Below are 144179 nucleotides of genomic sequence, written 5' to 3' on the forward strand. Positions count from 1 at the left end.
AGGAGGGGAAAAACAGCTCAGTGCCCTCCTCATTGTTCTTAAAGACTGTTCATTGTCTAATAAGGCAAACACTATTCACTATGTGCATCAGGAGAATCAGGAGAAAAAGGAATACATTTTATTTCTGGAAAAATCCACATCATATTCAAGTTCATATTTTTATGATGTATTATAGTTTTAAAGAAAATGTATAGTGGGGGAAAGAGACATAGATGAACAAAGGAAGTCTTTTTATAGAGTAAATGTTTTAGGTTTTCATAGCCCAATGTTCTAGCCCAATGTACGTTTGGGCATATCAATGATACAGGAACAAGTTGCCCACGGATACTGGATTGTAGAATTCAGAGTGTACGACTCTACTCTAACTGGGCCTATTGGGGGGGCGGTGGGAAAGTTTCATTTGATTTTTTCAGTAGAGAGTATGAGTATTTGTTTGGTATTGCATGTGTTAGGAAGGGCATATATGCCCTTATGCCCTTAAAATAAAGCTTATCTCTAAAATTTTATTCATTATTGTTGCCAGGAGAAAAAGTTATAAGGGAAAAAATTCACAGGGAAAAAAGAATCCACAGACAAGTTTTATATAAAAACCACAAACAAAAATGATTCATTGTTTCTTAACATATGGTTATTTCTACAAGTAAATGCATCTCTTTCTTGCACGTTGCTCTTTACTGGTATATACATTTTCCACTAATTACAAAGTCTTTTAGGAGGAAAATTTCTATGTAAAAACATGAATCTGTTATTGGCTTGAATTTTTTTTTTTTTTTTTTTCGGTACGCGGGCCTCTTACTGTTGCGGCCTCTCCCATTGCGGAGCACAGGCTCCGGACGCGCAGGCCCAGCAGCCATGGCTCATGGGCCTAGCTGCTCCGCGGCATGTGGGATCTTCCCGGACCGGGGCACGAACCCGTGTCCCCTGCATCGGCAGGCGGACTCTCAACCACTGCGCTACCAGGGAAGCCCTTTGGCTTGAAATTTATAGACAGAATTTTTTAATGCAGTAGGATTAATGATTGTTCTGATATTCATTTCTATACACTGATTTTCATTTAAACCAAGAGCCTAAAAAGCACCTCTGGCAAATTTTAAAAAAATTACTGGCATAAATTTTATTAAAAATTGTTATACTTTAAAATTATATTGCTAAACACAAACCACGTATGAAAATTTTTTCCACTAATACCTAGTCATTGCTGGTTCAATAAAACATGATTACCATGTATTTTATTTTACATGTTATATATAACAGATACTTTTGATATGTATATTTTATGTATATATCTGTATGAATACACTAATCTGTGTATATTTTACATATATACTAAAATTAGGATTTTATACCCAACATTAGAAAGAAACCCTAATAATTTTGAGAATGTATACATAAATTCAGTAAATGTTCTCATTTAGCATAAAATGAACTAATTTTAAGGATTCCTATCGATGTAACTCTGAAGTGGTCAAGATTTTAAGCAGTCTCTGATGATCAGAGCTCAAAATTTACCAGTATACCACATGACTTATTGTAACTTCTAACTGTAATATAACACTAAAAAATAGCATTTTTCTCCCTATGAAAGCATCAATACTGTAATCATTTATTCATAGAAACTAGCAACTATATTTTTCAAATTATTTTCTGGATTAAAAGTATTATTATAAAAACAAAAATCCACTGTGCCAGTTTTCTGGTTATACAGCAGCTTGGTGGAGTTTGGGGAAGAGTAGGGGGTGTTTTTGATTGTCAATTTATTTTTGTTTGTTGGCTATTTTACGATTTAAAAATTATAAAAGCAATACATATTGATTGCTAAAAATATATTACCAGCATAAGAGTAAAGGTAAAAAGTAGAAGTCCCCTTCCTATAAAACCCCAGATGGGCTTCCCTGGTGGCGCAGTGGTTGAGAGTCTGCCTGCCGATGCAGGGGACACGGGTTCGTGCCCCGGTCTGGGAAGATCCCACATGCCGCAGAGTGGCTAGGCCCGTGAGCCATGGCCACTGAGCCTGCGCGTCCGGATCCTGTGCTCCGCAACGCGAGAGGCCACAACAGTCAGAGGTCCACGTACCGCAAAAAAACCAACAACAACAAAAAAACAAAAACACCCTCCTCAGTTAGCCTCTTCAGAGGTTGAATTCTATCATAGTTTCCTATGTGCCCATTAAAGATAAGTTTATACAAACCATGCTCGTGCATACATCTAGTTTTTACATAAGATCATACTATACAAACTGTAGTGTAATTTAAAAATTTCATACCTAATATAAGTTGGACATGCTTGCATAGCAGTACATGTAGGTGTACATCCTTTTTAAATTAATTTATTTAAAACTGTTCCCTATTTAAGAATGTTTTGCATTTTGCTATTGCAAATGTTTTAAGTACATCTTTGTACAAATATTGCTACCTACTTAGGTGAGATATCTGTAAAGGAAGATATCTGTAAGGCATGTTTCTAGAGATAAAATTTCTCTGTCAAAGAGAATTGCATTTAAAATTTTGCTAGATAGAGCCAAGCTAAGTTTCAAAACGTACCTCTAAACTGCCATCCCACCAAAGCTGGTTATTGCTGATATTGTTGTTGTTATTTATATTTTTTGTATAATTTTATTTGCCAAATGTGGTTTCATATCCCCTAAATTATTTATCTGTGAGTAACCTCCAATTTTCATGCTTTTAAATATATTAACATGAAGAGGGCATCACAATGCAAGCTCTAGGATATAATTCTAACCAGTGTGGACTTTCCCATTCAACAGCAATAGTATCATGAGTCTGGAAACATTACGAGAGGGTACATAAGCTTTCTTCTACCTTTAGGCAAATTACACCTAACTCTCCCCCACCGCCACATTCTTATTTAATTGCAACGTCAAACAGAAATTTTATCAGGCAAACTGTTTACTGCATTTCCTTATATATTCATTCTATAGGAAAGTGAAAATAATGTTCACACAATTCTAAACAATTGGTACACTTATAAACAAAGAAGTTAGCAGGCAAATGCCAGGAAAAGGACACCTATTTGAGGTTACTAACTTCAGTTCTAGCTTTAGAAATTAATGTTACTAATAATAAGACATCTTTTTCTTGGTAACACTGTTAACAGAAGAGGTTAACTGATGTTCCAAACTTAATACAGGACACTGGGGATAAATACTATGAAATCTGCAGAGTCAACTCTTATTTATATATGCCAAAATAAAAGGGAATCATTGTTATTAATTCAGATCTGCATGTAACTTAATTTTTGTAAAGAGTGAAATTGTAAATATGCCTGGGGATATTTATAGAGTTTGGTTACGCTTAAAATTTGATCTTTCAGTGAAGTTATATTCACAAACTTTTACAAAATGTAACATAACTTTAAAAAATGAAACTTTAGCCTTTTAAATACTGCAATTTAGTGATTTCCAGGCTACTAATAATTCTGTGTTCCTTTTTAAATGACTATGTAAAGTAAGTTCCAGTGGTGATAACTTTCTAAAATAATATTAATTGAAACACCTCTAGAATTAAAAATGTAATCTATGAAGTTACTGATGTGAAATAACTAAATTTAAAAGCTACACAATAAAATTCAAAATTCTTCATCAAAATCAAAACCTGAGAAACTCTATCCTTTCACCCTACAGGAATTACTGTAAGATTTTCAGAACTGTAATTTAAAATATATTGTCTTTTATAACAAAGCTTAAAACCAATTAATGGCAAATCTATGATTATATTATACATTATTTGTTCTACTTATGAATGTCTGTGTGGTATGAGATATTTTCTATAATAAAGGATGTTTCAGTATGAAACTTCACAATTAACAAGTGGTCACTCCCTGTCTTTAATATCCTCATAACTCAATGTCACCCAACTCACATGCCTGTGAATATGCTGGGACATACTAAAATTTCTACCCATCACATGCCCATTCACTTGGCCTTTGTATACATTTACGTGCATATCACAATCTGTGATATAAAAACAATGAGATAAATTTCAACAAGCCATGTAAGAAATCAATCATTTTATAGTCCCTTTCGTCTCTTCTCCTGATGCTTTTCTTTGCAGCCACTAATATCCAAATCTTGGCATTCTCTTCCAATCTTGTGATTTCAACTTTTTTAAAAATGTAGAATACAGGGAGGGTACAGGGAGGGTAAATTTCACATAGGAGCTCCTTGGTTTCAGGGAGACTGAGAGGAGGTTCAAAGGACCCTCTTGCATCCGCCATTCCTTAAATAACTTTAATTCAAAATAATCAATGTGCCACTGAGGGATATTTTGGGGTGGCCTGCCCAGGCCCCAGTAGTTCTAACTCAGGCTTCCAGACCCCAGAGCTTCTACTCTTAACCACTCTATACTGACTTCCTAGCGGTAGCTGATGCTTCAGAGATGTTTAATGTGGTACCGTGACCCATGATGACTGAGGTTCCCCAAAAGACTGGAAAACATTAGGGATGGACCAAATGCACACTTCCTCTTCACACCAAACTAGGAAAAGTCCTATCTGCAAATTGTATCCTCGAAAGCAAGTATATATATACCTCATTGTCATGGATGGCACCCAGGGTTTTCTTCCATATGCTTTCAACAAACTACATTTTTCCTCTAGATAGATTTATATCTTCTTTTTTTTTTTTTTTATAAGCCTTGGCTTTCTTTTAATTAATACCAAAAGGTTTTCCCCATTATGGCCTGAAAACCTAAGTGCTTAAGATCTAAGCCATCATTTTCAGTAAAGCCACAAAAGAAACAAAAAAGGGCGCATTCATAGTTTTTAGATAAGGAGATCCTTATCTAAAGACGGTCCTCAAGCCAATCAGAAGTCTCGTGTATGCAGAACTGCTAGGTTATCAATCACGTGGGAAAACTCGAGTACCTTGATACCGACAAATTGGCTTCAACGTTCCGGTACTCGCACCTCTAAATCGTTAGAGACCAATTTAAAGATCTCAGGGGGCGCCTCCTGGGCTCCCAACTGGCAACTTGGAAGGTGTCCAGAACTTGGAGAAGCAATGAAACTTGGTGGAAAATGGAGGCATGTGTTTAATTTTTAAACGAGCAAAACTGGGGACTTCGCGGGCACCCTGTAAAGATTCCCGGCCCTGAAATTAATACCACTAATAATCGTCTGCCAGTTTTTTTGTTTTGTTTTTGATGGAACACGGTAACTCTGCCTTATTTTATTAATAAACATACTTTAGTGGCATGTTTCACTTATAGGTATTTTGGTTCCTAGTATTTAAAATACAGTCACAGGGGCTTCCCTGGTGGCGCAGTGGTTGAGAGTCCGCCTGTGGATGCAGGGGACACGGGTTCGTGCCCCGGTCTGGGAAGATCCCACATGCCGCGGAGCGGCTGGGCCCGTGAGCCATGGCCGCTGAGCCTGCGCGTCCGGAGCCTGTGCCCCGCAACGGGAGAGGCCACAACAGCGAGAGGCCCGCATACCGAAAAAAAAAAAATAAATAAAATAAAATACAATACAGTCACAAATCCAATAATGGGGGGAAAAATTCAATAAAGGGGCGACAGCGAACATGTATATGTATGAAGTATCACTTAAAAGCATTTATTACCATCGGTGTGTTGGGTGGTGACGGCCAAAGTGCGGCTGTGGTTAATGTACGTCGCAGGACCCTGAGCGGCTGGAGTCGCACCACGGCCCGGACTCGTCAGTCAGAACACTGGGCACCTCACGCTCTAAAAATGGCGGCCGCGCCTCTATCCACCAGAGAGCACTACCCTAGAGGAACGTCACGTCATCAGGGCAACGACGCTCTTGCGTAAGGGCGCGACGCGGGTGAAAGTTCAGGGCTGAGGCTGCGAACCCTGGCGCCGCGTCTGGGCCCAAGGCGAGGCCGGAACCCAAGCGACTCCCAAGGTTTTCGGCCAGCCGAGCGTTGGCCCGGGCCTGGGAGCGGACGAAGCGCGCCTCTCCCTGCGCTCGGCCTCGCCCGGCGGGCCGGAGGCTGGACGCCCAGACGCGACCTCAGGCTGAGGGGCGGGGCGAGCCGAGCGCCCGGCCCTCCCCTGAGCACGCGAGCTCCGTTCCGCGCCGGGTGGCGCCCGCTGGAGTTGACGTTAGCCATGGAAACGGGGAGCGGGTCGCGACGCCACCGCGGTAAGCTGGTTACCCCGGCCGCCACAACTCTTCTGCCTCCGCGTTCGGACCGCAGGCAGCCTCCCGGCGGGAGCGCCCTATACGGGTTTACCTGCAAAAACGCAGTCCCCGGGATGCCTTCGCATCGCCCCTTCCTTCAGGTGACTCGAGGTACGTTAGATCCCCGACACCCACCTGGGAACTTCTTGGTAGCCTTAATTTCCAAGCCTGTGCAGAGTGATTATTGCACTTTTTAAGACGTGAGATGAACTCAGTCGCTAGAGGCATCAATCTGGTGTGATTTTAATTTTCTTTCGTAAGGCAGCGTTAGCCTGTTGAGTTTTAACATTTTATTTCTAAGAGACACTTGCGAAATGGAAAATGGCCGTTTCAGTCTTAGTTTAGGGATGACTTTGTTATCCCAATAAAGTTTACACTCTATGCCCCTTACTACTGTGTTCATTCTCTCTTTATCTCCCCTTTTGCCCCATAATGGTCAAATCATGGACCCCTGAACAGGAACAACCCTTTCCCCACTGATCTGCATCCTCTCTCCACAGCCCGCTGTTTATCAAGGACCAACATTTACTTCGATGAAGTCTACTCCATCAGAAGTCATTTATCAGGCCTCTGAATTAATTTTCTCTCTTATTCAGCTGTATAGTATTAGGTGGATTTTTCCTTTGTTAGCTCATTCCTTCATTTAGGGCAAAGACCATCCTTTATATTATTGGGTGTCTACTACCACCTATGCCAAATTTCCAAACCGTTATCATAGCATCCAAAGCCAGTTCAGATGTTGCCATTTTAGTAATTTAACTGTTTGGGCACCTGACCATTGCTTTAAAATTTCCTACTTAAAGAGATGCCTGCTAGTTATTAACTGCCACAGAAAATACCACGTTGAGGATCTTTTCTGTTTCTTTTTCTTTTATAAGAACTTTATTGAGAAAAAAATTCACATTCCATACAATTCAATTTTAAAACATTTTCATCACTCCCCAAAGAAGCACTGTACCCTTTAGCAGTCACTCTCCCTGCCCCCAGTCCTCACTATATCCACCAGCCCAGGCATACTCTAATCTGTTTTCTGTCTTTATAGATTTGCTGGTCCTGGACAATTCATATAAATGGAATTATACAATATGTGGCCTTTTGTGATTAGCTTCTTCCACCTAGCGTTCTGTTTTCAGGGTTCATTCATGTTGTGGCACGCATCAGTACTTCATTGTCATTTATAGTCTATTACTATTCTATTGTATGGATATATTACATTTTATTTCATCTGTTGATGGCCGTTTATGTTGTTTCCATTTTTTGGCTATTAATAATATTTCTGCTATGAATGTTCATGTACAAATTTTTGTGTAGACTTCTCTTGGGTAAATACCTAGGAGTGAAATTGTTAAATCATATGGTAACTCTATGTTTAGCCTTTTGAGGAACTGCCATACTGTTTACAAAGCAGCTGCACTATTTTACATTTATCACTTGACGGTTCTGATTTCTCCTTAACCTCGGCAGTACTTGTTATTGTCCGTCTTTCTGATGGCCAGTCAAGTGGATTTGAAGTGATATCTCATTGTGGTTTTGATTTGCATTTCCCCAATGAGTAATGTTGTTGAGCATCATTTTGTGTGCTTATACTGGCCATTGGTATATTATCTTTGGAGAAATTCAGATCCTTTGCCCATTTTTAAATTATTTGTTTTTTCATTATTAAGTTGTAAGAGATTTTTCTATATTCTAGATATAAGTCCCTTAACATATACATTTTTTGCAATAATTTTCTCCCATTCTGTGAGTTGTTTTCACTTTCTTCATGGTGAGAACCTTTTCTTTTAGACACTTTCCCCCCTTGTGTTTGTTTATGTCTTATCAAGCAGTCCTACCTGCCATGGCCATGCTGGCTTAGTTAACAAAATTTTCCTATTTTGACATTTGTATATTTCTCTTAGGTCCACCTTCCTCTGAAAACCCTTTTTCCAAATTTGTCCTTCTATTTCTTAATTCACAAAAGAAACTTCCCTTTCATATGTCAGTAGCTTGGTGTGATTGAAAAACTCTGTCTTCCTCCAACTGACATTATGTGTTGGTTCAGTCACTTAATATCACTGGTTCTCAGTTTTACTTTCTGTAAGATATATTGATTTATTTCTGGTAATTCATGTGAGTGGTAGACTTCATTTGCCTGGTACTTGATTTGAAGGAAGAGCTTATTAACCCATTTGAATTTATAATGGCTAAGATGTGTGAGGTGTGGGAAGGGTAGATTGGGATAGGAGCAGAAGTATTACTGGCAGTGCTGCACATTTATGCTGCTTTGATGTGACCTTTGGCTGTTTCCTACCATCTTAGTTTTCTGTAAGTAATGGAATGCTATCAGTTCATGTTCTAGTGTTATACATTTGGGAAGTGTGAATCATAGAACCAACGACTCATCATTCCACCTGGGAAGCATTGCCAATACATAATCTGCAATAAATAGATCCTTTGAGCTATCTAATCACCCCTCCCATCCAGTCAGTTTTCCCTACATACCAATTCCTGTGAATTTACAGAAAACTCTTAAATTGAAAGACCCTTCAAAATCTGGAATTTGAAAAATTACCATTTTGTATAGCCAAAGAGATGTTAACGTCCTTGTTCTTTTTAGGTGCTTGGGTAGATTTTCCTTTTACTGGTAAGGGAGGAGTGTGCTTACTACATAACTGATAAACTAAAACATGAAATGTATTTTTCATCTTTAAGCACCAAATGTCTTTCAAAAGACTCTTCAAGAATCTAGCTGTTCATCCATGGCATAGCATTTGGTTCAGATCCCATAGAGTATTTTCATAATTACAGGGATAACTATCTTTGCATCTGTAGATTCCTGTTAGTACCCTCAACAGTTAGTACTTGGCTATCTAAAAAGTACACATATGTGTTCTGGTGATGACAGATGATTTCTATCCAGAGTAACTGAGAAATTAAGTTGTTTCATATCTTGCCAGATTTAGTAAAATTTGACAAGTATATTAAAACATAATAAGTTTCCTGAAAGTACAACAAAACTATAGTTGAGGTACAGTGCAGAAGTGCTCAGTAAATATGTGTGGATTCAATATCATCTTACACCTGTTAGGATAGCTGTTATAAAAAAACAAAAGATAACAAGTGTTGGGGAGGATGTGGAGAAATTGGAAGCTTCCCACTGTTGGTGGGAATACAAAATGGCACATCACACAGAAGTAACACAGTGCTACTGAAAACAGTATGGGGAATCCTCAAAATATTAAAATTAGAACTGCCCTGTGATCCAGCAATTCTGCTTCTGGGTATTTATCCAAAAGAATTGAAAGCAAGGTCTTTCAACATATTTGCACTTTCATGTTTACTGAAGCATTATTCATAATAGCCAAAAAGTGGAAACAAACGAAGTGTCCATCAGCTGATGAATGGATAAAGAAAATGGAGTATATATATATAATGGAGTATTAGTAAGCCCTGAAAAGGAAAGAAATCCTGCCATATGTGACAACATGGATGAGCCTTGAAGACATGGTAAATGAAATAAGACAATCATAGAAGGACAAATACTGCATGAGTCCACTTATATGGGGTATCTAAAATCATCCAAGTCCTAGAACAGGGAGTAGAATGATGTGCCAGGCACTTGGGGGAGGAATAAATGGAGAGTTGCTGTTTTAACAAGTTTTAGTTATACAAGATAAATAAATTCTAGAGATCTACTGTACAACATTGTGTTGCTAGTTAACAATACTGTATTGTACGATTGAAAATTTAAGAGGGTAGATCATATGTTAAGTGTCCTTGCCATAAAAAAAAAAAATCTAGTGTAATAGAACAGAAAATAAATGTGTGAACTCAATGAATGAAGTCAACCAACAATAAAAACAATATGCTAGATTAAAAAAAACCAAAGTAACCTTTGCTAACCAAAATCAGGCAATTGCTAAAACTTCTATTTCTAGGAATTCTTTTTGCCAAATTTAGAGTACTATAAATTCAGTATAATTCCCCCAAACTGCCACTTTTTGTTATCTCTTTCTTTGTTTTAAGGGATTTTCAGGCTGATATATTGCATGATTACTGAGTTAAAGTTTTGGTAACTAGGTACTCCTTTCTAGGTCATTGCTAAATTGATCTCTGTTTCCTACCCTTTTGGATAATGGGTAAGAAATGTGGCTCAAATTCCAAAAAAAGTAACATTTCTATGGCTATTTTGTTGGCCTGCTTTCAGAGTAGCATATGAAGAAAGCATATGGCCTAAATGATTATTGTGATGCCACCCTTTATCCCTTAACTTCTCTTTTCACAGCTTAAAAATTTTTTTCTCTAAGCCTTGAGCCATTTTTCATCTTAACATGTTGGAGGTAGCAGCCATATAAATGCATCAATCTGTTGTCTTTAACAGTCTTTCAGAGCATATGCCAAATTCTCATTCAGGGAGTTAGTTTTAATTCTGATTTTATTTTTTCATGCTACTAATCCAGATTAGGACTTAGAAGATCTCTCTATAGAAATGTAACTGTCATTTCATACAAAGAAAATATTTTTGAAGTATTCCAGGATCTGTAATTAAAGTTTAAGTCAAACAGTACCAATTTATCATAATTTTTGCCTAAACGAATTTACAGTATCTGTCATGTAATCCTCTTTTATCCTTAAAATACTAGAAAAAACAACCTGATGTACTTGCTACCTATCAAATTTCCATAATTTTTTTTCTTGTGTACCTTTGTTCATGACATTCCTCCTTAACTGGTATATCTTTTTAACTCTCCTTCACCTACCTAAATCTTTAAAGTTGTGATTGAAGCCCACGCTGATATTTCTGAAAGCAGTTTCCATAAAACACTGCACACATGATCTATTATTAGATATCAAGGGAAAAATGGGTTCCAAGGACAAATAAGTTTGGAAAACTCAAATGACATATTTTAAGCAGATTTGCAGTGGTATTTTTTTTAACTTGAAGATGTCTCAGAGTCTTTAGTCTGCTGATATCCATTGTGACTCTTCAAGATTACAGTCTGGTGTATAGTTTCTCAAACTTCTTTGACCACCGACACCTTTTCAAAAAACATTCTGTAGGGCAAACAATCCTGTATCCTTCAGCCTTTCTTTTTATATTCCATTAAAATAAATGGCCATCCCAGTGTCCTCCACCATTCTCCTAAGGCTTCTTGAGGGAACTTATACCCTTCATACTTTTTCGTCTGCCCTCACTTTATTATCGCTCCTGCCTTATTTTGCCTCTTGTGTCTGCCGTTCTTCCTGTTTTTCTCTCCCAGTAAGAACTAGCTGCTCCTTCCTGGTAATGAAGGAGATTAAAGTGTAGTGTAAGACAAGGAGCAAATTAAAAGTGGACTTCTGACATGTTAAAATCCTCTAGCCATTTCCTTCTCCATGGGAGAAACCTAGCCATGTTTCTCCCTCAGGCCCATCCTGCTCCAGCATTACTGGGATACTATACTGCTCTAGGCAAAATCTTCTCTGAGCCGATAGTACCACCATTAGACGCCATTATTTAGTCCATAAGAAAAATATATGAAGGTACTTTCCAAACATTTAAAAACTGGGAATACAGAGTTCATGGGTTTACTGTTTTGAATGGGGCAGGATATGCCGGAAGAAGTTTTCAAAAACAGTAAATAACATCCAACTTCCCTTTTAACAACAATCTTTAATGTTCTCCAACTTTAATCATCTTACTTAAGCTATGCCAGTAATGTAATAAATACATGCCTTTCTGTGCCAAGGTACAGTATTTTACTAAATAGTACGGAGAATCAGAAGTATCTCAAGATTTGGCCCTTACCCACAGATAACTTAATAGTAGAGAAAAGAAAAACATTTGAAAAGATAACATGTAAAGAGGTGAACAATACAAGAAAGGCCCTCTGTTGATAACATGTTACAAGATGAGTACTATGAACAAGCAATGTTCTTGATACACAGATAGGAGAGAGGCATAGTTTGGTCTAAGTGCTCTGCCAAATTTTCAGAAAGGATTAGACTGAATCTTGACAGTTGACTAAGATTAGTAATTATGGATGGAAGGAGAAGACATCCTGGGCAAAGGAAAGGGTATGAACATAGGCACCCAGAAGGCCACAGGATGTGTTTGCAGGGCATGGGTTGAGAGTTCTAGAGGATATTTGGTATTTTAAAGAGGTGTCAAAATGTTATATATAAAATACACACAAACACAGCCTAGTGAGTGTGACTTCTGAAATTTTTTACACTTATACACACCGAATAACCATGTATACAGACAAGTGTGTGTACTTTTTTTTTCTAATACAAACGGGATTGTCAGTGTGTTTATTGTACTTTGCAATATATTGTGGGCATCTTTCCATGTTTCCAAATCAACAGTAGATCTTGAGAGTATTCCACTGTCTGGAATATCATCACAGAGTATTCCATCAAATGGATAAGAACATTTAAACTAAATTTACAAAAGACTCAGAAGTACTAAAAGGTTAATGAATATGGGTAGTAACATGCAGCTAGATAATCTAGTTTATAAGATATCTTCAATTTCTGGCTTCCTTTCCCAGCGAGCCATCTCACCTTGTTCCTCACTTGCCTCAGTGGAGAAGGAGGGGCCAGCTTTTACCTAGCTCCCTGGGGAAATTTCAGGTACATCCATCCAAGCTCGATTTCCTGTCTGATAGCATCATCCATAGATAATTGAAATCAGAATCTTTACTCACACTCATAGGGGCATGTCCTTACTTACCTATGGCTTGTACTGAACAAGCATATCAGTACAATACACTGACATCACTGACATCGGTACAGGAGATATGCTCATTCAGAGGGGAGGGAGGCAATCTTTTCATTTTCTGAGATTAAACCATCAACCATTAAGGTTCCATCTGGCCCTGTGGTTCTGTTGTTTTGTGAGTACTTGCAGGGCTGTCATGTGAGTAAAAGCTATGACTTTCTATATAGAACTAAGGCTAGTAGCTGGAAGATATAAGACGATAAATGTTTACAGTATAAAGAATTTCCCAAGAGTATAGCAAGAGGTGCTCTAAGGTAGTAATTCTTAGTGATGACCAAAAAACCTTTTGTGATACCCAAAAGCTCCCTCCATGGCTGATATTGGTTGGGTAGAAGTGACTTGCAGAAAGACTCTTAAACTGACAGGAAGAAAGGTTACTTTAAGATGGCTTTAAATTTTTTTTGTGTGGTAAAATACACAGAGCATAAAATTTACCATCTTGACCATATTTCTAAGTGTACAGTTCAGTGATACTCAGTGCATTCACATTGTTGTGCAGGCATCATCACTGTCTCTCCCCGTGATTCTTTTCATCTTGTAAAACTCTATACCAATTAAACAGTAACGACCCATTCTCCTCTCCCCTCAGCCCATGGCAACCACTGTTCTGCTTTCTGTCTGTGATTTTGACTACTCTAAGTACCTTGTAGATTTCTGTAGTATTTGTCTTATTGTGACTGGCTTATTTCACTATGCATAATGTCCTAAAGTTTCACCTATGATATAGCAATTTGCAAGATTTCCTTCCTTTTTAAGGGTGAATAATATTCCATTGTATGTATATACTAAATTTTGCTTATTTATTCATCCTTTGATGAACACTTGGTTTGCTTCCACCTTTTAATTATTGTGAATAATGCTGCTGTAAACGTGAGTATACAAATTATTTCTTTGAGACCCTGCTTTCAATTCTTTGTAGTATATATCAAGAAGTGGAATTCTTAGATCATATGGTAATTCAATTTTTAATGTTTTGAGGAACTACCATACTGTTTTCCACAGCAACTGTACCATTTTACCTTCCTACCAACAGTGCACAGGGTTCCAATTTTTCCACATCCTCGGCAACACTTACTTTCTGGGTTTTTTTTTTTTTTTTGATAGTAGCTATCCTAATGAACATGAAGTGTTATCTCATTGTATTTTGATTTGCATTTCCCTAATGATTAGGATGTTGAGCATCTTTTCATGTACTTATTGCCATTTGTGTATCTTCTTTAGAGAAATGTCTGTTCAATTTCTTTGCCAGTTTTTGAATTAGATTGTTTGTGTTTCTGTTGTTGAGTTTTAGGAGGTCTTTATATATCCTGGATATTCATAACTTATTTTTTTCTCCCATTCTGTTAATTGTCTTTTCACTCTGTTGATAGTGTCTTTTGATGCACATGATTTAATTTTTGTGAAGTCCATTTTGTCTATTTCTTTTGTTACCTGTACCTTTGGTGTCATACCCAAGAAGTCATTGCCAAATCCAATATCAGAAGCTTTGTCCTATGTTTTCTTTTAAGAGTGTTGTTGTTTTAGGTCTTATACTTTAAAGCTCTTGATCCATTTTGAGTTACCTTTTGTATATGGTGTTAGGTAAGGATCTAACTTCATCCTTTTGCATGTGGACACCCAGTTTTCCCAGCACCATTTTTTGCAGACTATTCTTTCCTCATTGAATGGTCTTGGCACCCTTGTCAAATATTTGACTGTATATGTGAGGGTTTATTTCTGGATGCTTTATTCTATTCTTTTGGTCTATATGTCTGTCTTTATGAAGATGGCTTTAAACTTAATTTTTCATTTCTAACTTAGTATATGACCCCTGAGGTAATGCTTCACTAGCTGATCTTGTTAACAGGTAACTGTTTTTCAGAAACAGGAAAAGGGAAAGTTGAAGAGAACAAAATCCATATTATTTGATCCTTAGTTTTTTATGGCCCTTAAATGAAAATAATCTAGACTAAAGCATATATGGGTCCTTTTATTATTTCATGTTTTGCTAGTTCTGGTAGATTTTGGAAACTGACAAGAGAAAGAGAGACTAAAAATTGAGTCATGAAGTGGTTTGCATGTGGTAACATAGTAATAATATGCTTAATAATAAGCATATAATCTGACTCTTGGAGTCTTTTGGTTTCCAGTTCATTGTCCTTCCTACTGCATGTTGAGCTGCCAGTGGCTTTTTATTGAAATGCTACTATTTTAGCAGGGTTTGACTTTTTGAATTATCAGAAAAGCCTAAGTTTACTATAATTGTTAAGTGATGTGACTAACACTTAGTATTTCTATTTTCCACTTCTATTTCCATTTCAAGTCAAAGGAATTATAGAGAATATCCTTATTTTATAGAGCAGGGGTTGGCAAACTATGGCCCACAGGCCAATCTGGCCCATAGCCTGTTTGTATATAAATACTGTAAAGTTATATTGGGAGACAGCTACTAATATCCACTTATCTATGGCTGCTTTTCTGCAACAACAGCTGGGCTGAGTCATTGTAACAGAAAAATATTTACTATTTGACCCTTTATAGAAAAATTTTGCTCACCCTTGTAATAGAAAAGTTAAGAAACAAACAACAGAAGCACTCAGGGAAATGATCGGTTAAACCACTAGCAGATTTGAGTTGAGAGTACTGGCTTTTGAACTTTCCTTTGACCTCAAAATCTGAAAATGTGGGTTACTTAAGAAATTCCAAGTTTATCTAAGTTCCAGATAAATTAATAGTGAATATGACTTTTTTCCAAATTAAAAAAAAAGTACTTAGCAACTGTTTGTTTTGTGCCAAGTATGTGTCAGGCAATGGGAAGGAGCTAGAGAAGTGAAGTTACAAATCCTGCACTAAGGAACTAACTAATGGAAATATGGGATTTTTCTCCCTCATGTTTTAAGTATGATATTTTCAAATAGTGATTTTTTTCTTTTTCTTAGAGACTGCTGTGTTACAGAAAAGGATGTGACTTTCAGAATAATCCTGAGTGAGAAGGATGAGTCCAGATGTGCCTCTGCTGAATGATTACAAACAGGACTTCTTTCTGAAGCGCTTTCCACAGACTGTTCTTGGAGGCCCTCGACTCAAGTTAGGCTATTGTGCCCCTCCTTACATATATGTTAATCAGATTATCCTTTTTTTGATGCCATGGGTTTTGGGTGGAATAGGAACACTTTTGTACCAGTTAGGCATCCTGGAAGACTATTATACAGCAGCACTTTCAGGTGGACTAATGCTTTTCACTGCATTTGTCATCCAATTCACAAGTTTATACGCCAGAAGCAGATCGGTGACAGTGGAAAGAATGCTGACCACAGATATCTTAGCAGAGGAAGATGAGCATGAATTTACAAGTTGTGCTGGTGCTGAGACCATCAAATTTCTAATTCCTGGCAAAAAACATACAGCCAATACCGTTTTTCATTCTGTTCTTGCTGGCTTAGTGTGTGGTCTTGGAACATGGTATTTGCTTCCGAATAGAATAACCCTGCTGTATGGCAGTGCAGGAGGCACTGTTCTATTATTTTTCTTTGGATGGATGACATTGTGTATAGGAGAATATTCATTAATTGTAAACACAGCTACAGAGACTGCAACTTTCCAAACCCAGGATACTTATGAAATCACTCCTCTTATGAGACCTCTTTATATTTTTTTCTTTGTTTCTATAGATCTTGCACACAGGTAATAATATCAAATACTTTATAACTTTATTTTTAAGCATACATAGTAAGAGCATTCTCCTTAGTATTAAAAGAAAAGAATCTATGAATAAAAGTCACCAAACCATTGGGTGATAGGTTGTTTTGATGAATAATCTCATAGGACTAATCTTTTTTTTTTTTTTTTTTTTTTTGCCGTACGCTGGCCTCTCACCGCTGTGGCCTCTCCCATTGCGGAGCACAGGCTCCGGACGTGCAGGGTCAGCGGCCATGGCTCACGGGCACAGCCGCTGCGCAGCATGTGGGATTTTCCCGGACCGGGGCACGAACCCGTGTCCCCTGCATCGGCAGGCGGACTCTCAACAACTGCGCCACCAGGGAAGCCCCAGGACTGATCTTTGTTAAACATTCATCCTAAAGCAGTAATTAAATCTTGTTGAAGAGTAAAAAGAAAACCTTTATAAGATAAGATAAATAAGCAAAATTTCAGTCCTGTGTTTTACTTTAAATAAGGAGCTATGAATCTGTAAGATAGCCTGGGTGAAACCTGTGAAATGAGATGGAACTTTCCTGTGAAGGGAAAATAGAGAATTTATACACATAAATGTTAATGCACAGATTGAGTGGATTTAAGATGAATAGAATAACTTACTCAATTTTGTTATAGTAATTATATAGAATATTGATTTTTTAAAATCAATTTGCTATGGGAGAAAAATAGAAAATAGCAATTTTAAACAAAATTATTCGATGACTTCTTTTGCTTGCCTTTTCTAAATCTGACATTTCTTTCTCTGTTCCTATAGATTGCAGCTTTCTCTATCACAGGTAGAAATGTACAGGCACCACTTTATGGACTGAGTGTTTGTACCACCCCCATTCATATATTAAATCCCTAACCCCCAACATGGTGATATTTGGAGATGGGGTCTTTGGGAGCTAATTAGGATAATGAGGGTGGGGCCCTGGTATGATGGGATTAGTACCCTTATAGGAAGACACACTAAAGAGCCTGATTTCTCCCTCCAACATATGAAGATGAAATGAGAAGGCAGCTGTCTTCAAGCCAGAAAGAGAGTTTTCACCATACCCTGATCATGGTGGCACTCTAATCTCAGACTTCCAGACTCCAGGTCTGTGAGAAATAAATTTCTGTTGTTTAAGTCACCTGACTATGGTATTTCATTATGAGCTGGCTAAGATTTTGATACCAAGAAGATGGGTGCTCCCTTAACAAATACCTAAAAGTGTAGAAGCGGCTTTGGAACTGGGTAATGGGTAGAGGCTGGAAGAGTTTTGAAGTGTGTGCTAGAAATGTGGACATTAAAGGTAATTCTGGTGAAGTCTCAAGACAGCAGTGAGAGCATGTTATTGGAAACTGGAGGAGAGGGCAATCCTAGTTATAAAGTGGCAAAGAACTTAGCTGAATCATTTTCTAATATTTTGTGAAAGGTAGAACTTGAGAGTGATAAATTTGGATATATAGCCGAGGAGATTTCTAAGCAAAGTGTTGAATGAACAGCTTGATTTCTCCTGACTGCTTATAGTAAAATATAAAAGGAGAGAGATGAATTGAAGAAGCAATTGCTAAACAAAATGGAACCAGAACTTGAAGATATGGGAAATTTTCAGTCTATCCATATTGCAAAAAATGAGAAAGCATGTTCTGAAGGGAACACCAGGGGTGTGGCTGGACTGTCGCTCAGTGAAGAGTTTCTGAGTGATCTTTTCTCTTCCTGCATTCTTTAGTCTACCTAGTACAGTTGTATATTAATAATTTTAAATGACTTTTTCTATGCATTTTTATCAAAGACAAGTGTGAAACCTTCAGTGCTTAATTCATAGATTCTCAGGAACTGTTTGAATGAATGATGCATGTTTATATCATCTTAGCCACTACATATTAGGAACATCTTTTTCTGGGTGTGTGGATCTTAGTGAGTGTACAGAATTTGAAATCTTTTTATGGTTATTAGAAAAACAGTTTTTTCTTGCGGGCTTAGATTTTTTTGCTCTAGAAAATTACTGTTACGTTATCAGAAATTTTAGGTCTTAAACATTTTTCTGTTATAAAAGAACCACAGTAATCATCTGTTTGATCATCCTGAGTCATACACATAGGAAAGTAATCACAATGTTTGGTTATTTCAATTATGTATTCTTATATTGTGCTCTCCTTGTGTATAAACACTTTTCTGTACTATTGCTTGTTTATTTTAAGAACAAAAAGAGATTGGGGGGATAAAATAGAACTTGGGTAACATTTCCTAAGTATACATATTTTTACACAAATTATCCTTTCCTTGAATATGTTAGCAAGAGAAGTGTTGTCTTTAAAAAAAAAAAACTGTACAAATCTACATGTTTTCCTTGACCTTCCTATGGTTTATTGTGTATGGTTTGATTTTCTTTTTTGTTACTGGAGTGTTTTCTTCTCAGAATGAAATGAATTTTATTTTAAAACTACACTACAGAAAGTATCCTCTAATTTAGCATCACATTGTTAACCTTGTGTTCGTTAATTCTCTCTGCTTATAAAAATTTGAAGGACATACATTATGAAGCAGAGTGCATTAGCTGGCATCGTCCTGATATCTGTGTAAGGAAGCACATTATACCATTATTATAATCAGAGTTGCTATGCATTTGCTTCTTGGCTATTAACATACACTTAAGTGTATAAATATTAGTTGCCTTTCTCCTTGACTTTGATTCCTAGCAGCTCAGATATTCAAGTACAATTATTATGCTATAAGTTTTGAGATTTAGTTTTCTCTTTTGAAAGTTGTCTTTGGAACTCCATAAGTACTACAGCGTTGTTGGTTTCCAGGCAAGGTGTTTGGCTAACCTTATTCCAAAAACTTAGTAACATATTGATAATGTTTATTCCTCTGTGCTTTAAAGTTTTTGTTAAATTATTTGAAACAGTTTGATAATGTTAGGTATAACTGGTAAGTGCTGTACCAAAAACCAGTTTCTCCACTTAAGATAGAAGCCTTCACTACTTTATGAGACTGTGTTGTACAAGTTTGTGTTCTCAAATCCATACCACTGTTTATACAAAATAGAAACAATATTATATGTTTGTTAAATTCCCAAGCTAACCCACAGAGACATGTTCATAACCTAATGTTGCTGACCTCTGATTTTAAATATATTGATTTCAAATTCCAGGACCTGGGAGCAAGACAGTATAGGAGAGAGTAGGAAAAAGAGAAGAGCTTACTCTCTTTGCTGGCTGCTAAGATATGAACAGCAGGAAGGCTTTGGCTTTTCCAGGGTTGCTTGCAATTTTAAATTTAAAATTTTTTAACTCTATAGAATCATTGGTGGAATTGCAGCCAATGTAGTTTAAAGATTTAAGGGAGAAATATTTTCGCCCTGTACTACACTTGTATACAATTGAGTACTTGCTGGTATAGAGGAAGGACAGGGGTCACAATTTATGTTTTTGATCTTTTGCAATTTGGGATTGGGACCTTCCTGTAAATATTCTTTTGTTTCAGGGCAGAGGTGGGTTATAGAGGGAGGTGTATGTGTTTTGTTTTTCCTTTAAAGATCTTCTATTTATTGTTTTGTATGATTTAAATATTTTCTTTTTATTGTAGGTTTATGGTAAATATACCAGTTCTAGAACAAATGAATCAGATTTTACACATCTTGTTTATATTTTTACCCTTTCTGTGGGCACTCGGGACCCTACCCCCACCTGACGCACTTTTCTTATGGGCAATGGAGCAGGTTTTAGAGTTTGGCCTTGGAGGCTCATCTATGTCAACCCACCTACGGTAATTATTTTAAATATTATAGTGATATGTAATTCATTCTCAAAGAACATTTTTTCTTTTCAAGCAGATCTTTTTTTTCCCCTCTGCAGGTTGTTAATAATGTTCATCATTTCTACTGGAACAGCTGTAACATCATATTTCATTCCCAGCACTGTTGGTGTGGTTCTTTTCATGACTGGACTTGGATTCTTACTGAGTCTTAACCTAAGTGAGATGGTTTTTGGCTTCAAACACAGTGTGACCAGACACAGAGTTGGAACCAAATCTAAGGCTTTACCCAATGGTTTGGAAAAACAGTTTACTTGGAAGGAATACCTTTCCTACAGCATTGTATTAGTCTTGGCTCTCTTAGAAACTGGTTTGTTGCATCACTTTGCTGGTTTCTCACAGATTTCCAAAAACAGTCCCCAGGCTATTGTTGGCTATATTTTGATGATATTATTTATAATACTATGGATACTTAAAGAAATTCAAAGTGTCTATATATTTGGAATTTTCCGGAACCCTATCTATCCAAAGCATGCGCAGACTGTGACTTTATTCCTAGAGAAGCAAACAAAGCTCATGAAGATTGGTGTTGTCAGACGGATTTTGATAAATCTAGGTAGGAAGACAAATATTAATAAACTTGTATTTTATCTAGGAAGTGTACAAAAATATTATGGAATTCTTGTATTTGTATAATGTTATACTGCATACAAGTGTTTATTCTTTTATGTTTTGGTTTATTTATTGGTTTTTTTAGCTCATTGCTTAAATGTGCTTATAAAAATACTCATAGGCCAAAATAAAATATGGTAGAAGGGGTTATTTTGCCTTCATTAAATTTGTCTTTTTTTGTTTGCCTTAGTGTCACCTTTTACTATGATAGCATTTCTTTCATTGGACAGTTCCTTACAAGGACTCCATTCTGTGTCTGTCTCCATTGGATTCACAAGAGCTTTTAGAATGGTAATGCTAATATGCACTTAATAGTATTTTCCTATTCCCAAATTTAATTATGATTTTATTTACTCCAACAGTTTACTTAGATTATCAAATTCTGCCTAATAAAGTGGTAAATTTGTGTACTGCAGGTATGGCAGAATACAGAAAATGCTTTATTGGAGACAGTCATTGTATCATCAGTGCACTTGTTGATCTCCAATACAGACATATGGTGGAACCGAAACCTGGATACAGGAATCAGACTCTTACTGGTAAATACATTTTTAACAGGTTTAATGAGATGTATTTCATATACCATAAAATCATTCACTTAAAGTGTAAAGTTCTGCAGTGTATATTCAGAACTTTGCAGCCATCACCACAATCTAATTTTAGAATATTTTCAACATCCCAAAAAGAAACCTCATACACATTAACAGTCATTTCCATTCTGCTCTCCATCTCATCTACTCCCTACTCCAGCCCCAGCAACAATTAATCTACTTTCTGTCTCTAAGGATTTGCCAATTCTGGACATTTCACACGAATATGATTATACAGTATGTTGTCTTTTGCATCTGGCTTCTTTCTCTCACATGTTTTCAAGATTCATCCATGTTGTAGCATATATCAGTATTTTATTCTTTTTTATTGCTGAAAAATATTCCATTTTATGGATATATCACATTTAGTTGATTCATTCATTAAATGATAGATATTTAGGTTGTCGCCACTTTTTTACTATTATGAATAATGCTGCTATGAACATTCAAGTACAAGTTTTTATATGGACATGTGAGTTCATTTCTGTCAGGTATGTTTACCTAGGACTGGAATTTCAGTTATGCACAAACTTTATGTCTTAACACTTCAAGGTATTGCCAAACATTTTTCCAAAGTGATTGCACCATTTTACATTCTCACCAGCAGTGTGTGAGGATTCTAATTGCTCTACATTCTCACCAACAGTTGTAGTCTGACTTTTTCATTATAGCATTTTCATGGGTCTTTTCATGATTTTGATACTGCATTTCTCTGAATACTAATGATTCATCTTTACGTATGTTTATTGGCCCTATGTGTATGTTTTTGGGGAAATGTCTTTCAGATTCTTTGCCCATTTTTACCTGGGCTATTTGACTTCTTATTGTTAAGTTTAAGAGTTCTTTATATATTCTGGATACAAGTTCCTTGACAAATATATGACAAGCAAAAATTTCCTCCCATTCTGTAGGTTGTCTTTAGCTTTCTTGATAATGTCCCTTGAAGCAAAGAAGTTTTAATTTTGATGAAATTCAATCTATTTTTTTCTTTTGTTGCTTGTATTTTTGGTGTCATATCTAATAAACACTGCCTATTCAAGATCGTAAAGATTTGCTATGTTTTCTTCTAAGAGTTTTATAGTTTTAGCTCTTACATTTGGGTCTATGATCTACTCGGAGTTAATTTTTGTATATGTTATGAGGTAGGATTCCAAATCCATTCTTTTGTATATGGATGTACAATGGTTTCATCATAATTTATTGAAAAAGCTATTCTTCCCTTAATGACTTTTCTTGGCGCCCTGCCAGAAATCAAACAAATGTAAGGGTTTATTTCTGGGCTCTTATTCTTTTTTCCATTCATCTATATGTCTATCCTTATGCCAGTACTACACTGTCTTGATTACAGTAGCTTTGTAGTAGGTTTTAAAATTGGGAAGTGTGAATGTTATGACTTTGTTGTTCTTTTTCAAGATTGTTTAGACTATTCTTGTACCTTTGTGTTACCATAGAAATATTGGTTTTGGCTTTTCAAGTTTTTCAAAAAGGCATCTGAGACTTTGATAGGGATTGCCTTAGATCTGTAGATAAAATTTGGGGAATATTGCTGAAACCGAGCAGGACCCTGTGGGGCTCCTGGGCACAAAAGCCTTTCTGTGTCCCCTTCCCTGAGTTCCAAAGGGCAGGTTCAAACAGTTGCTAATCAGGGAAGGGAGAGGATGGAGAGACAAGTGAGGAGCAGTCAAGAAACAATAGTGCAGCCTTAGGAGCAGGGTTCTGGTTCCCACTCAAGGGATACACATAACAATATCTTTGAGCTCTTCTGCAGAACTAAAACCCCCACCGAATGGAAGGTGTTAACTACTTGATGAAGCACTCTTCATTCCAGAGTAGGTCACAGTTTGCCCATCATCACCTGATGCTAGATAATCTTTGGATTGAAGGAATGCAGCAAGGCACCCTGATCATTACCAGCAACCCTGCTCCCCTTGACTATAAAACTCCTCACCCCACCTCCACCACCCCCACCCCCGGGTTTGAGACACAAAGTTTTGAGAACATTAACCCGTTGTGGCCCCCTTTGCCTGGCAAAGCAATAAAACTATTCTTTTCTACTTCACCCAAAACTCTTGTCTCCGAGATTCAATTCAGTGTCGGGATACAGAGGCTAGATTCAGCTTCGTTGCTGTCTTAAAAATATTAATTCTTCCCATTCATCTATATGACATGTCTTCATGTTTATTTATATCTTCTTTATTTCAACATTGTTTTGTAGTTTTCAGTGTACAAGTTTTACAGTTTTATTAAATATTATTCCTAAGTATTTTATTCTTTTTGATGATAAGTAGATTGTTTTCTTAGTTAATTTTTGGGGTTGTTTATTGCTCAAGTATAAACTGCAATTGATTAGTTAATGTTAATTTTATATCCTGAAACCTCACTGAAATATTTTTTGTTTCTAATAGGTTTTTAGTGGATTTCTTAGGATATTCTGTATATGAGATCATGTCATCTGCAAATTAGATATAGTAAAGATAGTTTTACTTCTTCCTTTCCAATCTAAATGTCTTTCATTTCTTTTTCTTACCTAATTGCCCTGGCTAGAACCTCCAGTATAATGTTGAATAGAAGAGGTAAGAGTGGACATCTTATGAGGAAAGCATTCAGTCTTTCTCCATTAAGTTGATGTCTGTCTTTTACCATTCCTGCTTTTAGTTCCCTTCTATTCCTAGTTAAACTTTTTTATCCTGGAGGGTGTTGGATTTTGCCTCTTCTGTGTCTATTGAAATAGTCATGTGGTTTTGGTTCTTTAATCTACTAACATGGTGTAATATATTGATTTTCAGTTGTTAAACCAATCTTGCATTCCTGTAATAAATCTCACTCAGTCTTGGTGTATAGTCTTGTCTTTATGTTGAAGGATTCAGTTGGCTAGTGTTTTGTTGAGAATTTTTGTCTGATGTATATATTTGTGGCTTTCTTTTCTTATCTTTTGTTTAGATATCAGAATAGTAGTGACCTCATAGAATGAGTTGGGAATTTCATATCAATAATCTTGAATGTTTGTAGTATTCAGTATGTATCTTAAAATATTCTGTACTATGTAGTGTTTTGTAGTATGGAAGCCATCTGGGCCTCAGCTTTTCTCTTTGGGTAGCTTTTAAATTGTTAATTCAGTTTCTCTACTTGTTATAGGTATATTCAGATTTTCTATTTCTTCTTGAGTTGGTTTCAGTAATTTATGTCTTTTTCTAGGAAGTTGTCTGTTTCATCTAAGTGATCTAATTTATTGGCATACCATTGTTCATAATATTCTCTTATAATTCTTTTTATTTTGTTCTGTAAGATTGCTGGCAATATTATCTCTTTCCTTCCTGATTTTAGTAATTTGAGTCTTCTATGTATTTTTCTTGGTTAGTCTAGCTAAAGGTTTGTCAGTTTTGCTGATCTCAAAAAAACAGCTTTTCGGGCTTCCCTGGTGGCACAGTGTTTGAGAGTCTGCCTGCTGATGCAGGGGACATGGGTTCGTGCCCCGGTCTGGGAAGATCCCACATGCCGCGGAGTGGCTGGGCCCGTGAGCCATGGGCGCTGACCCTGCGCGTCCGGAGCCTGTGCTCTGCAACAGGAGAGGCCACAACAGTGAGAGGCCCGCGTACCGAAAAAAAAAAACCAAAAAATGAAAACAGCTTTTGGTTTCATTGATTTTTCTCTATTATTTTTCTATTCTCTGTTTTATTAATTTCCACTCCAATCTTTATTATTTCCTTACCTCTGCTTACTTGAGATTTAGTTGCTCTTTGTTTTCTAGTTTCCTAAGGTGGAAGATTAGGTTATTGGTTTAAGATCTTTCTGCTCTTTCATTTGTAGCTATAAATTTCCCTCTGAGGACTGGGTTTGCTGTATCACAAGTTTTGGTGTGTGTTTCATTCATCTGAAAATGTTTTCTTGTTTATCTTGTGATTTCTTCTTTGACCTGTTGGTTATTTAGGAATTTGTCTTCTAATTTCCAGATTTCTTTCTATTGTTGATTTAATTCAGTTTTGATTGAAGGACATACTTTTCATGATTTGTATGAATACACTTAGTATGATTTCAGTCTATTGAGGTTTGTCTTATGGCATGATGTCTGTTTCTTAATCTGTAAAATATTCTCTAAAATAAGGATAAATTAAGGATAGTTGCTTAACTGTTTACTAGTGCTAGTTCTTATGACTTAACAAGCATGTAATGCAAAGCTTAATCAACCTTAAGATACACATAGCACTCTGTTCTCTTTAGTACTACATTTTTTTTAAGAGAGCAGAAACTAAAAATGTAGTCTCATTTATTAATTGTGAGATTGGAGAAAATTATAACAAAGGATCTCATATAAGGGCTATTTCCTCAAAAATATTGGAGTAATAAAATTATACTGTTTTTCTTATATGATCTTGAAAATTTATGAAAGATATTTAAGAATAAAAACTTCATTTTTATGTCTCTGCAGGTTGGTATCATGCGTGATCGTCTGATTCAATTCATCTCTAAATTGCAGTTTGCTGTGACCGTACTCTTGGCATCATGGACAGAGAAAAAACGTAGAAAATCAACCACCACTTTATGTGTACTCAACATTGTCTTCTCTCCATTCGTGCTGGTCTTCATAGTTTTTTCTACACTACTCTCTTCTCCCTTACTCCCCCTCTTTACCCTTCCTTTGTTCTTGGTGGGGTTTCCTCGACCTGTTCAGAGTTGGCCTGGAGTTGTGGGTACCACAGCCTGTGTATGTGCAGATACAGTGTACTACTACCAGATGGTCCCGAGTTTGAACACTGCCCTGCAGTCTGCAATGGCAGCTGGAAGTTTAGGTAAGTAAATGGGTTGTGCTTAAGAAATCCTCACAAATGTATTTAAAATACAAAAAAAAATGAACACACAGAAAAACAGTCTTTTGATCCAACTGTTATACAGATTCTAATACTTTGATGTGCAGGCAGAAAGACTAAATATGAAGGAGTATATCTCCTACTCCTTATTTTGAGGGAAATAAAGTTATAAAAATACCAAGTGAAAATTTCATTTAGGTGATTTGACAATTTTTAAAAAACATTTTCTTGACTAAAATCAAGTTATAGTCCCCCCATGAAACATGAAAACACCTTATCCCAAAATTTTCATGAATTTTAATGAGTTCATGTCAAGTAGATGTAGCAGCTTAGGCCCATAAAGAGTGAAAACTAGCATTATATAAATATCAGATTGAAGAGCTTAAAGGAGTTTGCTTTATCTTATTAGTTAACATCTAGCAACTTGTCTGACAAGGTTACAGGGTAAGGTAACATAAAAGCTTTGGTCAGGGGCTTCCCTGGTGGCGCAGTGGTTGAGAGTCTGCCTGCCGATGCAGGGGACATGGGTTCGTGCCCCGGTCCGGGAAGATCCCACATGCTGCGGAGTGGCTGGGCCCGTGAGCCATGGCCGCTGAGCCTGCGCATCTGGAGCCTGTGCTCTGCAATGGGAGAGGCCACAACAGTGAGAGTCCCGTGTACTGCAAAAAAAAAAAAAAGAAGCTTTGGTCAGTGATCGGTAACCTCCCAAAATGAAGTGCTATACGAATATTAGCAAGATTTTTGATGAGAATGAGCTAATATTATAATTATAATTTTGTGATAATTTTATAATTTCATCATAACTAACTGTAAATTCAGCTATATTGTACTTCTCAGGGTTGGTTTTAGATAAAGTACAGGCCGATGACAATAGTGTGTTGTCTCCTACTGTATGCTTTAGCCCCTCAACTTGTTTTAGGTATGTCCAGTGACTTCCTAGCAGACTGACTTCCCTAGCAGAGAGTAGCAATTTAAAATTAGAATTTTAATGAAATGTTTATTTGGGTTGAACTTTTCTTATTATCTATTATGTGAGATAATTTAGGAAAAATTTTATTTTTGTAATACAAATTTTTTATGAATAATCATTTTCCTTTCTTATAGGAAATACTCTACACTTTTAGTACTTTCATAGAGTTCCAATTAATTTTTATTATATAGTGCAGTGCCACTTTTTAAAATGCCTGTAAGGTTAAACTCACATCTGAAATAATAAATACCTTAGTAATAAGGTAGAAATTATACGTTATTATTAAGTCAGTTATATTCAACCAGTAAGTGTGTTGTAAAGTATTTCCTGGGGGAAAAACAGAAAACAGTGAGGTAACATTTCACACACATCTGATTGGCAAAAATGTAAAAAAAGTCTGACATTAACAAGTATAGGCTAGGGAGTGGGGAACAGGAACTCTCAAACCCTGTTGAAAAGGAATGTGTAAATTCATACAGCTACCTTGAAGAGTAAACTTAATAGTCTGTAGTAAAGATGTACATATCCCATGGCCTAGGGATTCCAGTTTTAGATTCCATGATCCAGTGATTGCAATTCTAGAGAAACTCTTGCACGTGTATCTTGAGGGTCCCCAAGACCATTCCCAAATTTCATGATTTTCTAGGAGGACACATAGGACAGCATATAGTTGTGCTCATAGCTAAGATTTAGTATAGCAAAAGGATGCAGAACAAATACAGCAAAGGAAAAGTCACATGGGGTGAGAGACTGGGTGAGAGCTTCCAGGTATCCTCTCCCAGTGGAGTTACACAGAACGTGCTTAATTCCCCAGCGCCTTGTGACAGTATGTGTGATATGTTGACTACTGGGGAAGCTTATTTGAGACTCAATGCCTAAGGCTTATATTGAGGGCTGGTCATGTAGGCACCCGGTGCCTACCAAATACCAAAATTTCAGACTCATAAAAGGAAAGCAAGTGCTCAGTATAAACTGTATTCTTTGCACAGACAGTTTAGGCACAATGTGAGACTGTTTATTGGTTAGGGTGGTGAGAGCTCCTTTGAAATACAAGTTCCCAGTTTCCAGCCAAGGGCCAACTTTGTAAGCAGGCCTTTCAACAGACAGCAGTTATTTCTGCTATGTTAACTCTTTCTACGTAATACATTGTACAAGCAGACTTGTACAAAGATAATTTATACAGCATTATTTATAATAGTGAAAAATTGGAAAACATCTGAAATATTTGTTGTCAGGGAAATGAATATTTAAATTCAGCCATATTCATACAATGAGTTCTCAGTATAGTTACAGTGAAGGAGCTTTGTAGTCAATATATAATGTCTCAGAGACAATGTTGAGAGAAAAACTGAGTTTTAAGGGTATTTGTACAGTGTGGTAGATAGCATTTTATGTAAATTTTTAACACCACAAAACACTTTTATAGGCATGTATATAAAAATGTCCAGAATGTTTTAAATCATTAATGTGAAGTTGGCTTTTATATATTTAATATATTTTCCTAATATATTTAATATGTATTTAGGGTTTTACATAACAGGTTCTAATTTGTAGTTTTTCTGGAAAATATATTCTTAATTCTTATAAATTATCACCTGTAGATTTTCTCTTCCAACTGTTCCTGTAAAGAGCTTAATTTAATGCCTCCTGATATGCAATGGATAGTTGTTTATATTCTTGACCTAAAAAGAGGGTAGAAAGAATTATTATTAATAATTATTAATTAGTTCCAAGTGTGTTATTAATTTTAAAGATTCACGTGGCAAAATAAAACAAGCTTTAACAATTACTTACTTTTTTTTTTCTAATTTGTTTTAGGTCTCCTCTTACCTGGGTCTCATTACTTGGGCCGTTTTCAGGATCGTTTAATATGGATAATGATTCTAGAATGTGGCTATACTTATTGCTGTATTAACATTAAGGTCAATGTGCATTTGAAACCTCTCTAATACATGTGTAAAAATTTTGTTATGCACACATCAAAGAATTAATAGCTCACTTTGGGAGAGTATTTTTTTACTTGTGAAAACACTTAGGATTGTTAAAGTGTATTTCAATATGTACATAGTGATAGACAGACTAGTGTTGACTGTATGATAGAGCATAGTAACAAAATACACTTGCCCCTTTTTTATCCAGTCTTTTTCTTTTTATCCCTATCTAGTTGAGCATCTCAAAAAGGTGACTCAGTAATATTTTCTTCACTCCTATATCATATAAGCATTCTCAACTTAATATAAAAACCTTTTTTTGACCCCACTGCCCTTACCTGCTAATACTCTGTTTTTCTCCTTTCAGAGCAAAATGCCTTATTAGAGTCACTTATAATCACATCTCCAATTTCATTTCTTCCATTTTTCTCTTCAACTTACTCTAGGTTTTTGACCCTATTACCTATTACTCTAGTAAAAACCGCTGTTGTCAAGGTCTCCAGTGGCTGTGGCATTGCTAAATCCAAGGATTGATTCTCAGACCCGTTCTTGACCTGTAAGCAGAATTTGACAGAGTTCATCTCTTCACTTGTTTCACGGATTAATCCTTGACAGTCTCCTTTGATGGTTCCTTCTCTTTCCTTGACCTGTTAATATCAGACTGCCCCAGTCCTTGCTGACAACTCCATCCTTCTAGTGGCTCAGATCAAAAACATTTGGGCTTTAGTCCAGTGATATATGACTCCTTGTTTACTTCTATACCGCACATCCAATCCAACAAGAAATCCTGTTGGCTCTGCCTTTAAGTCATATCCTGTATCCCAACACTTCTCACCACCCTACCTTTCAGACACCTTCATTTCTTTCCTGGATAGCTGCAATCACTTCCTAATTGGTCTCTCCGCTTCTGCCTCTGGCCCCCTACAGCCTATTATCAACCAGAATGATCTTTAAAATCTAAGTCAGATCATGTCACTTCCCTACTCAAAATCCTACAGTGAATATCTTCCTTCGTTCAGAGTAAAAGCCAAGGCCCTAAAGGGTCAGGCTCCCTATTTGGTCTTATCTGCTCCTTTAACCATCTCACCCTACTCCAGCATACTGGCTGTTCCCTCTGCCTGAAACACTCTTCCTCAGACAGCCACACAGCTAACTCCATCACCACCTTTAAGGCTTTGCTCAAATGTCACCTTCCCAATGAGGTCTACTGTGGGCATCCTATTTAAAATTGAATACCCACTCCCATTCCTGCCTGCACTTCCAATCCTCCTTGCTTGCTTTACTTTTTCTCTGTTTTCATAACACTTATACCTTCTAGCAAACTATGTAACTTACTTATTAATTTTATTGTGGATTACCTGTGTTCCTCCACTCTCGAATATAAATGTTGCAAGAGCAAGGATCTCTGTTTTTATTTGGAGAATATATCCTGAGCCCCTGGAACAGTGCCTGGCACCTAGTAGGCCGTTAATAAATATTTGTTGAATGAGTAGTGAATAAATGAATTTTTTTTGTCTTAATGCAGATTGGATAAAATTGCTGGTGACTAAAAAGCTGTTCCTTTAGTCCAGTGGTTCTCAAAATGCAGTTCTCCAGATTAGTAATTTTAACATGTCCTGGGAACTTTTTAGAAATGGAAATTCTTAGGCCTCACCCCAGACCTACTAAATCAGAAAGTCTGGGGCAGTGCCCAGCAGTCTGTGTTTTAACAAGCCTTCCAGTGTATCTGACTCACCTAAAGTTTGAGAACTACTGCTCTAGTCTAACATGTACAAGTAGGAAAAGGCGAAAAATCATGCAGAATATGGAGGACATTTTCATTGCTTAATTTAGTTCTGTTTTTTTAATGGTACAGTTTTATAATACCTAATAATGTGGATCCTTTTATTGATCTTTTGTGCTCCATGAAATATATATACTTTTTGGTGGCAGACTTTTTTTCTTTCTTTTTCATTTTTCCGGACACAAGCTTGCTTAGCTATACCATCTACTAACATTTATATAACACTTTAAATTTGACAAGGCACTTTCATTACTTGCTTTACTCTTCACAACCCTATGTGCCAGGGTTATTTTTCTTTGAAAGAGAAGCAAAAGGAATCTCAGGGGGTAAGTGACCTACTTACGATTGTGTACTAGCATCAGGCAGAGCCATGATTTAAAAGCAGATTCTGATGTCACATTCCGTGTTCTTTCCCTGGATCATAATACAACCTAACAGCATTGCCTTTTATTAAAATCACTGGTAGTTTTGTAAAGATGTATAAATAAATGAGCAAAAATAATAATAATAGTAATAGTAAACAGTGACCTGATGTATCCTCTTCAAGTGATTCCTTCTAGCGAAGTAATCAAAATGGGTTTAAAATTTATATAAGGATGTATTCATAATATTCATTCTTCCAGCATATATTTGTTGTATCCCTCACTGTGTGCCAAGTAGTAGTTTAGGCACTGAGGATACAGTAGTAACCAAAAGAGAGCTGCTCTGTGGAGTTTATATTGTAGTTGGAGGAGATAGATAATAATCAAATACATAAATCTGTATTATTATTATGTTATTATAATTTTTTAAACTGGAACAAAGAAATGGTTAGATAAATTATGGCATATCCATATAGTAGAATACTGCTCTCATATAAAGTAGGATGGAAAGGATACAAAGCTAATGTGCATATTGTGTAGTTCCAATTTTGCTCCCCCCCCAAATTTGTATAATTTTTAAAAGTTTTTAACAAGTGTGATTCAACCTTGACGTACAGTCTTAAAATTATGGTCATACTCATTAAAATTGTTTTGCCAATTTCCAGTGGAATTTCTAAAATTTCTTTAAAAATATAGCATTATTTTTCATATCTGTATCCAACATCAAATGTATTAAGTGCTATTAAGTTTGAATTAAGGTGTAGCTCTTGGGTTAAAGACATTTTTTGCTTTTAACATATTTTTATTTTGAGAATCCAATCCATGAGCATTTACAAAACTAGTTACTTTTCTCTGTGTAATAAGTGATCATAAACTCAAGTATTTTCTTATTTCCTCTTTAGGGGTTAGAATTGCAAGAGACATCCTGTCATACTGCTGAAGCTCGAAGAGTTGACGAAGTTTTTGAAGGTGCCTTTGAGCAAGAAGAATACGCAAGAGTATGTTCCATTAATGAACACTTCGGAAATGTCTTGACACCCTGTACTGTTTTGCCTGTGAAACTCTATTCTGATGCCAGGAATGTCCTGTCTGGCATAATTGATTCCCATGACAACTTAAAAGAATTTAAAGGTGACCTTGTTAAAGTACTTGTGTGGATACTTCTTCAGTACTGTTCCAGAAGATCCAACATGCAGGAAAATGTTCACAAAACTGAAAATAAAGGGAAAGCATCTCTAATAATCCTGCCTCCTTTGAATACTTCACCACAAACCGAATCCCCAGAAGACACAGATAGTTTAAATTCAGAAAATTTGGATGACTGGTCTGATGATGTTTTTGGTGAAGAGCCAACTATCAAAAAAGGAAAAGAAGAAAAAGATCAGCTGAAAGTTTTGCCAGGTATAAATTTGCCTATTCCAGGATCAGTGGAATCACAGAGGGTTGGTAAACATTCTACAGGCACAGTTACTGAAAATAGTCTTTACCAAGCAGTTGCATTGGGATACCCTGCTACTGACAAAGGAAAACAAGAAGCCGTGGCATACATCCCTCTCATGGAGTTCAGTTGTTCTCATTCTCACTTGTTAAGCTTACCCGAAGAGTGGATATCTAATTGTTTGCCTAATTCCAAAGTGAAGGAGATGAGCTCATTATTTCCAGAAGACTGGTACCACTTTGTTTTAAGGCAGTTGGAATGTTTTCATTCAGAAGAAAATGCCTCAAATGTAGTGGAAGAAATTGCAAAGGACAGAGTTTTAAAAGACTTTTATGTTCATGCAGTAATGACTTGTTATTTTAGTTTGTTTGGAGTAGACAATACGATTCCTAGTCCTGGTCATATATTGAGAGTCTACAGTGGTGTTTTCCCTTGGTCTCTTGCCTTGGATTGGCTCACAGAAAAGCCAGAACTGTTCCAACTAGCCCTAAAAGCTTTCAGGTAATTCATTTTGATTACATACAAGTTGTAACGTTGGCCAAAAAATGTTGATTTTTTTATAACTTACAAGGAGATGCTCTTTCATTTCTAATTTTAAAAAATAATCACTTTCCAAAAAATGAAAAATGCTTGGTAGGTACTCTGATTATATCGGGAGTACACTTAAATTTGTACTCTCTTTTTGTTTATGTGGAGAACCTATTTTTTGTATGACTTACTGGATTGTTTTGCTTTAACTCTTATCATTTCTCCCAGATCTTTTTTTCTGAAATATGTATGATTTCAGTTCAGTGTCTTTAAAAATCTATTTCATCTATAAAGTTGATTTTAAAAATTCTAAAATTCTTTGTTTCTCCATTTTTAGGTATACTCTGAAACTAATGATTGATAAAGCGAGTTTAGGTCCAATAGAAGACTTTAAAGAGCTGACTAACTGCCTTGAAGAATATGAAAGTGACTGGTACATTGGTTTGGTATCTGATGAAAAGTGGAAGGAAGCAATTTTACAAGAAAAACCATACTTGTTTTCTCTGGGGTATGATCCTAATATGGTAAGGTTAAAAATGTGTTCTTAAACATTTTTGTATATTAACCTTAAAGAATAGAAATCAGTTATAAAGTATTTAACCTAAGTGATAGAGATAACATTCTAGGTATAAATATATTAATTATAGTATTAAGGTATTTGTAATCATGACTTTATGGCCAACATAATCCAGTCCTAGAATGACTGATTATTTACTTTTGCAAAGCTAATAGGAACCAATAAAGAATGTTGTGTAGCTATTATGCAGTAACTGAGCTATAAGATAGTCAAGTAAATGTAATTTGCTATAGCATATTTGACTAAATGGGTTGTATTTATATGGCAAATTCAAGTGTATGAATTATTACTTTGGACTTGAATCCTAGAAGAAAAATTAATTTGTAATTTGTAAGCAAGTCTGACTTGTGAAAATTCAGAGACTCTAAATAAGGAATGCCTTTTTTAAGATTTAGTACTTGTTCTCATTGCATTTAAAATGTCATTGAGTGTGCACAATCTGAAAGATTCAGTGTTATGAGCTTATTGTGGGTTCCACATGTGGTGTTACTGCACATGTGCTTCCCAAGGAAAATGATGAAAGTTATTTTTAAAAAACAACCATTTAAAGTCTTAGAAATGGTCCTAAGGGCATACAGCAAATAAACATTTATTAAAGAAAATCTTCTAAAACCTAAGAACAGTTAGAGACTACATTATTTGAACCAAGACCCATTGCCTCCCAGCTCAGCAAGACAGAAACTCCACTCAGACTGGTATGGCCAAGAACACAGGGCTCCCTCTCCCCTCAGCTCCCAGTTGGAGGACTGTTTTCCCAGAAGAGGAAGGACTTCAGCATTGCTCATCTTACTCCCACCTGCCTATTGTGAGGCTTGGTTCTGGGCATGTGTAATCAAGAGGTTGGAACTCCCTTCTGGCCACCCCCAACTTGTTGGATGGAGGCTTTACCTGGGCCTGGTGCCACTGACAATAGCGGGGCCTGATCCCCCTTGTCTGTGGATGTTCCACAGTGGGAGAGGCAAGCCAAGAAGACCTGAGTTTACTGCTCCTCCTCTACCAAACACATGTCCTGAAGCATAGGTGTTACTCAGAAGTGCGCCATTGTCTTACACCCCAGTTCCAGCGCTCTGGCTCAGAGATTCTGCCCACTGGGAGAAGCAGACCATTTAAAAAAAAAAAGCTCTAGGGACTTCCCTCGTGGTCCAGTGGGTGGGACTCCACACTCCCAATGCAGGGGGCCCGGGTTCGATCCCTGGTCGGGGAACTAGATCCCACATGCATGCTGCAACTAAGAGTCCGCATACTACAACTAAAAAAAAAAAAAAAAAAAAGATTCTGCATGCTGCAATGAAGATTCCCAGGTGACCTGGGGCAGCCAAAATAAATAAATATTAAAAAAAATTTAAAAAAAAAAGAAAAAAAAAAAAAAGCTCTAGATCTCTTACCAAAGGAAGTGACTTCATTTGCACATAGTGTGGACACACTGAAGCTTAAGATGTTCCTCAAAAAACAGTGGAGGTGGTGGTGAAAGTTACTAGAGGCAATTGGTAAAATCACTAGAGGTCTCAGCTGAACTGCAGGCCAGGTAGATTAACACAGAGAACCAGGGAAAGAAACAGCGGAGAAGAGCCCTCCTGGGGTCAAAACAAATCTCAAACACTGACCTCCAAAACTGTTCTTTCAAAGGAGCCCAAATTTAATTGGATCACTCTGGAGCAATTTAGGTCCCAGGTCATTGTTGAAAATGTAGAGCAACCAGCTGGGTGTGAGCATTTAACAAAGAGAACCTTGCCAAAACCACTGCCATCCCATCATAACTGTGGGCACTCACAAGGCTGCACTCCCTGAGGAGCAATATCAAAGACTTCACAATTGAACGGGAGGTAGGATTAACTTCACTAAAGTCATCCAGCCATTCACTAAACAAATATGCAAATAATAATAACAAGCCCTGGGGTGTGGGGTAGAGAGGATCAGTACCCAGAATTGCTGCAGTGTTATCTAAAATGTCCAGTTTTCAACAAAAATTAGGCGATATGAAAAGAAACAAAAAAATCACAAGAAAGTCTGACCCATGTGTAGGGTGGTGGGAGGGGGGACATGACAGAAATGGCCTGTGAGATCAACGACATGTCAGGTTTAACAAAGATATCAAAGTAACCATTTTATATATATGTTCAAAGGACTGAAGGAAATTATGATTAAAGAACTAAACAAAGTGGGAAACAAAGTGGTTATAGAGTGAACCTACTTCAACATAATAAGGGCCATATATGAGAAGCCCACAGCTAACATCATACTTAGTGGTGAAGAGCTGAAGGTATTTCCTCTAAGATCAGGAAAATGACAAGGTTGCCCACTCTCACCACTTGTATTCAACATAGTACTGGAAGTCCTAGCCAGAGCACTTTAGTTAAGAAAAAGAAATAAAAGGCATCCAAATTGGAGAGGAAGAAGTAAAACTGGTACTATTTGCAGATGATGTGATATTGTATATAGAAAACCCTATACTCTATAATAACAATCAGAGAAATTAAGACAACAGTCCATTTACAATTGCATCAAAAGAATAAAATACCTAGGAATAAATTTTTTTTGTAACTGGAAGTTTGTACCTCTTAATCTCCTGCACCTGTTTCTTTCCTCTCTCCATCCCCTTCCCCTTCTCCCTCCCCTCCGGCAACCACTTGTTTGTTTCCTATGTCTATAACTCTGTTTCTGTTTGTTTGTTTTTTTAATGTTTATTCATTTGTTTTTTAGATTCCAAATATAAACAAAATCATATTTGTCTTTTTTCTGTCTGACTTATTACATTTAGCATAATAGCCTCTAGGTCCATCCATGTTGTCACAAATGGCAAGATTTCATTCTTTTTTATGGCTGATTAATATTCCATTGTATATATGCCACATCTTCTTTGTTCATTCATCTATTGATGGGCACTTAAGTTGCTTCCATATCTTGGCTATTATAAATAATGCTGCAATGAACATAGGGGTGCACATATTTCTTTTCTTTTTTTAAAAATTTATTTTTTATTTTTGGCTGCATTGGTTCTTTGTTGCTGTGCACAGGCTTTCTCTAGTTGCAGGGGGCGAGCGATACTCTTTGTTGCGGTGCGCGGGCTTCTCATTGAGGGGGTTTCTCTTTGTTGCAGAGTATGGGCTCTAGGCATGCAGGCTTCAGTAGTTGTGGCACTCGGGCTCAGTAGTTGTGGCCCATGGGCTTAGTTGCTCCATGGCATGTGGGATCTTCCCAGACCAGGGCTCGAACCCATGTCCCCTGCATTGGCAGGTGGATTCTTAACCACTGTGCCACCAAGGAAGTCCTATATTTCTTTTAATTAGATAAATACCCAGGAGCAGAATTGCTGGATCATATGGTAGGTCTATTTTTAATTTTTTGAGGAATCTCCTTACTGTTTTTCATGGTGGCTGCACCAATTTACATTCCCACCAACAGTGCGTGAGGGTTCCTTTTTCTCCACATCCTCACCAACACTGTTATTTGTTGTTTTTTTGATAATAGCCATTCTGACAGGTGTGAGGTGATATCTCATTGTGGTTTTGATTTGCCTTGCTCTGATGATCAGTGATGTTGATCATCTTTTCATGTGCCTTTAGGCCATCTATACGTCTTCTTTGGAAAAATGTCTATTCAAGTCCTCTGCCCATTTTTAAATTGGGTTGTTTCTTTGTTTGATGTTGAGTTGTATGAGTTCTTTGTATATTTTGGACATTCATGCCTTATCAGGTATATTATTTGCCAATATCTTCTGCCATTCAGTAAGTGGCCTTTTCGTTTAGTTTATAGTTTCCTTCACTGTGCAAAAGCTTTTTAGTTTGATGTAGTCCCATTTGTTTATTTTTGCTTTTGTTTCCTTTACCTGAGGAGACATATCAAAAATATGTATTGCTAAGTCTCATGTAAAATAACTTACTGCCTGTGTTTTCTTTTAGAGGTTTTATAGTTTCAGGTCTTACATTTAAGTCTTTAATCCATTTTGAATTTGTCTATGATATGAGAGAATACTCCAGTTTCATTCATTTGTATGTAGCTGTCCAGTTTTCCCAACACCATTTATTGAAGAGGCTGTCTTTTTCCCGCTGTATGTTTTTGTCCCCTTTGTCATAGATTAATCACCCACATATGTGTGGGTTCGTTTCTGGGCTCTCTGTTCTGTTCCATTGGTCTATGTACATTTTTTTGCCAGTACCATACTTTTGATTACTGTAGCTTTGTAATATATTTTGAATTCAGAGAGTGTGATACCTGCAGCTTTGTTTCTTCTCAAGATTGTTTTGACTATTTGGGGTCTTTTATTATATGGCATAATAAAGGCCATATATGACAAACCCACAGCTAACATCATACTTAGTGGTGCAAAGCTGAAAGCATTTCCTCTAAGATCAGGAACAAGACAAGGACTTTCAGGCAAGACAATGCCCACTCTTTCCACTTTCATTCAACATAGTTTCAAAGTCCTAGCCACAGCAACCAGAGAAGAAAAAGAATCCACATTGGAAAGGAAGAAGTAAATCTATCACTGTTTGCTGATAACATGATACATTACATAGAAGACCCTAAAGACGCCACCAGAAAACTACTAGAGCTCATTAGTGAATTTGGTAAAGTTGCAGGATATAAAATTAATATACAGAAATCTGTTGCATTTCTGTACGCAAAAAAACCAAATATCAGAAAGAAAAATTTAGGGAACAATCCCATTTACCATTGCATCAAAAAGAATAAAATACCTAGGAATAAAGCTACCTAAGGAGGCAAAAGACCTGTACTCTGAAAACTGTATGATGCTGATGAAAGAAATTGAAGACAACACAGATGGAAAGATATACCATGTTCTTGGATTGGAAGAATCGGTATTGTTAAAATAACTGTATTAACCAAGGCAATCTACAGATTCAGTGTAATCTCTATCAAATTAACAATGGCATTTTTCACAGACCTAGAACAAATAATTTTAAAATTTGTATGGAGAAACACATAAGACCCTGAATAGCCAAAACAATCTTGAGAAAGAAGAACGAGCTGGAGGAATTATGCTCCCTGACTTCAGACTATACTATAAAGCTTCAGTAATCAAAATAGTATGGTACTGGCACAAAAACAGACACATAGATCAATGGAATAGGATAGAAAGCTCAGAAATAAGTCCATACACTTATAGTCAATTAATCTTTGACAAAGTAGGCAAGAATATACAATGGAGAAAAGATATTCTCTTCAATAAGTGGTGCTGGGAAAGCTGGACAACTGCATATAAAAGAATGAAATTAGAAATTCTCTAACACTGTGTACAAAAATAAACTCAAAATGGATTAAAGACCTAAATTTAAGACCAGATACTATAAAACTCCTAGAGGAAAACATAGGCAGAACACTTTGAGATAAATCGCAACAAATTTTTTGGATCTGTCTCCTAGAACAATGGAAATGAAAGGAAGATAAACAAATGGGACCTAGTTAAACTTAAAAGCTTTTTCACGCTAAGAAAACCATAAACAAAACTAAAAGGCAACCTATGGTTTGGGAGAAAATGTTTGCAAAACAATGAGACCAACAAGGGATTAATTTCCAAAATATGCAAACTCATACAGCTCAATATCAAAAAACCAAACAACCCAATCAAAAAATGGGCAGAAGACCTAAATAGACATTTCTCCAAAGAAGACATACAGGTGGCCCACTGGCATATGAAAGGATGCTCAACACTGCTAATTTTTAGAAAAATGCAAATCAAAACTACAGTGAGATATCACCTCACACCAGTCAAAATGGTCATCATCAAAAAGTCTACAAACAATAAATGCTGGACAGGGTGTGGAGAAAATGGAACCCTCCTACACTATTGGTGGGAATGTAAACTGGTGCAGCTACTATGGAGAACAATATAGAAATTCCTTAATAAACTAAAACTAGAGTTACCATATGATCCAGCAATCCCACTCCTGGGCATATATCTGGAAAATACAAAAACTCTAATTCAAAAAGGTGCATACACCCCAGTGTTCATAACAGCACTATTATAATAGCCAAGACATGGAAGCAACCTAAATATCCATCGACAGATGAATGGATAAAGAAGATGTAGTATATATTGGGTTGGCCAAAAAGTTTGTTCAGGTTTTTCTGTAAGATGTTATGGGAAAACCCCAACGAACTTTCTGGCCAACCCAATTTACACACACACATATATATACATACACACATACATACATATACATACATAGATATATACACACAGTGGAATATTACTTAACCATAAAAAGAATGAAATAATGCCATTTGCAGCAATATGTTTGGACCTAGAGATTATCATACTAAGTGAAGTAAGTCAGAGAAAGACAAGTATCATATCACTTATATGTGGAATATAAAATAATAATACAAATGAACTTACATACAAAACAGAAATAGACTCACAGACATAGAAAACAAACTTATTTTTACCAAAGAGGAAAGGAGAGGAGGGATAAATTAGGAGTTTGGGATTAACAGACACACACTACTATATGTAAAATAGATAAACAACAAGGACCTACTATATCACACAGGGAACTATATTCAATATCTTATAATAACCTATAATGGAAAAGAATCTGAAAAAGAATATATTATATATATGTATTTATGAATATGTATAACTGAATCACTTTGCTGAACACCTGAAACTTACACAACATTGTAAATCAACTATACCTTCAGTTTTTTAAAAAATCATATGATCATCTCAATAGATGCAGAAAAAGCTTTTGACAAAATTCAACATCCATTTATGATAAAAACTCTTTAACAGAGTGGGTATAAAGGGAACATACCTCAACATAATAAAGGCCATATATGAGAAGCCTAGAGCTAACATCATACTCAGTGCTGAAGAGCTGAAAGTATTTCCTCTAAGATAAGGAACATGACAAGGATTTCCACTCTCACCACTTTTATTCAACATAGTATTGAAAGTCCTAGCCACAGCAACCAGAGAAGAGAAAGAAATTAAAGGAATCGAAATTGGAAAGATAGAAGTAAAACTCACTGTTTGCAGATGATGTGATAGTATACATAGAAAATCCTAATGACACCACCAAAAAACTACTAGAATGCATCCATGAATTTGGTAAAGTTGCAGTATACAAACAATATACAGAAATATGTTGCATTTCTACACACTAATAATGAACTATCAGAAAGGCAAGTTAGGAAGACCTAGGAGTAAATTTTTGAAAGAATGTGAAAGACACTAAAAACTATAAGGCATCGATGAAAGAAATTGAAGACACAAATAAATGGAAAGATATTCCATGCTCATGGGTTGGAAGAATTAACATTGTTAAGATGTCCATACTACCCAAAGCAGTCTACAGATGCAGTGCAATCCCTGTCAAAATCCCAATGGCATTTTTCACAGAAATATAACAAACAATCCTAAACTTTGTATGGATCCACAGAAGATCCCAAATAGTCAAAGCAATCTTGAGAAAGAGCAAAACTGGAGGCATCATGCTTCCTGATTTCAAACTATATTACAAAGCCATAGTAATCAAAACAGTATGGTATTGGCATAAAAACAGACACATAGGTCAATGGAATAGAATAGAGAGCCCAGAAATAAACCCACATATATATGGTCAATTAATACATGACAAAAGAGCCAATAATATGCAATGGGGGAAAAGATGGTCTCTTCAATAAATGGTGTTATGAAAACTGGGCCACTGTCTTAATACTATACACAAACGCTAACTCAAAATGGATTAAAGACTTAAATGTAAGACCTGAAACTATAAAACTCCTAGAGGAAAACATAGGTGGTAGCTCCTTGACATCGGTCTTGGTAATGATTTTTTGGACTTGACAACAAAAGCAAAAATAAACAAGTGGGATTACTTCAAACTAAAAAGCTTCATTCAGGGACTTCCCTGGCAGTCCAGTGGTTAAGATTCTGCATTTCCACTGCAGGGGCACAGGTTTGATCCCTGGTGGGGAAACTAAGATCTTACATGCTGTGTGGCTCAGCAAAATAAAAAAATTAAATTAAAAAATAAAAATCTTCATTCAGCACAGCAAAGGAAATCATCAACAAAATGAAAAGACAATCTACAAAGTGGGAGAAATATTTGTAAAACATATATCTAATAAGGGGTTATTATGTTTTAAAATATATAAAGAACTCATATAACTCAATAGCAAAAAAAAAAAAATCTGATTTTAAAATGGGCAGGGTATCTGAGTAGACTGAATATGAATTTTTCCAAAGAAGATATACAGTTTGCCAACAAGGATATGAAAAGGTTCTCAACATCACTAACCATCAGGGAAATGCAAATCAAAACCACTATCACCTCATAACCTGTTAGAATGGCTCTTATCAAAAAGATAGGAAATAACAAGTGTTGGCTAAGATGTGGAGAAAAGGGAATCCTTCTTTGGTGGGAATGTAATTTAATGCAGCCACTCTGGAAAACAATATGGATGTTCCTCAGAAAATTAAAAACAGAACTACCGTATGATACAGCCATTTCAATTTTGAATGTTTATTCAAAGGAAATGAAAACACTAATTCAGAACCATACCTGCACCCCCATGCTCAATGCAGCGTTATTTTTAACAGCCAAGTCATGGAAATAACCTGTATACCTACGGATGTGTGGATAAAGAAAATACACACACACACACACACACACACAGAGGAATATTATTCATCCATAAAAAAGGAAATCTTGCCATTTGTGACAAAATGGATAAACCTTAAGGGTATTAGGCTAAGTGAAATAAGTCAAAGATAAATATCATTTGATCTCACTTATATGTGGAATCTAAAAAATTAAAAAGAAAAAAACCAAACTCACAGACACAGAGAACAGATTGGTGGTTGCCAGAGGGTGGGAGTGGGTGCAATTGGTAAAGGTACAAACTTCCAGTTACAAAATAAATAAGACCTGGGGATGCAATGCACAGTGTGGTTAATAATATTGATTGTATATTGTTATATTGCCAAGAGAGTAGATCATAAAAGTTCTCATCTCAAGAAGTGATGGATGTTAATTAGACTTATTGTGATTATTTCACAATATATCCAAATATTGAATCATGTTGTACACCTGAAACTAATATGTCAATTGTCTTTCAATTTAAAAAGGGAGGTAAAGGAAGGTATGATGACAATCTCACATCAAATAGGGAAAGAATATCAATAGAGATAGAAATTATAAAAAAGAACTAAATGAAAAATATACTAGAGGGCTAGACCATAAATAGCATAACTTAACCCAATTTAAAAATAACAAAGGATTGTATAGACATTTCTTCAAAGGAAATGTACAAGTGGAACAATAAACACATGAAAAGATGCTCAACATCATTCATCATCAGCAAAATGCAAGTCAAAACCACAATGAGGGCTTCCCTGGTGGCGCAGTGGTTGAGAGTCCGCCTGCCAAGGCAGGGGACATGGGTTCGTGCCCCGGTCCCGGAGGATCCCACATGCCACGGAGCGGCTAGGCCTGTGAGCCATGGCCACTGAGCCTGCGCGTCCGGAGCCTGTGTTCTGCAACAGGAGAGGCCACAACAGAGAGGCCCGCGTACCGCAAAAAAAACCCCAAAAAACAAAAAAAACCCACAATGACATCACTTCATAGTAGGATGTCTGAAATCAAAAAGTTAGATAATAAGCGTTGGTGAGGATATGGAGAAATTGGAACTCTGATACAGTGCTGGCAGAAATGTAAAATGGTACTACCACTTCGGAAAACATTCTGGCATTTTCTCAACTAGACATAGAGTTACCATATGATCCAGTAATTCCGCTCCTGTATACCCAAGATAAATGAAAACATAAATCCACATGAAAATTCAAATATAGCAGCATTATTCATAACTGCTGAAAGATGGACACACCCAATGTCCATCAATTGATGAATGAATAAACAAATCGTGGTATATTCATTCTATGGAATATTATTTGGCCATAAAAAGGAGTGAATTACTTGATACATGCTACAACATGAATCAACCTTGAAAACCTGCTGAATTAAAGAAGCCAGTCATGAAAAACCACACGATTCCATTCATGTAAAATTTCCAAGACGAGGCAAATCAATACATTAGATTAGAAAATACATTAGTGGTTGCTAATGACTGGGGAAATTAAGGGATAGCAGGATAATAGCTAAAGAGTACAAGGTTTCTTTTTGAGGTCATGAAAATATTCTACAATTGTGGAGATAGTTGTATGTATCTGAACATACTAAAAAGTCATTGAATTATATACATTTCACATCAGTAAATTATATGGAATGTGAACTATATCTCAATAAAGCTGCTTTTGAAAAGAGCCTACTGGATGATCGTTCACTATTATTTATGACTTATGCATTGCTGAGGCCAGATGGGATGAGGGAATAGAGAGGAAAGTAAAGAGAAGTGAGTGCAGTGGCTATCAGGAAGTTTTTTTCTCTTGCACTTATTTGGAGAGCAATCAGATAGATGTGATTCTTGATTCTGAAGACAAGCAACTCGTGTACATTTTGATACACTACTTTCTGTTTAAGTTTGCCTAACTACAATGGATTTTTTCTCTCATTTTATAAATAAAGGCCTGAATATAATCTCTTTTCTTTTGCTTTCCCTCCCACCTCGTTTATTCTTTACAGGGAGTTTACACTGGGAGAGTACTTACCCTTCAAGAATTATTGATCCAAGTTGGGAAGTTAAATGCTGAAGCTGTTAGAGGTCAGTGGGCCAATCTTTCATGGGAATTGCTTTATGCCACCAATGATGATGAGGAACGTTATAGTATACAAGCTCATGCACTACTTTTAAGAAACCTTACAGTACAAGCGGCTGATCCTCCCCTGGGATATCCAATTTATTCTTCAAAACCTCTCCATATACATTTGTTTTAGAGCCCATTTTAACTTGTATTGTGAGCAAATGAGATGTCTAGAAAATTAATATGATTCCTCATAACTTCACTGGACTTCTCTCTCTCCTCCCACAGGTCAGATGCCTAAGAAAAGCTAAGCTCTATAAAGTTGATTCTCTTAGGTATCTTAATGGTTTAAAACAACTTTATGCCTAACATAGAAGTTAAAGTTAGTTGGCCAGTATTTGTGCCCTATTGCGTGTGGTTGGCTTTGGTAAATATAAAACATTTGTGTAAGATTATATAATGAATTTTTTAATGCTTTCTTAAATGTGTGATAAGTGACTTGCCTTAGAGAAGTCAACAACTATGTAATTTTTACATGCTTAAAAGATACACAGGGCCTCCCTGGTGGCGCGGTGGTTGAGAGTCCGCCTGCCGATGCAGGGGATGCGGGTTCGTGCCCCGGTCTGGGAGGATCCCATATGCCGCGGAGCGGCTGGGCCCGTGAGCCATGGCCGCTGGGTCTGCGCGTCCGGAGCCTGTGCTCCGCAACGGGAGAGGCCACAACAGTGAGAGGCCCGCATACCGCAAAAAAAAAAAAAGAAAAAAAAAAAAAAAAAAAAAAAAAAAAAGATACACATATCAGTGTTTTTAAGTCAAGATAATGGATTCTACTGAAGGTTACATAATGTATATATATTTATTTGAAATATTAAATTTTATAGTATTTTGAAACTTTGTGCTATTTTATTTTAATATTTAACAGGGTCTGTTTCCATATAATCCATTCATTTTCTTTTCATATACTTCAATTCAGAAACCTTAAAAATTTTCAATAAAATCTCTTCCAAAAAAAATCTTTTTTTTTTCCAAGTATCCTTTTGATATGTTTGAAAGGAAAAGGTCATCCCATTCATCATGTGAATACTCACAGGATCACCAACATTAAGGTAATCTGATTATGACTGTTAGAGGCCATTCTGTAGATCTGGCCCCTTATGCATTTCTTTTCAACTGAATATACTGCTTTGGAAGAACGACTTATCCGGTAGGACTACCAGTTACTAGTGTCTTAAGGTGTTTGAACTAAAGGCAGAAAGAGATCGGAGAAAATTTTTCATAATGTGATCAGGCTTTTATATTTTCACTGTTTTGCTGCTTAGAACTTTTTATAGGTACTTATAAGGAGGATGAACAATGAATCTGCATCATTTGGGACATGAATTTCCTCTACACCTTATTTATTTCCATCTATAGTACCCGTTATTTAATCTGTAGTAGCCTCCTGAGTAGGTAGTACAGTAATACATTCTCTTTAGTAATGATTGAAATTATTTGCAATGTACCAATTAGGTTTTTATTACTATTACTCCTTTATTAAGTGGAACAGTTCAATACAGCAGTGTTAAAGGATAGCTTTTTGGACTAATTTCAATTAATGAATTCATGAGATTCGTGTGTTAAGTCATTTTGGGGGAAGCAATATAGTACAGTTGATAAGATAGGGTTTGGTGTTACATCTGAGTTCAGATCTCAGGCTTATGATTTATGTAACAGATTTATTAGCTGGAAAATTATATATATATACCTTTTTTGTCACCTAGGGAAATTTTCTCATATCATTAAAAACACTAGTTATCAGTTTTAATGACTGTATAACATTGATAGATATGACAAATTATTAGACTGTCCCCCAAATAATGGGCATTTTAAGTTGTTTAAAGATTTTCAGTATTAGTGCCAAGCCATGCTTTCCCTTTACCATGAATTTTTCTCAAACTGCCGCCATGTCCCTCCATTTCTTTTCATGGCCAAGTTTCCTCATCTTCATCCATTTGTCAAAACATTCCAGTCTGGATTCCATCTCTACTATCCCCCCAAATAAAGAAAGTTTTTATTAAAGTCATTATTTACTTTCATACTGTCAAACCAACTACTGCTGACCCTTGAACAACGTGGGTTTGAACTGTGCAGGTCCACTTGTACATGGATTTTTTCAGTAGTGAATACTAAGATACAAAATCGATTGAATCCACAGATAAGGAGAAACCACGGATACAGAGGGCCCACTCTAAATTATATGCAGATTAAAACCCCAGCACTATTCGAGGGTAAACTATAGTTACTTTTATATTCTCATCTTATTTGTCCTCTAAGTAGCATTTGACACATTTGACAACTCCTTGAATTTTTTTCTTTTGGGCTTCCCTGACACTACATTATCTTCATTTTCTTCCTGTCTCCCTGACTACTCCTTCTCAATCACCTTTGCTGCTTTTCCTTTTCTACCTGACGTCTAAATTTTGGAATTTCTTAACAACTGGTTCAGGCCCCCTCTTCTTACTCTACATTTCACCACAGACAATCTCATTCACTCCCAAGACCTAAAATATCATCAGTAAGTCGATGATGTTCAAATACATGTACTCAACCTCTCTTCTTAGCACTGAACCTGTATATGTAACTATTTATCTCCATCTCATATATTCAAAATATCTGACCTGATTGAACTTGCCCTAATACCAGGTTTTCTGACTTCTACCTTAGTACTGCCTAGGTAATTCACATGAGACATCTCACAGAGAATTAGGAAAGCTGGGCAAAATAATATTTTTAAGTCTGTTTAAAGGTATCAGAGAACCAAGAAGACAGTGAAGAATTATATCACCAACCAAGATCCAAGGCAAAATGAAACTTAAGAGACCTGAGCTCAGCATTTGAGCTGCTTTTCTTCTAGGAACATTTGCCAATTAAGGAAGAGGTGGCTGAGAAGATAACTAACACTTTTGGCAGACTTGCTACTAAGTTAGAGGGTTAAAAAATGGAGCCCACGGCTCTCCAAAGGAGGGTGAACAAAAAAAATAGATGCATTTTCAATCTTTTCAATCCCTAAAACTGGATTAAGGTGACCCTGGATTTGTAGTGTACCTAGCTACTACCCAGAGCAAATGTACATCTTCTCTGGACCTTTTAAGTTATTTTTATAATTTTTCATATTTATGTTGGACAATCTAAAATAAAGCACCTGAGGAGATAAGACAACATGAGCAAAAGAGAGAAACAACAGACAATAGGAACAAACCCACAGGGGTTTATAACTGGAGGCTTTTTCCTCTTAATCCCCTTCACCTATTTTGCCCCCACCCCACAATAATCACCCATGTTTTCTCTGTGGCTGTGTGTCTGTTTTTTGTTTTCTTTTTTTAAATTACACATATTAGTGAGATCATGTGGTATTTTTCTTTGACATATTTCACTTAGCATAATACCCTCTAGATCCATCCATGTTGTATCAAGTGGCAAGATTTCTTTTTTTAATGGCTGAGTAATATTACATTGTATATATATACACAACATCTTCTTTATTCATCAATGGACACTTAGGTTGCTGCTGAAATTCTCAATCTTGTGTTTTATATCTTTAAATATACCAAACCTAATTTTCAAGCCTGTGTTTAATAATTCCATTATCTGGGATCCCCTGTGGACAAAATGAGCACTATCTTCTGTGCACATAAATTAAAGTATATGTAAACAGGATTGTTATAGTCATCATTTACTTTCTTCACTCATCACCGTGCTTCTAGGATATATCCATCTTGCCATGTATGCATTTATTCCATTGCTTTTACCTGCTGTACCTCATGGTGTCACTCCACCATTTACACCTTCCCCATTTCCCAAAGGTAGCCACCAGGGTGGTCTCCAACTTCTCCACCAACTGTTCCAGTTATTTTATGGGTGTTACCTTGTCCATAGGTAAACTGTGAACTGCTTATACATAAGAACCATGTTTTTCTTCCCCTGTTCTTCTCCCTTCTATTATGGCCTATGCATGTTTTCTACTATAAGGTGCTAAAGATTAAAGTAAAATTAATGATAATAACTAAAATAAGAAGTTGCCAATGGAATCTTCCTGAGCTGAGTTTAACCCAGGCTTTACCCCTTATGAGCTCTGTGACCTTGGGAAAGTAACACCTACTTGCTTTGGGCATTTCTTTCTTCATCTATTAAGGTGGATAATACCACCTATCTTAGAGGGCTGTTATGAGAAATAAGTGAATTAACTAATTACAAAGCACCTCAGTACAGCAAATGACATATAATAGATTTTTAATCAATTATGGCTGCTATGAGTCCTACCTACGGCTTCAAATTCCAGTCATTTGTACCTGTCAACTCTTCCAAGAGTGTAAGCACCTTGGAGGCAGGCCATTTCAGACACTTCTTTATATCTGCCCATTCCCCAGCACTCTGCTTCATGTAATATTCCATGCATTTATGCTAAATGGATTACTGTAATTCTTTGGTTGGCATTCTGCTCACCTAGATTTTAAGCATACATGCTAGAGTATGTTAAAATGCTCTTTAATCCAGGAATGTAGTATGTATTAATACCCTTATTGCAAGACTCCTGGCAATCTTATTTATTACACGTTGAAAGGAAAGTTGTATCTATTAAGAAGTAAAATCACAAAGTCTTCAGTGCATAAGAAAATTGCTGTTGTCATGTTTTCCGTTTCTCTTTCCATTGGCTTGAAAAATGCAAGTACTCCTTCACTGATATTTTGTCTTCCAGATTTTAAAATAAGAGGAATCTGCATCCTATAACAGAATGACAGAAACATGAATCAGTCTCTTCTACCCTTGTTTTTTTTTTTTTTTTTTTGCGGTACACGGGCCTCTCACTGTTGTGGCCTCTCCTGCCGCGGAGCACAGGCTCCGGATGCACAGGCTCAGCGGCCATGGCTCACGGGCCCAGCCGCTCCACGGCATGTGGGATCCCCCCGGACCGGGGCACGAACCCATGTCCCCTGCATCGGCAGGCGGACTCTCAACCACTGCGCCACCAGGGAAGCCCTACCCTTGTTTTTTACAATTAATTCCTTCTGTTTTGAGGAGCTATATCATTATGATTCACTGTTGAGAATCCTTATAAAACCTGGGCAAATTCTTAAATCAGAATAAAAATCATAGCCAAAATTCTAGATCTACACAAAAATATCTCTAATGGGCTTAGCATAGTTATTTCCCTGTCATTTGTTAGCATCTGACTATGCCATTTCATAAATGCTGAAATTTCTATTATTACTCTTCTGGATCAGCATGTCACACCTACACTGATTTGCCTTAATAAATACAAAGAACAGTATCTTTAGAATTAAAATAATTGACAGCAACTTCAAAATCTTTTGTGGACTTTGAGTACATTGCTTAAAGAGTAAAACAAGGCAACTCAGTCTCTAAGAGTTAACATTTCATTTGGGAAGATATCCATTTACCGCTTTCAAGAATTTGCACTAAGTAAGACAAAAATTAATTATAACACAAAATTCAATGCAATTCTTTATGCCTAAAATTAATAACGATTCATCAAAACAAAGTTCCAGACATAATGTTCCTAGCTTAAATGACAGAAACAAATTCAAGTATTATCAACAAGTACATTTAGTTTGGGATAATACTGGCATCTCTTAACTTAGATGCTTATAAACAAATTTCAATAAGGAGATGGATATATACAATACAAAATAACCGTGGGGCGGAAAGGAGCAAGGAGGAGAGAATTAAGTAAAAAAAAAGAGGAACAACTTTTGAAAGTTTCTAGGGTTTTGTGTAAAGAATAAGGTATATCTCAGAAATGGTTCTGGGAAATGAAAGGATACCCAGTTTATCATAAAGTGATAAAGCAGTAAGACCACGTAATAAGCAATATTTTAAAGATGTCGGTAGGAAGAGAGAGGTCATCATTTTTAGCAAATGTGAGATGTAATGAAGTGCCTAGATTTATTGAGTGATGTTTATATCTTACAGTTAGGTATTCTGTAAACAAAAAAAAAATCCTTCTTATGGACATTCCTGAAAGAACAGCTGCTACAGTGGGACTGAAACTCTAGCCCCTAGTCCTTTGCCCTCTGGAACAATTATTTCTATAATGCATTCTCTCTCTGCCATATTATTTAACTCTTTGATCTTTACTATCTGTTTGCTGAATATCCTCCTGCCGTCAAAACAAAAGCATTAACAGCTAATACTTAATAATCATAACACTCCACGGTATATTTTAAGAGCTTTCCACATACTAAATCATTTACTCCCCATAACAATCCTATGACTAGGTGCTGTTATCATCAGTAATCTCCATTTTGTAGATGGGGAGACTGAAAGAGAAGTTACTTGCCTGGGGTCATGGGACGAGTATGGGGTAGAGCTGGGATTTCAACCTAGGTAGACGGGCACCAGGCTCCATGCTCTTAACCAGGATGCTGTGTTACCTCTTTAGTAAGGTGGCCTTTCCCTCTCAACTCTTATCCATCACTGGGCACAATGCCACTGTATCTGCTGTCCTCTAAATTTCAAACTCAGATGTAATATTCGATGAAGCTCTACCTTTGGAACCATCCCATACTACCAAGTCCCAGTGTTGGGACTTAATGTTACCAAAACACTTATAAATGTTTTGGCCCAAAGCAAACTGGTTAGTAGAAAATGAATAGCCCCCTTCATGATTTTTCAAGCTCTAGACATGTTAGTGCATATTGAAAGTTTTATAACCTTTAAGTCTCTTTAAGTATTTTGTTTTCTTTTGTTTTTTTGCTTTTTTCACTAATTCATTTTCACTGTCCTGCAAAAAGCTGGAACAAATGTCTAACAATTTGTGATTGCTTAAATAGTGGTAGGTTATATAATGATACAAATGGTATGATCCCATTTTATAATTCTCCTTATATACAATCCTTGCTAACATTTCTAAAAGAAGGTAGTAATCACTGAAAGAAATACTTTAACAGTAAAAACCATCCACAGAAATAATGCTTCTTTGCATAATCATATCTATATGATCTATAATTTTTAGCTTAACTCATTACATATCCTGTGCTGTTTATACATTAAACTCTTTTGATGGTCACAATTTTCTCAGAAATAGCTTATAACATTCCTTACTTTTCTGGAAGAATGAGTGCTGAAAGAATGAGCGATCAGCGTATTTTCCTAGACACATCTCAGATGTGCAAAGTGCTTCTGGAACAAAGTCAAAGGAACCAGCACTACATGTAAGAGTGCATCTCTTTTAATAGTGTGGAAGTGCTTTGACGGAGGTAGGCACAGGGCTGAGGTACACCAAGTCCTGGGGAGAAATGGGAGGGGAGGCCAGGTATCAACCCAAGGAGGTGACACTTGTAGACTTGTAGGATGGTTGGAGTTTGTGGGGACACATGGTAGAGAAAATGCATTTTGGCCCATACACTAGCCAAACAGTAAGTATAGAAGAAAAAATGGCAATCCTTGATTTGATTTTACCTTGTAGAAAACTTTCTCCAAGACCAGTAGTAATTTATAGTAAACCAACAGATAGGCATGGGGGAATGGAAAACTTCTTATACCTTTTGTATTTATATCATGAGGTTGGTGGAAAGTTAGTAAGAAAAGTTTTCAAGCACTAGAAGATGTCTTACTTTCCTACAAGATTGATATGTATTCAGAAATGTATAAATTGGTCTTACCACACCATTCTTAAAGTTCTCAATCCTTTTCTTTCCTAATTTGTCGGTTATCCACCAGGCCCAGGTTGGCATATACTGCCACAAATATGCCATTAACAGAAAAGGCTGATCCGCAATCCAGACTTCCTTCAAGTCATTGGCCATGCTGATTAACATCAGCTGCACACAACGACTGGCTGCCATCTTGTGGGACTGATCTGCATCGCTGCCTGTAGTCTAAGAAAATTTTGAAAAATTAGGGATGTGTATTTATCCAAGTTATCTCACAGAACTTTTAGGCTAGAAAGGACCCAGAAGACATCTAGTTGAGTGACTCCTTTAATGTGGCCTCATGCCCCTTAGGAGTCCCGACAGGTACTAATGGGTGCCTATAAGCTATTTGTAATATTTCAAAAAGCCTAATGGAATTCATACACTTAACCAGATAAGGTTGTGCATGCTAACTACAAGATAAAGGTTCTCTGCTTTTAATTAGAATTGTACCATCTTAAAGTACTTAATGATAATTCCATGTCACTTTAATAGTAAAAAATTTTAAACAAATTATTAATACATACATTTAGCAAGTGAAATTCTATAAAATATGGAGTCCATGGGGATGAAATGGAGGAAGAAGATAAAAGCGGTTTCTTGGTATTGAACAAATCTGGTACTGCTACTCTAGTTAACCCATTACCATTGTACAAATAAACTGAGGCCCAGAAAGGCAGTAACTTATCTGTGCTCACACAGATCATTTAGTAGTAGCCAGTTCTATATTCCTAGTCCCTTGATTCCTATAATAGAGTGCTTATTCTATTTTACCATAGTGCCTCCACAGAAAATGTGAAAATGTAAACTGTAAACATTTACATAGAAGCATATATACATTTATATCTCAATTGAAATATTAGTGGAGAAGAAGGAAAATTTCATGGCCTTTAGAGAGATTTTTGTATTAGTGAGTGATACTGGATTCTTCATGAGACATTCACCATTCATTTGATAGATCACTTATGTGTATATGAGCTGAGGGAAGCACAGGCCTGGGTGAGGCTAACCTAAAATTAGTACAACTCAACAAGCTTTTTTCTAAGCTCCTTCACCATAATCCCTTTTTAAAATCCCAGTAAGATTTAATGTACTAAAATTCAGCCACACAGAACCTTTCAACATTGCTATAATTTGTGAACTGATTAAAACTGGGTTTTTAAAATACTGATAGTGCACATAATAGTGGATTACTTATAAGCAGTATCTTAGTAATTTCTTTAGCTTTTATTAAAACTGGATGCCAAAGCCCTATCAGCTAACCTTAACCATTTTCCTAATGCTGAGTTAAGTTCTGTAAATAGTTCATAAGCAATTCCAACATGAAAACCCTGAGGCATAGTGATATGATGCCAGTGTATAACTACTAAAGCATTCAAATTATTCCCCAACTAGAAATTTTTACCTTTGTGACTTCTTCAGTTAGGGCATTCTTCACAATATTTGATTGCACAGGTCCTGGGCAAATGTTAGAAACTGTTATACCTGGGTATGTAGCAAGTTCAATTCGGAGGGTATTAAAATATCCCTAAAAGGCAAAAAAAAAAAAACCAAGTAAAATTAAATACAGTCACATATCTCATGTTCACTAATAGCACTCAATTACTTTTCTTCAACTTTTTATGAAGGACAACAGCAGCAGAAAATGTTCTGAAATGCCTGAGTAAAGGATAGGAAATGTAATTACGCAAGATGAGGCATTTTTAAGTGTAAGTCTGAAAGCAATCTAGAAGAGGCATTCTCAGCTCTTCCCAGGTATGAATGGTTCATCCCCGCATTGGCAGTGGCAGCTCGTGCCACCAGTGATTTAGCACTGGATAAGTGAGAGACTACCCCTGGAGGGTCTGATACACCCTCCCACCCAGTCGCCGCCAGCTCCCCACTCCACAAGGGTTGCATGTTCTCCACTGAGCATCACTGAGGCTGGGTTTCTTTTCCTCCCTCAAAGTGGCCTAAAGTGCAGATGTTGGGGCAAGGGGGAGCAAGCGGGGATTAGTACTAAACCGAAACTATCATAGAGGAACAGTTCAACCTTTTCAATTACTATTTGAATAGATAATTAGTTTCAGCAAAGATTTATATTTTAGGGGTAGTAAGAGTACACGGCTAGTTAAAAATGTAGTATGATTGCTTACTCAATGGCTTTTATAAAAACAAGCTGGACCCTCTAGACTTAAAAGATACTGCCCATTTCTAAACCAAATAGGGAGTAAACATCTATATCCCTTCACCTCCTCTCTAAATCAGGAAATATTCCAAGACTACATTGTGATAAACTGAATTAATTGAAAAGCCTAAATAAGCAGCTAACCCAGGGTACATTCATTTATGATCCAATAACATCAAACAGTTACCAGCCTTTAATGCTGATGCCTAACAAACACAGGGTCTTTGAGGGTTCACGCTGTCAGAGACTAATACAGTGCCTGACTCAGATGGACAGGAAAAAAGCCTTCATGAATGAACTCCTGCATCCTTAACCTTCTGCCACTCTAAGCAGAAGAGGGGAGAGGACACCATGAAAGCCAATACACCAGACACGAAAACCTCTCCTTGTTTGCAATCACATCTAGTATAGTGTGTGAACTTCTGAATGACAAATAAGTTCACTCTCTAGCTTGCTGGGTATCGGGGAAGGAAATGTGCTCTTCAAAAAGAGCCTCCTGGGGCCTCCCTGGTGGCACAGTGGTTGAGAGTCCGCCTGCCGATGCAGGGGACATGGGTTCGTGCCCCAGTCCGGGAAGATACCACATGCTGCGGAGCGGCTGGGCCCGTGAGCCATGGCCGCTGAGCCGCAACGGGAGAGGCCACAACAGTGAGAGGCCCGCGTACCGAAAAAAAAAAAAAAAAAAAAAAAAGAGCCTCCTGGTCTCAGTGTTCAGCTACTGGTATAACCAGAGTCTCAACCTGCCACATGGTATCAGATGATCAAATCCAATAATAAAACAGTGAGTCTTGGAGGGCAGGCCAGACAACTCATTGTGTTTGATTGAAAGCATCTTGCATGTCTTATGAGATACTAAGTGCGAAACAGATGGAATGGCCAACTTCCCTCATCTGCCTGCCTTAGACTTGCCCAACTGCTCTGCAGGAAGTAACTGATACCCCACTACCAAATATGAGGAAATCATCACTCCCGTATTTCATTTCATCACTCTGCAACTGTCTGCTCTTCACAGCAGAAAGAGGATCCTAAGGAACCAAAGCTTCAAATTTTCATGAAACTGATGACCATTCAACTATTGCATCTCATTATTCCAACAGTGAAACATTCTACTTAAACTGACCTTCAACAGCATTAATTATAAATCATTTGTCTTTCTTAATCAGTCTCCTCCTATTGGCCTTATGATTTAGTTTGCTCCATGTTATAGTTTAGTAACATTTCTTATCCACTCTTAAGCCAGCATTAAAAATTCATTCGTTTCTAATATTCACATCTCATAAATTATGCAAGCCAAATTAAGCTTTCTCTGAGACTCTGCCTTAACTAGATTTTCTTCTTCCAATGAAATCAGAGTAAACAGAGTCAAGGCTAGTCCCAGTAGGGATATGAACACAGGGCTCATCATTCAGTGGGCAGTTCCTACGTCTGACATGCATGTATATTTAGAAATTCAGGTAAAATAAACACCAACAACAATGGGGAAGGAAGAAGAAGTCACGGAAATGAGGACAAGTACATCCTGAAATGTGTGTAGAAGAAACAAGGGGTAGACCCCAAATTTTCCATGAAGATGTGTTAGAAATGAGGATAAGGTAAAGGGTGACATGTCAACTAGACTATACAGTTTTCATGGGCAAGGATATCATATCTTATCATCTTTATACTTCCGGGACCTGTTGCAGTGCACGACACAGTGTAGGTGCTCAAGACATGTTTGCTAAATTAGGAAGAGGCATGTAAGGCTCAAGTCTTTTTTAGCATCATCTGGGTAAGTCTTCTACCCGAGATCTCCTTGGGTCTCTCTCTGTCTCCATACATCACTACCCAGTTCCAATGATCTCTTGCAGTGAAGGCCATATGTCCCATATACACATTCAGGTCAGTTCTATCCGAGTTGAGTTTTGGAAGCCTTACCTGAAGAGCATGTTTGCTGGCACAATATCCAGCAGAAAGGGGTGCAGATATAACACCCAGGAGGCTAGTCACAGTAACAATTTTTCCTTGCTTCCTCTCAATCATGTGAGGCAGAACACACTTTGTCAAGGACACCGTCCCTAAGTAGTTAACCTCTATTAGCTCCTTGTAGACGTCCAGGCTGGTGTCCACACACAAAGAACGCTGGGATACTCCACCATTGTTGACCAGAATGTCAATCTAATTAAAGAAAATCAGAAAAGGGGCACTTTAGAGATGACCTGTAAATGTATTGTTGCAATTCCCAGGGATGGCTGGTTATATTGTTAACTTGATGAATCAATGGAACAGGCTGGTATATTTCCAGAAGTCAGCAATAAAAAAGATAAAAGGAAAATCAGAATTCACCTATGGATCTAAATTCTCAACTTAAGTGACTTTTTATGGAAAATAATATGTCACAAAAATAATAGGCACAGTGGATTTTTAGCTTCTTTTGTTCTACATGGAGGAGTTAGTATTTGTGAAGGGAGGAAAAGTTCTAATTACATAAAGCCACAGACTCAGAGATTAAGAGGCCCAACTCATGGGCCTTCATCACACTGCATGAACCCATTTGCCTAAAGCCCTTTGAATGACAGCACCATAGATGGGAATCTCTTTTGCAGCTACTTCAAAGCAAGATTCATGCACTCAAAATGCTACTTACTTTGCCAAACTCCTGGAGAACTGCTTTGGTAGCCATTTCATGGGAACTTCTGTTAGTCAGGTCAAGGGGCAAAATGAGTATATCTTTTCCTTTCAAATTGCCATTCTCTAAATAAAGACACTTAAAAATTAATGTGGAAGTCATGTGCTATTTACATTAACATTTAACACCCACCCTACAACCACATTTGGCAATGAACTCATTTCTGGGTGGCCCTGTGGATGAGGTTCTCTTCAGTGACCAAGAAGAGGGCTGGTGGTGATATGGCAACATATCGGACAAAAAGCTGGGTACACAGGAAGTAGAATTCCTCTCTTCAGCTTGAATATATACAGCCTAATATTGGAACAGACTCCAGAAGAAATCAAGATTATACTACAAACTAAAAAAAGCAAAAATTTTAGAGCAATTTCTTTATAAGTACAGAGGTACATCTGTACAGCTGTTATATGATAGGTTCACTACTTGATTTTTAAACATATTTTTAAAAATTTTATGCTGAAAATCAATAAGAAGTTGAGTCCTCCAGTCACATGACACACAGAAGCTTCCTTCCAGAGGCTAAGGATTCCAGGAGGCAAACTAGGAAAAGGATACAGTCCTGAAATTCACAACCAAGAAACAAGTTGTGCTGTAATGGCCCTTTCTTTTCTGTTCATCAAAAGAGCAACTGAAACTAATTTCCTGAATTCTAACCTTGAAATACAACAAGGTTGTGTTTCAATAAGAAAAACAAGTAAGTAGAGAAAACAAGAGGTGTAAAGGCTTTATGGGCAAAGGAGTAAATTGTGAAACAGTAACTGTTTTTTAAAAGAAATAGTTTGCACTAATGATCTGACAAATAAAAGGAAACAGCCTTATTCCAGCTAAGAAATGCTGTTATGGTTCATTTCTGCCAGTGCAAGTCTCAACAGAGGAGGAGCAACTGCCATAAGAAGTGGCCCAGTTCAAAAACACAAGAAGCCTTTGAAAGCAATATCGTGAAAGAGGGCTTGTGGCCTTGGCAACTAACTCTGTTTCTGGGTGGTTAGTTCCATCAGCAATCAGCAAAGTGAAAGAAAGATTTTTAAAGAATGACAGGTAAATGACCAAAAAAATGGTCTACCGGAAAATTCAAAATTATTTCAGTGTAGATACTAAATGTCCCATGAGAAATAATAATTTTATTACTTGAGGCTGCTTTCACTGTGAACATAACTACACCAAAACCCAAACAGACAAAAACATTGTTGTCCTATATATATGAAAAATATATGAAATATATTTAAATATATAAAAATATATTTAATAAATATAAAAATAAAATAAAAATTATGAAAAATGCAACCTCAAGTTGCATTTTTCAAACTTAATTCTATTCTGAGACTTCCCTAGTAGTCCAGTGGTTAAGACTCCATGCTTCCACTGCAAAGGGGCATGGGTACGATCCCTGGTCCAGGAACTAAGATCCCACATGTGTGGCGTGCCCCAAAAAAAAAATTTAACTCTATTCCTGTTTTTTCCTGGTAACAAAAATCTTATACCATTTCATATGATTTTAATATCTGATGTTTTACCAAAATGTCAATTAAATTTCTCTGGTTGCATACATGTATATCATACGTAAGAACCAAACTGTTCTTTCTCTAAGACAAAAATATAAGACATTTATTTGGTCACTAAAAATCCACTAGCATTTGAGAGAATTGATGGTCACTCCCTAATGCTAAGAACCAGTGTCAAAAAAAAAGTAGAAATGTGGCAGAAAAAGAGAAGAAAAAGGCCAGGCCAGCAGACTAAGAGATGACAAAAGAAAGAGGACTTGGAGCAAAGCACGTAGAGCATTTGGAAACAGAGTCTACTGCCCAGGAGAATTCCCCTCTTCCCTCTAAAATTCCCAAATTTTGACTTTGGGTTCTGATTTACTTCTAGGAAGCACTGCTGCTATTTTAGATTTACTTACCAAGGCATCTTCTTTTCACCCTTTCCAGCTCATGCACTCTTCTGGATGACAGCACAAGAGAAACTCCTAGTTTGGACAGCTGGTAAGCCAGCTCTTCACCAATCCCACTTGATGCTCCAGTCACCCACACCACCATATCAGTCAGCTCCCATTCTATTGAAAAAGGAGTGGGGATTGAGGGGAGAAAATAAGCTATGGGTTACATCCGTAAATCAAAGATTAACCAAAGGAAAAAAGTAGTTTTAAACAATATCACTGAATATGAAGACATAATGTGTGGCGCTTAAAAATTTAAATATCCTATGTTTACAGCCTTGATTGTGGTGATGGTCTCACAGGTGTATACTTATCCCCAAACTCATCCAGTTATATACATTAAATATGGACAGTTTCTTATATGATAATCATACCTCAATAAAGTGGTTTAAAAATTTTTTTAATTAAATATCCTAAGAAAACACTTCCTACCTAGTGCTACAAATCGTATTAGTAACAGTTATTAACATGTTATTTTGTGTATTCTAGACTCTTGGTGAGTTTTCCAGACTTTACTTCAAGGTATAACTCCATGGTCTGACTCTAAGGCTCTATTTATCTGTATATTTGATCAAGAAAAGTAAGAGTAAGTAAATAGAAAGTATCTGGACTCACATTCTCACTTTCCTTATTCATAAATGAGGGATTCAGATAAGATGATCACTAAAAGTCCCATCCAGTTTTCAATTCTGTTATTCTAATTTCTTGCAAATCTAAATATACCAAGTTCTACTCTAGGGTATGGTAGAATCACCCTGGGTTTTTAAAGTCATGTTTTCCCCATTTGTCAATCATATCTGATGCCTATCAACTAAAGGTTTCTAGTGCCCCCCAAATGCCTGAGCTTTCATCTTAGAAGAATCTAGTAGTTCATCCAAGAAGAAATACATATGAGCAATGAAATGTACTCTGCTTGCCCAAGTATCATCTTGTTAAAGATTGTAAAAATGTAAAATAAAGCAATGACGAGTGGTTTACTCTCCAGTGAAAAACTTATTTGCCCTGAAGCACACGATAGCCACCGTCCATCTGAATTCGTAGAGAGTCCCTGTAGTGCAGTGTTCCTGTGTGCCTTGTTTATTAAAATGTGTTATTTATCAAAAATAGCAAAGAAGGTTTTACTTAAGATACACATTGCTGATTTTAGATCAGAAAAGTTAAAATCAGGAAACTAGTTTACTGTTTTAGTCAAACAATTCTAAAACCTAACTGGCAGGTAATCAGTATGAGCTCTGGAGACTATCAGGGCTCAAATTCCAGTTGTGTCACACACAGCAATGAAATGCTCCCATGTGAGAATTTGGTGCCTTAATTTTCCAAACCTGGAAAACTGAATTAATAATAAAACCTCCTTCATAGGACTGTTGAGAGAAATGAGTTAAAACATGTAAAGCACTCAGAGCAGTGTGTGACACATACTCAGTGCTTAATAAAATGTCAACTGTAATTGTTGCTAAAATTGTTTAACAAATGGACTTTTTGGCAGCAAAACACATTGTATGTTATATCTCCAGCCAGGGGCAATGGGGTTACTAACTTCAATGGCTTAACATTTTTTCATTGCTTCCTATGTGCTTAAACAATATTACCTTATTAAAACCCTCACAAGGACCTTATGAAACAAGAATTCTCTCAATTTTATAGAAAAGGAAACTGAGGTTTACAGCACTAGACTGTAAATTTCCTTAAGGCTATAGGACCCTAACTCCCTTATCCATTGCTGTGTCCTCAGTGCATCGCACAGAGACTCGCATAGAGAAAGCACTCCATTAATCGCTGTTGAATAAACACCCAAGAACCCTGGCAGAGCTAGGATAGGAGTCCAGGTATATCTAGCTCCAAAGCCCACACTCTGATCACTAGCCTACACTGACCACGTTTTAATAAGATCAATATCTTAGAACCCAACTGTCTCAGCCATTCAAGAAAATGTCCTCAGGAAAGAGGTGTCATGTGAATATCTGAGCTAAGGACAGAAACATCCCAAATACTGTGTCTGGGCTACAATGCTTTCCTATCATCTGATGTGCTTTTTTCTTTTTTCTTTTTTTGGCTGCAGCTTGAAGGATCTCAGTTCCCTAACCTGGGCCACGGCAATGAAAGCTCCAACTCCTAACCACTAGACCACCAGGGAACTCCCACATCTGATGTACTTTTGTGGCAAGGCTCAACTGAGCAACCTTCCTGAAGGACTTTATCAGGAATAGCAGAATGTATATTCAGATAGTCATTCATTGACTACTCATTGTTCCAAAGTTCTGCAATACACAAGACTCCAAGGTGAATATAATTTGTTTGTAACTATTTACTAACTAGCACAGAACTAACAAAGATTTCTTCATTTGTATACCAATATGCAAACATGATTTAAATGCAACAATGAAAACCCGCAGGCTCACATTTACCTTAGTACACCTGCAGTTCTGGCACCCTTCCTCCCACTCTGGAGAAGAAAACTTTTTTATTCAGCACCAACTTTTGTTTAACAATTCAACAGAATCTGGCATCCATAACTGGCCTCTCCTAAAGAGCTTCTGAAAGCAGATTCTTGGAGTTGGAAGGACACTTAGAGTTCAACCCCCAACCCAGTTTCAGAATTCTCCCCTCAGGCTGTTGACTAGTCTACTTAATTTCCTCACAGGAAGAGTAAGCTAGTTATCTCTGAGGCACCGGTTCCTTTTTAAGGCAAGTCTAATCATTCAAGGGGTTCAGGGATTCTTCCATATACTGATAACTTTAACTTCCACCAGCCGTTGGCAGCAGTTCTGCCTTGTGGTGTCAGGAAGAATAAATCAAGCCTGTTTTGCACATGACAGTGTCTCATTTATTTGAAGACAGCTGTTATGTCCTCCCTACGTCCTTTCATCTCTTGCTTCTCTAAGGCTAAACACCTCCAATTTCTGCTACCTTTCCTCAGATGACATGGCATCCGATTTCCTCTCTTCTGCTCACACCCTCTGCACGAGCTCCAGCTGGTCAGTGTTCCTACTGAAAGGAGCTGGCCAGAGAAGGACACAGGATTCCCATGGGGTCTGGACAGTTCAGAGCAAGGTGACATGACTAAATCGCTTCCCTTGTCCCTCAGAAGGGAGGCTCCGTGAGAGCCCAGGCAGTGGCTGGCTCAGTCACTGCTGTGTCCCCAGTGCCCAGCACAGAGGCCAACACAAGCAGGTATTCAGAAAACATCTGTTGTTGTTTGCAGTTTGTTCCATCAGACACTAAACATCTCCCAGGATTGCCTAATCTTTTCTGGCACTTCAGTTGACTCACATCGAGGTTACTGCCAACTAAAATCTGAGTCTTCCTCACATGTGCTGCTGTTGAGACTTTTCCTACTCTGGACTGGTGCCATGGATTTTTCTGGATCTACATGCAATACCTAAAATTAGTCACTCTTAAATTTCACCATGTGAGATACATGCTTGGAAATGCAGAGACTATCTCCAGAAGGATACATAAAAGGCAGGAAATGGTGGTTGCCTCCAAAGAGGCATACTGGGTGGCTGGGAGACAAGGGTGGAAGAGAGCTTTACTTGTCACCATACATCCCTTTGTATTTTTAAAATTTGCCTTATGTGAGTATATTGGCTATTTTTTAAAGTGACAAAAAGTAATAAACTTATAGAGAAGAAAAAGAGGATAATTTTTTTTTAACCTTAAAAGAGTCTGCCCATCTTTGCAGGCTGAGCTGTTTTGGGAACTTGAGTCTATCTTCATGTTCCTTTAACTTTTTTTCATTATCACCTCACCCCCACCCCCAGCCCCTAAATGTCTTTTTAGTCATTTTTTCCTAATAAGTCCTCCAAGACATTTTAATTTCACAGATATACTGTATATCTGTTTATGTATTTACATATATCTGTCTGTGCTTTATACATAAAAGGAGTTCTATAAAGTTTACTCTTCAGTCAATGCAGGTTTAAGAATGGTGAAATTTAAAAATTAAGTTAAAAGTTAAGTTAAAATTTAAAAGCTATTAACATTTAACTTTACAACTGTAAACTTACAGAAGTTATTTTGCTAAATAACTTGTATTTACTTCAATTGTAATGTATTATATTACATATGTAAATTGGCAAATTATACAGCTACATAATAATAGCAAAGTAATTAAATGTATTAAAAAACCCTTCAAAACTGATACTTTTCCAGCAAAAGTAAGACACTGAAAAAACTAAATGAATTTCTTAAAAGTTACCTTTAGCCACCTTAACTTTTAACTTTTACTTGATATGTTAAAATAACTTTTCATTTAACTAGCTGCTAGATATTGTCAACATTTTTCCTTTTCAGCACTTGACATTATCAGTTGAATAACTTTTATAGAATAATAAAATATAAGGTATTTTTATGAAATTCTCAAAGTCCAATTTAACACAAAAGCACTGAGGATCAAGCACAAACATCCACAAAGCAGCCAATAGGCACATGCATTCCATCTGTTGAGATGGAGCAAATGACTAAGAGAAAGTCTACCAATCACAGCCATCTATTTACCATAGTTCTGTAGCCCTGATCTTGCACATGTGTTATGTATTTTCCATGAACTCAATGTCAGCCCTACACATGCTATATCCCCAAAAACCCAAGAAGAAAAATGAAATACTAAGGAATAATATTTTGTTGGGTAGAGATGAGCTTTGGAGGGGCATAAAACATTGTACCATCTAAGATTTTTTTCTGTCCCCAAGAACCAGTTCTCACCCCTGTGTAAGTGATATGGCTCCTCTTCCCTCCCTGGTTCCAGTTTTTGGTGTTTTTTTTTAACAGTTTTAATGGAGTATAATTGCTTTACACTGTTGTGTTAGTTTCTGCTGTATAACAAAGTGAACCAGCTATAGGTATACATATATCCCCATATCCTCTCCCTCTTAAGCCTCCCTCCCACCCTCCTTATCCCACCCCTCTAGGTCGTCACAAAGCATTGAGCTGATCTCCCTGTGCTATGCAGCAGCTTCCCACTAGCTACCTATTTTACATTCGGTAGGGGATATATGTCAGTGCTACTCTCTCACTTCGTCCCAGCTTCCCAACCCCACCCCCCACCCCGTGTCCTCCAGTCCCGTCTCTATATCTGCATCTCTATTCCTGCCCTGCCACTAAGTTCATCAGTACCTTTTATTTAGATTCCATATATGTGCGTTAGCATACAGTATTTGTTTTTCTCTTTCTGACTTACTTCACTCTGTATGACAGACTCTAGGTCCATCCACCTCATTACAAATAACTCAGTTTCGTTCCTTTTTATGGCTGAGTAACATTCCATTGTATATATGTGCCACATCTTCTTTATCCATTCATCTGTCAATGGACATTTAGGTTGCTTCCATGTCCTCCTGGCTATTGTAAATAGTGCTGCAACGAACACTGGGGTACATGTCTCTTTTTGAATTATGGTTCTCAGGGTATATGCCTGGCTCCACTTTTTTTTTTTTTTTTTTTTTTTTTATGGCTGTGTTGGCTCTTCGTTTCTGTGTGAGGGCTTTCTCTAGTTGCGGCAAGTGGGGGCCACTCCTCATCGCGGTGCGCGGGCCTCTCACTATCGTGGCCTCTCGTTGCGGAGCACAGGCTCCAGACGCGCAGGCTCAGTAATTGTGGCTCACGGGGCTAGTTGCTCCGCGGCATGTGGGATCTTCCCGGACCGGGGCACGAACCCGTGTCCCCTGAATTGGCAAGCAGATTCTCAACCACTGCGCCACCAGGGAAGCCCCTGGCTCCACTTTTAAAGCATACTAGTTATCACTTCCAAGCAAACCTCCTCACATGATTTGGATAGTTTCATACAGGAAACTAGGTCCAGGGAAATCCCACTTCCCCCCTGGCCCTTACAGATCCAAAGCCTAGCTCTGGGCAGTCTATTGAATTTCTCTGAGCATTAGTTTCCCTATCTGGAAAATAAGCTTAAGAGTCACTGTAAAAGTGACCTGTCATGTGTGAAAAGGGCCTAGCCCAGTGCTTAGCACATAGAATGCGTTTAGTAAACGACCATCAAATATTAAGCAGTGCAAAGATAAAAGTGAGACAGGCAGAACGCCTTTTAGTATGCCAGTAATGATCTTCCTCCAGGCAAAACGCCAATCCAGTTCTTTCTATGGTTATACTTTTATCCCATTGAGTAAGCAGGTATGTGGGTGACTCTGGATTACCTCAAATTTTATTTCGCTACTCTGAGTAGAGTGAGAAATGGCAGATAAACAACTGCACAAAGTAGCCTCAAAAGGAGTCTCCTTTACGAACGCACTGTTTCTCAAAGTATTGTCCTCCAACGCTGCATCAGAATCCCTGGGAGCGGGGCTGAGAATTCTGAGATTTGTGGGCGCCCCACAATGCTCTCTTACGCTGGCAACCAGGCAAGTCTATATGGACCAGGACAGAAGACAAAAGGCCCCGGCCCCTTCCTCCCCGAACCGCAGCCCCGGGGAAAGAGGCAGCCTCGCTTCCCGGAAGCTCCACGCCACCCTTCGCGAGGGACGCGAAGGCAGCGGAAATCGGACCGCACGGAGCCCGGCCTCCCACTCCGGAAAGGCGGCTGCGGGTCCTCACCTGGGCGTCGCCCCTGCCACTCGGCCCACAGCAGGGTCAGGTCGCCGTCGGCCCGCAGGAAGCGTACCAGCTGCACCACGAGCGCGAGCAGCGCGCACAGCGCCAGCAGCCAGAGCAGCAGGTCCCAGCTCATCGCGGCCGCGCGCGCCCTGCTACGCAGGACGAAAACCGAGCGACCAACAGAGCCACCGCCCGAGTCTAAGCCGCGCGGCAGCGCTCGTGCCTCAGCACCGCCTCCGCCGCCGCCGCGCCCGCCCTCGGCCCGGGCCCGCCCAGAGAGCCGGCAGAAGGGAGGAGTGGCCAGGTGCGCCCAGACCGGCCCCCCGGCGGCCGGGAGCCGCCCCTCGGCTGCGCGCGCTGGGCGTGGGCGATGCCCGCCCAGCGCGCCGCCTGACGATCGCTGCGCAGGTTTTGCCTGCTTGTGCTCCTAATAAGGGGTTGCAGTAGGAACAGACGGCATGGATGGCTTAAGGACTTGGCGAAACTCTTGTTGGTACGGTAGTCACAGCATTTATAATCTCAAGAACGATTCTTTTACAGTTGTTTTGAGGGCAAATAGTTTTCGAAGCTCAGAAAGAGCACAAATATTCCAACCTATGAATTCGACCTCCTCCTCCCCCTTCTTTCTTTAACTAGATGAACCCAACAAACCGTAAATTTGTTTCCACCCCACGCCACCCCCACCCCCTCACCGAATTAACCCAGTGGCTGAGTAGGACTGGCCCCGTGTTCACCTAAATTTGGAAAGCACCTTGAAAAATGACCCTGGCCCCATTGCTGAATGAGAAAGTGCAGGTTGGGCAGCTTGAGTCTAGTGCTGGGAGCTCAGACTGGGGACTTGAGCCAACTCAGTTGGAGCCCGGGTAGCTGAGCCCTCAGTGACCCTGAGTAAAATTTTTCCTTATCTGTACCCACAAAGAATATGTAATTTTTTAAAAACAAATTTATTTATCTTTGGCTGCGTTGGGCCTTCTTTGCTGCGCGCAGGCTTTTCTCTAGTTGCGGTGAGCGGGGTCTACTCTTCGTTGTGGTGCGCCGGCTTCTCATTGTGGTGGTTTCTCTTATTGAGGACCACGGGCTCTAGGTGCGCAGGCTTCAGTAGTTGTGGCACGTGGGCTCAGTAGTTGTGGCTTGCGGGCTCTAGAGCGCAGGCTCAGTAGTTGTGGCACACGGGCTTAGTTGCTCCGCGCATGTGGGATCTTCCCGGACCAGGGCTCAAACCCATGTCCCCTGCATTGGCAGGCAGATTCTTAACCACTGCGCCACCAGGGAAGCCCAAGAATATGTAATTTAAATGAGAAAAATGCCCGTAAGAGGAGCACAGTGGCTCATACACAGTAATTATATTCATTCTTTCTTTTGTAGTTATTAGAATTAATTATTATTATTATTTATCATTTCTATTATAATTATCAATTCTTAGACTCCAACATGAAAGGTGAGGGCTTTATTTATAAACTCTATTCTGCACCTATAGAGTTCCCTTACACCTGAAAGCCATAAGAATGTTTACACTGTGTTGAATCAGAAATTGTTGTGATATTGTTCTGGGTTCCTGGAGGAAGATGTGCCCTACCTAGCTAAACCTTGACCCTGACTGATAGTTTATCCTGATCACAACTTGGAATAGTATTGCTCAAGAGTTACCCTTATTGCCTTGTCACCTTTACAATATGGGTTTTATTTTCCTTATGACAAATGACTTTTCAAATAAGGTGCTTAAAAATAGTTACCAGCTGGAGCTGGAACCAATCTCAGGTTCAGCTGCTCTTGCTCAGTGTTCCAAGAGGCAAGGGTTGGTGAAAATAGAAAGATGCTTTATTCAGGAAGCCAGCAACCTAGGGAGATGGTGGACTAGCAACCCCAAAACCATTTCCCACTTGTCAGTTGAGGGAAAGGGTTTTACAGGGAAAAACGGGGAAGTTTCAGGAGTGTGCAGAACAGCACAGTCAGCTCCGACAATCATCTTGAAACTGGTCATGTGGTGGTCTGGTCAGTGTCATCTTGATTGTTTTAAGTGCAGTTAATCTTCAATTCCAGGTCGATTTGTCTCCATTTCCTTGAGGCCAGTTCTTGGAAATTGTGTAAGATGGAGCAGCTTATGTCATGGCTATAGTCTAGTCATCATGCAGTTAGCTTTTTCCATATGGTAGTGGTTTTAGTATTTTGGAAAACAACTCAGGAATGTACATCAGACACTGTTATCTATGTTCTTCAGGGAGGAACTAAAGATTCTGTGACTCCATTGTCCTAATCATGAACTGCTTGAGCCTGCTCTTTTGCGACTCAGGGGAGGCCTGAGAGACTATAGCTTTTCTACAAACAAGAAACAGGGGATAATATGGAAGTGCTTTTGTACATGGAAGCGCTTTTGTACCTGGGAGGGCCCCGCAGGGTCCTGCTTGGTTTCAATACTACTACAGTGAACAAATTCTTTTCAAGAGTTTCCTCTGAGCCTTTTTCTCCTTCTGTAAAATGAAATGGTTGAGTTAGACTTAATGTCCCAAGCCAGACCATACCCATGGATGGGCACACTCTATTCTCCATCACAAACTCCAGCTGGGGGGGTGGGGGGTGTGTGTGTGAAAGGGGACAGGTCTGCAGATGGCAATTATGGGAGTGGGAGCTGGGACAGCAGGCCCAGGGCTGGGAAAAACTGGCCCAAAGAATATGATCTTTGGTCTGCCCATCGCTGGTGAGTAAGAGGTCTGTGTGAGCTCTGAACATCTAAGTCTCAAAAATATGTCTTTTCTTTTTTTTTTTTTAACGGAAAAGCATTTTATTTTAAATATAGCAGTGTGTACATGTCAGTCCCAAACTCCCAATCTATCCCTGTGTTTTTGTCTTTTAATCTGATTATTTGGTGCAGTATGAATGTCTCATTCATTCCAGGGTATGTACTTGTTGTAAACTTATGGACATTTATTAATTAACAAGCTATAATGTTTAATTTTATGTGTTGACTTGGCTAGGCCACGGTGCCCAGTTTTTGGTCAAACACTAGTCTAGATGTTGCTGTGAAGGTATTTTTTTTAGATATGATTAATATTTAAGTCGGTAGACTTTGAGTAAAGCAGACTAGCCTCCATAATGTGGGTGGGTCTCATCCAATCAGTTAAAGGCCTTAGATAAAAAAAAGACAGAGGTCCCGAGAAGAGGGAATTCTGACTCCAGACTGCCTTTGAACTTGGGTTGCAATGTCAGCTTTTCCCTGAGTCTCCAGCCTGCAGGCCTGCTCTGCATATTTCAGACTTGCTGGCCGCCACAATTGTGTGAGTCAGCTCCTTAAAATACATCTCTCTCTCTTTCTCTCTCTCTCTCTCTCTGTATATGTATAGGTATAGGTATATGTGTGTGTGTGTGTATCTCCTATTGGTTCTGTTTCTCTGGAGAACCCTAACTAGTACACAAGCTATAATAAAACCACACAGTCATTTCACCTCACCAGCAGTTCTTGCATTGGAAAATGAAAACAACAAATTAATGTATACATTTCCACATCAGAAATTTTATTTTACCTGAATAGAGGCATAATTCATTTTGGAATTCAAGTATATGTCTAAAGATTTAGTTACTATCATCAGAAAAAATAACTATTATAACTAACATCTTTGCAATAGGAAATGTCCTCACTTGTTCTATTTACCAGTGAGAAAAATCCAACTTCAGATCTGCTGCCTCTGGTGAAGATACTCAGCAAATTCTTTTCATAAATAGTGTCCATTAGGGTTGCCTCTTCCCATTTTGCACAGAATTTACCTTAAAACTTGGAGCCAAAGTGCTCAAAGCAAATGAAAGACAGATGAACAAATGAAGGGACTCTTCTGAGGCCAGTGGGGCCTAAGAGGCAGAGCAGTGGAAATCTGGCCTCTCCTGAATCAGTCCATTCATGGGCTGACCACATTTTAACCACTGAAATATAACATTCCACTAATTTTTTAAAAAACGTATTCAAACATAAGCTACATTATTTCCTCTGTGAACAGAGCAACTTAAACAATTGCCAAGAGACCAGGAGAGAATCGTTGTCACTTCAGACCCTATGCCATTCCCATTTGGAAAGAGCAGTGGCTTCTCCTTTCCTCAAGTCTCAGTATATTTTTATGAGGTCAGGACAGCACTGATGAGTGTGGCCATCACTTAAGTCCCCACGAGCCAAGGCAGTGGTCCCTCAATTAGGACAGGGGCCTTTCACAATTAGAGAAAAAAGACTGAAACCATATACTATTGGGCTGGCCAAAAGGTTTGTTTGGTTTTTTTCTGTAAGATGGCTCTAGCAGCACTTAGTTGTCTTTAACTTCATTCAAAACAATTTTGTTAGATTGTGTTGTGACAGCTGTCATATCAGTGTGCATTTTTAAAAAAACTTAGCAAAATTGGTGAATTTTTGTGTAGCCATTTTAATATTGAAGACGGAAGGAAAACAACATTTTCAGCATATTATGCTTTATTATTTCAAGAAAGGTAAAAACGCAACTGAAATGCAAAAAAAGATTTGTGCAGTGTATGGAGAAGGTGCTGTGACTGATCGAACATGTCAAAGGTGGTTTGCGAAGTTTCGTGCTGGAGATTTCTCGCTGGTTGATGCTCCACAGTCGGGTAGAGCAGTTGAAGTTGATAGCGATCAAATCAAGACATTAATTGAGAACAGTCAACATTATAGCACGTGGGAGGTAGCCGACATACTCAAAATATCCAAATCAAGCATTGAAAACCATTTGCACCAGCTTGGTTATATTCATCGCTTTGATATTTGGGTTCCACATAAGTTAAGTAAAAAAAACCTTCTTGTCCGTATTTCTGCATGGAATTCTCTATTTAAACGTTATGACAACGTTCTGTTTTAAAAAAAAAATGTGATGGGCAATGAAAAGTGGATACTGTACAATAATGTGGAACGGAAGAGATCATGGGGCAGGCTGAATTAACCACCACCAACCACACCAAAGGCCAGTCTTTATCCAAAGAAAGTGATGTGTATATGGTGGGATTGGAAGGGAGTCCACTATTATGAGTGCCTTCCAGAAAACCGAATGATTAATTCAACCAAGTACTGCTCCCAGTTAGACCAACTGAAAGCAGCATTCAATGAAAAGCGTCCAGAATTAGTCAACAGAAAACTCATAATCTTCCATCAGGATAATGCAAGACCGCATGTTTCTTTGATGACCAGGCAAAAACTGTTAGAGCTTGGCTGGGAAGTTCTGATTCATCCAACATATTCACCAGACATTACACCTTCGGATTTCCATTTATTTCAGTCTTTACAAAATTCTCCTAATGGAAAAAATTTCAATTCCCTGGAATACTGTAAAAGGCACCTGGAACAGTTCTTTGCTCAGAGGGATAAAAAGTTTTGGGAAGATGGAATTATGAAGTTGCCTGGTAAATGGCAGAAGGTAGTGGAACAAAAGAGTGAATACGTCTTTCAGTAAAGTTCCTGGTGAAAATGAAAAATGTGTCTTTTATTTTTACTTAAAAACTGAAGGAACTTTTTGGCCAACCCAATATATTTCAGCACCTTACAACATGATTCTACAAACACACAAACTTACTCTCATCAAAAGTGTCCATTTTGGCAAATAAATCCTAGTTTGGTGCTAAATCATCCCGTACCTAAGCCATGATTCACATCCTAAATTTCACAATACAGTGAAAACAGAAAGTAATCAAAACACCACTCTAGTTCACAAAACATTAAGATACTATTCTTGATTAATTTCCACTAGAAATATGCTTCAAAGCATTTAATTGCTTCCTCCTAAACACCTACATATGTTAGACAAGCATCAACAGCAGCAACTTTCTTATTCATAAGCATTTAAAAGCAAAGGTGTTTCAATCCACAAGCCTCATGGGGGCCCAGGTAGCATGCAGAGAAACGAGGTCATAGTTGATGACAATATATAGTCAGATGGATAACGTTCTAGGCATTGATGCAACAGAGCTTCCATTCTAACTCCTGCAATACCTTGTATGCTCTGACGTCGAAGGCTGTTCTTTGGCAGAAGCCAAATATAACTTTATAACAATCATGAAAGTGAGATAGCGGCTTCCTTCCTCAATGTTTTATTTTCCAGTTATGAAACTTCCTTTTCTTTCATCTTCAAAAGGTTTTGAAGAATGTTGCTTGCAATAATTAAATTTCTTTAAACGGCTCTTCTTTGTCTCTTTCCAATCCCATTGCAAACCTCCACCAACCCCTGCCCACTCCCATCCTTCTCTAGAAAGTTTTTTCTGGCTATCTGGAGCGATATCACCTCCTCCCTAGTCTTACCTCGTTTTACAATTACTTCTGATTGGAACTATGTCTGATATCTCTAATTATGTTTAAGGTTAATATATTATTGCTTCAATGCAACTTTAAGCTCCTTGAGATAAAGTAGCAAAGCTAATGTTTCTTTTGAAGAGTCTACAATATTTAGCTTAGTGTAAATATAACAAATGGTAAGCCCCAAATTGAATTAAATTCTCCTTTCTTTGAAAGTTAAACCTCCATGAAGTTCTCAGCTCAAGTTGATATTAGAATGAGAGTTCCTAGAATTTAATAATTCAAACTTCTCCTAGTGTCATTAAAATGCTTTGAATAAAGTCCCAAGCAAGGCCTTTTGTATAATCTGTAACCTTAGTTTTTAATTCCAGCTGTGATAGAATGATACCCCACCTTCCCTCCTTTTAGTAATGGTCACTTTTGATGTATGGGCTCAGGACCAATCAAAGTAGATCAGCCAAGATGTAAGCAGTGGTGTATAAGAAAATTGTCACCTTCCATAATAAAAGCATATATTAAAAATAACTTAGAAAATCCAGATCCTCCAAGGTTGGCAGTGTCTGGGGGAAGAAAAAAGAAAGACCCTGTGAGTGGAAACAGAGACTGAGGAAGTCTGGAAAGAGAATATTCTCCCTCAAGAATAAGAAGGGGTTTGTGGCTTTTGCTTGCAGACATGATTACAACCCCTGGATACTTTTGGAAATCTGTTGGACGTGCTTTGTTTTCATAGTGCCTGGTGGCCAAGGGCCAGGTGTGCTAAATATCTATGCAGCATGTAAAGACATACCCAATAAAGAATTGTCTGGCCCAAAATGCCCACAGTGCCTGTCCAGAAATACTGCAGCCTGGCCATGGTGGAGAGAGGCTTCGTGGTCTATCCCCTGCTTAAGGGAAGGATTCCTCCACACCCTGTGCATCTGCTGCGCTGTACTGCATGTACAAGCATTCGGGTTACTGTTTAGTATCCTGATATTCTGCAGGCAGACAATGTCTTACCTGAAGGGTCTTGCATCTCTTATAGAAGTTGCTTCCTTCTCTTTGATAATCTCATGGGATTCCTCAGTAGGAACATCTCACTGCACTGCTGGCCACATGTTGTTCTGCATATCATTGCATTTCTTTAGATTAGCTGATTTCAAGATTATCTTGAGTCTCTTAAACATGAAAAGTTCACCATATGGTTCCCTCTCTCTGTTTCCATCTCTCTCTCTCATTGAATGCCTCATTTCAAACTTCCTTTTACATATCTCAGTAAATCATTTAGTCAGTGGTGCTGGTTACTCAAATCTACACTTGTGGTAAACTTGTGTAGAATTAAACATGCATGCCTGAGCACGCGCGCGCACCCACGTAAAGCTGGCAAAATCTGAATAAGTTCTGTGGATTGTGCCAGTATCAATTTGCTGGCTCTATCATTGTTATGAAATTATATAGAATGTTACCATTTTAACATATAATAATTTTCCCATAAATTCCCCAAATTTCCCCATAACAATAATGGGGAAAACGGGGTAAAGGGTAAACATAACCTCTCTCTGTTTCATTTTTTCAACTTCCTATGAATCTATCATCATTTTATTTTTATTTATTTATTTTTTTTTTCTTTTTGCGGTATGCGGGCCTCTCACTGTTGTGGCCTCCCCCGTTGCGGAGCACAGGCTCCGGATGCGCAGGCCCAGCGGCCATGGCTCACGGGCCCAGCCGCTCCGCGGCATATGGGATCCTCCCAGACCGGGGCACGAACCCGTATCCCCTGCATCGGCAGGCGGACTCCCAACCACTTGCGCCACCAGGGAGGCCCTATCATCATTTTAAAGTAGGAATATTTTGTTATAACGTGCTTGCTCTAAAGTAGTGTTATTTGAAAGTAGACTTGGATTAATTATAAATGTATATTGCAATTCTAGGGCAACTACTTTAAAAAGTTAACAAAAATGAAATATAATTTATATGCTAATACCGGAGAGTGTATTAGGCAGTTCTTCAGAGAAACAGAGCCAATAAGATGTGTGTGTGTGTGTGTGTGTGTGTGTGTGTGTGTAAGAGGACATTCATTATGGGAATTGGTTCATGCAATCACGGAGACCGAGAAGTCCCAGGATCTGCCACCTGCCAGCTGGAGAACCATGAAAGCCAGTGGTGTAATTCAGTCTTAGCCAGAGGCCTGAAAACCAGAAGAGCCGGTGGTGTAAGTCCCCATCCAAGTCCAAATGCCCAAAAGCGCTGATATCTGAGATCTGGAGAAGATGGTTTTTCCAGCTCAAGCAGAGAGCAAATACACCCTTCCTCTGCTTTTCTGTTCCATTCAGGCCTTCAACAGATGGGATGATGCCCACCTGTATTGGTGAGGGTGATCTTCTTTACTCAGTCTACTTATTCAAATGCAGTCTCCCAGAAACACCCTTACAGACACACTCAGAAATAATGTTTTATCAGCTATCTGGGCATCCCTTTAGCCCAGTCGAATTACCACATAAAATTAACCATCACAGAGAGAAAATAGACTCATAAAATACTCAGTTAAAAACCACAAAAGGCAGAAAAAGTGTGGAAGACAAAATTAGGAACAAAGAACAAAGGCAATAAATAGAGCAACAATAACAAATACGGTGGATATTAGCCCAATTACAGCAATAAGCACTTTGCATGTCAGTGGTCTAAAAACAAAAATTAAAAGTCACAGATTGTCAGAGTAGATCAAAAAACAAGACCCAGTTAAATATTATCTATAAGAAACTCACTTTAGGGCTTCCCTGGTGGCACAGTGTTTAAGAATCCGCCTGCCAATGCAGGAGACACGGGTTTGAGCCCTGGTCCGGGAAGATCCCACATGCCATGGAGCAACTAAGCCCGTGTGCCACAACTACTGAGCCTGTGCTCTAGAGCCCGCGAGCCACAACTGCTGAAGCCCGCGGGCCTAGAGCCCGCGGGCTTCAGCAGTTGTGGCTGTAATTTTTGGCTGCGTTGGGTCTTCGTTGCCATGCACAGGCTTTCTCTAGTTGCGGCAAGCAGGGGCTACTCTTCCTTGTGGTGCGTGGGCTTCTCATTGTGGTGGCTTCTCTTGTTGTGGAGCAGGGGCTCTAGGCACGCAGGCTTCAGTAGTTGTGGCACGTGGGCTCAGTAGTTGTGGCGCATGGGCTTAGTTGCTCCGCGGCATGTGGGATCTTCCTGGACCAGGGATTGAACCCATGTTCCCTGCATTGGCAGGCAGATTCTTAACCACTGCACCACCACAGAAGCCTGACTTTAAGCCATTTTGAGTTTATTTTTGTGTGTGGTGTGAAGGTGTGTTCTAACTTCATTGATTTACATGCAGCTGTCCAACTTTCCCAGTGCCACTTACTGAAGAGACTGTCTTTTCCCCATTGTATATTCTTGCCTCCTTTAAGATTAATTGTCCATAGGTGTGTGGGTTTATTTCTGGGCTCTCTGTTCTGTTCCATTGATCTGTATGTCTGTTTTTGTGCCAATACCATGCTGTTGTAATTACTTTAGCTTTGTAGTATTGTCTGTGATCTGGGAGGGTTATGCCTCCCGCTTTGTTCTTTTTCCTCAGGATTGCTTTGGCAATTCTGGGTCCTTTATGGTTCCATATAAATATTAGGATTATTTGTTCAAGTTCTGTAAAAAAATGTCATGGGCAATTTCATAGGGATCACATTAAATCTGTAGATTGCTTTGGGTAGTGTGGCCATTTAAACAATATTAATTCCTCCAATCAAAGAACATGGGATATCTTTCCATTTCTTTGAATCATCTTCAATTTGCTTATCAATGTTTTGTAGTTCTCAGCTTATAAGAGAGGTTTATTCCTAAGTATTTTTTTTGCTGTGATTTTAAAAGGGACTTTTTTGTTTACATTGCCTTTCTGATATTTCATGGTTAGCGTAAAGAAATGCAACCAATTTCTGTATGTTAATCTTGTATCCTGCTACCTTGCTGAATTCATTTATCAGTTCTAGTAGTTTTTGTATGGAGTCTTTAGGGTTTTCTATATATAGTATGATGTCATCTGCATATAATGACAATTTTACCTCTTTCCTTCCAATTTGAATACATTTTATTTCTTTTTCTTGTCTGATTCCTGTGGCTAGGACTTTCAATACTATGTTGAAGAGAAGTGGTGAGAGTCTGCATCCTTGTCTTATTCCAGATTTTAGCTGAAAGGCTTTCAGCTCTTCACCATTGAGTATTATATTGGCTATGGGTTTGTCATAGGTGGCTTTTATTATGTTGAGATATGTTCCCTCTATAACCACTTTGGTAAAAGTTTTTATCATGAATGGATATTGATTTTGTCAAATGTTTTTTCTGCATCTGTTGGGATGATCATGTGGTTTTTGTCTTTTCTTTTGCTGATGTGGTGTATCACATTGATTTGCGTATGTTGAACCATCCTTGTGACCCTGGAATGAATCCAACTTGGTCGTGGTGTATGATCTTTTTTATGTGTTGTTGGATTTGGTTTGCTAATATTTTACTGGGAATTTTTGCATCTATATTCGTCAAAGATAGTGGCCTATAATTTTCTTTTTTGATAGTGTCTCTGTCTGATTCTGGCATCAGGGTGATGGTGGCTTCATAGAATCTCTTTGGGAGTGTTCCTTCCTCTTCAGTCTTTTGGAAGAGTTGAGAAGGATCAGTATAAGTTCTTCTTTGTATGTTTGGCTGAATTGACCTGTGACGCCATCTGGTCCTGGACTTTTGTTTGTAGGGAGTTTTTAAATTACTGACCAATAAGGGCTTAATTTCCAAAATATAAAAACAGCTCATACAATTCAATAACAAACAAACAAAAAAACACAATTGAAAAATAGGCAGAGACCTAAATAGATATTTCTCCAAAGAAGACATACAGATGGCCGATAGGTACATGAAAAGATGCTCATGATTGCTAATTAGAGAAATGTAAATCAAAACTACAATAATTCTACACTAGTCAAAATGGCCATCATTAAAAAGTCTATAACTAATAAATGCCAGAGAGAGTGTGGAGAAATGTTTTTTCCTACACTGTTGGTAGAAATGTAAATTGGTGCAGCCATTATGGAGAACAGTTTGGAGTTTCCTCAAAAAACTAAAAATAGAGTTGCCATGTGATCCAGCAATTCCACTCCTGGGCATATACCCAGACAAAACTATAATTTGAAAAGATGCATTCCTATGATCATAGAAGCACTATTTACAATAGCCAAGACATGGAAGCAAGCTAAATGTCTATCGACAGATGAACGGACAAAGAAAATGTGGTATATACAATATATATACAATGGAATATTACTCAGCCATTAAAAAGAATGACATGATGCCATTTACAGCAACATAGATGGACCTAGAGATTATCATACTAAGTGAAGTAAGTCAGAAAGAGAAAGACAAATACCATATGATATCACTTATATGTGGAATCTAAAAAAAAAGATACAAATGAACTTATTTATAAAACAAAAATAGATTCACAGACGTAGAAAACTAACTTATGGTTACCAAAGGGGAAAGAGGGGGTGCCATAAGTTAAGGATTTAAGATTAACAGATACACACTACTATATATAAAATAGGTAAACAACAAGGACCTACTGTATAGCACAGGGAGCTGTATTCAATATCTTGTAATAACCTATAATGGAAAAGAATTTGAAAAAGAATATATATATGTGTGTGTGTATATGTATAACTGAATCAATTTGCCGTACACCTGAAACATTGTAAATCACCTATACTTCAATTAAAAAGAAGAAACAAAAACAAAACAAAAACGAATTGCCATATGATCCAGCAGTTCCACTTCTAGGTATTTATCTGAAGAAATGAAAACATTAACTCGAAGACACTAGTTAGAATGGACTGTGTGGAAGGGGGTGGAAGTAGGGAGGAGGAGGTGCTGTGAGCAGAGTTCTTGAAGCTCCACTCCTCTGGAGAAGGCGAGCTGTGCGGGGGCCTTCTGACTGAGTGGAGCATGTGAATTGGAAAGGATCCTGATAGCTGGCTAGTCCCAGTGCCTCTCCAGAAAAGCAGTTGCTCTGACTTCAGAGATGTGCCCAGCCTTCACCTGTATCACACTGCATGCTTTAATACTTTATTGAAACTACAAACCCATATCCACAGTGGTCTCATGTTGACAGATTGCATATTTTGAAAGCCTGAGGTATTTTATAATGAAACATGCCATGTGGGAAATTTGAATCATAAATTCTGCCAAACACCTGAATAAAGAATTTCTCACCTGGTGTGTGATCTCCTCGCCACCACCATGACAAACCAGGAAAAATGAACCCACCACAGCCCCTCAGAATTTTTCCAGCTTCAGAAATATGCTGTATCCATGTGGCTGATAGGGCCTTGATGCTCCGGCCTGGTGTCAGGCCTGAGTTTCTGAGGCGGGAGAGCTGAGTTCAGGACATTGGACCACCAGACACCTCTCGACCCCATGTAATATCAATAGAAAAAAGCTCTCCCAGAGATCACTGTCTCAGTGCTAAGAACAGATCCACCCAACGGCCAGCAAGCTCCAGTGCTGGACGCCCCATGCCAAACAACTAGCAAGACAGGAACACAATCCCACCCATTACAAGAGAGGCTGCCTAAAATCATACTAAGTTCACAGACAACCCAAAACACAGCACTGGTGCAACACAGCCCACCAGAAACACAAGATCCAGCACCACCCACCAGAACACAGGCACCAGTCCCCTCCACCAGGAAGCCTACACAAGCCACTGAGCCAACCTTACCCACTGGGGGCAGACACCAAAAACAATGGGAGCTACAAATCTGCAGCCTACAGAGGAAGACCCACAAACAAACTAAGTTAAAGAAAAGGAGAAGACAGAGAAATATGCAGCAGATGAAGGAGCAAGGTGAAAACCCACAAAACCAAACAAATGAAGAGGAAATAGGCAGTCTACCTGAAAAAGAATTCAGAGTAATGATAGTAAAGATGATCCAGAATCTTGGAAATAGCATAGAGAAAATACAAGAAATGTTTAAAAAGGAACTAGAAGAAATAAAGAGCAAACAAACAATGATAAACAACACAATAAATGAAATTAAAAATTCTCTAGAAGGAATCAATAGCAGAATAACTGATGCAAAAGAATGGATAAGTGACCTGGAAGATAAAATAGTGGAATAAATACTGCAGAGCAGAATAAACAAAAAAGAACGAAAAGAATTGAGGACAGTCTCAGAGATCTCAGGGGCAACATTAAATGCACCAACATTCGAATTATAGGAGTCCCAGAAGAAGAAGAGAAAATAAAGGGTCTGAGAAAATATTTGAAGAGATTATAGTTGAGAACTTCCCTAACATGGGAAAGGAAATAGTCAAGTCCCATACAGGATAAATCCAAGGAGAAACACACCAAGACACATATTAATCAAACGATCAAAAATTAAATACAAAGAAAAAAATATTAAAAGCATCAAGGGAAAAGCAACAAATAACATACAAGGGAATCCCCATAAGGTTAACAGCTGATCTTTCAGCAGAAACTATGCAAGCCAGAAGGGAGTGGCAGGACATAGTTATAGTGATGAAAGGGAAAAACCTACAACCAAGATTACTCTACCCAGCAAGGATCTCATTCAGATTCAATGGAGAAATTAAAACTTTTACAGACAAGCAAACGTTAAGAGAATTCAGCACCACCAAACCAGCTTTACAACAAATGCTAAAGGAAACACAAGTGAAGGAAAAGCCCTACAGTAACAAACGCAAAACAATTAAGAAAATGGTAATAGGAACATACATATTGATAATTACCTTAAATGTAAATGGATTAAATGTTCCAACCAAAAGACATGGACTGGCTGAACAGATACAAAAACAAGACCTGTACATATGCTGTCTAAAAGAGACCCACTTCAGACCTAGGGACACATACAGACTGAAAGTGAGGCAATGGAAAAAGATATTCCAATCAAATGGAAATCAGAAGAAAGCTGGAGTAGCAATTCTTATATCACACAAAATAGACTTTAAAATAAAGACTATTACAAGAAACAAAGAAGAACACTACATAATGATCAAGGGAATCAATCCAAGAAGAAGATATAACAATTATAAATATTTATTCACCCAACATAGGAGCGCCTCAATACATAAGGCAAATGCTAACCAACATAAAAGAAATCGACAGTAACACAATCATAGTAGGGGACTTTAACACCCCCCTTTCACCATTGGACAGATCACCCAAAATGAAAATAAATAAGGAAACACAAGCTTTAATGACACATTAGACAAGATGGACTTAATTGATATTTATATGACATTCCATCCAAAAATGACAGAATACACTCTCTTCTCAAGTGCTCATGAACATTCTCCATGATAGATCATATCTTGGATCACAAATCAAGCCTTGGTAAATTTAAGAAAATTGAAATATAACAAATATCTTTTCCAACCACAATGCTATGAGACTAGATATCAATTACAGGAAAAAAAACTGTAAAAAATACGAACGAATGGAGGCTAAACAATACACTACTAAATAACAAAGAGATCACTGAAGAAATCAAAGAGGAAATCAAAAAAATACCTAGAAACAAATGACAGTGAAAACACGATGACCCAAAACCTATGGGATGCAGTGAAAGCAGTTCTAGGAGGGAAGTTTATAACAATACAATCCTACCTCAAGAAACAAGAAACATCTCAAATAAACAACCTAACCTTACACCTAAAGCAATTAGAGAAAGAAGAACAAAAAATCCCAGTTAGCAGAAGGAAAGAAATCATAAAGATCAGATCAGAAATAAATGAAAAAGAAATGAAGGAAACAATAGCAAAGATCAATAAAACTGAAATCTGGTTCTTCGAGAAGATAAACAAGATTGATAAACTACTAGCCATACTCATCAAGAAAAAAAAGGGAGAAGACTCAAATCAACAGAATTAGAAATGAAAAAGGAGAAGTAACACTGACACTACAGAAATACAAAGGATCATGAGAGATTACTACAAGCAACTATATGCCAATAAAACAGACAACCTGGAAGAAATGGACAAATTTTTAGAAGAGCATAACCTTCTGAGACTGAACCAGAAATAAATAGAAAATTTAAACAGACCAATCACAAGCACTGAAATTGAAACTGTGATTAAAACTCTTCCAACAAACAAAAGCCCAGGACCAGATGGCTTCACAGGCAAATTCTATCAAACATTTAAAGAGCCAACACCTATCCTTCTCAAACTCTTCCAAAATATAGCAGAGGGAGGAACACTCCCAAACTCATTCTACAAGGCCACCATCACCCTGATACCAAAACCAGACAAAGATGTCACAAAAAAAGAAAACTACAGGCCAATACCACTGATGAACACAGATGCAAAAATCCTCAACAAAATACTAGCAAACAGAATCCAACAGCACATTAAAAGGATCACATACCATGATCAAGTGAGGTTTATCTCTGGAATACAAGGATTCTTCAGTATACACAAATCAATCAACGTGATAAACCATATTAACAAATTGAAGGAGAAAAACCATATGATCATCTCAATAGATGCAGAAAAAGCTTTCGACAAAATTCAACACCCATTTATGATAAAAACTCTCCAGAAAAAAAGGCAGAGAGGGAACTTACCTCAACATAATAAAGGCCATGTATGACAAACCCACAGCCAACATGGTTCTCAATGATGAAAAACTGAAACCATTTCCTCTAAAATCAGGAACAAGACAAGGATCCCACTCTCACCACTATTAGTCAACATAGTTTTGGAAGGTTTAGCCACAGCAATCAGAGAAGCAAAAGAAATAAAAGTAATCCAAATCAGAAAAGAAGAAGTAGAGCTGTCACTGTTTGCAGATGACATGATACTATACATAGAGGGTCCTAAAGCTGCTACCAGAAAACTACCAGAGCTAATCAATGAATTTGGTAAAGTAGCAGGATAGAAAGTTAATGCACAGAAATCACTTGAATTCTTATACAGTAATAATGAAAAATCTCAAAGAGAAATTAAGGAAACACTCCCATTTACCACTGCAACAAACAGAATAAAATAGGTAGGAATAAACCCACCTAAGGAGACAAAAGACTTGTATGCAGAACAATATAAAACACTGATGAAAGGAATTAAAGACGATACAAACAGATGGAGAGATATACCATAATCTTGGATTGGAAGAATCAACATTGTGAAAATGACTATGCTACCCAAACAATCTGCAGATTCAATGCAATCCCTGTCAAACTACCAATGGCACTTTTCACACAACCAGAACAAATAATTTCACAATTTGTATGGAAACACAAAGACCCCAAATAGCCAAAGCAATCTTGAGAAAGAAAAACAGAGCAGGAGGAATCAGGCTCCCTGACTTCAGACTATACTACAAAGCAATAATAATCAAGACAGCATGGTACTGGCACAAAAACAGAAAGATAGATCAATGGTACAGGATAGAAAGCCCAGAGATAAACCCACGCACATATGGTCACCTTATCTTTGATAAAGGAGGCAAGAATATTCAATGGAGAAAAGACAGCCTCTTCAATAAGTGGTGCTGGGAAAACTGGACAGCTACATGTAAAAGAATAAAATTAGAACACACCCTAACACCATACACAAAAATAAACTCAAAATGGATTAAAGACCTATATGTAAAGCCAGACACTATAAAAGTTTTAGAGGAGAACATAGGCAGAACACTCTTTGACGTAAATCACAGCAAGATCCTTTTTGACCCACTTCCTAGAGTAATGGAAATAAAAACAAAAATAAACAACTGGGACCTAATGAAAATTAAAAGCTTTTGCACAGCAAAGGAAACCATAAACAAGATGAAAAGACAACCCTCAGAGTGGGAGAAAATATTTGCAAACAAAGCAACAGACAAAGGATTAATCTCCAAAATATACAAGCAGCTCATGCAGCTCAATATCAAAAAAAACCCCAACCCAATCCAAAAATGGGCGGAAGACCTAAATAGACATTTCTCCAAAGAAGATATACAGGTTGCCAAGAAAGACATGAAAGGATACTCAACATCACTAATCATTAGAGAAATGCAAATCAAAACTACAATGAGGTATCACCTCACACCGGTCAGAATGGCCATCATTAAAAAATCTACAAACAATAAATGCTGGAGAGGGTGTGGAGATAGAGAACCCTCTCGCACTGTTGGTGGGAATGTAAATTGATACAGCCACTATGGAGAACAATCTGGAGGCTCCTTAAAAAACTAAAAATAGAACTACCATATGACCCAGCAATCCCACTACTGGGCATATACCCTGAGAAAACCATAATTCAAAAAGAGTCACGTACCACAATGTTCATTGCAGCACTATTTACAATAGCCAGGACATGGAAGCAACCTAGGTGTCCATTGACAGATGAATGGGTAAAGAAGATGTGGTACATAGATACAATGGAATATTACTCAGCCATAAAAAGAAATGAAATTGAGCTATTTGCCGTGAGGTGAATGGACCTAGAGTCTGTCATACAGAGTGAAGTAAGTCAGAAAGTGAAAAACAAATACAGTATGCTATATATATGTGGAATCTAAAAAAAAAATTGGTTCTGATGAACCTAGCGGCAGGACAGGAATTAAGACACAGACGTAGAGAATGGACTTGAGGACATGGGGTGGGGGAAGGGTAAGCTGGGACGAAGTGAGAGAGTAGCATTGACATATATACACTACCAAATGTAAAATAGATAGTGGGAAGCAGCTACATAGCACAGGGAGATCAGCTTGGTGCTTTGTGACCACCTAGAGGGGTGGGATAGGGAGGGTAGGAGGGAGACACAAGAGGGAGGCGATATTAGGATATATGTATATATATATATAGCTGACTCACTTTGTTATACAGCAGAAACTAACACAACATTGTAAAGCAGTTATACTCCAATAAAGATGTTAAAAATAACCACATTAACTCGAATAAGTTAGTGGAAATGACACCACCATTTTCACTGCAGCATTGCCAAGACATGGAAGCAATCTAAGTGTCCACTAATGGATGAGTAGGTAAAGAAAATGTGAAATATATATATAGTGGAATACAATGGATCATTATTCATCTATAGAAAAAAGGGAAATCCTGCCATTCGCAACCACATGGATGAAAGAAAATTAACGACATTATGCTAAGTGAAATTAGTCAGATAGAGAAAGACAAATAGTGCATGATCTCACTTACATGTGCAACGTAAAATAAAAAGAAACAAAAAACAAACTCATAGATATAGAGAACAGATTGGAGGTTGCCAGAGGCAGGGGGTAGGGGTGGATGAAATGAGTGAAGATAGTCAAAAGTACTTATAAAATAAATAAGTCATGTAGATGCAATTACAGTATGGTGACTATAGTTAGTAGTACTGCATTGTATATTTGTAAGTTGCTATAGAGTAGATCTTTAAAGCTCTTATCACAAGAAGAAATACTGTAACTGTAGTGATGGATGTTAACTAGACTTTTGTGGTGATCATTTTGCAATATATACAAATGTCAAATCATTAAGTTATTCACCTGAAACTAATATAATGTTATATGCCAATTATATCTCAATTTGTAAAAATATGATGAAGTACTAATTCAAAAAAAAAGATGTCTCTCACCCATAGTCGGGTGTCCCCAAAAAAGAGATTCACATGGACCTGCAAAGCAGAGTGTCAGCAACAACCACAACTCATCTGCACTAATCTTTTGCCTCTGCTCCCACTTGTCCTTAAATGATTTTGCAGAATGAATTGTGGAAACCTCACTGCTTCCACCCACCATTGCAAGAACATCAAGTTTGGTGTCCAGGCTTCTGTTTCCAAGGTTTCTATCTGTAGGTTGCAAGACTGTCCCCGTTTTCCTGAAGAAGGAAGGAAAGCATCTCCTTCCTCCCCCATGCCTTATGTACTATTCTCTGTGCTCAGTCTCACAAAGCTAGTGTAAGTCTACCAGATCCTATCAGCATCAAACCCTTCTCTCCATGGGAGCTGTAAACCAGCCTGTGGACCAGTTAAGGACAGCAGGCACCACGGATATGCTGAATCATTTCCCCAGCACAAGTCCCCAAGCAGAGCCTATGAAGGGACACTGATGGGGGCCGGGACTTGAGTCGTGGGGGAACGTGGAGTCTACATTACCTTAGTCTAGGCTTAGCAGTCAGAAATGTACCTTTTCATCGGTACTTGGGCTGAGGTAGCACCAGAACCTAGGTGTTCAGAGACTAAAGCTGATGACCACACTTCTTCTTTCTAACAAAGGCACTTTTGCTGAATTCAAAGGATCTCAGGTAAAACTACTTATTGTCTATCAGGGGGTTCCTTTAAAGTAAACAAAAGTGGGTGAGGGGCTTTCATTACTAAATTTTGCATCTTCTATGGAAGGCATCCATGAATAAATCAGCACCGCCCTCTACTGGATAATCTGTGTTTACTACTCAATTGTGTCCAAGGTGATTTAAATAGAATCTTTTTTGTGTGTGTGTGGTAAGCGGCCTTTCACTGCTGTGGCCTCTCACTGCTGTGGCCTCTCCTGTTGCAGAGCGCAGGCTCCAGACGCGCAGGCTCAGTGGCCATGGCTCACGGGCCCAGCCGCTCCGCGGCATGTGGGATCTTCCCGGACCGGGGCACAAACCCGTGTCCCCTGCATCGGCAGGCGGACTCTCAACCACTGCGCCAACAGGGAAGCCCTAAATAGAATCTTTGATTTTTTTTTTTCTGAATTTCAGTGAAAGCTGCATGGAAACTAAGACATTCGAGCTGTCTGGATATTCCTCTATGCCTATTAGTATGGTCAAATAATATGTTCCTCAAAAAGGAGGCTTCCCTGGGACGAAGTGAGAGAGTAACATGGACATATATACACTACCAAATGTAAAATAGATAGCTAGTAGCAGCCATATAGCACAGGGAGATCAGGTCGGTGCTTTGTGTCCACCTAGAGGGGTGGGACAGGGAGGGTGGGAGGGAGATGCAAGAGGGAGGAGATATGGGGATATATGTATATGTATAGCTGATTCACTTTGTTATACAGCAGAAACTAACACACCATTGTAAAGCAATTATACTCCAATAAAGATGTTTAAAAAAAAAGAGGAGGCTTCTTTTTCTAATTTTGAGAATTGCAAGTTTAAAAAATGAATTCCAATGTATTAACAACAAAGAGAAAGAGTCAGAGAGGCAGAAAGACAGAGGTAGAGATGAGGGAAAGAAACAGGGAGAGACAGGGAGACAGAGACAGATAGGCAGAGGAGGGCCAGTTCTCATCAGAGTAAACGGGTACTGGTTTCCTACTTTGGCAACCTCAAAAATAAACTCAAGTAAATGCTTTCTTTGTGACATCACCAGCTGCAGTTCTTACAATGTGTATGCTAATTCTAGCTCATGAGATAAACTTTTTATCTTCTTGAGACAAAATTTAAGCTGTAAGCTTGGTCAACTATAATGATTGGTTCTCCTGCTGTGAAAAAGTTATGCTTTGATAGAATTGTTGTTGGTTGAGAGTCAGCCAGCAAACTGCTGTATCCAACATAGTAACAGCATGAAAACCAACTGATATCTAGCCCAAATTCAGACTTACAAGAAAAAAAAATAGTAATTAAAAGATACTACTACATGAATAGTTCTTGCAAGGAAAAAAAAAAAGGAAAACCTGATGTAAATTACACTATGTGCCATAAATTGTCCTGACAAGAACACCTGGATGCAGCCATAATAAGACAAATGCAAATTCAGAATAAACCATCATTTCTGGGTTAAAAATCCCAAACCAGACTCTCCAACCCTGACCTCCATCATCTCTCCCAGATCCTGGAAGGATCAGGGGCTTTAGCATAAACAACCTGGATTCAAATTCCAGCTCTGCCATTGTGTGGCTTTGAGAAAGACCTTGTTTTCCTTATCTGCAAGGTGGAGATAATAAGACATAAATCGCAGAGTCTGAGGAAAGTTCAATGAAATAAAGCATGTAAATCACTTAGTATCTGGCATATATTAGGTTTTCAACAAAACTGGTGTTCTCTTTTCCCTTTCCTCCAAATTCTTATAGTTACCTGGTTAGTAGACAACTCCAGGTGACACACAGGTCATCAATTCTAAGCAACATGTCTAAGATTCTTCTCCCTTTACATCCTCTTTCCTAATTACTGCCACCATTATTCACCTAGTTGTCCCAGCCAGACACCTCAACATCACCCTAGATGCCATCCTCCTGCTTACCTCCATGTGTCTAAAAAACTCCTCTGCCGGGCTTCCCTGGTGGCGCAGTGGTTGAGAGTCTGCCTGCCGATGCAGGGGACGCGGGTTTGTGGCCCGGTCCGGGAGGATCCCACGTGGCACGGAGCAGCTGGCCCCGTAAGCCATGGCCGCTGAGCGTGTGCGTCTGGAGCCTGTGCTCTGCAACGGGAGAGACCACAACAGTGAGAGGCCCGCGTACCGCAAAAAACAGAACAAAACAAAACAAGAAAAACTCCTCTGCCTTCACAACTCAGTAGATGTTCCTCTCCTGGGAAGAACCTAGATTTCCCTGGTCCTCTCAGGCTGAGTTAAGTTCTCAATCTGGTCCCATGTTCCCAAGGCACCCTGCAGATATGTCTATTAGAGAACTGGTTATACCCTGTTGTGACTTGTTTCTCTTTTCCACTGGGCTGTACTTTTAGAGCAGAGATTGTCTTGTTCAGAATTTTACCTGCAAGTTCTAACATCGTACTTGCCACATGAGGATACTGAAAAACACTTGTGGAATAAATGAATAGAGGTAAGGATTAATAAATATGTTCTTGGAGTTTCCATAATGGTACTCTCACCTCTTTCCTTTATGGAGCAACAGAGTTAGGAATCAGATGAAGTATGACATCGGAACCCACAAGCCAGGATCAGGCTTCCTATTTCTCCCCTGAAGTTTAGATTTCTAGGCCCTGGAAGTCAGACAAGACCTGCTGAGCAGCCATTATCCCACAGGGGAAGTGGCCACCTGCCTTGTGCCTATCACATGTAGAGTAGAGAGAGGCCTGCCTCTGGAAGCTCGTCCATGGGCCTTGACCCAGGTGTGCTTACCCACAGAATCAAGGGCAGAGGGAAATGTGTGCTTTTTGCAGGGAAGCCGGTTATAAAAATGAGAATGCTCTTTTTTAAGTTTTTATTTTCGGCTGTGTTGGGTCTTTGTTGCTACATGTGGGCTTTCTCTAGTTGCAGCAAGTGGGGGCTACTCTTCTTTGTGGTGTGTGGGCTTCTCGTTGCAGTGGCTTCTCTTGTTGCTGAGCATGGACTCTAGGCGCACGGGCTTAGTAGTTGTGGCTCGCAGGCTCAGTAGTTGTGGCACACGGGCTTAGTTGCTCCGCGGCATGTGGGATCTCTCTGGACCAGGGCTCGAAACTGTGTCCTCTGCATTGGCAGGCGGGTTCTTAACCACTGCGCCACCAGGGAAGTCCTGAGAATGCATGTTTTAGTGTAAGTTGTTCTCTGCATGTGGTGCCAGCTGAGGGGCAGGAGGGGGCTGAAATCCAGCTCACACTCTGCTAGCCAAGCTGGGCACACCGGTTTGAGTCTGTGTTGAATAAAAATACCATTTGCTTGTCAAGCCCTGTGTTTAAAGGGCTGTGTCCATCCAGAGAGGGACCTTTGTCTCATTTGTACAAAAGCTCCATGTGAACTCATGGGGCTCTACTACATATGCTTTCCTCAAATCTCGCCAATCAGATGAGTCTTTCCCCCTTCCCTGGAGAAGAATTCAACAGATGGAAGAAAGGATGGAAACTCCCTTCCCCTTGCTTGCAAAATGGTGGATGTTTCATTTTTTATGAGCTAGGAGAGGAAAGGAAGAGTTCTCCTTAAGAAAAATAGGTGGGGAGAAGAAAATTAGCATTAAGTGAACATCTATTATGTGCCAGGTACTGGAGCACATGATTTGGTTAAATCATTTCATATCATTCAAACAAGTCTGTAAAAATTGGTATATTCAGATGAGTATACTGAGGATTAGAGCCGCAAAGACCACACATCCGAAAGCAATGACACTGGCTCCAAAGCCCATCATCTTACCCCACCCCGTGATACTTCGTCCTCTTCAGACAGAGATCTTACTAGTAGTGACTTATTCTTTAGTAGTTCCAGGAGCTAAAGAGCATGAAGTTGAACAATGCATACACCACTGTTTTCCCAGTGACCTGAACCAAGAAATACCATCAAGGCAGCACCCAGTTTTCAAACAGGTACATTTTAAAAGTTTATTCTAAGACTAGGACTTAGCAAATACTTGTTCTAAATTATAAATGAGGGTTAGGTTCTTGGACTAGCTTACAGAACTGCTTTTAGTGTGACTTGGAACCTTAAGCCCTGAAATAGAGCTTCTCTGATCCTCTGTGATCAAGGAGTCCTGCCGGGCACCCTTGCGAGCTGGTAAGCTCCAAGATGGACTGACTAGTTATGTATAAAGGAGGTTTGTAAGGCAAGCAGCATAAAATGAAGGGCCTAAGTAAAAAGTCCTACAAATAATGTTTTGAACATCTCTATTGCAGGGTTTCTCCATCCCAGCACTATCAACATTTTAGACCAGATAATTCATTGTTGTAGGGAACTGTCCAGGGCATTGTAGGATATTTAGCAGCATCTCTGGCTTCAACCCGCTAGATGCCAGTAACAACATCCCACCGCCAGTTTTCTGTTTATAGCCAAGGAAATGTCCCCTGAGGGACCAAAATCGCTCTCCACTGAGGCTTTGGAATGCAATGGTCTCTGAACAATGGCTTACAGCCACTTCAGGCCTCTGCAGCTCTCAAAGGCCAGAAACCCAGGCTTCTGTGGATAAACTATGAAGACACAAAAACATAACATTTTAAAGGAAAACACAGTTTTGAGGGTAATGAAAGATTATTTGCAATACCTTTAAAGACTGAATACCTTTAAAGATCTAGGTATTTTAATACGCTAGAAAGATTTAACACCATTTTCTTAAATAAGGGATGATTGAAAATTGCTTTCCAGTTTCAAATAAAATATACTGTTCCTCAGAACAGTCTAAGACGTTTTAGGTGAATTATGATACATTTGTTTTCAGGTGCTGATTTGGCATCAACAATGGGCCTTTTCTTTGGCTGTAAACAGAAAAATGTGGGTGTGGACATAATGAAGCAATTGTATGGTTGGAAATAGTGAATAACTCACATCCCTCATAGAGAGAGGGTCATGCTACCTTCATAGCACAGGCCAAGAAAATTCCCATGATACTCAGCCACAGAGAAGAGTTTCAGATTCCACAAAATACTTTGAGTTCCCTACTTTTTTCTACCATCCGACTATTCTCTGCTTTCAAAGGAGCAAAAAGTAAAGTTTCCTTCACAGGCCATCATGCTAATGCCCAACCGCCCCCTGGGGGAGTTCAGCCTCTCTTTTATATGAAAATTAGAATTCTTATCTGATCAACATCAAAATCTCCATTCAAAGATGAATACAGAGGCAGTGAGTTGCTGTAGCTCTCAGAAGGTTACACAAAGCAAAGGAAAGAATCAAATTCCAAGATTTATGTCTCCTGAGTCCTCTGTAGACATTATTATATATTCTCCACTTGGGAGCTGAATCCTGGGAGCTAGCTGTTACCATTAACCTGACCTCTCCTCGTCCGCATCCCCTACCACCAAAGCTCTCAAAGAGAGCTGAAAACATGCATAGTTTGTATATGAGCAGAGTGGAACAATTAAAAGTGGGGAGTTTGGAGCTAGATCTGCCACTTACTGGCTTGTGAGGACCCTTGGTACCCTCACCTCAGTCTCTGTGTTTCCTTATCTATCCAACTGAGATAATAAAAATGCCTGCTTCTTAAGATGGTTATGAGATACAAATGAGCTAATATTTGTAAAGTGCATAGAATAGTGTCTAACATCTAGTGAGTGCTATGAAAGTATTTGTTAAACAAAATTATAAAATAGATAAAACAACATGAGGCTTTGGTCCCATTATTGCAATCAAACAACGCCCTAGGGGAAAAATTCAGAAGTAAGCTTTTTGTCTTTCCTACCCACAATTCCTTCTTTCAATCCCTTCTTCCTTTTTCCATGTTCATCTTTAGCCCCCTTTCAAGGTTCCTACCAGGGTGTTAGCGGATCACAACTGGTAATGTTTTAAGGTGCCTGGATAAGCTTCTTCTAGAGGAGACTTTGAATTCCACAGAGACTCTGAAAGGCTGAGAAAGTCACCAGAGCTTAAAGAAATGAATCTCCAACACTGACACATCACTGAGGAGTTGTATTTTCAGGTGGGGGTACACTTCCTGTACCTGGTCTCACACTCCTGATGCTGGCCCTGGGGAGAATGGTAATGTAAGTTAATAGTTTTGAGCTTAAAAATTAAATTAAAAAAATAAGCGGCCTCAAATTTCTGTATTTTAGCATATGGCAATTGCGGTACTCTCTTGAAATGAGTCATCCTAAGCCCAAGTTAGAAGCAAACATAAGTTTCCAGATGTCAGAAAATTGTTTATTTTTCACTAAATAAAAAAGCGAGCAAGATGGACTGTCGTTTTTGTTTTTGTTTTTTTTTATAAATTTATTTATTTATTTATTTTTGGCTGTGTTGGGTCTTAGTTTCTGTGCGAGGGCTTTCTCTACTTGCGTTGAGCGGGTGGCCACTCATCATCGCGGTGCGCGGGCCTCTCACTGTTGCGGCCTTCTCTTGTTGCGGAGCACAGGCTCCAGACGTGCAGGCTCAGTAGCTGTGGTGCACGGGCTTAGTTGCTCCGCGGCATGTGGGATTTTCCCAGACCAGGGTTCGAACCCGTGTCCACTGCATTGGCAGGCAGATTCTCAACCACTGCGCCACCAGGGAAGCCCGGAGTGTCGTTTTTAATACTGCTTATTTTTACTAGCAGTTAATGTTTATTCACTTCTGATTTTCCGAAGATGATCCCCTTGTAAGCTGTGGCCTAAATGCATTTAAATTGCCTTTGAATATCCCAAGCACTCTTTACTACCATGGAAACAGAACCAAGGATATGCAGGATTACTCCTCTGGGGCATAATTTGGTGCTTTAGATACTTTTGATTGGTTGCTTACTCCTCTGCCACCCCTTCTCTGAAATGCAGTCTTGTCGGTTGGATTTATTTTATTATCCATGGGAGCACACAATTCACCAAGTAGTGGAACGAGCCATTCATCCGTCAAAGTCCTTCCAGAGACATTCCCAATCATGGGCAGCATTAGCTAGGGCAAATCCATATGTGTCAGAAAACATGGGCATATCTACTCCAGAAAGATTTAGGCATTTGTCCAGTGGTCTATGAGGTAAGCTGCACCTTTTGTACTTCTATGGTAGAGGAGAAAATCATGTCCTAGAGTATCCAAAGAATGCTGCGTAATTCCCTGGCCATTGAGAATGTGATTTGGCAGTTGTACAATTCTGTATAAGGGGCATATGAGATAATAATAGTAAGTGACCAAAATTGAGAAAGGGACAATTGCTGACTCTGTTGATAAAGTATTTATAACCTTAATAAAATAACTTGGCTGTTTTCCCCCATATGTAAAATGGCCCCTTACAGAGTGTAGAATTAGAGCTTGGGTTCATCTTGAGGTCAATGTTTGTAAACTAATGATCCTTTGGATGAAAGATTAGACATAAAGAACAAATATTATTTCCTTTGTTTCATCAATCTATAATGAAAACGGGAGAAAAATGTCAAGGTCAAGTCTGTCTGTCTGGTTCAAAAAATACCACCTGAGACATGATGAGAATCCATCTCAGCCACTTAAGCGCACAATGTTCTCATGCCTCCTAGAATAACTAGATCCATGAAATGTGCAAAGGCTTAAAACAAGTATTTGCGATTTTTGGATTCTTTTTTTCTTCTCTTCTTGGAGTTACTTGGAATTCTCTGGACATTTATCAAGAGACTAGCTGCTTATTAGAATAAATATCTTGGCAATAAAAGGGCACAAAGGCCAAATAAGCTGAGCCTACCTAACCTTTGCCCTGCATAGAAATGAGTGTGACATTTAGATGCTGAGAGATGAAAACACTGACCTGTAAGGTTAATCTCTATCACATATAAAAGTTCCTCTACATCCATGAGAAATATATTAATAAATATATTCACAGGTGTTTCGAAAAGATGAAGAAGGTGGACTGATAGTTTATGTGAGTTGATATAAAAATAGTATACAGAAACTTGAAAGAAAATTTAATTAGTAATCAGATAAATGAAAAAAGAACTATTTTTTAACTGGTTAGCAAAAGCAATGCTGGCAGTTATGGAAGGTGAGGCAGACACATATTCATATTATGTCTGTGGCCACCAGCATCTTTTGAACAATCTTTTTATATTTGAGGAAGTTGTCAAGTTATAAGTCCTACCTCTTAAGGGAAAATACAGAACTCATTTTCCCAAGCTCCTTTGCAACAGGGATATAGACTTGTAACTTACAAATACATCCAATTAAGAATTTGGTATAGAAGAGGGAAACAGGAGGAAGCAGATGATGCACAGAATTCATTTTCTGATGGAGATGACAGCAGAGGTGTACAGCTTTGGAGAGAGCAGAGTTTCTATCACCAACCAGTACCCAGACTCAGCAGGTGAGCTGCAGTGGTGTCTCCTGATGACAACAACAGAATCTTCTCTGGAACTGTCCTATAGTGTGGTGTAGGCATTCTTCATGGCTGTGGAGCCTCCAAGACATATTCTCTGGACCTCTGGAAGGGCCAATAATTCTTTAGTTTGCAACTAAAGACTTTGATTAATATAGTACACACATTCATACATTCTCCATGCAAATATAAATTGCAACACCACTTCTGTAAAGTGCTGTAGTATTATATATCAAGATCCAGAAAAAACATTCATCTCTGACTCATTAACCCTCTTCTAAGAATTTATGCTAGAGAAATAGCCCAAAAGAAGGAAAATGGCCCTATGAATGGGCATGATTTAAAATTTCTAGGGATTAGGAACAACCTGAAGGCTCACCAACAGGGGAACAATTAAATCAGTTATGGTATACCCTTGGTAGTCAGTAGAATCTCAGCATTTCTGCATGATAAGGGTTTGGGATACACAATTTTGTTGGAGGGAGGTTGGGGGCTTAAAGCTGCATTTCAGGGCTTCCCTGGTGGCGCAGTTGTTGAGAGTCCACCTGCCGATGCAGGGCACATGGGTTTGTGCCCCGGTCCGGGAAGATTCCACATGCCGCGGAGCGGCTAGGCCCGTGAGCTATGGCCGCTGAGCCTGCGCTTCCGGAGCCTGTGTTCCGCAACAGGAGAGACCACAACAGTGAGAGGCCCGCGTACCGCAAAAAAAAAAAAAAAAAAAAAAAAGCTGCATTTCAACAGAGCGCATGCTCTTTTTACTTGGGCTAAATATTTATTTGAGGCTTTCTGTGTGGAATGGAGAATGGAATTGGGGGGCACTAAAACCTGCCCCAACTATGCTCCAGAGCTGCCACTATTGGCAGTATAATGCACAGTGAATAAAATAATTATTAGGAAGTTTATATAGCAAGGTAGGATAAAAGTGCTCATGGTATCTTGTGAAGGGAATAGAGCAAAGCACAAAATTATATCTATGTTGTGACTGCAGTAGTGTAAAAAAATGATAATAGTAAATTGAGCCAGGTCTGGAAGGAAACACAGAAAGACAATATGATTCGTTGAGTGGCAGAATTGTCAATAAATATTTTGTTCTTGTTTTCTGCTAATATCATTTAATGCAACAAATATTTTTATGCTTTACAAAATTATCTTAAGTGTTCAAAATTATATCTTTTCTTTGTCAGTGTGTCCATGATATTGTGGCAATACGGCCACCTGCTCAGTGAGGTTGACTTTGACACCTATTGTCTTTTAGTGGAGTTATACTCAATCTGGGCTCTGGGTAACCTGGCTACTTTTGACATGCATGGATCCATGGGAGCAAAGGCAAAAAGCATTACTCCATGAAATCACCAGCCACATAGGCCTTTCCATCAGAACTCTAAAAATATAACTGCTCACATGGAGTTACGGGGACTGCTGGGAGAGTAAATTGGCAGACCTCTTTGGCATTATCTACTAAAGTCAGAGATATCCTTACACTATGACCCAGAAATTCTACTCCTAGGTATTTACCCTGGAGAAACTATTGGCACATTTGCACCTGTAAATATGTGCAAGAATCTTTACAGTTTATGTTCCTATTCACTAAAAACTGAAAAAATGTCAATGTTCATCAACAGTAGAATGAATAAAAAATGGGACAATGAATGTATACAAACTACATTTAGACTCAACAAAATGAATAAAGCTCATAAACATAACGATGAATGAAAAGCAAGATATATGGTATGACTGCATTCATAAAAAATTTAAAAGTAGGCAAAATTAAACTATGCTATTTAGGTATGCATACAAAATTGGTAAAACTACAAAGTAAAGTAAGGAAATAATGAATTCAAATGTCAAGATAGTAGTTACCTCTGGGGAGGGAGAAGGAGTTGTGTTTGGAAAGGGGCACACTGGGGCTTCTGGGCTGGCAATGTTCTTCCTTGATTAATGGTGTTTTGCAGATTTTCACTCCATAATTTCACATTAAACAGTGGTACGTTTGTGTTTTACACTCCTTTCTTTGTGTACACGATAGTTCATGTTTTGAAAAAAAGAAAGAGAGCAGACTCTAGTGTGTCAGGGGTGTCTGTCAGGGCTGAGAAGGCACCTCTTCTAGAAACAGAAACCACTTTCATTTCATTGAAGTAGAGGTTGAAGGGTGGAGAAGTTAGTCGAGACCTTGATTAATGAAATGGAGCCACCTCCAGGAGCTGGTTATCCAGGAGCATGGCTCAGAAACACTACTTCATGAATAAATGTAAGCTTTTGAATTCCGCAAACAAGGTATTAGATAGACCACCAGGAATTGTGCATTTGAAAGGCTCCAAACAGTGGAAATGAGAGCCCCCTGCAGGTCCTGAAGGTTGGTGCCCCAGGAGAAGGAGTCCTCTTTTAGTTCACGCCACTGCCGTCTCCGGACAACAGAGAAGTTGAGGTTGCAGCTTCTGGATCTGAATTAGGGTTGTCCATCGCTGTCATGAAGAGTCATGAACACAGGCATGTGTTCTAACTGGCCAATCCCCATAGGGCTTTGTGGCCCATGAAAGTGCTCTGAGATGTAGGGGAAAACATCTCAGGGACTGCTAGCCTGGAGACAGGATTCCAACAATTTTAAATGGAACCTAGAATGGTGGAGTAGTAAGCAGTAGGGAGTTGTCACTATATTTTGCCATGACCAGTGTGGACACCTGACTCACTGCCCTCATTAGAAACTGTTGCCCTGGAAGATTTAAGGGAAGCTTATGAAGCCTTCCTCAAACTGACTTGGAAAGCAAATACTTAGCAATTTATTCGTTGATTGGTCAGCATCAACTGGATGGTCAGCCCCAAGCTAAACAATCGGCCAAGAACCCCAAGTTTGTATGATTACCTGTGCATTTGAAATCGATCATTTAAAGTGCAAGACGCGAGGGATCTTCAAGATGGTGGAGGTGTAAGACAGAGATCACCTTCCTCCCACAAATACATCAAAAATACATCTACATGTGGAAGAACTCCTACAGACCACCTACTGAACGCTGGCAAAAGACCTCAGACCTCCCAAAAGGCAAGAAAATCCCCCACGTACCTGAGTAGGGCAAAAGAAAAAACAGAGACAAAAGAACTGCACCTCCGGGAGGGAGCTGTGAAGGAGGAAACGTTTCCACTCACTAGGAAGCTCTCAGCAGATGGGGGCTGGGAGCTGAGGCTCAGGCTTTGGAGGTCAGATTCCAGGGAGAGGACTGGGGTTGGCTGCATGAACACAGCCTGAAGGGAGCTAGTACGCCACAGCCGGGAGGGAGTCTGGGAAAATGTCTGAACCAGCCTAAGAGGCAAGAGACCATTGTTTCGGGGTGTGCGAGGAGAGGGGATTGCTTCCCCTTGTGCCCACAGAAGGCAGAGCAACACCTGAAGCTCCAGAGACGGGTGCAAGCTGCGGCTATCAGCTCAGACCTCAGAGATGGGCATGAAACGCTAATGCTGCTGCTGCCACCAAGAATCCTGTGTGCAAGTGCAGGTCACTATCCACACACCCCCTCCCAGGAGACTGTGCAGCCCACCACTGACAGGGTCCCGTGATCCAGAGACAACTTCCCTGGGAGAACACACGGTGGACCTCACTAGCCTCTGCTGCCGCAGGCTCGCCCTGCATTCCAGTTATGACTACCATACCCCTCCCTCCCCCCCTCCTGAGTGAGCAAGAGCGCCCTAATCAGCCGTGGCTTTATGCCCCTCCTGTCTGGGTGGGGAAGAGATGCCTGAGGGTGACCTACACACAGAGGTGTGGCCAACCAAACCTGAACCTCAGGAGCTGTGCAAAGAAAGAAGAGAAAGGGAAATTTCTCTGTGCAGCCTCAGGAGCAGCGGATTCAATCCCCACAATCAACTTGATGTACCCTGCATCTGTGGAATACCTGAACAGACAACGAATTGTCTCAAAATTGAGGCGGTGGACTTTGGGAGCAATGGTAGTTTTGGGGTTTGCTGTCTGCAACTGATTAGTTTCTGATTTTTATGTTAATCTTAGTTTATTTATTTATTTATTTATTTGCGGTACGCGGGCCTCTCACTGTTGTGGCCTCTCTCGTTGCGGAGCACAGGCTCCGGACGCGCAGGCTCAGTGGCGATGGCTCACGGGCCCAGCCGCTCCGCGGCATGTGGGATCTTCCCGGACGGACCGGGGCACGAACCCGTGTTCCCTGCATCGGCAGGCAGACCCTTGTCTTGTTCCTGATCTTAGTGGAAATGCTTTCAGTTTTTCACCATTGAGTATGATGCTTGCTGTAGGTTTGTCATATATGGCCTTTATTATGTTGAGGTAGGTTCCCTCTATGCCTACTTTCTGGAGAGTTTTTTATCATAAGTTGGTGTTGCCTTTTGTCAAAAGCTTTTTCTGCATCTATTGAGATGATCACATGGTTTTTATCCTTCATTTTGTTAATATGGTGTATCACATTGATTGATTTGTGCATATTAAAGAATCCTTGCATTCCTGGCATAAACCCCACCTGATCGTAGTGTATGATCCTTTTAATGTGCTGTTGGATTCTGTTTGCTAGTATTTTGTTGAGGATTTTTTGCATCTATGTTCATCAGTGATATTTGTCTATAATTTTCTTTTTTTGTGAACTTTTTCTGGTTTTGGTATCAGAGTGATGGTGGTTTTGTAGAATGGAATTGGGAGTGTGTCTCCCTCTGCAATGTTTTGGAAGAGTTTGAAAAGGATGGGTGTTAGCTCTTCTCTAAATGTTTGATAGAATTCGCCTGTGAAGCCATTTGGTCCTGGACTTTTGTTGCTGGGAGATTTTTTTTTTTTTTTGCGGTATGCGGGCCTCTCACTGCTGTGGCCTCTCCCGTTGCGGAGCACAGGCTCCAGACGCGCAGGCTCAGCGGCCATGGCTCACAGGCCCAGCCGCTCCACGGCATGTGGGACCTTCCCAGACCGGGGCACGAACCCGTGTCCCTTGCATCAGCAGGCAGACTCTCAACCACTGCGCCACGAGGGAAGCCCAAGCCTTCATTTTATTACTGTTCTTTTAAAAGTTTTCCTGACTATTTTCACCATTTATATCTATAATATATTCACCAATATATTTGACAGAGTTTTTTGCTGACTCGAGCGTCCAACTAAACATATATGTAGGTATAACCTATGCTTAGATTTCTTCAACTGCTGTTTGTAATAGGGAACATCTATTGACTGCTTGTGCCAGGCACTGTTCTCAGTGTTTTGATATGCATCAACTCATTTAATGCTAGCAGTAACCCTATCAGGTGGGTACTCTTTCTGTGTTTAATGGAAGAGAAAATGGAAGCACAGAGAGGTGAAGTAAACTTGCCCAAGGTCACAAAGCCAGCCTGTGGCTCAGCTAGCTGTTGCATATAATATACTCACTAAATCCAGGCAGTTGGCTCCAGAGCTCACTATCTGTCAAACAGTTTAGCAGGGATTCATGTTATCTTGATTTTTTTGCTTTAAACTGGAAATACTAGTATAATGGGATAAGCCTTTGAGACACCACGATGCCTAAAAACACTGTTCAAATCAGCTTCGTATGCATATTCTATAGCAATATATTGTTTCCCTTTAAAGTGATGAAAGATGGAGTTTTCTTTAAATTATAAAATAGTGCTAAGAGTGCTGAATCTTAACAAAGGAGAAAAGAAGAGGCAGCCACCTATTACCAGAAGGGTCCTGGACTGGGCAAGAGGGAAACAAGGCTTCTAGTCCTTGTTTTGTTGCTAACAAGCTTCCCCCCACCTAAAATATCTTCTTAACTAGTCTGTAACTCTGGCTAAAATTCCACTTTTAGAGATTGATTACTCTAGGTTAACTCTCTAAGACATAACTAGCTCTAGTGACATAATACTTGTCAGGGTATGGATTATCTATACTGTGGTGTGATTTCCCTTGCTCCTAACCGAGAAACGAGCCCCGACATAATAGGAGGTGTTGTGGTCCCACAGGGAGATGGGAATAAAAGGCAATGCTACTCTGGAGCCTGGAGAGAAGGGGGGCTGTGAGAGGAAGGTACACGTGGTGGGAGACCACAGTTGACAAAAGCAGGCAGTTGGAGAATAGCCTCAGGTGACAGAGGGCGGTGAGAGAGGAGGTTGGGAGGAGGAAGAGGGTCCCGTGGAGAGGATGTGAGGAGGGCCTCCTCTACTCGAGGTTCTCCCAGGACTGATGCCGGGTGGAGCTGAGCATTCTAAAAGGAGGGGATCCCTCTGGGGATCAGGGAGGGAGGGAGGGAATGTGAAAAAAGAGTCCACACCCTTGACATTCACCCAGAGGCTCTGAGGTTCATTGGAAAAGATGCATGAGAAGTTATGTCTAAGGGCATGCAAACATACACACAGCACCATAAAAGGAGACAGCTTTTTAGACTTTCTTCAGATCCTCAGGCTTGTGAATTTCTTCAGCAAAGTTCTCGGAACATCATGCCTTTAACAACCCTTCCCCCATTTGTCACTGCCTCAGTGGTGCTGACCTTGAATTCCAATATCTGGGAAAAAAGTTGTAGCTCACCTTTTATGTAAATGCTTACTAGCTCACGCAGACCCTTTTTCTTTCTTTTTGTTTTATGGGGTTGTGTGTAGAACAATTTTAGTGGCTCTGCTGATTGTCAGAGCAATGAATGCTTACTGTAAAAAATCAATGACATAGAAAATGAAGAAAGTGAGATTCTCTTCTCAACCTACACATTGTAATGGGTCTCTTCCAGATTTTTCAAAATTGTATCACACTGTTCTGCCATCGGCATTTTTCCTTAGCATAATACTGTGGATACCTCTTTGTTTCAACAGATGTAGCACTCCATCAACTTTATTAATCGTTCCATAGTATTCCACTATATTTGCTGTACCCTAATTTATTCAACAAACCCAGCTGATGGACATTTAGGTCATTACAATTTCTTTCTATTATACATTATCCTTGAACTGATTGCTCCCAAAGTATTAACTTCTTAAGGAAATATTTGCTAAACCAAATCACACACATATTAAATTTTACTACATATTTTGATATCTCTGGTTCTTGTTTATATCCTTTGCCATGACTTTTGGTCATGTTCAGCTTTTATCAGGAATCATTTTAAACTTCTCCTATTGTTCCTGATTGCATTTCACAGTTGGTAGAACATTTGTCAGGTTAATAGGATACTCAGAGATTCTCAAATTTAGGGGTATCTTTTATTCTTTAGATCTTAAAGAAATCTTTCTAGGAGCATCAGACATCAAGATACTGGAACATGAGAAATGTACATGAAAAGGCTACCGCAACAGAGGAGTGAAGCTCTATGTGCTCGGTGTTCATTGACATATAATTAAATTTGCCTTAAGATTGTTTTGGTGCAAATGAGTTAGGGAGACAAGTATACGTTTTTAGGCTTGATTATCTTGGACCACATGAGAGAATCTGGTTCAGAGCTTCTGAGACCAATGACTGCCCTTCCCCTTTGTGCTGCACACACAGTATTGTATGTAATCTCTTCCTGGGTCACTTAGCTGCATTTTCTTCCTCAGTGCCTATTATACATTTAAACCTTGCCAGACTTAATAAATGAGAGCTGGAGAATAGGAGAAGCCCAACCAAGACCACGTGGATGGCACCTGGGCAGATCTATTGGTCCCACTCAAAGAGTAGCAGCATAAGGTAAGAGTAAGTTAGCACGTATTATGCTCAGTTCATGGACTGCCGGCTCAGCTGGACTGGACTGAGAATCAGGCCATGGTGCCTATTGTAAAATCAATAGGAGAAGGAAAAAAAAAAGAGAGAAAAAGAAAATGTGCTGAGTCAGGGAAGGAGGGTCTTCAAAATCTCAGTCAAAAGTTTGATTATTCTTGGGGCTTCCCTGGTGGCGCAGTGGTTGAGAGTCCGCCTGCCGATGCAGGGGACATGGGTTCGTGCCCCGGTCTGGGAGGATCTCACATGCCGCGGAGCGGCTGGGCCTGTGAGCCATGGCCGCTGGGCCTGCATGTCCGGAGCCTGTGCTCCTCAGCGGGAGAGGCCACAACAGTGAGAGGCCCACGTATTGCAAAAAAAGTTTCATTATTCTTGACAATGTTGAGGTGGGGCTGCCGAAGAAAGTCACAAATTCAAGTGATGGCAACCCAACAGATATGTGCCTAACATCAACTGAATCTTCTCTCTTCCCAGAAAGACTTCATAAATCTGTGCATCTTTGCTTCTTATGGCCCTCTCTTTCTTTCTCTTCTTCTTGCTCCTTCTCCGTCCTTCCTTCTTCCCATTCTAGGTGCTGAAAATCCAGTGGCAAATGAGACCTATATTGCTCCTTTCTCTCTGTGAATACCTTCTCCCTTGCATACAAACTGTCTCAGGCTTTCTCCATTCTAAAGAATTTCTTCCTTCAACTATGTCCTCCCTTTTTGGGGAATAGTTTATACCATAGTAAAAACTTCCTTAGTATGCATTCACTCTTTAACCAGACTTTGCCACTAGAGCCTTGTTTGAAATTATGGTTTCAAATGTCTCAAGTGATATGATGGCCATTCCAGGATATTCAGCACAGAAACAGCTTCATATGTGAGAACTCTCCTATTCATGAGGACTGGTGGATGCAGACTCCTTTGGCCTTTTATGAACGTTGAAGAGGATCAGACTTGTCTTTCTCCCTGTTAGAGTGTAAGTACATGATCTAGGTTTGGCCAATAGGATTGGCCAAATTTGCGGAAGGAAATTTGGTTTTGGAGAGCATGAAGCAAGAACACAACGTCAGTTAGAGATTAGTCATAACAGGAGGGGTGACACTGAAGTTTCTGGTGAGTGCAGTGAATACCTCAGAGTGGGGAAGGTAGTGGCAATGTCTTCACCAGACAATTTCTTGGGCAAGACCCCAGCCATGTTCCTTGATTCCCCAGTTTCTTTGGTTTCCTGCCAGTGTTCTCAGTCTGGTTCTCTTGAGTTATCCAATATTCTTCCAAGACACCTTTTTCTGCTGAAGTTAGCCAGAGTTGGTTTGCATTGTTTGTTGCTAAGAAACCTGTCCTCTTCACCATGCAAAGGCCCATTCTCAGTAGCACCCTCCCTTAGCTCTTTGCAGGATTTGAAACTAAATCCTCTCCCTCATGAAATGTCTCTTATGTTGTCTTTAGTGACCATACGCTTTCTGAATATCCTCCTTTCTCTCTCACTGATCCTTCTCTGTCATCCTCCCTCACTCTGCCCTGGCTCTTCATTTCTCTCTTTTAGGTGTTTCCAATGATCTAACCTTTCCTCTGACTTCAGTGAATCTTTAAACTTAGCCTATAGTCCATGGGACATCTCAACCTTTATGTTCTCTCAGTACCTCATCACTGTCTGCCCCGACCTCTATTTTCTTGGTAATCTGATGCCAAACCTCAGAAGTATTGTTGATTCTACCTTCTCCCTTAGCCCTGACATTAATTTTCATGTTAAGACTTTTCTTGTAGCCTGATGAGCTCATGGGGGAAGAAGTGTTTTCCTTTCAGGGTCTTACAGCCTTGTCCATAGGGAGGCTGTGGTGCTAGATGAACTCTAACATCTGTTTCCACCCTTACATTCCACTGTTGTACTCATGGCAGTGCTGCAGTGGATGCTGCCTCCTGCTGTCATTCTTTCTGTATCCATTGTCACTTTTGCCATGAGGCCCTCAGTTTGCAATCTAGGGAGCATCAAGTGGTGGTTCCAAGCACAGGTTCTGGAATTAGGCATATTGGGTTCAGACTCTGGTTCTGCCTCCACTACTTATAAGCTGTAACCTTGGGCAAATTGCTTACCTGCTCTGAGCTTCATTTCCCATTTTGAATGGAAATAATAATAGGCCTTTCCCAATAGGGTTGTTGTTGGCATTAATCACACTTGTCAAGTACTATGCCTGGAATCTAATAAATGCTAAATAAATGCTAGCTGTAATTAATTCTTCCTTAGACAGTCACAGTGGCCTCCCAATTGTCTTGCCATCATCAGAATATCCTCCTATATTTGTCCTACTTAATCAAACCTCATTTAATACAGTTGTATAACTTTAATATACAGAATAATAATTTCTAAAATCCTCCAGAAAATGAATTGCTTTTTATGTCCCAAAATAATTCTCAATAACTCCAAATAATTTACCTTGTCATGACCTTGCTTTTAAGTGACTCAGTCTCTCAGTTTCCTAATTCCCCACTCCCAAGAGAAGAGCACATTTTCGTGTGCCCGGCCACATCAGGGACAGACAGCTGGCAAGCCCATAAGTGAGCTAGCCCTAATCAAGTAGATATATGTGGTCCAATCAACTCCAACCAGAAGGTGAAACCACGTGATATACTGCCCAGTCAGCTAGGGCTGTAGGTGGATCAGGTTCCCTTAGAAGGGACTGTGGGTGGGCAGGAAATGACTGACGTCTCTGGTACAGCAATACTCTGCTCTATCCCATTGCTACCTATAGAATTCCTACTCATACTTCCAAACCCAATTCAGTACCACCTCTTTCATGAAGTGTTTGCGATCCTCTCAGTCAAATGTGACATCTGTTTCATTTCACTGCCCACGTGTTGGTTTGCATCTCTGTATGGCCGTCATCATATCCTATCTCCTGTTATAAGGTCCTTGTTTCTTACACTCATACACACAGATCCTCTAACAGCAACTGGACTGTATGCTACTCAAAAGCAACTTCATATTTTCAATGTATCAAATATAATTGACAACCGATTTGCTTAGGGTCCTCCAACATCAGTGAATCCTGGACCATCTGCATAAAAACCACCTATCGCACCTGTTACAATGCTGACTCTTTGACCCTGTCCTAGAGTTAATGAATCAGAATGTGAAGAGAAGGTGAGGCCCAGGAATCTGCACTCTAATGAGTACCCCCCCAAGAGATTTCTATATCCACAATTGTCTGGATTCTGCACTGTAGCATTTACCCCAACGAGTATCAGCAGCTTCCCATTATAAACCATAAAAAGAACCATGTCTAGCTCTGACCAAAGCAAGATGGCTCCTACAGCCAAAGCAAACATACACCTCTTCTATCCAGCTCTTGCCACTAATCTGGACCTCACAGTCCATATGCCCTGTCTTCCCCACAGCCTGTGAAGAGACTCTGATGGTTTTTCTCATGCCGAGAGCAGCTACTGTTGCTCATGGCACTTTTGTAATTGTAGCTCAAGAGAAAAACTTGAGAATGATAATGCCTTGAGCTCCTCTTCTGTGTGCCGAATAGTGAGATGGAAACGCTCAGCCTTGCACTCTACCGCCCTGCTGACCAGACACAAACCTTGTGGCTTCTCAGTAAGGTTACCAGGAGAGCAGGTGACTGGAGTGTGTGTGTGTGTGTGTGTGTGTGTGTGTGTGTGTATGTACAGGCACCATCTGCTTCATGCAATATAGATGGGAACTCCTCTGTGCCTTAAGCTGGAGCTTAGGCTTTAGGGCAGGGGTTCTCACCTTAGCTGCTCATTAGAATCACTTGCGCAGCTTTAAAAAATCCTTATTTCCAGGCTGTATCCCAGACCAATTAAGTCAGAATCTCTGGGGATGAGACCTGGCATCCAAACTTTTTAACAGCTCCACAGCCATTCCAATGTTCAGGCAAGATGTAAAGCCTCTACTCAAGTGAAAGTTAATGTATTAGTTAACCCACAGAAAGTATAACCTCCACTCAATTTTATCATTATCAGGTGGAAGCCAGGACATCTTATGCTGAAGCACCTACCAACTGAAACGTGGCAAAATTCTGACACTGCAGGCTGTGAACCGGTGGCTTTCTCAGTCCCAGGTAAAGCATCTCACCAATGGAATTCTAATTCTGTTAGACAACTGAATTTTACTACTGGTGCTCTGAACAACTCATCCCTTAGTAAAATGGAAAAAGCCTTTTGTCAGAGAGGTTACATGAACCAGTTGGGCTGTCAGGGCTCTCCACTCTACCTGTGGATTCACAAATTTGTGTGTATGTGCACTGTGTGTGTGCATGTGTGTGTTTTCATACACTTTGTTTTCAAAGTGGTTGTCACTGAATTTGACAGTCAAGAAGACAAGGAAGGAGTGATGGAGTACTGCCATACAGTCTTGTCTGTTTCTATTTGCCACAATGATTTTTCAATGGCATCATGGCATTTAATAAGCACTGTTTTGCTAAGTACTATATGGATATCATCTCACTGAATTTCAACAACTCTGTGAGATAGGTATTATTCTCAATCTATAGATGAGGAAATTGAAGAGCATAGCGATTAAACGTGCCTGAAGATTTGAATCCAAATCTATCTGACTTCAAGGTCCAGGCTCTTAGCCACATTATACTGCCTCTTAGAGCATTTTTGTGATCATCCACCTGCTCCTTATCCACTGTCAAGTATTAATAAAATGTTCTTTTTACCTTAATGAATACCAGAAATTATCTTTACAGATCAGACCCACAATGACAGTTTATGGATCTCTGTAGATGCACAGTGGTCAAAGTTGCTAAGGCAGTGCTATGCCCAAGTTGGGTGATTAATAAATGTTTGTTGATGAATGGTTGAATGGATGAATGATGGATAAATCAACGTGTGGATAGGTAAATAAATTAATGAGATATCTTATGGTAATCTACACTATCATTCTTATTAGATTAAGCTGCTTGAGGGGAGGACTATGTATTGTTAACTGCTGACTCTGTGCCTAGCATAGTACCTGGCATTCACCAAGTGTTCATGTAAGTACAGGAAGAAGTAGGTACAGGCCACTGAATCCAAAAATATTCTGTTGTCAGAAATTGAAGAAAATAAATTGTATTTCAATATCTTTCCATTGAATGAGAAGGCCTAAGTCTTACCTAAATCCAGGAAAAAAGGGTACCAAAGACATGACTGAAAATTGAAAAATATAGGGACCTTCCTCGTGTTGTCTCTATAAAATAAACACCTGTCCATTACATTTCCATTTGTTTCTCTACATTTGGAAAATGCAAATTTTTAAATATCTTTTCCACTTAGATTTTATTTCTCAGTGTTGGGTATGCAAAGTTTCAGGGTTATCCCCATGAGAGCTACAATCACAGTATACTTCATCTATAGGAAGGGAAGTGGGATTCTGTTTAGCATATAAAGAGTTTATGAAATCCAGTAAGCACCATATGGCTTAGGTTTGGGAAGTGAACAAGTTCTCTTTCTTGTTCTCCAGAGCCACTTTCAGACTATTCCTCTCCATCTACGCTCTTATAAAAAGCTCTTCTCTAAGGTTCACCCTGTACAGACTACACATGCCCACCCACCTCGGAACAACCATCTGCTGCTCACTCCTTTGCTTCCTGCTCACACTGACTGAGGGACTGGTTTACAGCCCTCCTCTCCACGTTGCTTCCACCATTACCCTTGAAGATCTCATTATGCAAGGGCATGACCCATCCAGTATCCTTGCATCTCAGTTCCTTAACTTCCTGATTCCTGATGATCTCCTCCATTCCTCCACAGCCACCCATGGTCACACCCTGCTCCTTTATACCACCAGAAACTCAACACCTCACAAATCACAACTTTTAACATCCCATTCTCAGCCACAACCTCCTCTTTCCAGCTTTTCTACTTGGCCTCATTGAGCTTTTTCTCTTTTTTTTAATTTAATTTTTATTTTATATTGGGGTATAGTTGATTTACAATGTTGTGTTGGTTTCAGGTGTACAGCAAAGTGGTTCAGTTATACATATATCCATTCTTTTTCAGATTCTTTGCCCATATAGGTCATTACAGAATATTGAGTTGAGTTCCCTGTGCTATACAGTAGGTCCTTGCTGATTATCTCTTTTATATATAGTAGTGTATATATGTTAATCCCATCATCAAACATTTTCAATCCATGGATCCTTTCATCTTTTTATTTTTTTTTTCATCATACCCTTTTGCCCTCCCTACCCTGACACCAGCTTAGATTCCTAGGCCATCATTACAATTATCCTATTGCAAATATGCTGGGTTCACTTGGCCTCTTCTTTCACAGCATCTGACCCCAGTCCTGCATAAACTCCATCGTCCACCTCCTGTGTCAATGCCTGAGCAACTGAGTATTGTCATAAAAATCACAAAACCAATCTGGATTAGTATCACAATACTCTTCTTCAACTTTGCAGAAGAAATTTATACATTTCACCTTTAAAAAATCTTACCGTGGGGAATTACACAGTGATACAAAATCTGACATACTAAATCAAGGGATATTTTGAAATATTGATATCAGAGAAGCTTTCTTTTTAATTAAGGCACCATAAACTCATAATAGGGATTCATGTCTTTATAACATATTTCCATTAAGAGTGAAGCATAGATTTAGAAATGGGGCATTTGGCCTACATTGGGATGTTTTGAATTAAGATACATTGTAGAGTGTGGCAGTGGGAGAAATGACAATTTTCATTTAACAATGTGGAAGAAATGTTGAATACAGCGTACCTTATTTTATCCATGGCAAGGCTCCAGGATTTCTGTCTATCTTGGAATTCATGTACTCAAGGCTGTAAAAAGCATGCTGGCAAATACCAGTCTGCATCAAAGCTTGTCTCTATGACTCTTCACCATTCACGGTAGTGAGAAAGTGTCAGATGAATGCTTTTCTTTATCTGTGTCTATGATTGTGCCTCAGTTGCATATTTTGTTGGATTTCAAGGAAGAAGAGGTGGAAATTTCCATGCTGACTTCCCGCACATAAGCAATAGAACTTAGAGTAAAATGACGTGGATCAAAGTTAATTTTTTTTTCATTCAGACGAGTAGGAAAACATTTTCAGTAATATTTACCAAAAGATTATTGGATATTGTAAATCCACATTCATTTTTCCTTAATTGAACACCTCCTACTGGCTGTCAGCAACAGATACTTCCTTGCTAGTTTATTTATACCTACCATCCTCTTCCATGTTCTGGACTATCCCTACAGGGGTTCATAGTGGATTCTACTATGCAATTAACAGCTAGTGCTGCAACATTGCCCAACCCCAGGGGGCACAATTTCCAGGCAGCCCTATTAACAACAATCACTAATGATCCTTTTGTAAGACTGAATTTACAAGGGCCTACTATCTTTCACTCCTCTTTCTCTCTTACTTTCTGTAAATTTTCACAAAGTACATTCAACTGCACTCTGAAAAGTAGAATTTCTACCTATATGCAAGTGTAGGACAATAAGTTCATTAAGTGCAACGTAGGATATAAAGCTGACTTCATCATTTCAGATGAAGATATTCAATTCTAACAATTCTAACTGTTCAGTTCTGGGCTTTATATTAAGGGAGAAAAATAAACCTTTATTTGTTTAGGCCTCTTTTGGTTGAATATTCTGTTTCTTGCAGCCAAACCATCCAAAACTGACTCACTTTGCATTCGTCAGACAGTAACTCCCCACCATCAATCCCACAGAATTTCCTGGACCCAAACACACTCTCTCTCCTTTTGCCACAATGGAGGAGAACATCCCTCTTCTGGTCCAAAGCCATTCAGCCACCCATGGTTTGCCTTTCATCTGAGGACATTGCTCTGGTGGTTATCCTCTATTTTGAATATTTAGCCTCTTATTCTCCACCCAAACCTTCCAAACAGCTTTCAAACATCCTCTTATACCTTTCACCCTCAAACAAACAAAAATACCTTCCTGATTATACATTCTCCTCTGCCTGTATTCCCATCACTCTTCTCTCCTTGCCAGCCGAGTTTCAAAGAGTTATCTACACTCACTAACTCTACTTCCTCTCCTTCCTTTCTTTCTTCTACCCCACCAATCTAGAAAAACAGCTCTTGCTAAGGTCACCATGACATTCGTGTTGTTAAATCTAATGCTTCTCGATTTCGTCATATTTACCTTCTTAGCAGCATTTGACGCTGTTGATTACTGACCAATTTTTAAATTATTCTCTTTGTCTCCTATAAGACCACACACTCCTGGCTTACTACCAAGCCTGTGGCTCTGGCTCCACAGACTCCTGTTCTGATTCCTTCTTCTCAAGCTGCTTCTGAACATCAGGACTCCTCATGGATCTATCCTGGGCTGTCTCCTCTTCTTGTTCTCTACTCTGTCATCCCAGAATGATCTGTATAGGCTGCTAACTCTCAAATGTATTGGGTTGGCCAAAAAGTTCGTTCGGATTATTCCATAACATCTTATGGGAAAACCGGAATGAACTTTTTGGCAATATAACTTGAGTCTGATCTGCTTGCTGAGCTCCAGCTTTGCATAGATTGTTGCTAACTTGATTTCTCTATCTGGATAGCTCACAAGCATCTCAGACTTAAGATTTACAAGACCAAACTCTTAATCTTGACTCACTCAGAGGAGCTCCTCCTTTGGTCTTCTACATCAATAAATGACATTCATCTACTCAGATGTCCTTGCTAGAACAGTGGGTGCGTCATCCTTGACATAGCCCTTATCTTCAATCTCACCTCCTTCCCTCAACCCCAACTTCAATCCCAAATAAGGCATCTCCAAGTCCTATATGTTATACCTCTAAAATATTCCCTGTATCGATCCACTTCTCTCTGCTTCGACTCTAGCCACAATCCAAACCACTAAAGACTTTTTTTTAAATTAATTTTTACTGAAGTATAGTTGCTTTAATGTTGTGTTAGTTTCTACTGAACAGCAAAGTGAATCAGTTATACATATACATATATCCCCTCTTTTTTAGATTTCTTTCCCATTTAGGTCACCACAGAGCATTGAGTAGAGTCCCCTGTGCTATACAGTAGGTTCTCATTAGTTATCTATTTTATACATAGTAGTGTATATATGTCAATCCCAATCTCCCAATTCACCCCACCCCCTCCTTCCCCCCTTGGTATCCATATATTTGTTCTCTACATCTGTGTCTCTATTTCTGCTTTGTGAATAAGTTCATCCATACCAAACCACCAAAGACTTTAACGATAGCTTCTTAACTGATTTTCCTCTATCCTTTCTCTAAACCATTCTTCATTCAAGAGCTGGGGCAATGGTTGAAAAGATAAACTTGATCGTGCCAATTCCCAGTTTAAACCCTTCAATGGCAACCCATTGCACTTCGATAAAAATCCACTATCTTTAATATTGCCTTCAAGGTATTGCATAATTTATCTCCAACCTACCATCCCAATCTCATCACATGTTTCTGTCCTCAGCTCTCGCCTTGACCCAACCGCATTAGCCTCCTTCAGTTCCTTGAGGGTGCCAAGTTCTTTGTTTATTCAAAGCCTGCTCAGTGTACAATACTCTTTGCCAAGCTTTGTCTTCTAGTCTGATTTTAAATGTCATTTCCTCAGAAAATCTTTTCCTAATATCGCAATCCAAGTTCTACCCCTGCCATTACTCTATACACAGTCTTGATCATTTGCCATATGCATTTTCCCACTTTTTTGCTATTTCAAATAGTGTTGCTATGAACATTTTGATATGTGTGCAAAAGAGTTTCTCTAAGGCAGTGTTTTTCAAACTGTGGGTCCCAAATTGCTGGTGGTTAGTAATATCAATTTTTTAAAAAAGAAGAAAGAAAAATAAATAGAAGCAAATAGAAAATACTAGAGTACATTGCACATAATAAGAGTAAATTCTGTTTTATGAAACTTTGATTTCAGTCGTGTGTGTGTGTGTGTTGGATCATAAGCTAAAATAGATTTATTATTTCAGGTCAAAGTCAAAGAAGTTTGGAAAGACATTATTTCAGGGTGTATTTTAGGAAGGGCTATCTTGGGTCACATTGTTCAATTGTAGTTTTAAACACAAATATAGGAAATCAAAAGCTTCAACAGGGAAAAAAATAAAATAAATCTATACATATATTGCACTTTGGCCTTGGTTTGCTTATGTTAGTTTCCATAAACCTTGGTTCACATTAACAGCTTTTTTTTTTAAGTGGGGGTGGGTGGGTAAATTCTTATACAAATACTGTATAAGAGGTAAGTTATTTATGTAGAAATCAGTGTTGTTTAAGCACACAGAGCGGTGACAGAAACCAGGAGGTCTGAAGTTTTAGCATGCATTCTCTTTTCATAACTTTCCACATCACCAATTTACATTATGGCTAGAAATAAATCCTCCATGTTTATTTAAACACTAAAAGTGCAGAACACATTTATTTTATTGTGTAAAACTCTACTGGAAAAATCCTGGCAGCTTAGGATAGTAATCCCCAATCCATGGACAAAATACCATCTCCATGTGCTGTTTGCTATTCTCGGTTCCATTTGGTGCCCTGTTGCCCTTTAACCTACCTTTACTGCACAGCAAAGATCTGAAGCTGCACCAGTCCTACAAGCCAGAGCAGACAGCTGCCTCTGTGTAGGGCCTGAAGGGAACTAAAGGACAATCTGCCCTGAAGTATCTATCCTGCTGCCTGACTTCCCACTAGAGTGACTCGCCTGGTTTCAGCCAGAAGACTCTTGTTAAAATTCAAATATTTTCGGAGGAGAAAGTCATATGTTTAAAGCACTAGTTTTAAAAGCAGATTCAGGACATTGAATGAATGGGATGGAAATAAGTTAGCTGCTGGGTCAGGCTGAGGTGGGAAGCAGCTACAGTCCCTTTAGTGAGGGAGCAAGCAGCCTGAGTTCTCCAGCTGAATGTGGGAAAGAAGGGCTGGTAACAAACTCTTCCTACTTAGCAGTTTTGCCCAGCCTGTAAACACTCTCCCTGATACTGTGGGGACATCTTGTAAGCACCAGGGATCAGAGCCAACATTTCAGCTCTGTTCTATTCAACCTCATTCACACGCTGCATCCATTGTGAGGTTTCAGGACTTGCCCCATGCTCACATTCAAACACAGCTTCTCAGAAGTCAGTATTTGAAATATAGAAAGCAACCAGGTTTTGGATACCCGTCCAGTTTATGTGTCATCCTTTTATTTCTATTGTAATTATCTCTAGGACTGGCCTGACCCTTCTTTTAGCCAGTTTTGTTTTTTCAATCAACTCCAAATAGATATTCCACTTGAGCGAAACCAGTACTGCCCTGTAGCCTGAGCCAGCAACGAAAAGAGGAATGCTGGATTTCAAAAGCAATAAAAGAAAACAAAACCAGACAGAGAACGGGTCCATTTCTTAGGACATATCAACCTTACACCACATTGCCAGAGTCACTTTTTACTGAAGATGACAAACAGATAAATTCCCTCCATCACTGACGTAAGACGTCTTTTGGTAAGAATAGTAGTAAAGAGAACTAGGGCCCAGGTTGAGATTGCTGGGCCAAGATTCAGTTGTGGAGGGTGAGTTGTGAACAGCCCACCTAATTCGGTTATACCAGATGACTTGATTCTGCTCCCAGGAGTCCAGGCACTCTGGGTTTGGGCGCAGGCTAGAGACTGGCAGAGCTCCTCACCTTCAGAGCCCACAATCTCTACTTCCCCATTACTCACTCCGTGGGCAAGCTTTTGATTAAACTCATTCACAATGAGGCGTAAGTGATAAATGTGGCTGCTTGTTCGGTTTTGACCCTCCTCCTACTGGAAATTCACAATCCACATTAGCATATTAAGGTATTGAGAAGTCCCACGGAAAAGGAACCTGCCTAACTTTGTTTTACCACAAGTGTTTTACCCAAATTTATTTGACCATGGACCTCTTTGTGCCCTCAGAATCACTTAACATTTTCAGGGGGCACCAGCACTGTGACAAACATGTTTCTTTAAGTTAAATGAATGCACCTCTCATGCATTCATTCTTTCAACAAATGGTTATTGAGGCCCAGTGTGTGCCAGGCACCAATGAGTAAAATAGTCACCTTCATGAAGCTTATATTCTTTAATCAGTTCATCTCCCCTACAGTTTGTTGTATAATTAATTAATAAACATTAATAAAATAATCACACAAGCAAGGATATGGCCATGGCCAGGGCAGCCCTGAAAGGTTCTCTTCCAGGTGACTGAGGACACCTGGAGGCAGGTGTTAACCAGATGATGGGGAGGAAGTTTGAGGGGAACAATGTTCTAGAAAGAGGGGACGCAGGGACAAATACTGGGCAACAGGAGGAAGCACGGTGCTATTCAAGGAAGCAGATTGAGAGCCTTCTTCCTGGCAGAGGTTAAGGAGGTGCGAAGAGGCCAGATCATGTCAGGAAGTTGGCTGGGGAAGGATTTGTTTTGGTCCGAGTGTCCTTCTCAGTGCTGCTGAAATCACACCACCGCTGCCTTGGGCATTTGCCAGGTCCTGGGCTGCACCGCAGGCATTAGTGCCCCCTTTCTCCAGGAAAGGAAACAAAGGTCAGAGGAGCATGTGACCTTCCCAAGAGCTACTCAGGGACAGAATCTGGATTTAAACTCAAAGTCTGTCTGAGTCCAAAACCATGTGGCAAACTAACATCCTTCTGAAGACCACTGCCTGCTCAGAAGGCCTGTGACATCATGCGTTCCCTCCCAGAGCACCTAGTTCCCGAAGGGTTCTGTGTCCGGAGGATGACAGACACAGATGTCACATTCAGTGTTAGAAAGCATGGGAGTAGGACACCATAAGCCACCCTTCAGGACTCGAAGTACAATTCTAAGTACCAAAAGTGGACACAGTTCTCCACTTCATACTGTAAACTAGGCTGTGCTCCCAAGTGGAGAAGGGAAGCCCAGAGTGCCCTTTTGAGGTCCTGATTTCCCTATGGTTCTGAGCCCTGAAAGAGGCCTTTAGACACCCCAGGAGCATAAGCTTGTAGCCTCCCAGGAGCCTCCATGCCTGCACTGCAGACCCCGGACCTGCTCTGGGAAGCTCCAGGGCTCACAGAGAGAGGGGTTGGTGATACGGATGTGGCCCGAGGAGATTCTTAGCTTCCAAAGAGTGCTTGAGACTGGAGGGTGAGGAGAGGGGAGTTGGCTTCAAGGCTTTTTAGAAGATCTCAGAGTCTGGTGGCCTGCTTCATCTGTAGAGTAAAAGCCCGTCCTCAAAAAGCCCTAGGTCTGCCCTACTTCCACTCTGGATTTTCTTAAATGTAGAGTGGTGGGCGGGGCCAGAACTCCGTGCTCCTGACATCCTCTACACCGTACAATTGTATGCACATGTGTGCATGTGTATGAGTACACACACACACACACACACACACACAATTCTTTCCATTTCAGCACATTGCATCTTGTGCCTGCTGTGGCCCTAAGAGCCAGCTGAGTTCCAGGAACCCTGGAGCCTCTTGTATATGGTAATGGTTCTGATTGGAGACACCCCAATGGTATGTCATCTTTGGGGCTGAAATATCCCTCAGGATACTTCCTTGCGCTAACCATGCTAATGCCCACTGGCTTACTCAGGGAGATAGTAGGAGACTCCAAGGGTGCAACTAATTCCTTTTGATCCTACCTGCCCTTCAAAATATCACTGCCCCCAAAGCAACCCTTCTGTAGGACACAGGCTTTGAACATGCATACATCTGAGTTTGATTCATGGCCTTGCTATGTGACTGTGCGTAAGACATTCAGCCTCAGTTTCCACATCTGTAAAGTGGATCTAATACTTTCCTGCTGGGATTGTTGTAATGATTAAGTGACCTCATATAAATCAGTTCACAAAGTTCTGAGCACATGGTAAGTCCTTAATAAATGATAGCAAAGATTTTGTCAGTGACTGCTGATCTCCAATCAGATCTAAGGGTCTCTGAATGAACTGACAAGTGGCCTAGGCTGTCAGCCACCTTCCTGGGCCAGGGCATGTCTTCAGAATTGAGACCACATGGGTAATAGATCAGGAATAATCCTCAGGGTAGTCCTGCTGTCATCTTTTCTTGGCTATTGGATCTTAGGCAAATCATTTACACTCCCTGCGTCTCACTTTTCTCATTTTCAAAATGAGAATAATAATGGCACCTATCTCATAGGACACTTGGGCAGATTAATGAGGAAATGTAGAAAGATGCTTTAGGGTATAGTTATGTTTTATGATAAAGAAAGAGGAGTAATTGTTCATAAATTTGGCCTCTGCTGGAAAATATCCAGTAACAATGAGTTCACAGAAAGGATTACATTATCAATCGGTTATAATTGTTTAAAGTTTTCCCTTTCCATTAATTGGATGCCTGCTCTTCATCTCAACCCTGACACGTAGAGATTTCATAGGCAAGCCTCAGTCTCCCCAATCAGCAACTCCAGGGACAGGAACTCGGCCTGTATAGTTAAAACCCTCACAGGTGACTGCCCACCAGTGACCAAGGGACCAAGACTGACCCAGAGTTGGGGCAGAATTCTCTGGGGCTGACACTGATATTATTAGGTTCTATGGATGGAAAGGACAGAAACCTACCAGGTGGGATTCAAATTGTACCCTTGGACAGGAGTTTGGTTGAAGTGGGAAAAGATATATTAGGAAAGTCTCCAACTGGATTAAACCTTCTAGATTTAACTGAATTATCCTCCAAATGACCCAAAGTCCATTTATTCCTCTAATGGTTGTCCGCAGGTATCTCCGAAGAGCAGCTTTGGGGTGGGGGTGGGAGAGATCAAGGAGAATGGCCACAGCAAGGTTGGCTGATGGACTGGAGAGATTGAACACCCCCAGGCTCAGGGGCTGTCAAACGGTGTATGCAGAACAAAGTGAGAAGTGAGTGAGGAGACTTCTCTGCTGTACCTGTCTTAACCATGGCTATATGTACTTAGACTAAAATGGACACGTGCTAGAGCAACAGGAAACTTTAGCCGTTATTGGTTGTGGGTACATGAGAGATTCAGCTCATAGGTCAAGAAAGTGTCTTGCCACATGATGTGTTTTGTATAATAAGTTAATGTGTAGAATATAAGCAATATACAATTGTCCCTTGGTATCTCAGAGCATTGGTTCCAGGACCCCTGTGGACACAAAAATCTGTGAATGCTCAAGTCCCTTGTATAAAATGACATAGTATTTGCAAATAACCTATACACATCACCCTGTATACTTTAAATCATCTCTATATGATACCTAATACAATACAAATGCTATGTAAATAGTTGTAAGTACAACGTAAATGCTATGTAAATAGTTGCCAGTGTATGGCGAATTCAAGTTTCATTTTTCAAAACTTTCTGGAATTTTTATTTCTAAATGTTTTCCATCAGTGTGGTTGGTTGAATCTGTGGATGTGGAACTTGCAGATACAGAGGGCCTACTGTAATTATAAGAAAAATATACTATATTTTCCATTCTTTTCATCTTGGAACATATTTATACACTTTCTTATATTTCTTTTTCATATAAAATTATGTTATTTTCCCAAGAAGATTAGGAACTCCTTGAGGAAAGGGACTCTGTCCTACACAGAATTCTGGGTATTTGGTAGGAACTCATCAAATACTTGATGAAATATTGAATAATGTGGGACCTTGTACTTTATGCTGCTAGCCCTGTGTCCAAGATAGGGCTGGCTCCTTTGGAAAGTACCATCCAACACCTTACATCAAACTATGACAAAACATCCCTGGGAAGCCCCTAGAAATTCTCTGGCTGCTTTCTACTGCTGCCATTACCTGTGGCAGGATATGTGGGTCTGTAGAGACCAGGCTGATGGAATTCATTTTCTCTTCCCCTTTCCTCACAGTGCAACATGTACATTGTTGACTGAAGAGTACATACTTTTTGTAGAAGGTAGGTTAAATTACAGACAGATGCTGTCTCCGTTGCCCAATTCGCTGGGTACGGGTTTGGGGCAATAAGCAGTCTCCTGACTGCTACCATGGGTGGGATCCATCTTAGCTCAATCATCTGACTCCCAACCTACATTTTTTCCCCTCTTTCTTCTCTTGTTTTTTAATTGACATACAATTGACATTATATTAGTTTCAGGTATACAACGTAACGATTCAATATTTGTATATATTGTGAAATGATCGCCACACGAAGTCTACAGACAGTCCCTGACTTATGATGGTTTAACTTACAATTTTTCAACTTTACAATGGTGGGAAAGCATTATGTATTCAGTAGAAACTGTACTTTGAATTTTGAATTTTGGTCTTTTCCCGGGCTAGCAATAGGCAGTACGATCCTCTCTCGTGATGCTGGGCAGTGGCGGTGCTGAGCCTCAGCTCCCAGTCAGCCACACGGTCATGAAAGTAAACAACCCATACACTTACAACCATTCTGCACCCATACAGCCATTCTGTTTTTCACTTTTAGCACAGTATTCAATAAGTTACATGAGCTATCCAATACTTTAATATGAAATAGGCTTTGTGTTAGATGATTTTCCTCAACTATAGGCTAAGTGTTCTGAGCACATTTAAGTTAGGCTAGGCTAAGTTACGGGGTTTGGTAGGTTAGGTGTATTAAATGCATTTTTGGCTTATGGTATTTTCAGCTTATGGTGGGTTTATTGGGATATAACCCCATCATAAGTCTAGGACCGTCTGCAGTTAACATCCATCCAACCATCCAGCTATGCCCACATACCATACATAGTTACAATTTTTTTTCTGTTTATGAGAACTTTTAAGATCAACTCTTTCAGTAACTTTCAACTATGCAATACAGTGTTATTAACTATAGTCACCATGCTGTACTTTACGTCCCTATGACTTATTTATTTTATAACTAGAAGTTTGTACATTTTGACCACCTTCACCCATTTTGCCCACACTCCACCCCCTCCCAACTTGTCTTGAGAATTTGTCTTTCTTCTGCCATTTTGTTTTGAGATCCCCGATTTCTGAAGGTATAAAGTAACTTCTGCCCAGGACCTGAGTTTCTCTCTTGGAATTTTCTCTTCTTCTAACCACTGGAATCCACCATCAGCCAATGTCCTGAAGTGCTCTTGTGGTGTAAGCCTTGAAATTAGGCTCAATATTATATACTGCCTTGATATTCTGTAAAGTCCAGGGGTCCTCAGATGGCCTAATTGCAAGTTCCTGTCACTATTCATTGGGACCAAACCTCCTAGCCAAACAACATGCCTTATCAGAGGGACCAGGCCCAGTGCCTACTTATCCCTGAGTAGCAGGTTTCAGTCCCTGCCAGCTCACAGAATTATCCAGCCAGTCCAGTCACATTGTCCCACAGGACCAGGGGGCACCTCACCCTCCTGATGCTACAAAACCTGCCTCCCACAGCCCCTGCTTGCTCACCCTGTCCCCAAGTACAACCCCCATGTGGACCTGCACAGCAGGCAGTGTTCTCCGCCCCCAGGCTTTAAGTATGTATGACTAAGAAGGTGCAGTTCATCACATCTGTACAGTGTCAGGCGTTAGGTGTATGGCCACCCCCATAATCCCAGGGTAGGAATCCCTCCCTCACCAGTGGGGTGAAGAGGAGGCGATTAAAACAGCTATGCCCACATCATTCCTGAAATGGGTGTTCTTGTGCCCCTTTCTCAGCACTCCTAAGCTGCACCTGTTTCTGCAGACTTTTCACTCCTTCTGCTGCCCCTCTGGAGTGCTGTAGGCCGCATTTTCCCATACTTGCCCACCTTCAGTGCTTTACACTCAGCATGTTACCAACTCTTACAACACTGACAACATGGGAGAAATTCAGAAGCAACCTCTTTCAGGTCAATAAAAAATAATATTTGAGGATTTCCCTTTTTTTCTCTGGCAACATGAATACTATCCAAACCCTCTTTAATATTTTACTATATCCATCCTACCACCCTGAGGGTCATCCACACATATCCTGAGAGTAAAGGGAGTTTTTGCCATGGAGACTCAAATGTCAGATAGTTATATAGTGGTATACCTTAAAAACACACACACAAAACACTACTCTGAATTAGAAGCCACTTATTTTTTCACTTTGTTGCAACACTTAATCTGACTAAAGTATAGTCGTAGTAGAGTACATTATTCACTGACCAAGCTACTACTGGTGTGCGGTTTCTGCAGGGGGCTTTGACATGCCCTCAGGAGCAACAAAAGAGAAAGAACATCCCTCCTGTGTTGCCTCTACTGAATTTTGGTGGATTCCTTCCACATTCTAGGATGCAGATCTCCCTTCTTCAACTTTATGACAGTTTGACCAGTTCACCTGAAGATTTAGAAATTATATTTATTTGGATTAGCCAGAAAATGTAGGTGAATAGTTACCTAACTCCTGATCAGGGAAGGCCTAAGTTTGAAAGCAAAGTAAGAAAACATAATGGGAAAAGGTGAGAGAGTTAACTTTATAAAGTAGGTAAACTTCTGGTGGCTAGAATTAAAAATTCCTAAATGAAGTTAAAGGACAAATTGGGGAAAAGATAAAACATACATGGCTGTCAAAGAGTTGATGATCTTACTGTTAAAGAAGCACTCACAGAAAGGATAGATATATGCTCCAACAGAAAGCTAACCATTCCATACCATATAATATCACTTATATGTGGAATCTAAAAATATGATACAAATGAACTTATCTATGAAACAAAAACAGACTCACAGATATGGAGAACAGACTTGTGATTGCCAAGGGGGGTGGGTAGGGGAGGGATGGACTGGGAGTTTGGCATTAGCAGAGGCAAACTATTATACACAGGATGGATAAACAACAAGGTCCTACTGTACAGCACTGGGAACTATGTCCAATATCCTGTGATAAACCATAATGGGAAAGAATATGAAAAAGAATATATATAACTGAGTCATTTTGTTGTACAGCAGAAACTAACACAACATTGTAAATCAACTATACATCAGTAAAATTAAAAAAAACAAAAGAAAGCTAACTATTCCAGTAGAAAATCATCAAAAGATGTGATTAGGCAGTTAACAAAAGAGGAATCACAACCAACCAATAGTTCAATCTAAAATGTCCATCCTCTCTAGCAAACAAATAAATGCAAATTAAAGTAAGACTAGGTGCTAATTTTTGCCCATCAAATTGACAGTGATAAAGGAGCAAGGCAAAAACCCACCAGACCTAACAAATGAAGAGGAAAGAGGCAGTGTACCTGAAAAAGGATTCAGAATAATGATAGTAAAGATGATCCAAAATCTTGGAAATAGAATGGGGAAAATACAAGAAACATTTAACAAGGACCTAGAAGAACTAAAGAGCAAACAAACAGAGATGAACAACACAATAAATGAAATTAAAAATTCTCTAGAAGGGATCAATAGCAGAATAACTGAGGCAGAAGAACGGATAAGTGACCTGGAAGATAAAATAGTGGAAATAACTACTGCAGAGCAGAATAAAGAAAAAAAATGAAAAGAATTGAGGACAGTCTCAGAGACCTCTGGAACAACATTAAATGCACCAACATTCGAATTATAGGGGTCCCAAAAGAGGAAGAGAAAAAGAAAGGGACTGAGAAAATATTTAAAGATATTATGGTTGAAAACTTCCCTAATATGGGAAAGGAAATAGTTAATCAAGTCCAGAAAGCACAGAGAGTCCCATACAGGATAAATCCAAGGAGAAACACACCAACACACATATTAATCAAACTATCAAAAATTAAATACAAAGAAAAAATTTAAAAGCAGCAAGGGGAAAACAAAAAGTAACACATAAGGGAATCCCCATAAGGTTAACAGCTGATCTTTCAGCAGAAATTCTACAAGCCAGACGGGAGTGGCAGGACATATTTAAAGTGATGAAAGAGAAAAACCTACAACCAAGATTACTCTACCCAGCAAGGATCTCATTCAGATTTCATGGAGAAATTAAAAGCTTTACAGACAGGCAAAAGCTAAGAGAATTCAGCACCACCAAACCAGCTTTACAGCAAATGCTAAAGGAACTTCTATAGGCAGGAAACACAAGAGAAGGAAAAGACCTACAATAGTAAACCCAAAACAATGAAGAAAATGGGAATAGGAACATACATATCGATAATTACCTCAAATGTAAATGGATTAAATGCTCCAACCAAAAGACATAGACTGGCTGAATGGATACTAAAACAAGACCTGTATATATGCTGTCTACAAGAGACCCACTTCAGACCTAGGGACACATACAGACTGAAAGTGAGGGGGTGGAAAAAGATATTCCATGTGAATGGAAATCAAAAGAAAGCTGGAGTAGCAATTCTCATATCAGAAAAAAATAGACTTTAAAACAAAGACTATTACAAGAGACAAAGAAGGACACTACATAATGATCAAGGGATCAATCCAAGAAGAAGATATAACAATTGTAAATATTTATGCACCCAGCATAGGAGCATCTCAATACATAAGGCAAATACTAACAGCCATAAAAGGGGAAATAGACAGTAACACAATCATATTAGGGGACTTTCACCCCCCACTTTCACCAATGGACAGATCATCCAAAATGAAAATAAATAAGGAAACACAAGCTTTAAATGATACATTAAACAAGATGGATTTAATTGATATTTATAGGACATTCCATCCAAAAACAACAGAATACACGTTCTTCTCAAGTCCTCATGGAACATTCCCCAGGATAGCTCATATCTTGGGTCACAAATCAAGCCTTGGTAAATTTAAGAAAATTGAAATCGTATCAAGTATCTTTTCTGACCACAATGCTATGAGACTAGATATCAATTACAGGAAAAAGTCTGTAAGGAAGACAAACACATGGAGGCTAAACAACACACTACTTAGTAACCAAGAGATCACTGAAGAAATCAAAGAGGAAATCGAAAAATACCTAGAAACAAATGACAATGAAATCACAACAACCCAAAACCTATGGAATATAGCAAAAGCAGTTCTAAGAGGGAAGTTTATAGCTATACAAGCCTACCTTAAGAAACAAGAAACATCTCAAACAACCTAACCTTACACCTAAAGCAATTAGATAAGAACAAAAGAACCCCAAAGTTAGCAGAAGGAAAAAAATCATAAAGATCAGATCAGAAATAAATGAAAAAGAAATGAAGGAAACGATAGCAAAGATCAATAAAACTAAAAGCTGGTTCTTTGAGAAGATAAATAAAATTGATAAACCATTAGCCAGACTCATCTAGAAAAAAAGAGAGAAGACTCAGATCACCAGAATTAGAAACGAAAAAGGAGAAGTAATAACTGACACTGCAGAAATACAAAGGAGCATGAGAGATTACTACAAGCAACTCTATGCCAATAAAATGGACAACCTGGAAGCAATGGACAAATTCTTAGAAATGCACAACCTGCCAAGACTGAATCAGGAAGAAATAGAAAATTTAAACAGACCAATCACAAGCACTGAAATTGAAACTGTGATTAAAAATCTTCCAACAAACAAAAGCCCAGGATCAGATGGCTTCACAGGCGAATTCTATCAAACATTTAGAGAACAGCTAATACCTATCCTTCTCAAACTCTACCAAAATATAGCAGAGAGAGGAGCACTCCCAAACTCATTCTACGAGGCCACCATCACTCTGATACCAAAACCAGACAAGGATGTCACAAAGAAAGAAAACTACTGGCCAATATCACTGATGAACATAGATGCACAAATCCTCAACAAAATACTAGCAAACAGAATCCAACAGCACAGTAAAAGGATCATACACCATGATCCAGTGGGGTTTATTCCAGGAATGCAAGGATTCTTCAATATATGCAAATCAATCAACATGATACACCATATTAACAAATTGAAGGAGAAAAACCATATGATCATCTCAATAGATGCAGAGAAATCTTTCAACAAAATTCAACACCCATTTATGATAAATGCCCTCCAGAAAGTAGGCATAGAGGGAAATTTCCTCAACATAATAAAGGCCATATATGACAAACCCACAGCCAACATCATCCTCAATGGTGAAAAACTGAAACCATTTCCACTATGATCAGGAACAAGACAAGGATCCCACTCTCACCACTATTATTCAACATAGTTTTGGAATTTTTAGCCATAGCAATCAGAGAAGTAAAAGAAATAAAAAGAATCCAAATCAGAAAAAAGAAGTAAAGCTGTCACTGTTTGCAGGGAACATGATACTATGCATAGAGAATCCTAAAGATGCTACCAGAAAACTACTAGAGCTAATCAATGAATTTAGTAAAGTAGCAGGATACAAAATTAATGCACAGAAATCTCTGGCATTCCTATGCACTAATGATGAAACATCTGAAAGTGAAATTAAGAAAACACTCCCATTTACCATTGCAAAAAAAGAACAAAATATCTAGGAATAAACCTACCTAAGGAGACAAAAGACGTGTATGCAGAAAATTATAATACACTGATGAAAGAAATTAAAGATGATACAAATATGTGGAGAGATATACCATGTTTTGTTTGTTTGTTTGTTTTTTGCGGTACGCGGGCCTCTCACTCTTGTGGCCTCTCCCGTTGCGGAGCACAGGCTCCGGACGCGCAGGCTCAGCGGCCATGGCTCACGGGCCCAGCCGCTCTGGGGCACGTGGGATCTTCCTGGACCGGGGCACGAACCTGTGTCCCCTGCATCGGCAGGCGGACTCTCAACCACTACGCCACCAGGGAAGCCCTACCATGTTTTTGTATTGGAAGAATCAACATTGTGAAAATGACTCTACTACCCAAAGGAATCTACAGATTCAATGCAATCCCTATCAAGCTACCACTGGCATTTTTCACAGAACTAGAACAAAAAAATTCATAAGTTGTATGGATACACAAAAGACCCCGAATAACCAAAGCAATCTTGATAAGGAAAAACGGAGCTGGAGGAATCAGGCTCCCTGACTTCAGACTATACTACAAAGCTACAGTAATCAAGACAGTATGATACTGGCACAAAAACAGAAATATAGATGAATGGAACAGGATTGAAAGCCCAGAGATAAACCCATGCACATATAGTCACCTTATCTTTGATAAAGGAGGCAAGAATATACATTGGAGAAAAGACAGCCTCTTCAATAAGTGGTGCTGGGAAAACTGAACAGCTACATGTAAAAGAATGAAATTAGAACATTCCCTAACACCATGCACAAAAATAAACTCAAAATGGATTAAAGACCTAAATGTAAGGCCAGACACCATCAAACTCTTAGAGGAAAACATAGGCAGAACATTCTATGACATAAACCACAGCAAGATCCTTTCTGACCCACCTCCTAGAGAAATGGAAATAAAAACAAAAATAAACAAATGGGACCTAATGAAACTTGAAAGCTTTTGCCCAGCAAAGGAAACCGTAAACAAGACCAAAAGACAGCCCTCAGAATGGGAGAAAATATTTGCAAATGAAGCAGCGGACAAAGGATTAATCCCCAAAGCATACAAACAACTCATGCAGCTCAATATCAAGAAAAGAGCCCAATCCAAAAATGGGCAGAAGACCTAAACAGACATTTCTCCAAAGAAGATATACAGAATGCCAACAAACACATGAAAGAATGCTCAACATCATTAATCATTAGAGAAATGCAAATCAAAACTACAATGAGATATCATCTCACACCGGTCAGAATGGCCATCATCAAAAAATCTACAAACAGTAAATGCTGGAGAGGGTGTGGAGAAAAGGGAACCCTCTTGCACTGTTGGTGGGGATGTAAATTGATACAGCCACTATGGAGAACAGTATGGAGGTTCCTTAAGAAACTACAAATAGAACTACCATATGACCCAGCAATCCCACTACTGGGCATATACCCTGAGAAAACCATAATTCAAAAAGATTCATGTACCAAAATGTTCATTGCAGCTCTTTTTACAATAGCCAGGACATGGAAGCAACCTAAGTGTCCATCAACAGATGAATGGGTAAAGAAGATGTGGCACATATATACAATGGAATATTACTCAGCCATGAAAAGGAATGAAACTGAGTTATTTGTAGTAAGGTGGATGGACCTAGAGACTGTCATACAGAGTGAAGTAAGTCAGAAAGAGAAAAACAAATACCGTATGCTAGCACATATATATGGAATCTAAAAAAAAAAGAAAAAAAAAGATCAGAAGAACGTAGGGGCAAGACGGGAATAAAGATGCAGACCTACTAGAGAATGGACTTGAGGATGCAGGGAGGGAGAAGGGTAAGCTGGGACAAAGTGAGAGAGTGGCATGGACATATATACACTACCAAAAGTAAAATAGATAGCTAGTGGGAAGTATCTGCATAGCACAGGGAGATCAGCTCGGTGCTTTGTGACCACCTAGAGGGGTGGGATAGGGAGGGTGGGAGGGATATGCAAGAGGGAACAGATATGGGAACATATGTATATGTATAACTGATTCACTTTGTTATAAAGCAGAAACTAAGACACCATTGTAAAGCAATTATACTCCAATAAAGGTGTTTAAAAAAAAATATTGACAGTGAGTGGACTCTCCTACCTTGCAGATCTTGGTGGAAGGCAGGGCTCTTCTCTCTATAGAAAGTGCAAAGACAAGATACTCTCATTTTCAGTCCCTAAGCTGGGTCACTCAGATGTAATGACCCAAGATTGTGTGTCTGTTCCTTGTCATGCTGAGAAGCTGGGAGAGAGCAGAACTCCTTCTGGCTGCAGCAGCAACACCCAGTTTCCAGGAGCTGCTGGGGCAGTGGTGCCAGCATGGTGTCTGATGTCCAGTGTCCAATGTCCAGGCTCAGTGCCAGAAGTGGCAGCAAAGCAAGTGCACACTCCCATTCAGCCTCGGTGGCAATGGCAGAGGAGTCCTTGCTCACTGGCTCTGTGGGGAGGCTTTGGCTGCAGCTCTGGCTGCACAGCCTTCCTCTGCTCCTGCCCATTATCTAAGCCTGAGGCTGTAGCTTTCCTGACAAATTTGTGGGCTGCCCAGCACCTTGCGGTAAATTCCTGCAGCAGTTTCTGCTGCTTGTCTGGTATAGTAATAAATAAAGAAAGCTCTCCAATCCAATAATTTCACTTCTCAGGACATATCCTAAGAACATAACTAGAAATGTGCATATTTAAGTAAAAGGATATTCTTCTTAAAATATCCTTTTACTTAAATGTTTAGAATAACGAAAACACAGGAATGATCCGAATGTTCTACCATAGGGAATTGGTTAAATGGGTAATAATACATCTGTAGTATGAAATATTATATAGTAATTAAAACTCATGTTCTTAAAGAATATTAAAAGATGTGAAAATAGTACTTATTATACTATTTAAAAAGGCGATTTTCAGTGAAAGTCCAATTTTTCATAAATAACTAAAATGTAAACAGTCACTTTCTCTTGGAAAGAAATGTAGGATATGGGATTATTGGTACGGTTTATGTTCCTTTCATTTATTGTGTATCTTTTAATCCTTTATAATGAATGTGTATTTTTGCCAATATCACAAAAGTAAACAAAAGCTAAATTTAAAAAATAGATTTATTTGAAATTGTCCAGTGGGTTAATTGGTCTTTTGTTTGGTTGTGTGTTTGCTTTTAGCAGTTTGGTAATAGATCTTCAACTTGCAAAGGACAGGAACACCTTTAACAAACTTCTAAAGGGACCTAAACTCCATTCTCTGTATGCTATAGACTGAATGTATGCATCCCCCCAAAATTCATATGTGGAAATCCTAAGCCTGAAAGTGGTGGTATTTGGAAGTGGGGTCTTTAGGAGGTGACTTGGTCATGAGAGTGAAGCCCTTATGAATGGGATTAGTGCCCTTATAAAAAAGACTCCACGGAGCTCTCTCAATCTTTCTGCCATGTAGGACACAGTGAAAAGTCAGTCAACCAGAAAGCAGGCCCTCACCAGACACCTAATCTGCTGACAGCTTGATCTTGGACTTCCCAGCCTCCAGAACTTTGAGAAATAAATTTCTGTTGTTTATAAACCACCCAGTCTAAGGTACTTTGTTACAGCAGCCTGAGCTAAGATACTATATTTTTTTCACAACTGCCAAAAGAACTGTCTCAATAAAACAATAGTTTTAACTTAGAAAACTTGTTTTAAAAACAAGTAGCCTGGAATTCAGTTGTCTGCTCAAGGCAGGAGGTCTCAACTTGGGGAAAGATCAGAAGATAGGTGTATGGACAGTTGGAGGGCCCACGTAGGAAGGGTGGATAGTCATAGAAGCAACACAAACTCTAAAAACCTAGGGAACACAAATATATCATCATTTTCCACTGAGAACATGTTAATTGTCTTTCCCTCATGCTAATGCTGCTCTTAATAACATTTATTACAGTGGCAGAACGCTTTACAGTTTATGAAGTACTTGTACTTCCCCATATATTATTATTAGGCTCATTTTACTGGAGAGAAAACTAAGCCCTAGAGAAGGTAAATGATTTATTGAATGTCTCATGCTCACTCTGTGGCAGAGCTGAGCCTGGAAACCAGGTCTTCTGCTCTTTTGACTGTTCCTGGAGATGGCAGAGCAAAGTAATGAAAAGCTTGGGCTTTGGAGCCCGACAAACCTGGGTATGCACCCTGCTCTGGCCCTACCAAACTGTGTGAACTTGGAGAAATTGCCTAGCCCCTCTCAGCCTTCGTTTCCTCATCTCTGAGGCTGAGCTAAAGACACCTGTCTCAGAGAGTCCCTGGGAGAATGAAAGGTAGCTGTTATTATTACGCTGCCCACATCCTTGACAAGCCTTGTTTTTAGTCTCCGGGGACCTACGTGTCTGTTGTGGATTGAACTGCATCCTCCCAAAATTCCTGTGTTCAAGTCCTAACCCACAGTGGCTCAGGATGTGACCTTATTAGGAAATAACCCAAATGTCATGAGTTAAGATGAGGTCATACTGAAGTAGAGTGGGCCCCTCATCCGAAATGACTGGTATCTTCCTAAAGGGGAAATTTGGAGACAGACACAAACAGGGAGACCACCCTGTAAAGACTGGAGTTATACTGCCATACCAAGGAATTATCAGAAAGCTAAAAAGAGGCCTGGAAGAGATCCTTGCCTCCTGCCTTTAGAGGGAGCATGGCCCTGAGGACACCTTCATTTTGGACTTGTGGCTCCCAAACTGTAAAACAATAAATTTTGGTTGCTTCAGCCAGCCAGTTTGTGGTACTTTGTTGTGGTAGCTCTGGGAAAGTAACACAATCCCCTCTGCAGTGTGGCACTGGTACCGCTGTGTCAGTACCTATTAACAGTCCCCTCGAGGTATTTTTTACCATCACTGGATTGCAATCAGCTGCCCTCTGTGATGCTTTCTTGCATCCAAGTTCACTCATCAGAGAAAGATGATTATAAAGAAAGTCTGTGAATGCTAGAGAAGTCCAGATCCTAGGTTTAAAAAAAAAATCAGTAGGATTGTAAAAGTCTCATTAAAAATATACCCTAACCATAAATGAGCTTAAAGTTGCCATTTACACTTTAACCATCACCCTATTAGAGTGGACTCTCCCTTCCATCAGTGCTTATTTAAGAAAAATAATTCCCAGCCTAGAATCTCTGGGGATGAAGCTCAGGAAAATGTATGTTCAAAATGCTTTCCAAGTGATTTTGATAATCAGAGGGTTTTCTGTAATAAAAGGACATTATTCAATTAGATTTGAAAATATCACCTGATAGCAATAAAAAGCAAACCAAGATCCAAAAGGAGTAAAGTATATATATTAGTTTCCAATTGCTGCTGTAACAAATTACCATAAACTAGTGGCTTAAAGCAACACAAATTTATTATCTTACAGTTCTGTAGGTCAGAAATAGTAAGATCTGTCTGTGGTGCCGTGTTCCTTCTGGAGGCTCCAGGGAAGAATCAGTTTCCTTGCATTTTCCTTCTTGTAGAGACCACCTGACTCCTTGGCTTGTGACCTCTTCTTCATATCAGTCTGACCTCTGCTTCCATCATCACTTCTCCTCTGATTCTGCCCCTCCTGTCCCCCTCTTACATTGCGCCTACTTGGACAATTCATGATGATCTTCCCATTTCAATATACTTAACCTAAAGACTTCTGCAAAGTTTCTTGTACTATGTAAGGTAATGTACTTGCAGTTTGCAGGGATTAGATGTGAACATTTTGGCAGGACCATTATCTGTTTACCAGAGTGTAAGAATGTTTGCTTTAAAAAAATATATATATATATATATTTTTTTTTTTTGAATTAAAGAATTATTACTGTAAGACACTAATGACCAACACCCTCCTTATTTACAGTTCTGGACTCTTTATGCCTATGGTAACTTGCAGGGCTGTCCTCTCTACGTTCTGATTTACAATTAAGAGCTAGCAATTTACAAATAGCAATTTTGGAATAAACTTTCTAGTTACTTGGATGTTTTGGAAAAGAAGAGATGTTTCAGTCCATTTTAGTTTTCAAAATTACAGAGCCTGGGTTTGGGACACTGCAGGATTTCTCTACTTCAAAAGATGTGGTTAAATTTTCAAAACTGTATCAAGGTGAATTTTTTTTTTACCTTAAATTTTTTTAAAAAGTGGCATATATATTTTGGGAGATAGAAAAAACTGTGTTACAAAAAAAAAAAGAATTTCAAGCATCAATACATTATAATATTGCTAGGAGGTGGGGTAGGAATCACGGGCTCAGATGTTACATTAGTTATCTTTTGCTGCTTTAAATTTGTCCTCAAAACTTTGTGGCTTAAGCCAACATATGTGTCTTATCTCACAGTTTCTGGTCAGTTATCTGTGTCCTTAGCTGGGTCCTCTGGCTCAAGGGCTCTCACAGTCTTCTATCAAGACGCTGGCTGGAGCTGCAGTTATCTCAAGGCTCGACCGGGGATGGCTCTCTTTCCAACCTCATTCGTGTGGTTGTTGGCAGGATTCAGTTTCTCGCAGGCTGTTGGACAAAGGGCCTCAGTTCCTTGCTTGCTGTTGGCTGAAGGCTGCCCTTAGTTCCCTGCCAAATGGACCTCTCTATGTAGAGGACGGCTCGCACCATGCTAGCTTCCTTCTTCAGTGCAAACGAGCTAGAGGGCAAGAGAGAGTTCCAGCAAGACAGAAACCTCAGTCTTTTGTAACCTAATCTTGGAAGTGATATCTCATCACTTTTGCCACATTCTGTTTGTCAGAAAGCAGTCACTAAGTCCAGCCCACACTCAAGGGGAGGAGATTCCTCAAAGATGTGAATACCAGGAGGTGGGGATTGTTATAGCCATCTTAGAAGGCTGTCTACTACAGATGTTAAGTATAAAGATAGGGATCTACTTCTGATGGGCTTCTTGGGCTCCTCCTGTTCCATTGCTTTATGACTTTTTCCTTAGTTCTGGCTGTCAGACACACTGGGTGTGTCATTATCACTACAGGAATGGATGCAGCTAGCTTTTTGACCCTGTCATTTCCAGTATGTTTTTAGATGCTGATAAACTCCTCAATGACTTCCAACTGTGTGCATAACATTATACCTCCAGGATTGCTGCCTTCCAGTCCAAATTCCACATTCCCATCAGTGTAATATTCCCAAACTGCTTATCTAAGCCCATCATTTCCCTGCTTACTCTTGCATGGCTCATCGACGCCCTTCAGTAAAACTTGCACATAGCACGCGAGGACCTCAGTGACCAGCCGAGGCCCACCTTTCCCCCATAATTTTTTACCACTTTGCCCACCCTCCCACACAAAATATCCAGGCATTATTGAATTATTTAAAGTTGCTTGAGAACTTCATGATTTCTTACCCAAGACTTTGTACAAATGCTTTTTTTTTTTTTTTTTTTTTTTTTTTTTTGCGGTACGCGGGCCTCTCACTCTTGTGGCCTCTCCCGTTGCAGAGCACAGGCTCCGGACGTGCAGGCTCAACAGCCATGGCTCACGGGCCTCGCCGCTCTGCGGCATGTGGGATCTTCCCGGACCGGGGCACGAACCCGTGTCCCCTGCATCGGCAGGCGGCCTCTCAACCACTGCGCCACCAGGGAAGCCCGCAAATGCTATTTCTGTTTGAAATCTATCCCCCTGCCTGCCCCCTCACACCACCACTTCCTCCTCCTCGTTAACTTGATTCAATCCACAGTTTATGTGCATATTTCTGTCATGGGACTTTATATAATAATTGTATGCTTAGGTGACTGATTTATTCTGATCTCAGAAGAGTCTGTATATTTATTTTACAATGTTCCTATAGTACTCAGTTTTCCCCCATCTTATCACATTGCATGTATTATAGTTGCTCATTTATTCATCCATTACTCCTCTACAGCAAGGTATTTCAAGCCATTAGTGGGTTGTAAAATCAAATTAGTAAATTATAACCAAAAATGTTTAAAAGAATAAGATAATACAAAATAATCAGAGTTCTATTGTACATCAAATATACTTCAGTTTAAAAAAAGAAAAAAACCCGACGTTTGTCTCATATAGTAGGGGTGTCTATGTGTTTCATTTTTCTTCAGTTTATTTTTATATAAATGTGTATATATATATTATACAAATTGATAAATTTAAAATGTCATATATTTATGTGTAAAGTGAAGCAATTTTCTCTCTGTCTCTTTCTGTCTCTCTAGCTCTTTCCACACATACACACGCAGACACACACACACACACACACACGTGTTTGTGCTAGGTCACAGTCCAAAAAAAGTTTGAAAAACACTACAATAAAGTATAAGCTCCATTGGGCTGAGACCATGTCTTATTCTTGATTATTTCCTGGCCCTAGCATATAGTAAGAGTTCAATAAATATTTGTGACCAACTCTCTGGACAAACAAATGAATAAAAATCATATACACAAAAATTTGCACTTCCATGTGATTCTTAAAATTACATCTATGTCTAATACACAGGACCAGCTACATAATTTGCTAGGCCCAGGACAAAATGAAAATGTGGGGCTCTTGTTTAGAAGTTATTAAGAATTCCAAGATGATGACAACATAGCATTAAATCAAGCACAGGGCCTTTTTGAGCATGACACCCCAGAACTGTGTGACCACGCAGCTCACATGGTCATGATGCCAGTCTTGCCTGCACAGTTTTGGGGGCCCTATTTGTAAGCAAAGACAGTGAATTTAATCAGGATATAAAGATGCTCCTAGATTGACATAGACCGTTACATGTATTGGATTGCAAATGTAGCCTTCCCTTGATGCCAGCTGTTCATTTTAAAGTGCCTAGATCTAGAAACTGGTGTAAAGATATAGGCTCTTAGGGACTCTACTTCAAGAGCAATGATATTTTTTGTTTTAAAATGGTGTTTTTCACTCACTTTTCAACTATGTCTTATCAAAATGTCTTATCCACATGGATTCCCAGTTAATAAAACATGCCTGTGAAGCAGATTGTCAGGAGCCATGGAAAGATAAATTGTCTTCATTTTACAGAAGAAAAAATGGAGGCACAAAACTGAGGAAATAATTTGGATTAGCATTAGTATTTATTAATGGTTCAAGATTCAGAGTTCTGGAAGTATGAATCAAACTGGCCCAATCTATGTCAACTATACTGCCATGGAGGATGACCTTTCAGGCTCTGTAGCAAGATGCAAGTACTTCTGACCTAGACTACACAAAAGGCTCCCCAAAAGGGAAATCAAGTGCTCTTGGGAGGTGCTATTGTAAATCAAATTGTTTTCTTAATTTCATTTTTGTATTATTCAGCGTTGGGGTATAGAAGCACAACTAATTTTTGTTTGTGGATCCTGTACCCTACAACTTTCCTGAATTCATGTATTTGTCCTAGTATCTTTTTTGTGGATATTTGGGATTTTCCATACTTAGTAAAGAGCAGACTGCCTCCCTCAATGCTAGTGAACATCATCCCATCTGTTGAAGGCCTGAATAGAACGAAAATGTACAGGAAGAGAGAGTTCTCTTTCTCTCTCTCTCTCCCTCCCTCTGCCTGGCTGTTTGAACTGTGGCATCCATCTCCTGCCCTCAGACTTACACAATCAGCATACCTGGTTCTTAGGCCTTCGGGCTCAGACTGGAATTTATACCATTGACCCTCCAGTTCTCAGGCCCTTGACTCTGACTAGAACTAACACCATTAGTTCTCCTGAGTCTCAGGCCTTCAGACTCAGACTGAACTCCGCTACAAACTTTCCTGAGTCTCCAGCTGTCAAATGGAGATTCTGGTGGGGTTCCTCAGACTCCATAATTACATGGGCCAATTCCTTGTAATAAATCTCTACGTATCTATCTCCTATAGGTTCTGTTTCTCTGGAGATCCCTGACTAATACATCATATCTTATAATATTTTTATTGAAAACTGGACATTTTAAATAATGTAATATGGCAACTCTAGAAACCAGATTTGCCCCTCTTCCCAGGGGTTTGTTTTTATTGCTGGTGGTTGTTGTCTGTTGGTTTAGCAACTTTCTGAACTAGTTCTGTAAAGTCGATATTCTTTGTCATGTGTGGCCACTGAAGTCTCTGCTCAGTTAGCTTAGAAGTCAGCTAATCACTGGACAGAAATTTCCTTAAATGCCTGGGACCAATAGGTCTTCCAGTGTTTGCTAAGGGTCTCTGTATGCATATTGGGGCACACTTAACCAGGCAGTACACAATTTTGCCTTTGGTTTTACTGCCTGCTTTTGAGGAGACTCAAAGTTAGCCAGAGGTGATAGTTTAGGGCTTTCTCAGATCTTTCATGAGTATGCACTTAGCCCTGGGCAGATGCACAGCACGCAGATGTGGATCTGCATGGACTTCTAGATTCTCAAGTGTATGTTGGCACTTTTCAAAGCCCCTTATGGACATTTCATTCCCAAACTGTTCCTTTTAATCTTTTTGATTGGCCTAATGTTTGCTCCAACTCTTATCAACTGCTTCAGGTTACCATGATGTTAAACAATTGTTGTTGATTATTTTTGACAAAATTCCCCAGAGAAATGGTTATTTGTGCTGAGCAAGCTTTGAGTCAGGTCAAATAAAGGCAACCATGAGAATGGGGTCTTCTAGGGAACCAACATACAGGTCAAATGACGACAATTCTCTGGGAATGGGACTCTGAAGGAGGTTCAGCCCTATTCTGACCCCCTCCAGTGGTTGTCAGGCTGCTGATTTTCACCATAATTGCATGGTTGTTGGTTTTCAAGGCTACCACAGAGCTGGAGAGGAGGGCATGTGAATAGAGCAAGTTAAAACACCACAAAGCTCACTGTTCTTACCAAGATTCAATAATTTTTCTTGAATAAATATTCCCAAGACTGTTGCAGGCCTTTGGTTTTTTTCAGAGTCCTGAAAAAACTGATTCTGACAATTTTCCCAGTGTTCTTATTGCTTTTATGGAGGAGAGGATTTTCAGAGGTCCTTACTCCACCATTTTTACTGGCATCTTGTAGCAACTTCTAAAACCTAAGATTATCATTTTAATCAATAGACATAGTGTCACTTCTGCCATATTCTCTTATTAAGGCAGTTATAAAAGCACTACCAATTTTAAGGAAAAGAGACTTTTTATGGGGGAATGGTGAGATTCTAGAAGAACATATGGGACTAGAAATATTGTTTTGGTTATTTTAGGAAAATACAATTTGCCACAGTCCATCCTCTAACCATAATAATTCACAACTCTCCCACATGCAAAATTCCCTAACCCCTTCCCCAAGAACCCCTAAAATATTATTACTATTAAGGCATCAGCATCAGGTTTAAAGTTCAGAATTTCATCATATAAATCACCTCTAGGAATGGATGATATTTCTCGTGCATGGCTCCTTAGTCATAGCTCCTTGAGTATCTTTGATCCTTTGATCTACAGACCTGCAAACTAAACAGTCAAGTTATCTGCCCTGTACATACCTCAAGTATAATATTAAGATAATTGCTATAGATGCTCCATTCAAAAAAGGAGAAATAAGAGGCACAAAGTAGTCATTGGCCCATAGTAATACTAAAGTCCAGCTGGGCACATGTTGCCAGTTCTTTAATTATGGCTCAGTCATTTACCTAGAAATGATGTTCCATAGCTCTTGGCTTTATTCCCTAAGCTCTCAGTTCCACTCTCTGTATTATTTTCCTTTTTCATAATTAGTTTGGATTTGCAGATAAATTATTTTCTCAGCTTGCTTCTGGCCCATAGAAGTTCAGGTATGCAGAGTCCTCTTTTAATTTTTTTGCTGTCTCTGTCTCATTTTTTACAAGCTGATAAAATTCTATTAAAACTCTGTGGATTTCTGTGTATCAGTTTGTACCTGAATCCATTTCATTGAGGTAAGTCCTTCCCTACCTTGGGCTGTCTGTACAGCTGCTGTGGGAAACACCCTTAAGATTCTTGGACACTATTTTTTTTTTAGCATCTTTATTGGAGTATAATTGCTTTACAACGTTGTGTTAGTTTCTGCTGTATAACAAAGTGAATCAGCTACATGTATACATATATCCCTATATCCCCTCCCTCTTGCATCTCCCTCCCACCCTCCCTATCCCACCCCTCTAGGTGGTCACAAAGCACCGAGCTGATCTCCCTGTGCTATGGAGCTGCTTCCCACTATCTACTTTACATTTGGTAGTGTATATATGTCAGTGCTACTCTCTCACTTCATCCCAGCTTACCCCTTCCCCTGCCCATGACCTCAAGTCCATTCTCTACATCTACATCTTTATTCCTGTCCTGCCCTTAGGTTCATCAGAACCATTTTTTTTAGCTTCCATATATATATGTGTTAGCATACATTATTTCTTTTTCTCTCTTTTTTTTTTTTAGATGTTGGGGGTAGGAGTTTATTAATTTATTTACTTATTTTTGATGTGTTGGGTCTTCGTTTCTGTGCGAGGGCTTTCTCTACTTGTGGCAAGCGGGGGCCACTCTTCATCGCGGTGCGCGGGCCTCTCACTATCGCGGCCTCTCTTGTTGCGGAGCACAGGCTCCAGACGCGCAGGCTCAGTAGTTGTGGCGCACGGGCTTAGCCGCTCCACAGCATGTGGGATCCTCCCAGACCACGGCTCGAACCCGTGTCCCCTGCATTAGCAGGCAGATTCTCAACCACTGTGCCACCAGGGAAGCCCCTCTTTTTCTCTTTCTGACTTACTTCGCTCTGTATGACAGACTCCAGGTCCATCCACCTCACTACAAATAACTCAATTTCATTTCTTTTTACAGCTGAGTAATATCCCATTGTGTATATGTGCCACATCTTCTTTATCCATTTGTTTATCGATGGGCATTTAGGTTGCTTCCATCACCTGGCTATTGTAAATAGTGCTGCAATGAACATTGAATTATGGTTTTCTCAGGGTATAGGCCCAGTAGTTGGATTGCTGGGTCATATGGTAGTTCTATTTTTAGTTTTTTAAGGAACCTCCATACTGTTCTTCATAGTGGCCGTATCAATTTACATTCCCACCAACAGTGCAAGAGGTTTCCCTTTTCTCCACACCCTCTCCAGCATTTATGGGTTGTAGGTTTTTGATGATGGTCATTCTGACCGGTATGAAGTGATACCTCATTGTAGTTTTGATTTGCCTTTCTCTAATGATTAATGATGTTCAGCATCCTTTCATGTGTTTGTTGGCAATCTGTATATCTTCTTTGGAGAAATGTCTATTTAGGTCTTCCACCCATTTTTGGATTGGGTTGGGGTTTTTTTGATATTGAGCTGCATGAGCTGCTTGTATATTTTGGAGGTTAATCCTTTGTCTGTTGCTTTGTTTGCAAATATTTTCTCCCATTCTGAGGGTTGTCTTTTGGTCTTGTTTATGGTTTCCTTTGCTGTGCAAAAGCTTTTAAGTTTCATTAGGTCCCATTTGTTTATTATTGTTTTTATTTCCATTTCTCTGGAGGTGGGTCAAAAAGATCTTGCTGTGGTTTATGTCATAGAATGTTCTGCCTATGTTTTCCTCTAAGAGTTTGATGGTGTCTGGCCTTACATTTAGGTCTTTAATCCATTTTGAGTTTATTTTTATGTATGGTGTTAGGAAGTGTTCTTTTTTTAATAAATTTAAAATTTTTTTAAATTAATTAATTAATTTTGGGCTGTGTTGGGCCTTCGTTGCTGCACGCGGGCTTTCTCTGGCTGCTGCAAGCAGGGGCTACTCTTCATTGTGGTGTGCGGGCTTCTCATTGCAGTGGCTTCTCTTGTTGCAGAGCACAGGCTGTAGGTGCACAGGCTTCAGTAGTTGTGGCACATGGGCTCAGTAGTTGTGGCTCGCAGGCTCTAGAGTGCAGGCTCAGTAATTGTGGCGCATGGGCTTTGTTGCTCCGCAGCATGTGGGATCTTCCTAGACCAGGGCTCGAACTTGTGTTCCCTGCATTGGCAGGTGGATTCTTAACCACTGCACCACCAGGGAAGCCCCATTAGAAAGTGTTGTAATTTCATTCTTTTACATGTAGCTGTTCAGTTTTCCCAGCACTGCTTATTGAAGAGGCTGTCTTTTCTCCACTGTATATTCTTTCCTCCTTTATCAAAGATAAGGTGACCATATGTGCATGGGTTTATCTCTGGGCTTTCTATCCTGTTCCATTGATCTATATTTCTGTTTTTGTGCCAGTACCATAGTGTCTTGATTACTGTGGCTTTGTAGTAGAGTGTGAGGTCAGGGAGCCTGATTCCTCCAGCTCTGTTTTTCCTTTTCAAGATTGCTTTGGCTATTTGGGGTCTTTTGTGTTACCATACAAATTGTAAAATTTTTTGTTCTAGTTCTGTGAAAAATGCCAGTGGTAGTTTGATAGGGATTGCGTTGAATCTGTAGATTCCTTTAGGTAGTATAGTCATTTTCACAATGTTGATTCTTCCAATCCAAAACCATGACATATCTCTCTATCTGTTTGTATTGTCTTTAATTTCTTTCATTAGTGTTTCATAGTTTTCTGCATACAGGTCTTTTGTCTCCTTAGGTAAGTTTATTCCTAGGTATTTTATTCTTTTTGTTGCAGTAGTGAATGGGAGTGTTTCCTTAATTTTTCTTTCAGATTTTTCATTCTTAGTGTATAGGAATGTAAGAGGTTTCTGTGCATTAATTTTGTATCCTGCTACTTTACCCAATTCATTGATTAGCTTTAGTAGTTTTCTGGTAACATCTTTAGAATTCTCTATGTATAGTATCATGTCATCTGCAAACAGTGACAGCTTTACTTCTTCTTTTCTGATTTGGATTCCTTTTATTTCTTTTTCTTCTCTGATTGCTATGGCTAAAACTTCCAAAACTATGTTGAATAATCGTGGTGAGAGTGGGAAACCTTGTCTTGTTCCTGATCTTAGAGGAAATGGCTTCAGTTTTTCACCATTCAGAACGATGTTGGCTGTGGTTTGTCATATATGGCCTTTATTATGTTGAGGTAGGTTCCCTCTATGTCTACTTTCTGGAGAGTTTTTATCATAAATGGGTGTTGAATTTTGTCAAAAGCTTTTTCTGCATCTATTGAGTTGATCATATGGTTTTATACTTCAATTTGTTCCTATGGTTTATTACACTGATTGATTTGTGTATAGTGAAGAATCCTTGCATTCCTGGGATAAACACCACTTGATCATGGTGTATGATCCTTTTAATGTGCTGTTGGATTCTGTTTGCTAGTATTTTGTTGAAGATTTGTGCATCTATGTTCATCAGTGATATTGGCCTGTAGTTTTCTTTTTATCTGACATCTTTGTCTGGTTTTGGTATCAGGGTAATGGTGGCCTTGTAGAATGAGTTTGGGAGTGTTCCTGCCTCTGCTATATTTTGGAAGAGTTTGAGAAGGATAGGTGTTGGCTCTTCTCCAAATGTTTGATAGAATTCACCTATGAAGCCATCTGATCCTGGGCTTTTGTTTGTTGGAAGATTTTTAATCACAGTTTCAACTTCAGTGCTTGTGATTGGTCTGTTCGTATTTTCTGTTTCTTCCTGCTTCAGTCTTGGAAGGTTATACCTTTCTAAGAATTTGTCCATTTCTTCCAGGTTGTCCATTTTATTGGCATATTTTTGCTTGTAGTAATCTCTCATGATCCTTTGTATTTCTGCAGTGTCAGTTGTTACTTCTCCTTTTTCATTTCTAATTCTGGTGATCTGAGTCTTCTCCCTTTTTTTGCTTGATGAGTCTGGCTAATGGCTTATCAATTTTGTTTACCTTCTCAAAGAACCAGTTTTTAGTTTAATTGATCTTTGCTATTATTTCCTTCTTTTCTTTTTCATTTATTTCTGATATGATTTTTATGATTTCTTTCCTTCTGCTAACTTTGCTAACTTTTTTTGATCTTCTTTCTCTAATTGCTTTAGGTGGACACTATTTTTTAATGGAGAGGATCTGTGGGGCATGCCATTAAGATTCTTAGATGGTCTTGTGATTATTTGAAATGGTCTATGAGGCACCACATTAAATCTTTCTAAATTCTTAAAAAACGTTTAAAGTTGCACGTTTGACTTCTTTTTTAGACTGCATCTTCGTGAAAGAACCCTTGATTTGATTTCTTCCAAGAAGCCATTTCTTACTTTGGCATCATTTGCTGTCTAGAGACACTTGGAATGAGAAACAGTTTTGTTGTGGTTTTTTTTGGTTGTTGTTTTTGTTTTTTAAACCCAGCAAGTCCTGGCTCTTTATATTTACAGCTCTTTCTTTAGCTTATCTCTTTCCTGTCACATTTTACTAAGGCACCTAGAAAAAGCCATGGGTCATATTTATCACTCTGCCTGGAAGTCTTTTTGGCTAGATCATCCAGTCAATTAGGTAAATTCTCTTTGTTCTACTTTACTGCAGTCAACAGTGTTGTTAAATTTTCTGCCATCACATGAAAAGAGTCTATTTTCCTTTAGCTTCCAATAACATTTTCCTCACTTTCTTTAATCCTTTATTAATTGGCTTCTTGAGGACCACAAACTTCCACTAACAGGGTCTTCAAGACCCTTTAGACTTTAACTCTTGTCAAGGTCCTTTCACCTTCTGCCTGCAACTTAGTCTGAAAGCCATTGCCTCATGTTTTAGGTTTTGTTACAATTCCACCCCAATCAGAAGTACAAAAATATGGTCCTGTTATCTTTTGCTCTGTAACAAATATCCCTAATAAGTAGTGGCATAAAACAATTCTCTGTTATGCTGAAGGATTCTATGGGTAAGGAATTTGGGCAGGATGCAGTTGAGATGACTTCTCTCTGGTCCATGTTGTCTAGGGCATCAGCTGGATGGCCCAGAGGCTAGGGGTAACTTGATGGCTGGGAAATCAGCTAAAGGCTTATTCACTCTCATGTCTGATGATTGATTCTCTTACTGTTAGTTTGGACCTTAGCTATGGCTGTACAATGACTTCAGACACCAACTACCCAGAGTTGGGCCAACCTCACAGGTTAAGGGCACAGTCCTCCATAAGACTACACTCACTTCAGATACCAGCGATAAGTTTGGGGATCTCCAGGTCATCCTCATTTCTGACCAGCTGGCTACAAATTCAGGGGTTCCCACTACCCCTTCAGGATGGGTACTTCACTAGTATGACTCACAGAACTCAGGAAAGTGCTGTACTTATGATTCAATTAAAGGATACAAATCAGAAGCAGCCAAAGGGAGAGACACTTAAGGTGAGGTTTAGGAGAGTTGAAATGTGAAGCTTTCATTATCCTCTCCCCACAGAGTTAGGACATGTCACTCTCCCAGCACATCAATGTGTGAAGATATGCAGAGTATTGCCAACTGTAGAAGCTCACCCAAACTTCAGTGTCCAGAGTTTTTATTAGGATTCAATTACATAAGCATGATTAATTAATCCTTGGCCATGTGACTCAATCTGCAGATCCCCTCTTCTTCCCATAGGTTGGCATAATATTACCCAATTCAAAACCCCAACGCTCTAATCACATGGTTGGTCTTTCTGGCCCAGGCAGCTTCCATCCTGAGTCATCTCGTTTATTTAAACTGTCTAAGCGCCTACCATTAGAGTCATCTCATCAGCATAAGCGATCAGGGAACATGACAAATAACAAAGACTCTGCTATTACTGGGGAAATTCCAGAGTTTTAGAGGCTACTTCCCAGGAACTGGGGACAAAGGCCAAATACTTTATTATACAGGCTGTCAACTAGAACACCTACACATGGCCTCTCCAGTTTACCTGGGCTTCTTTACAACATGGTAGTATGGTTCTAAGGATAAATGTCCTGAGAGAAAGAGAACCAAGTAGAAACTATATTGCCTTTTATGACCTAGCCTTGGAAGTAATGCAGTGTCACTTCAATCATATCCTATTTGTTGAGGCAGTTGTAAAGACTCTCCCAATATCTTGATGGGAGAATAGCAAGGCTTGGAAAAGGAGAAATAGAATTTTTCAAAACACAAATATCATAAGGGCCTCTTTTGAAAAATAAGTCTGACATAACCATCGAGTCTGAAGTCCTCCAGGAGGTTTTCAAAACCTTTGATAATTTGGTCTCATACTACTTTTCCTTCAAGATATCTAATTGCCTGTCCACACTTTGCTTCCAATTCAGTTAAGGGAGTCATTTCCATCTCAAGGATTCTGGGCATAGTTTCCCCCTACTTAAAAGTATCCTCCTGGGCTTCCCTGGTGGCGCAGTGGTTGAGAGTCCGCCTGCCGATGCAGGGGACACGGGTTCATGCCCCGGTCCGTCCGGGAAGATCCCACATGCCGCGGAGCAGCTGGGCCTGTGAGCCATGGCTGCTGAGCCTGCGCGTCCAGAGCCTGCGCTCCGCAACGGGAGAGGCCACAACAGTGAGAGGCCCGCGTACCGCAAAAAACAAAACAAAACAAAAAAGTATCCTTCTAATGAAAATCTAACCCATCTTTCAAGGATTACCCCTATCATGACATCTATGAACCAAGAGACAGAAACCCCAATTTAAACTGACTTAACAGAACAGAATTTATTGCCTCAAGAAACTGAACATTCCAGAAAAGGAGCTAGCTTTGGGCATGCCCCTGGAAGCGCCAAACTCTCGTCATCATTCCTTCTAGCAATCACAGAGAAATAGGGTGTCTTTCCTCTAATGTCTCCCAAATAATTCCTGGGATTTACTCTAACTGGTCCATTTGGGTCATGTGCCCAAACTGCAACAGATTCTGAGATCAGAGGAAGAAATTATACTGAGAGAGAGGAAGAGATGTTTTCCCCTAAAGAAATGTGGATTAATGTGTTACTAGTCTGGGGAAATAGATGTCCATTTCCAGATTCAGGGTTTTTTCCTTGCTAGAGTGGTGGAATGTTGAAGCTGGAAGGGACTGTAAAAATTATTTTGTTCACCACCTTTATCTTACATATGTGGAAACTTGAAATTCAAAAAGATGGAATGACTCTCCTGAGTTGCACACAGTGGCAAAGCATCAGAGCCAAGACTAAACCCTGTGTTCTGACACTCCAGGCCAGAGGATTTTTGTATAGCCTGATGCCTGAATAGACACCAAGATTATATGTTAACCTTCAGTTTTGCATTATAAAAAATAGCAAAAATTGCAGTCATATGGCGTTCAGATTTTATCCACTCACTTGCTCTAAGAATTTGGACAAGTGACTTAACTCCTCTAAGCCTCCATTTCTCGTCTGTAAAATATAGTGATAAAAGCTATCTTGAGGAGCTCTTGTCAGGAGTAAATTAGATACTATAGAAATAAAGATTCTAGAAAACAGAAAGTGCTCAATAAATGGTAGCTATTATTTGTATCTCTTGCCATGTTCAGTAGGGTTTGTCACATACTTTGTTTTTATCCTATATTTGGTGTTTGATTAACTTAATTCTTTTCATAGGTGGGGGTTTATTAGAGTATTTTTATTGAGAAGACAGCAAAAGTTCTTGCCCTTAACAGGCTTCAAAGAAATATTAAACAACCAAGAAGGATCTAACTAACCCAAATTAGATAGAATTACAATCTTGGCCTTTTAAACACCCTTTTGTAACATTGCCTTTGGGAATCTTAAGTGTAGAACAGCAGAAATTTTATATGTTCTCAATTCCATGTTTTTCTGTATTTTAGTTTTTGCTTTTGAATTCAAGCAGGACTGACACATGATGAGTTTAGTGATGACAGTCTAAAGAGTCTGACTGCCCTGAAGCCAGTGTTTATGGGTACATAACCCAGATATGGTACACATGACTCACTAGGCCGTATAAGTCACTGGTATTTTATATCAAGCCAAAATTTTTCTTTTGGCATCACATGTTTCAAGTACTCACATTGTTCCCTTTAACCTTTCCATACTTTTGTTGTGATTGACAACACAAAAGAGTTTTGTATGTCTTTCCTACTTGGACAGAGGTCAGTACTTTTACTGACCCCCAAGTAAAAGTACTTTACACATGGTACTTTAAAAGTACAGCTTCATATATATATTTTTTAATTTTATTTATTTATTTATGGCTGTGTTGGGTCTTCGTTTCTGTGCGAGGGCTTTCTCTAGTTGCAGCAAGCAGGGGCCACTCTTCATCGCGGTGCGCGGGCCTCTCACTATCGCAGCCTCTCTTGTTGTGGAGCACAGGCTCCAGACACGCAGGCTCAGTAGTTGTGGCTCATGGGCCTAGTTGCTCTGCGGCATGTGGGATCTTCCCAGACCAGGGCTCGAACCCATGTCCCCTGCATTGGCAGGCGGATTCTCAACCACTGCGCCACCAGGGAAGCCCAACAGCTTCATATATTTTATTAATTCTTTCTTTCAAGAACTTATAATTGCCATAAAATATGATTTAAACAACAAATTATATCTAACAGATATTTTTAATAGAATTGATATGCCATATTTAAGAGTCTGGTATATAGGAGCTTTGCAATAGATTACGGCAGCTATTATTTGTATCCCTCTCTATATTTAATGGAGTTTGACACATGGTAGGTTTTTAATCAGTACTTGGTTTTGAATGATGAATTATTCTTTCCAGTGGTAGGTTCTTATGATTTACACCACCTAGTACTAGGCTGAATTCGGCACTATGGGCAGAAATTGTTATTTGGCACATCAATGTGGAGGCTACAGATTCTACAAATGTAATATATAATATATAATATCCATAATACTTTTTATTGTGAAATAATTCTTGGATATCTATAATGTACTAGTTATAAGATTAAACATAAAATTTGTCATGGTCCTTTCCCAAAGGTCTATTCTTGGTTTACTTGGAAGACAACTAATATATGACCATCAAATTAAATGAAGAAGACCCAGTATCCAATGAGAAGACTGAACATGTGAAGTGTATGTATTTCTTTCACAGCTCCATGAGCAAGAGGGAACCTGGGTATGGTTGTGGACATACAATTCATCTGTGGTGTTATTGAGGTCTTTACTAAATTCCTTCTTAAA

At 39.1% G+C, this 144179-nt stretch overlaps 2 protein-coding genes across 4 annotated transcripts; one reads left to right on the forward strand and one right to left on the reverse strand.

Moving 5' to 3' along the window:
* Nucleotides 1–5847: 5847 nt before the first annotated feature.
* Nucleotides 5848–62754, forward strand: PCNX4 (pecanex 4). 3 transcript variants are annotated; one of them, XM_082617430.1, is made up of 12 exons: nucleotides 5848–6273; nucleotides 15823–16567; nucleotides 20154–20333; nucleotides 20423–20937; nucleotides 21184–21284; nucleotides 21410–21532; nucleotides 26010–26370; nucleotides 29177–29280; nucleotides 32337–33373; nucleotides 33738–33924; nucleotides 44588–44666; nucleotides 61165–62754. In XM_082617430.1, exons 2-12 carry the CDS (start codon nucleotides 15879–15881, stop codon nucleotides 61167–61169), a joined length of 3381 nt encoding a protein of 1126 aa, XP_082473556.1. In that variant the 5' UTR covers nucleotides 5848–6273; nucleotides 15823–15878; the 3' UTR covers nucleotides 61170–62754. The 3 variants fall into 3 exon arrangements, with proteins under 3 accessions (XP_082473556.1, XP_082473555.1, XP_082473557.1); XM_082617429.1 differs by lacking the exon at nucleotides 61165–62754 and having other exon boundaries at nucleotides 5849–6273; nucleotides 44588–45537; XM_082617431.1 differs by lacking the exons at nucleotides 15823–16567; nucleotides 61165–62754 and having other exon boundaries at nucleotides 5849–6273; nucleotides 44588–45537.
* Nucleotides 48899–65877, reverse strand: DHRS7 (dehydrogenase/reductase 7). The gene is made up of 7 exons (XM_082617442.1): nucleotides 65649–65877; nucleotides 59070–59222; nucleotides 57128–57234; nucleotides 56419–56658; nucleotides 53743–53865; nucleotides 52308–52523; nucleotides 48899–49407 (listed from the first exon to the last, which is right to left on the reverse strand). Exons 1-7 carry the CDS (start codon nucleotides 65779–65781, stop codon nucleotides 49360–49362), a joined length of 1020 nt encoding a protein of 339 aa, XP_082473568.1. The 5' UTR covers nucleotides 65782–65877; the 3' UTR covers nucleotides 48899–49359.
* Nucleotides 65878–144179: the final 78302 nt, after the last annotated feature.

The sequence above is a fragment of the Mesoplodon mirus genome (genome assembly GCF_964341445.2).
Source record: "Mesoplodon mirus genome assembly, chromosome: 4".
NCBI classification, from domain to species: domain Eukaryota; kingdom Metazoa; phylum Chordata; class Mammalia; order Artiodactyla; family Ziphiidae; genus Mesoplodon; species Mesoplodon mirus.

Excerpts from the sequence above, each read along its gene's own strand:
- DHRS7 (XM_082617442.1), bottom strand. The coding sequence starts at position 65,781 with ATGAGCTGGGACCTGCTGCTCTGGCTGCTGGCGCTGTGCGCGCTGCTC. Across the intron at positions 59,223-65,648 it reads GTGGCAGGGGCGACGCCCAG|AATGGGAGCTGACTGATATG; the intron begins GTGAGGACCCGC and ends CTTTTTCAATAG. Across the intron at positions 53,866-56,418 it reads CCAGCAAACATGCTCTTCAG|GGATATTTTAATACCCTCCG; the intron begins GTAAGGCTTCCA and ends TTTGCCTTTTAG.
- PCNX4 (XM_082617429.1), top strand. The coding sequence starts at position 15,879 with ATGAGTCCAGATGTGCCTCTGCTGAATGATTACAAACAGGACTTCTTT. Across the intron at positions 16,568-20,153 it reads TCTATAGATCTTGCACACAG|GTTTATGGTAAATATACCAG; the intron begins GTAATAATATCA and ends TTTTTATTGTAG. Across the intron at positions 33,374-33,737 it reads CTAGCCCTAAAAGCTTTCAG|GTATACTCTGAAACTAATGA; the intron begins GTAATTCATTTT and ends CTCCATTTTTAG.